The sequence below is a fragment of the Anolis sagrei genome, chromosome 1, assembly GCF_037176765.1.
Source record: "Anolis sagrei isolate rAnoSag1 chromosome 1, rAnoSag1.mat, whole genome shotgun sequence".
Classification (NCBI taxonomy): Eukaryota; Metazoa; Chordata; class Lepidosauria; order Squamata; family Dactyloidae; genus Anolis; species Anolis sagrei.
In genome coordinates this window covers 286,363,667-286,479,363 of record NC_090021.1, presented here as the reverse complement: position 1 = coordinate 286,479,363, position 115,697 = coordinate 286,363,667, and the positions used below count along the sequence as shown (strand labels likewise).

The following is a 115,697-nucleotide window of genomic DNA, read 5'->3' as shown; positions in this document are numbered from 1 at the left end:
CCCCCCCCCCCCAAACTGGAGATGAAAAGGGAAGCCTTCGCCTTTATCTGTGTATCAGTGTTTCGCTGTTTCTAGGCATTGAATGCTTGCCTTTGTGACTGTGTATGCTGGAATCCGCCCTGACTCCCCAGGAGATAGGGCAGTATACAAATAAATTATTATTATTATTATTATTATTATTATTATCTTCATCATCTTGTGGTCCTGGTGACACAGCGGGTTAGACCACAGTGCTGCTGAACTTTCTGACCGAAAGGTTGGTGGTTCGAATCCAGGGAGCAGGGTGAGCACTTGCTGTTAGGCCCAGCTTCTGCTCACTCTACTTGGCTTGCAAGAGCAGACAGGATCTGGTGCCTTTGGGTTTTTTAAGCATCTTTTCAGCTGTGGAACACATTTCACCATGCTTAAACAGTGGATTTGGCTCTTAATGAGACATGCCACATTATCACAAGATGTCTATGCCCTACACCACTGGAGAAATTATACTGTTTAGCTGGTATTGCAGCACCTGAGATCCACCTGGAAGTAGCAGCCATAATGAAAGGACCAAGGCAGTGACATCTCTGGCCCATCCCCTGTTTGGATATCAGCCAGCATGCTAACACCTTAAATCAAGAAATAGCTTTCTAAGCTCTACAGAAATATTTGCAGGAACACCTCAGCAAGTGAGAGTCCAAAAGTGGCAGGCTAAAACCCAGAACCTCAAGCCATGGCTGATACCGAATAAGAGACTCCCTCCTGGGTGTGCCTCTGGTGTTGCTATATAAAGGTCTTCCATTGTGCATATGGCAGGGCTTCAGACTGCATTGCAATAGGTGATCTGTGGTTTGCTCTTCTCCACACTCACATATTGTCGACTCTACTTTGTAGCCCCATTTATTAAGGTTGGCTCAGCATCTCGTGGTGCCAGAGCACAGTCTGTTCAGCGCCTTCGAAGTCGCCCAGTCTTCATTGAAACAAACTGTAGCGGAAGAGAAGGGAAATCTAAATATTCATTTCTGAGCCTATCATGGAGTTTTCTTGGCAAGATTTGCCATTGCCTTAGTGAATGTGACATATTGAAGGTCACCAGTGGATTAGAGTCCTCAGTGGTGCAACAGGTTGAACCCCTGTGCCAGCAGGACTGAAGGCCGACAGGAGAGAGGTCAGATGAGCTCCCTCTTTCAGCTCCAGCTCCTCATATGGAGACATGAGAGAAGCCTCCCAAAGGATGGTAAAGCATCAAAACATCCGGGCATTTATTTATTTATTTACTTACTGTATTTGTATACCGCCTTTCTCAGCCAATCGGCGACTCAAGGCAGTTTCCAACAAATCAGTATACATAAAAACATATTACCAATTAAAACAATAAACAGTATAAAACATCACAACAGCAATAAAAACAGCATCTTTAGCATCTTGTAACCCAGGGAACATCTTTAGCGTTCCCTGGGTAACGTCCTTGCAGACGGCCAGTTCTCTCACACCAGAAGTGGCTTCTCAAGTCGCTCCTAACAAAAAAAAAACATACCTGTGGATTGCCATGCCGAAGCATGGATTTGAACCCTGTTCTCCTACCTCATCGCCCAACACTCTAGTTCTCTATTTATATTAATCCGTATGTTAAACAATCATAGTCACAATATGTGTCTTAAAATAGTACACATACTCAGTCAATGTATCACCGCTAATATCTGACTTGTCCTTATCCACTCTTCCATTAATCAGAGTCAATGATGCTCTTCCATTAATCAAAGTTGAAGATACTTCATTCCATTCTATCTGGGGCACATTGTTGCCATCACTGACCCAAGAAACATTTCACAATTGTTTTGGCCCAGCATGTTTTAGGTCTCCCATACAACACCGTTGTACATATGAAGTGTAGATCCCACCATGACATGTCTTTGAAATGGGATGGGTGACATCATTACGCCAAATGGACAGTTGTGCAGGTAACAGGCCTCAGATGGGTGGAGTGCAGTGCTGACCTTTAAGCAGCACAGTTTCATACAGATCCGTTATTTTACACTTGTAAAACTTGCTGACTGACATGTTGGCAGTTCGAATCCGGGTAGCAGGGTGAGCTCCCACTGTTAGCCCCAGCTTCTGCCAACTTAGCAGTTGGAAAACATGCACATTTGAGTAGATCAATAGGTGGGAAGGTAACAGCACTCCATGCAGTCATGCTGCCCACATAACCTAGGAGGTGTTTACAGACAACACCAGCTCTTCAGCTTAGAAATTGAGATGAGCACCAACCCCCAGAGTCGGACACAACTACACTTAATGTCAAGGAGAAACCTTTACATGACTGAAGGAGCTGATCTGCGCTCTCCCCGGATTCGAACCTCCGACCTGTGGTCTTCAGTCCTGCTGGCACAAGAGTTTAACCCATTGTGCCACAGGATCTGGTGCCATTAGGATATTGGATTCTCAGCATTACCTATGCCTGTCTGAAACAAGTTTAAACAGCTAAAATGTTTTAAATCTGCATTGTGCTTTCATTCCCCATCTGCTGCAGAAAGGTACAATTTCCTCATTTAGCTGTAAGGTTACATGAGGTAACACTATAGCATAATAAGCCACTTTTCCTTGTGTTTGCTCGGTTGCTTTTACAACAGAATATTTTGTGTTTTCAAAGGAACCATCCCAAAACTTATATTGTTTATTTGGAAAATGAAAGATATTATCTGTGGGAGAGGTACTTGTAGAATGAACATCATTACTGTTCATATGGCAGAATCATAGCCTGGCAAATACACAAACCCTGCAAATCATAGCAACAGAATGGAGAGCATGGCAACAACAGCTGCTGCAGCACTGAGAAAAGGAAAAAAAACACACTAAAATATGAGTTTAGAGGAGAAGAATTGGAAAGGAAGGGAGCCACACAATCATCCATGTCACAAAATAATTTGTGGTAAGTAACAGAGTACTCCATTTACCACTTAATGTTACAAATATAAATGTTACAGTAGGGATAACAGTGTTGTGGTTATGGGTGCATCGTCACTGTAGAACTCATGCAGTTCGATACCACTTTAACTGCCATGGCTCTATGCTATGTACTCCTGGAATTTGGAGTTTGGCAGAGCAGAGAAGGCTAAAGACCTTGCAAAACTGCATTTCCCATTATTCCATAACATTAAGCCATGGCAGTGAAAAGGGTCTCTGTAAAGAAGCACTAATCCCACTAGATGCCACCAAAAATGTAAAAGAACGTATCAATGCCACCAAAAATGTAAAGACGTGGTGTTAATCCCACCAAATGGGATTACCAAAAATGTAAGGAAGTTCCTAGACTGCTATTAAATTAAACTGCCACCAATATGTTTAGAGACGCTGGTCTTAAAGTCTCTGTTTATCCCTATTTGCGTTGTCAGGTAACTTTGGTAGAGTGGAATGCACCAAACGTAAAATTAATGGAGGAGGCAGGTTTAAAATACAAAGAGAACAAGTTTATTGTTAAACAAAGCGTAATTGTTGCAATATTGAGATGTAGAGCTTGGCATATGCTTGGTGGTTACAATATGGCTTGGTCGAGATACATTCAGGCTTTAGATGTTACAATCTTATAAACTCCTTCTTCAGTGAAGTACTTTATTATTTCAGTGTTCCTTGTTGTGAATATTCACACTGTTTGTCCTATACAGGATCAAACCACTGATCTCCAGTCTTACACTACTGGCGATCCTAAAACCTCCTCTGTTAGATTCTTTTTCCTCAAAGTAATCTAACGAGGTTTTCCCTTCAGCTCCCTTGCTGAAGAAATATTCACAAACACTAAAACTAACTGAATCTATACTGCTTCACACCACAGAGCCCTAACTGACTCTGCCCTCTTCTCAGGGTCTCATCCTCCTGACTCAAACTACTTTTCCAGAGTCCTATCTTGACTCTGCTACTTTCCCAGAGTCCTTTCTTGACTCTGCTACTCTCCCAGAGTCCTATCTGACTCTGCTCCTCCTCTCAGGGTCTCATCCTCCTGACTGAAAATTAACTGTCACTTTCAAACCTTTTTCTCCTTAAGCTCCGCCCACCTCCTCTGCCTTGTCTTGTCACCATGGCAACCTATCCCTCACAGCTAGGCCATGGCAACAAATGTAAACCACAAATACAGTTTAAACACAGTATAATAAACACTTTATAATAAACATATCTCTACAGTCTCAAACTGCATTACTTCTGCAGTGTAGATGCTTCCTATGTTCTCTACAGTTCTTCATCGGTAGCCAGTGGAGTACCTTGGCAGCCACCTCTCCATAAAAGTCAACATTGACACTGAAATACAACACATCCTGAGATACTGTATTTTCTGGCATATAAGATGACTGGGAGTATAAGACGATCCTCAACTTTTCCAGTTAAACTATAGAGTTTGGAATATAGGACCGAGTTGTGGCACAGCTGGTTGGGAGTCAGCTGCATTAAAATCACTACTGACCAAAAGGTCATTAGTTCGAAGCCAGCCGGGTCGAAGTAAGCTCCCAACCATTTGTCTAGCTTGCTGTCAACCTTTGCAGCCTGAAAGACAATTGCATCTGTCAAGTAGGAAATTTAGGTACCGCTTATGAGGGGAGGCTAATTTAACTAATTTACAACGCCATAAAAATCTCCAGCAGCATGCAAAAGAATTAGGAAGTACTCCATCAGTGTCACAAGTGGACAGTGAAGTGACAGCTTCACACCCTCATGAAGCTGGAAGTTAAATAGCCTCTGTGTGTCTATCTACATATGTTGTGTGTCTATGGCACTGAATGTGTGCCATATATATGTGCATTGTGATCCACCCTGAGTCTCCTGCAGGGTGAGAAGGGCAGAATATAAATACTGTAAATAAATAAATAAATAAATAAATAAATTACTCGCTGTATAAGACTACCCCTCTTCCAATGCACACCAAATAAAATTTTTAAAAACATCAGATTTGATTTCAATATGGTAATTTTCCTATTGCCATACCTCCTTCTCTGCCTCTTAGATCTCAAACAAGCATGCCTGTGGTACTTCACTGTAGTCCTCAGGAGCAAGATCTGAAAGGCAGAGAAGGAGGTACGATAATAGGATACAAGGGCAGGCCAGATGGGTGAAAGAGGAGTGTTTTTCTGGGCACAGCACCACTTTATCTCTTTTTTCCATACCTCGGACATCCCAGATGCCTGAAGTTTGCTTCCCCCTTCACTTACACCTTCCCGGTGAGGTGCCCCCTCATCTCATCATCAGGACCTCGTCAAGTCGCTTCTTTACATGAATCTTGGTGAGTGGATTTTCTTCTACCGTACTTGTATAGCGCCCCTCTTGCTGCTTTTAGACAGTCACTGCATATGGTGGTGATGCAGCCATGGCCGTTTTTGAGCTCCCCCCAAACATATGCGACGACCGCAGATTTTCCAGTCCAGCTTGGAAGTTTCTGCACCCACCCCATAAGACTACACCCGGCATATAAGACGACCCCCGACTTTTGAGAAGATTTTCCTGGGTTAAAAAGTAGTCTTATACACCAGAAAATACAGCAGATATTTATCTGCCCCCTAGGAGTGATATCTTTATATTCTACATTTAGTAAATCTTTCTTTACAGGAGCAACTTGAGAAACTGCAAGTAGCTTTTGGTGTAAGAGAATTGGCCATCTGCAAGGACATTGCCCAAGGGGCACCCGATGTTTTGATGTTTTAATGTTTTACCATCCTTGTGGGAAGCTTCTCTCATGTCCCTGCATGGGAAGCTGGAGCTGACAGAGGGAGCTCATCTGCTCTCTCAGATTTGAACTGGCAACCTTCAGGTCAACAACTCAACATTCAGGTCAGCAGTTCTGCTGGCACAAGGGTTTAACGCATTGCACCACTGGGGCACTTCTACATTTAGTAATGTGATGCGGTAACAACATGAAGGTTGAAATATTCTGCTCTTGTTTTGCTTATTTCAAATCCTGTGAGGACTAGAACATATTTATTGTGCACGTTCTTCCAGAGCCTTGCAACAAAAGCCATTTCATCCTTATCAGAGCCAATACTGAAATGTTTAAATATACCTCTGACTCACATTTACCTACACTTCAAAAGATTTGGGAGCACAAGTAGTCACCTGTCAGTAAAAGGAACATTTTGTGTTGGCAGCTGACAGAGTGACACATTTTAACTCCATATGCAACAGCAATAATGTGTGCTGTTAGAAATCAACAGGGCTTCCAGGGCAATATTTAAAAAAAACAAAAAACCTAAGATGAACATATGCAAAGAAGAGTTAGGCGTCAAAAATAAATGAGAGAGCGTGAGCAGCAACTGCAACTCACTCACACATTATTGCAAGATTAAAAGTGCATTGGCACCTGGAACAGGAATGCAATTAACAACAACGAGTTGATGGCAACTAAACCAAGTCTAAAGCAATGTACTTACTTACTTAGGCAATCCCTCGTTGTCCGAGTAGGATTGTCTTCCGAGACTGCTGTACTGGCGGCGGGTCCGTAGGTGAGTGTGGAGCCCTATTCTTGATCTGCATCTTCTCCCGCAGTGAGGGCATTGGTTTCCAGGTGGAAGGTGGTCCTGGTCGGGGTTGGCTTGACACGCCTTCCTTTTGGCACGTTTTTCTCTTTTGCCCTCCATTCGTGCCTCTTCAAATTCTACAACACTGCTGGTCACAGCTGACCTCCAGCTGGAGCGTTCAAGGGCCAGGGCTTCCCAGTTCTAAGTATCTATGCCAGAGATTTTTAAGGCTGGCATTGAGCCCATATTTAAATCTCTTTTCCTGCCCACCAAGATTTCGTTTTCCGTTCTTGAGTTTGGAGTAGAGCAACTGCTTTGGGAGACAGTGGTCGGGCATCCGGACAACGTGGCCAATCCAGCAAAGTTGATGGCGGAGGACCATCGCTTCAATGCTGGTGGTCTTTGCTTCTTCCAGCACGCTGACATTTGTCCGCTTATCTTCCCAAGAGATTTGCAAGATTTTCTGGAGGCAGTGCTGATAGAATTGTTCCAGGAGTTGCATATGACATCTGTAGACAGTCCACGTCTTGCAGGCGTATAGCAGAGTTGGGAGGACAATAGCTTTATAAACAAGCACCTTGGCATCCCTACGGATGTCCCTGTTCCCAAACACTCTCTGCTTCATTCAGAAGAATGCTGTACTCGCAGAGCTCAGGTGGTGTTGTATTTCAGTGTCAATGTTGACTTTTGTGGAGAGGTGGCTGCCAAGGTAGTGGAAATGGTCAACATTTTCTAATGTTACACCATTAAGCTGTATTTCTGCCATTAAGCTGTATTTTTGACTCATATAATGCATTTAATTCTGCATTACATAGAGCTCCACTGCCCATATGATGCACTGACCATATGCAGATATTGCAGATACAGCCACAGCAGAAGTCACTAGGCGGGTGAGGTGGGGAGGGTGGGCAGACGGGGCGGGGCTTGAGAGGGCCTCTCGGGGAGCCCAGCCCCCAAACCTCTGCCCCAGGGCTGCTCTAGGAAGTGACGCCTCCCCAGCAGCAGCAGCAGCACTAGCAGGAGGCAACGGAGGGCCTCAAATTTGGCTCCTGGGGCGACTCAGGAGCAGCAGATCAAGGTAAGCGACCCTTCGGGGTGGGGAGGGGATCCTGGGGTCATGGCTTTCCCAGTTTGGGCAGATGTCCTGCTTTCTCTCTCCGGGGTAAAAGTTGAGAAGCAAGCCTGCATGCAGCTGAGCCTGCGCTTATGTAAACAGACAAGGGAAAACTTTTGAAAAGGAGGAAGAGGAGCAGGAACAGGTTTGCAGTGAGTGGCGTTCGGGGCGGAAGGCTTTGCACTGTGATCGCACTATTATTCCGCTTTAAAACACTCCCGGGGATGAAGATACAGAAAGGCTGACACTCCAGCTGCTTTGCTTTGTCCCCCCCCCCCCCCCCCTCTTGGGTGCATCTTCACACTGTAGAATGAATGCAGTTTGACACGACTCGGAAATGCCATGGTTCAATACTATGGAATCCTGGGAGCTTTAGTTCTGCAAGGTTCTGCAAGGTCTTTAGCCTTCCATGCCAAATGGCTCAATGCTATGGAATCCTGGGAGCTGTAGTTCTGCAGGGTCTTTAGCCTTCCCTGCCAAAAGGCTCAGTGAGATGGAATCCTGGGAGCTATAGTTCTGCAAGGTCCTTAGCCTTCCATGCTAAATGGCTCGATGCGATGGAATCCTAGGAGCTGTAGTTCTGCAAGTTCTGCAAGGTCCTTAGGCTTCCCTGCCAAATGATTCAATGCAATGGCATCCTGTGAGCTGTAGTTCTACAAGGTCTTTGGCTTTCCCTGCCAAATGGTTCAATGCTATGGAAACTTGGGAGCTGTATTTCTGCAAAGTCTTTAGCTTTCCCTGCAAAATGGCTCAATGCGATGGAATCCTGGGAGCTGTAGTTCTGCAAGGTCTTTAGCCTTTCCTGGGGAGTCACTAAACTCCCAAGATTCCATAGCATTGAGCCTTGGCAGTAAAAGTGGTACCACTGCATTCATTCCACAGTGTAGATGCACCAAGTGAGACTGGAAGTTGTTTTATTTCATCTTCCCAATTGGGAATAGATCTACATTGCCTTGAACTGCATTATATGGATTTATTACACTGACTATATAATATATAGTCTGAGGGGGAAAAGGAAGGGGCCTGAGGCTGTTAGGAATAGTGGGAGTCGAAGTCCAAAACACCTGGAGGACCAATGTTTGCCCATACCTATTGTAGATGCACCTTCAGCGAATCAAATTTTGGTGCAGACCCAAAATTAATAAGAACATAATCCTTGGCCTTGTCTTACTCAACTGCCGAATATGCCTGTCCTGTTTGGCATAAGTCTGCCCATGAAAACAGGTGAACGTAGCATTGAACTAAACATGCAGAATAATCACAGAATGTCTTAAACCTACACCTGTTGATAAACTCTATAAGCTAGTTGGCAGTGCCCCCCTCCCCCTCGATGTGAGAGAAATAAGGTTGAACACTGTAAAAGCCATCTACTACATGGCTACCAGTCTCCTCCCAACAGACTCAAATCAAGGAAAAGCTTTATGAGAACTACCACTCCTCTTGGCATCCCTCTAGCAACAGCAAGGGTATCCCTCAGGGCAGCTAACCAGGAATGAACATCTTGGAAGTCCCTGAACAGACTCAGAAGTGGAGTGGGCAGATCAAAAGACAATCTGGCAAAATGGCATTACCTAAAAGAAGCCCAAACCTTGTGTGACTGTGGAGCAGAACAGACAGCTCCACATTTGTATGCTTGTCCATTGTGCCCTGCCTCATGTACAGAGGAGGAATTGTTGGAGGCTACAGACAATGCCATTGCTGTTGCCTGTTTTTGGTCAAAAGATATTTAGCCGCCTGCACGCCTTCTATTTTTATCAGATTTATACTAATTTATGCAATGCTTTTGTTACGAAATCAATAAAGCAAATAAAATAAACTAGGTAGCTTGTTGCGGTTGGAACACCCTCCCCTTTTTATCCACAGTGGTTTCTGCTCTTTCCACCCACAAGTGTGGAAAAAGGCTGCTTCCATTGCAGGGGGAGGGAGGACGGAAAGTGTCAAAGTAGGTCTTCCAAATATGGGACACGTTTGCAGGAAGGAGACAGAAGGCGCTGCCTTGAGACAAATCATCTCCAGTCTGTAGGGATCAGACGTCTCCTCTGAGACTTAAATAGGCTTGCTTCCCCCCCCCCTCCCCGCTCCCCGCTCCCCGAATGCTTTTTTTTTTAAAGACCCAGTGGGACAAAAGCTTTCTGCGTGGCTCCTGACAGATGTTCATTGGAGCATATTTCTCAAGTTTGTAGCAGGAAACGAAAGAGGAGGGGTTTCTTTTGGCACATGATTGACTAAGCTGGCCAAAACACTCACTGGCGCCTGCAACCTTACATAAGGTTTGCAAGCTTTCTAACAAGCCTGTGCAAAGGACTGGGTGCTTTAAAGCCTTGTGAAGCCCACGGGACATTTTTTTTCCCTCCCTTGCGCTGAAGTCTCACATGGTGCTTTTGGTTTTGCAAAGGAAGCTTGTGGCACAGAGCTTTCCAAACTGTGTGTCATGACACAGGAGTGCCCGGTGGTGCAATGGGTTAAACCCTTGTGAGGGCATGACTGAAGACCAACAAGGTCAGAGGTTCAAATCTGGGGAGAGCATGGATGAGCTCCCTCTGTCAGCTCCAGCTCCCCATGTGGGGGCATGAGAGAAACCTCCCACAAGGATGGTAAAACATCAAAAAGCATCCGGGCATCCCCTGGGCAACGTCCTTGCAGACTGCCAATTCTCTCACAGCAGAAGCGACTTGCAGTTTCTCAAGTCATTCGTGACATGTGTAGGTGTGTCACGCAAACATCACGAGAAATGACCCAAATCTTGGAAACGTGTATTATCGTACAAATAATATATATTTAAAAAAACATAAATGAAAGGTGTTAATGAGATACTGTTATATTGCGTCCTCATACATTTCGTTTTTACAGATAATGTATGTGTCTGCATCTCGTATAAGGGTTTGGTTTAACTTCCAGTTTACCAGTGAAACTCAATTCCTGTGTTGTAAATGATGCAATGGTGTGTCACCAACACAAAATACTTGCAAAGCTCTTCAGCCACATCTATACTGAATGTTTAATGCAGTTTCAGGCCAATATTGAAGAAAGTGGCTTCATTATGCAGATGATTGTACTGGCAGTCCCCGAGTTACAAATATCCAACATAGTTAAGAACGAGGGTGAGACAACAGGAAGTGGCAAAGGGCATTCACTCCTAGAAAACTCCTAGAAGAGTTTTTATAGGAAAGGGATCTCAACTGAAGCTTTATCGCCAATCCTTGTTTCCACAAGCCAATGTATTCAAAATCTAATTAACAGAGGGACAGAAAGTGAGGTGAACAAGGGCACAGACAGCAAAACAAACACCACATGTGTGTTAATCCTTCCCTGTGCTATCCAAATCATTCATGTGTGTGTGTGTATAGGTATATGGCTGGATATATACTTTAAAATGTACCTGTTCAACTTAAAAAACAAACCTACAGAACCTATCTTGTTCATAACTTGGGAACTGTCTGTATAGGAAATCCTGGAACCAGTTTGAGGCTTGGCTGTTGATAACACAAACCACAGAGCACTGGTGCCTATTTCCTTTGTGCGACTTTAGTGCAAGTTTCTTGTCTGACCGCCTCAGTTTGAGTCTTGCTTCAAACTTCATTACATGCTCAGTGTAGATGAGGCCCAACAGAACGAAATTGATAGCATATACTTTCCTAGAGTATATCTACATTGTAGAATAATGCACTTTGATACCACTTTAACAACTAGGGCTCAACCCCATGGAATCGTGGGATTTGTGATTTGGTGAGGTACTAGCACTCTTTGGCAGAGAAGACTAAAGACCTTGTGAAACTACAGCTCCTAGGATTTTATAGTATTGAGCTATGGTAATTAAAGTGGTATCAAACGGCATTATTTTGACAGTGTAAGTGAATCCTACAGGAAAGGAGATTCCACCTGAACATGAGGAAGAACTTCCTGACTGTGAGAGCTGTTCAGCAGTGGAACTATGGAGCCCCCGGTGGCGGAGTGGGTTAAACCCCTGTGCCGGCCGGACTGAAGACCGACAGGTCACAGGTTCAAATCCAGGGAGAGGCGGATGAGCTCCCTCTATCAACTCCAGCTCCTCATGCGGGGACATGAGAGAAGCCTCCCACAAGGATGATAAAAAACATCAAATCATCCGGGCGTCCCCTGGGCAACATCCTTGCAGACGGCCAATTCTCTCACACCAGAAGCAACTTGCAGTTTCTCAAGTCGCACCTGACATGACCAAAAAAACCCCCAAAAAATCGGTGGAACTCTCTGCCCCAGAGTGCGGTGGAGGCTAATTCTTTGGAGGCTTTTAAGCAGAGGCTGGATGGTCATCTGTCGGGGGTACTTTGAATATGATTTTCCTGCTTCTTGGCAGGGGGTTGGACTGGATGGCCCACGAGGTCTCTTCCAACTTTATGATTCTATGATTCCTAGGGTGCAGTTATTACAGCAGTTTGACACCACTTATACTGCCATGGCTCAGTATTATATAAGTCTGGGGTTTGTAGTTTTGTGAGCTATTTAGACTTCTCTGTCAGGTCTGATGCCACAACTAAACAAAGTAAGAAGAAGTATTAAGCTGCTATAATTCCGCAGTGTGACTACACTCGTAATCTAATACCTGAGCTGTATGGAGGAAAAAGCCTGAGAACAGACTTTTCTGGGCACGCTGTGTCTGTGAATAGTTGCCTGCTACAGGATCCCCTTGTATGCTGATATTCCAGGCTATATCTTTTGTGTTGTGTACTGGCATAAAGAAAAACTTGGTTTTAACTGGGTATTAATTGTGCTAGGATTAGATTTGATGCCTTTTGCAAAAAAAGAAAGGAAAAGAAAAAGCAAACTAAAAAGGGAGTATTCAAGCAAGGAACAAAAAGCTGTTCAACTTGCTTATTGCCCTGGTCCGTTTTGTCCAAAATTCCTTGAACGTCATGGGACCTCGTGAGTTGCTATTCCCTAAAGCAATCTGAGGATTTTATGCAATATTTGAGAAATAAAATTTATACTGCTCATGTGAGACAGAATGAGCAACAGAAATGTAGTTAAAGTGGATATTTCTTATATAGATTAGCTACCAAATAGTAAACCTGGAGTATGGGATATGGGTGTGTGTGTGTTTGCAACTGCAAGTGTCTAATGTTTTACCATTATTGGAAATTTGGTGCCAGGGCACCATCTGGGCTTTGAGCAAGAGCTGCATTTTGATGGATTTGCATCATCATAAAAATCACAAGATCCAAGCATAGATGATATCTATCTTTTTACACTGTAGGATGACTGCACAAGAGTACATCGAGCATAGAGTGGATTGGGTAAAACCTTGGCTGTATTTTAAACACAGACACACACACTGAAAGAGGCATATAGATTTGCCAAGTTCCTGTTTGACCTGAAGTGTATGATCTTCCTTGGATTCTTACCAGTATTCGTTGGACAATGTGCATTTAAGGTTACACTGCAGTTACTAAAAAGGAATGGAGAAAGGGGGAAGGAATTTGCATGCCTATGAAAGCCGTTGCCTTAATGCAAAGGACATAACATCTCTGGAAGAAAGCGTAAAGTTTTGGGAATCTCTGACAACAAAGTACTTGATCAAACAATCAAAGAGCATTCTGAGCCAGCCACTACAACTCCCAAATGTCTATTTTTCGCAAACTCTAACAGTGTTCAATGTATTCTCGAAGGCTTTCATGGCCGGAATCACTGGGTTGTTGTAGGTTTTTTCGGGCTATATGACCATGTTCTAGAGGCATTCTCTCCTGACGTTTCGCCTGCATCTATGGTAAGCATCCTCAGAGGTAGTGAGGTCTGTTGGAACTAGGAAAGTGGGTTTATATATCTATGGAATGACAAGGGTGGGACAAAGAACTCTTGTCTGTTGGAACTAGGTGTGAATGTTTCAACTGACCAGTGTTCTACCAGTGTTCACATTTGGGCATATTAAGTATCTGTGCCAAGTTTGGTCCAGATCTATCATTGTTTGAGCCCACCAAAGCCTTCCAGTATTTTCTGTTAGTCATGGGAGTTCTATGTGTCAAGTTTGGTACAAATCTATCGTTGGTGGAGTTCAGAATACTCTTTAATTGTAGGTTATCTATAAATCCCAGCAACTACAACTCCCAAATGACAAAATCAATCCTCCCCCCCCCATCCCCGCCAGTATTCAAATGTGGGTGTATCAGGTATTTGTGCCAAATTTGGTCCAGTCAATGAAAATAAATCCTGCATATTAAATATTTACACTACAATTGATAACAGTAGCAAAATTACAGTTGTGAAGAAGCAACGAAAATAATGTTATGGTTGGGGGGGGGGGGTGGTCACCACAACATGAGGAATTGTATTAAGGGGTTGCGGCATTAGGAAGGTTGAGAAACACTGGTTTAAAAGAAGCGTAAATGTTGCAGCTGGCAAGCTTGGATAACACTGAGTAGCCATGAAGGTGCTACATCCACCAGTGAGGGTATCTGCATAGAGGTAGCCTGGCCTCTGTTGCCTGGAGGCATCCTCTGTTTGGGAGGTGTTAATTTGCACTTGATTGCTTGCTGTCTGGAGTTCTCCTGTTTCTGAGTTGTGTTTATTATTTATTATCTTGCTTCTGGTGTTTTTTTTAATACTGGTAATCAGATTTTGTTCATTTTTATGGTTTCCTCCTTTCGGTTGAAATTGTTCACGTGCTTGTGGATTTCAGTGGCTTCTCTGTGTAGTCTGACATGATGGTTGTCAGAGAGGTCTGGAATTTCTGTGTTCTCAAATAATATTCTGTGTCCAGTTGCTCTGCTATGGCTGACTTCTCTGGTTGCATTAGTCTGCAGTGCCTTTCATGTTCCTTGATTCATGTTTAGGCAATGCTACATTTGCTGGTCCCTTTGTAGACCTGTCCACAGCTACATGGTATACGGTAGACTCCTGCAGAGGTGAGAGGATCTTGCTTGTCCTTTGCTGAACGTAGCATTTGTTGAATTTTCTTAGTGGGTTTGTACATAGTTTGTAGATTGTGTTTCTTCATCGGCTTCTCTATGCAGTCGGTGGTTCCCCTGATGTATGGAAAGAATTTTTTTTCCTCTGGGTGAATCTTTGTCTTTATTCTTGTTGTTTCTCATTGTTAACCTCTGAGAAAAAGGAATCTATGTATATTGTAATATGCAAGAAATACTGTGTTCATCATACTTTTCTCTCAAATAGATTCTTAGCAAAGAAGGTGCAAAGTAATCAAAATATTGTAATTTGCTCAACCAAGACAGAACATTATAAAGATTTCCCTTGACATTAAGTCTAGTCATGTCCAACTTTGGGGGGTGGTGCTCATCTTCATTTCAAAGCCAAAAAGCAGGCATTATCCAGAGATGCCTTTTAGGTCATGTGGCTGGCATGACTGCATGGAGCGCTGTTACCTTTCCGCCGAAGCGGTACTTATTAATCTACTCACATTTGCATGTTTTCAAACTGCTAGGTTGGCAGAAGCTGGGGCTAACCATGGGAGCTCACCCCATCTACGGATTCCAACAGTTGACCGGGGGGGGGGGCTCTAAGCACAGAACTGGATAGCATCTGGCTGACAAAGTGGCACAAAACTATTTGCCACCTTAATGACACTCAGGTAGTGGATAGCTGACCTTGTTGTGTAGGTTACATTTAAGCAAATTTAGCATATAGTATGATCCCTGAATCTGTAGGAGAGACATTGCTGAATTTATAGTGAAAACAGGCAAATGTGGATAATAATGAATCCTATAGAAATGAATGACCATGAAGAACCGAAATAATTCCTAGTTATTCAGTATGTAAATATATAATCAAGTTTCCTGGAGTATCTAGAAAATTCCTAGGGAAGACATACCAGTACTTTGTCAAATACAAGTTCTTATGGGTATAAGAGTCGTACTTTATTTTTTTATTTATATATTTATTATTTATTTACTATACTTGTATACTTGCCTTTCTCAGCTTATCGGCGACTCAGAAGTTCTAAAATAGTTGGTACATTAAACAAATAATCTAAATAAATGCATAATTTCAAGCAAATTTGCTTAGAATCAAGTTTATACTGAGTTTATATGAAAACTTATTATTATTCCGTGCAAGCCTCAAATGCACAGTCACATATGCCTTTTATACAAACCCACATAGGCAGGTTCACATTGCAGTGGACTGGAGGAGAAGTAAACAAGACAAGCCAGAGATAAAGTTCCAATTAACGTTAGTTCTATAAATAACTTGCTTAGTTTTACATGCCTTCCTCAGGATAGTGGAATAAAGAGGGTCTCCCTCCTCAGTTTTTCTTTCAAATCAATCCATGTAAAAGACAGGTAGATTGTGGTTTAATTTCAGATATTTTTTTTGTGTCAGAAGGCAACTTGAAAAACTGCAAGTCGCTTCTGGTGTGAGAGAATTGGCTGCCCAGGGGATGCCAGGAAGTGTTAGCATCCTGTGGGAGGCTTCTCCCATGTACCCGCATGGGAAGCTGGAGCTGACAGATGGGAGCTCACCCCGTCTTGCAGATTCAAACCACCGATCTTCAGGTCTGCAGTTCAGTGGCACCAGGGTTCAACCCATGGTGCCACCATGGCTCTTAATTTCAGAATGGGAAGTGTTCATATGTGTACATTTTAGGGACAGTTTATAGTTTTGTTGGCACTCTCCACTTCTTTGGAGGTCATTCCCAGGGTATTGCTTTTCCTTTTAAGAGAGTGGTTAGAAAAAGTTAATGTAGACTATGAGAATAGATAAAGTGGGCATTCACAGCCCTTCAGAGTCTCTCAACAGGCTCATGAAAAAAGAGCCTTGTGCATATATATGCCTTCAAGTCTCCAGTCAACTTATGACGATCCCATGAATTTCATAGGGTTTTCTCAGGCAAAGATTACAGCCTGAAAAACCTACAACAACCCAGTTACTTGGCGTTGGTTTTGCCAGTTCCATCTTCTGAAACATAGCCTACACCTGTATTCATTGATGGTCATTGATTGTCTCCCATCCACGTACTAACCAGTACCTGCTATCATTCCAGGAAAAAGATAAAAGCAGGCAAATTGTTTAATCGGTTCTGTCCTGAAGAAGGAACACATATATTAGCTGTTCCAGTCAGTGTACCCTGGAGAGCCAGTTTATGGCCCCCATTCTTTCTCCTCTTTATTTAGCAGTCCGTTTTGTTGTTCAAAGTGCATTTGGAAATTGCTCTTCTACGCGTTGCCTCTGTTTGCGGGCATCACCAAGCAGGTGCAGTTGAGGCTGAGGGCAGTGACCCAAATACCTGTCATCTTCAGCACATGCTGACCCATTTACACTGGCAGATAAATAAAGGGCCAGAGTGCCATTATATCTTTTAAAGTGCCTGTTCTCAAGGTAAGCTAATGCATATACTGAAAGTGCTCTTTGGGGCCTCTAAAGCTGGAAAAGATATTCGGTCGATCTATGCTTCGGAATCCAAAATCCAAAGAACAGTACCATAGTAACTCTTCCGCTTGCAGAAATTGTATGGGTTGAAGCACAGATGGTTCTAGCCTTGCGATTTTGGTTACTAATTGTGTACCACAACCTGAATAGCGAGTGGCCTTAGGCTAGAAGAAGCAAGGCATGAAAACGGATATTCTCTTAGCCAAAGCTGCATTTGCACTGCAGAATTCATGCAGTTTGATACCGCTATAGCTGCCATGGCTCAATGTGTGAAATCATGGGGCTTGTAGTTTCACAGGTTCTTTAGCCTTTTCTGCCAAAGTGTGGTAGTATCTCATTATTGTTCCATAGATTGAGCCATAGCAGTTATAGTTTCAAACTTAAGTAATTTTACAGTGTAGATTCACCCAAAGCTGGATTTAGCACAGTGGGTTAAATCGCTAAGCTGCAGAAAATCCTGCCGATCGAAAGGTTGGCAGTTCAAGCCTGGGTCTGGGTAAGCACCCGCCGTCAGTCTCAGCTCCCTGCCCACCTAGCAGATCGAAAATAGAAATCCAATTAGATAAATAGGTACCGCTTTAAGCAGAGAGGGAATAAAAGGCACCAATAAGGACATGTTGACGATTAAATCGGGAGGACATCTAAGGATGACGAAGTTCCTCGGCATGGAAGATGGAGCGACAGCATTCCCCCCCCCCCCCGGTGGCCAGAGTCTAGCACAGGTCACCTCACAACCTCTGAGGATGCCTGCCATAGATGCAGGCGAAACATCAGGAGAGAATGCTTCTTGAACATGGCCATATAGCCCGAAAGACCTACAACAATCCAATGGGAAAAGTCTTTGTTCTGTTTATGTATTGTCTGTCCTTGTTAATTGTATAACGGCATTGAATATTTGCCATATATGTGTTCTGTAATCTGCCCTGAGTCCCCTTGGAGAGATGGAGCAAAATTTAAATAAAGTATATATTATTTATTAGTTATTATTATAAAGCCCTACTTTGTGAAAACATAATCAACAACGTATTGTCGAGCGCTTTCATAGCCAGAAGCACTGGGTTGTTCTACGTTTTTCAGACTATATGGTCATGTTCCAGAAGCATTCTCTCCTGACATTTCACCTGCATCTATGGCAGGCATCCTCAGAGGTTGTGAGGCCTGTCATAGGTGAAATGTCAGGAGATAATGCTTCTGGAACATAGCCATACAGCCTGAAAAAACTTAAAACAACCCATAATCAACAACATCATCAAGCAGCCTTAGCACTAAGGAAGCTGTATTTATTTCTTCCAGGAGTAGTGAAAGTGTGGGTGGCAGTTTGCATGTGGTCCGAAAGCTCTTCTTTTTGACCTGAAGCCTGCAACCATTAATATTCTTAATCCCATCCATGTATGGACTGTTGCAAGTGGCCAAAACACCCCCAAATGTGTTAGCTTACTTCTCTTCCTTTTCCTTCAGAGTGCTGCAAAACAATGTTTGGCAAAATCAAAACTTCATTTGCTGTGGCTTGAAATGTAAGCAAAGGGCCTCTTGTGGAAACAACCCTTTCCCTCTTCTGCAGCTGCCTTTCCTCCATAAGCTCTTTCCTCTGTCTGATGGCACTCCAAATTATTTTCACTTCCAGATATATGTTTACAAGGAGAAGAAGTTGTATTGTAATAAGAAATTCAATGTGCAAATTCAATAAATGTGAATTTAAAATGATCTGTGGGAATGAATGGAAGAATGGAAGGATGTGTGGATGGAGCTAATAATTTTGAAAACACCAGTATAATATTAAGGCCTGCAATGACTAACTACCTGCTTGCTGGACTTGCTAATGAGAAACTCTGATAAGAACTGGGACAGTGATAAAGGAAATGTTTGCAGCCTGCCTTATGTTAAGAAGGAAGTCAACATAAGATCAATACCAATCAAGAAGATCAACATCTGGCCAGGAAACTGAGATGGATCCAGGTTGGAAGATGTCTATCATTAATTTACAACTTTGGGACTACATCAGCAGAATATTCCTATAAAAGACACAGTCTAATAATGCTCAAATCGTGGCAGACCGAGGAGTCTGTTCCACCCGCCATGCTCTGCTCCATGGAAGGAGAGAGATGGTGTATTCAGATAGTGGCAGATCTGCACGGGAGCAGTCTGGTCACTTTGGGGCTTCTTTCTCAAGGGAAGAGGAAGAAGTGCGCTTTTGGAGTCTTGGATTTTGTGCAGGGATTCAGGTTCTGCTGTATGAAAAACGGAGATCTGGTCCTTGGCATTGTTCTTAGGGAAAGAAGTTTTGGCTTCTCAGCGTTTTGAAGTTATGACGTTATGGAAGTTTTGGAACTATGCGTTGGCAGGCTGTAGGAAAGCAGGGACTGGCCTTACAGGTGCTTCGCCAAGAAGGGAGAAAATGATATGGTAATATTTGGATGCATGTAGATGAATGCATGTACATGTGTGTGAATGCTGAGTGAAAATGTAATTCCCCTTTGTTTGTTTGTTAACCAATGTAATTGTAAATCCAATGTAGTTGCATAGAATCTGTATGTTTGTATGTCGATTGTCATTCTTTGTCTAAATATTTTCTGTAATATATACCTTCTCACACTGGAAATTGCAATAAAAAGAACCTATGCTTTAAAATAATTGAAAAGTCATTCATGACAGTATCTCTGCTCAGGTTTTTAGGCTCTCCCCTCCCACTTAAAGATTTAAAGATTCAGGGCTTTATTATTTGCATGTATGCATAAGATGTAGTTTGGAAAGAAATACCAGTTGGCTACTGTTTTCTTTGCACTGAAGACAAAAGGGAAAGAAAAACTCACTTAAAATTAGCTGAGGAGGTGGTGTGAATCTGGCTGAAGGTAATGTGGGTGTAGATTAATGCAGTTTGGAAAGAGAGGTGTGAATACATCCTAAATAATTCCCTGGATGTGCTCAGAAAACAAAGCTGCAGACCTGCACTGTTCCACGATTATAATCCACCAGTATGTTTCAAAACTGTCAGGCTTGGTACATGATCCAGGCTCTGGATGTGTAGCCCTCTAATGTGTATGTAGACTCTGGGATTTGAACAGCAGAGGAACATACAGACGAATTAATGGTTCTGGCATCTGGATAGTTTCTGAAATGATGGATTTCCCTCTGAAGCAAATTTCCCATGGTTTATAAGCACAGAACTTAATGTCTCCCTTGTTCCACAGTCAGAGTTAAATTGTTCAGACCAACGAAGGCTTGTAGTTTACATAGTCATAAAAGAGAGTGCATGTCTGTGGCAACCAGAGCTGAGCAGGGCATTGGGTGGGATTTTTCAGTTGTCCAACTTCCAGTTATGGCATTACTTTATTATATTTCCATATATATTTTTTGCTTCTAAAGGGAGGTTTTAGAAGCAAAAAAGAAAAAAAGAAGAAGAAGACAAAAGGAGAAATTGCCAGAACATATTAAACTACTATGGTAGATAACCGTACTTCGGTTTTTGACAGTGTATTTTGATTGTTGCCCAAGGTGCAACAAAAAGGTAGGGACAGTTTCCTAGGAACAAAAAGGATGACATAGAAACATTATTTTTTCATGCCAGAAGTAACTTGAGAAATTGCAAGTTGCTTCTGGTGTTAGAGAATTGGCTGTCTGCAAGGACGTTGCCCAAGGAACGCCCGATGTTTTGATGTTTTACCATCCTTGTGGGAGGCTTCTCTCATGTCCCCACATGGGAAGCTGGAGCTGACAGATGGGAGCTCACCCAGTCTTGCAGATTTGAACTGCAGACCTTCAGGATTTAACCCATTGTGTTGCTGCAGCTCCGTAGCAACATTTATAGAGGATTTAAAAAATGAAGACAGGAAAGAGCTCAGGCATAGCAGTTAAAATTACTGAGTCAAGAAATAAGGGGACAGTTTAGGAGATGGTCATCAGTCTTTTTTTTGGTATCTCCACTGGAGATTTATCACCAATCCTTGTCTCCACAACAAACAAAAATTCTAAAAATCAAATTATTACAGGGATGGAAAGTGAGGTGAAATCTTCCGAACAGGGGCACAGACTCCAAAACAAACATTTGTCTGGAGTTACACTTAAAAATGTACCTGTTCCGACATACATAAAAATTCAACTTAAGAATAAACCCACTGAAGCTATCTTGTTTGTAACTTGGGGACTGCCTGTATTTGTAACTGTAGTTCTAATGCTTTAAAAAATCCAAATAATATTTTTATTTTTGTGGACAATTTTCTGGAAATTACCAGCACAAGCTGGAACATTTTATTCTCACCCTCAGCTGGGTTTCTTATTTGTTGCAAGACACATCAAGACAAAGGCCTCCTTGTCTTCTCTCTCTCTCTCTTAAAATTTCTGAGTTACAGTTTATAGTGCACTGTATGTTTGTTTTTCCAGGTTCCACTTATTTGAGTGTTAAACTTCCAAAGCAACTAAAATCAATACAGTGGGAATTATGCATAATTTATTTGTCTTTTTCTTAGCCCAAGTTACTCCTCCTCCATTTTTTGGGGGCTAATGTTTGTTTATTTAATTAGGGTATTTTCTTCCTTGTTTCCAAAGATGATTCACCAGCAATTTATACCATCCAGCAAATACAAAACTAAAAAATTAGGACAGTAAATAAAGAGCAATACTAAAAAAAAAAAAAGGGGGGGGGGATTCCAGACAAGAATCAATCAGGGCCAGCTAACACCTCCCAACCAGAGAAGTCAGCCATAGCAGAGCGCCTGATGAACCAACCTGGACACAGCATATTATTTGAGAACACAGAAATGCTGGCCCACTCTAACAATCACCATGTCAGACTACACAGAGAAGTCATTGAAATCCACGAGCATGTGGACAATTTCAACAGAAAGGAGGAAACCATGAAAATGAACAAAATCTGGCTACCAGTATTAAAAAACTCTAAAAATTACAACAGCAAAACAACAGAGGGGAAACAATCAGGCACATTTAATCACCTCTCACCAAAAGATTCCCCCAGGCACTGCCAGGCCACCAATTACTAAACAAGGTGGTCAGTTGAAACATTCACACCTAGCTCCAACAGACAAGAGTTCTTTGCCCCACCCTGGTCATTCCACAGATATATAAACCCACTTTCCTAGTTCCAACAGACCTCACTACCTCTCAGGATGCTTGCCATAGATGCAGGAGAAACGCCTCTAGAACATATAGCTCGAAAAAACCTACAACAACCCAGTATTAACCATATTTGGAAAAACAATTGGACCTTGGACTTCTGGGATTTATTATTCTTTTTATCTTACCTCAGATTCGCAAACTACAGTAAAGTGTAAAATAATGAGTTAGGACAATACAAGACATCCAACTTTTGTAGTAGAGTTAAGAAACATGGCTCTTACAAAGAATTTTTTTTCCTTATCAACAATTAACTCATAATTCCTTTGCACAGAAAAAAAAAGTCCTTTCCTGACTACTTCCTCCCATTTACTTGCATGGGAAATTAACGCAATTGTCCTGCACTTACTGCAATCCCTGGTGTCCCCTTTCTTTGGAACTGGCGTGTATAGTGAGCATTTCCAATCTGTAGGCCATTTCTGTTGATAGATTTTAATGAGAGCTAGAGGCAATTCTGCCTCTGTAGTTTGAAGCAGCTCTATTAGTATATCATCTGTTCCTGGTGATTTATTTCTCCCAAGTGCTCTGAGTGCAGCATCCACTTCATTTTTCAAATTGTAGGATCATCTTTATATTAATTCTGCCTCGAATGAATCTATCATCCTTTCATTTTTTAAAATATATACCGTATTTCACTTAATTTAAGGCACCATCAAATCTAATGTGCCCCTTCCTTTTTTGAAGTCTTGATCTTTGAAAAGAATTTTATTTATTTATTTATTGGAATTTCCTCTGCATGCACAATACCTTGTTTGTTTGTTTTTTTTATTGGCTGCATGCATCTTTTTATTAGCTCTATGTGCCATTGTGGAGGCTTGGGAAGTAGGAAGTGGTGCTTAGTTCAGCTGGACTGGTAAACAGGCATTTGGTTGGAGCTGAAAACACAACAATGGGGAGCTGGCAGAGCCATTGGGGCTGGAGCAGGAATGGGCCAACTTGCGCCCTCCAGGTGTTTTGCACTTCAGCTCCCACCATTACTAACAGCCTCAGGCCCCTTCCTTACTAGAAAGTGAAGCACAAATAATCTTAAACTTTGCAGTGTATCGTTAAAGTAGCATGTCTTTTATTTTGGGTGTGTTCAAAACAAGGGCCTCTCCCAGTGTCTGAAGTATGCAAAGAGCAAGGTTTATATGCAAGTAGGCATTTCCTCTAGATATAATGGGAGCAAACCCTTTAGGGAAAACATTCACTGTGATTGCACCCAGAAATATCCTGGAAGACTGCGAAACTCTCAAAGCAATCATTTTATGCTTTACTTACTTACTTAGGTGATCCCTTATAGTCTGAGGATGTTGACCCTCCAAGTGTAGTGTCTAGGCGGTGGATACGTACCGTATATTCCGGCATATAAGACGACTGGGCATATAAGACGACCCCCAACTTTTCCAGTTAAAATATAGAGTTAAGACGACTCCCAGGCATAAGACTACACCCGCGTATAAGACGACCCCTGACTTTTGAGAAGATTTTCTTGGGTTAAAAAGTAGTCTTATACGCCAGAATATACTGTAGGTATCTGTAGAGACCTATTCTTGATCTGCATGTACTTCTGCTATGAGGACATTGGTTTCCAGGTGTAAGGCAGTCCCAGTCAGGCATGTCTTGATGTGCCTTCATTTTAGCACATTTCTCCCTTTTCACCCTCCATTCATGGGTCTTTGAATTCCACAGCATTGCTGGTCACATCTGACCTCCAGTTAGAGCCCTCAGGGGCCAGGGTCCCAGTTTTTGGTGTCTATGCCAGTTTTTAACAACAAACAAACAACAAAACTTTATTTATATACCGCTCTATCTCCCCAATGGGACTCAAAGGTTGGTTTTAAGCCCATCTTTAAATCTGTTTTTCTGTCCACCAACATGAGTCCCCCTGACAGGGTTGAGAAAAGTGGGGTACAAGTATGGCAAATAAATGACATAAAAACATTACATGTTCCGTTCTTGAGTTGGGGATATAGTATATGCTTTGGGAGACAGCGATCAAGCATTCGGACAGTGTGGCCAGTCCAGTGGAGTTGATGGCATAGGAGCATCACTTCAGTGCTGGTGGTCTTTGCTTCTTCCAGCCTGCTGACATTTGTCCGCCTGTCTTCCCAAGAGATTTGCAGGATTTTTCAGGGGCAACGCTGATGGAATCGTTCCAGGAGTTTATTTATTTTTATTTATTAATTAATCGAATGTATATACCGCCACTCCCCGAAGGCTCGGAGCAGTTTACAACATACATATGCAATACATTACATTTTAAAACAAAGAAAAATTTCAATCAACCAGATTTAAATGCCAGCCTAAATAAATAAGTTTTATAAGCTCTACGAAAAGATAGTAAATCTCGGAGAGCTCGTGTTTACGCTGACAAAGCTTTCCACAGGTAAGGAGCCACCACCGTGAATGCTCTACGTCTAAGTAGACATCAGGTGAAAGGTCCTAAAATTGGGAACTTCAAGGAGATTCTGATCATCTGAACGGAGTGATCTCGGGGCTTGGTAGGGGGTGAGGCGGTCCCTCAGGTACTCCGGCCCCAGGCGATATAAGGCCTTAAAAGTAAGAATCAGCACTTTGAAGGTGATCCAGTGATCAATCGGCAACCAGTGCAGTTGCTGCAAGATTGGAGTAATATGACACTGCGCTGGGACCCCTGCGGGGAAGTGCAACTTACACTTGCACTAGTGTAAGTTTCCGGATCACCAATAAAGGTAGGCCTAAGTAGAGGGTATTACAGTAGTCCAGCCTTGAGATAACCATAGCCTGGATCACCGTGGCCAGGTCGTCCCTGGACAGATAGGGAGCCAGACGCTTAGCCTGACGCAGATGGAAAAATACGACTCTGCTCGCAGCGGAGGCCTGGGCCTCCATCATCAGTAGAGGGTCTAAAAGGACTCCCAGACTCTTTACCAAAGATGCCGGGCATAATGTCACGCCATCCAGGGTAGGCAACCGGATCACCCCTCCGTCCAGGCAACCCAACCAAAGGATCTCGGTCTTCGCTGGATTCACCCTCAACCTGCTGGCACACAACCATCCAGTTGAGTGTGACGTTTGTAGACAGTCCCCGTTTCACAGGTGTATAGCAGGGTTGGGCGGACAATAGCTTTATAAAGAAGCATCTTGGTATCCCTATGAATGTCTCAATCCTCAAACACTCTGTTTCATTCCAAAAAATGCTGCACTCGCAGAGCTTAGGTGGTGTTGCGTTTCAGTGTCAATGTTGACTTTTATGCTTTATTTGTGTGGTGAACACCAGTTAATGAACTCATGTTCCAAACAAATTGGTTTCAGTGTTGTTTTCAAGAGCAGGCCCCTTAAAATCCATATGATAACTATATGTAATTGAGCAGGTTGCATATATATCAGGCATGGGCAAACTTGGGCCCTCCAGATGTTTTGGACTTTAGCTCCCACAACTCTTAACAGCTGCAGGCCCTTTCCTTTTCCCTCTCAGCCGCTTAAGGAGTTGTGGGAGTTGAAGTCCAGAACTCCTGGAGGGCTGAAGTTTGCCCATGCCTAATATATATAGTACCTGCTGTGTACAAAACCACTCTATTCAAGGACTATATGTGTATGTTGGGCAGTCTGCAAATTCAGATGAACACAGAGCTGGGGAAAATTAATATGCTGAAGTACAGTACCCACTATCAACCAGCCGTCATGGCCCAGTTTCTCCCCTTTTGTCTGGAGAGGATCAACACAAGAGAGGAGGTAGGAGCGGATTCTCCCTCCTCCGGTTTATGCCAACCCCAGAAGTTGCAATCCTCAGAGCAGATGCACCACTGGAAGGCAGTGGGAAATTTCTGCCTGGGGAATTCCCTTTTGCTTTCTTTTCCAACCATTGCTAAATATATTAGAAAAGGAAGGAGAAAGTTATTTTTAACATACAGTTGGGGTTTTTTTTGTAGTAAAAAAACTAGGAGCATCAAGCATCCCTTTTCAAATATAAATAGTACCAAATACAGATTACGAGAGCTGAAATGTTTTGATTGTTTCTATAATGAGAATTCATGAAAATAAAAGGAAAGTGAAAAAAGCTGTTTGCTTATTTATTTATTATTGTGTCAACAGCGAGTTGAGGGTACAGTTAAAATGCATTTAAAACAAAGTTTTAAAAAACTTGGCATCATACTAAATGTGCTTTGACCAGAAGCTGGCCACTTGAAGTGTCTCTGGTATCGCTGTAAGAAGGTCCCCCATTGTGCATGTGGCAGGGTTGAGGTTGCATTGTAGGAGATGGTCTGTGGTTTGCTCTTCTCCACATTCACATGTCGTGGACTCCACTTTGTAGCCCCATTTCTTAAGGTGAGCTCTGCATTTTGTGGTGCCATCCTGTTCAGCATCTTCCAGGTCACCCAATCTTCTGTATGCCCAGGACAGGAGGGAGTTTCTCATCCGGTATGAAGAATTGTTTGCTGACTTGTAGCAGTTGGCTGAGAAAAGTACACTAAAAAGAAGTTGAGTAGGTGTGCTATGAAAAGGTTCAAAGCAAATCAATCAACTCAGATGTGTATGTATGCACTACCTTTTAAATAAACTAGTTATTCTAAAATACATAAGTAAGTATTTTAAGTAAAATACCATTGCCCTTCCACATTGGTGGATTTAACTTATGTAGATTTGATTGTTCATGGATTTGATTAATAGTTATCTCTAGGAATCTCTAAGTCCTCAAACAAAGCTGGCCATAGAGCTGTGTTCTCACCTTTTGTCATTCAGAGAAGGGGATAGTTTCTTGAGAATATATATATGTGATATATGAGAGCTCCTGGTGGTGCCAGGCTTAAACCACTGAGCTGCTGAACTTGCTGACTGAAAGGTCTGAGGTTCAAATCCAGGGAGTGGGGTGAGCTCTTGCTGTTAGCCCCAGCTTCTGCCAACCTAGCAGTTCGAAAAATAGCAAATGTGAGTAGATCAATAGATACGGCTCTGGCAGGAATATAACAGCACTCCATGCAGTCATGCCGGCCACATAACTTTGGAGACATCTACGGACAATGCCGGTTCTTTGGCTTAGAAATGGAGATGAGCACCACTCCCCAGACTCGGACACAACTAGACTTAATGTCAAGGGAAAACCTTTATGTTTGTTCTCCCCTCTCTATGTGTGTGTGTGTGTATACACACACACACACACACACACACTAGCCATCCCCTGCCATGCATTGCTGTGGCCCAAGTTGTGTATATGTGTTTTGTGTGTGTGTATGTGTGTGTATATATTTGTGTATATATGTGTGTTTGTGTATATATATGTGGTTTTGTGCATGCGTTGTAATGTAATTTTTTTGGCTTTTTAAGTCTCTTCTGCTGTGTTTTTCAGTGTTTTTATGAGTGATGGTCACTCATTGGCCTGATAGGTGCATTGTGTCCAAATTTGGTGTCAATTCGTCCAGTGATTTTTGAGTTATGTTAATCCCACAAACAAACATTAAATTTTTATTTATATAGATAAAAGATATATATGGTATAGTACTTGCTTGTACACATGGATAAGTCAATTCATTTTGTGGGGCTTATTTTATGACTAAAATTTCTAGATATACACAAGTATATACACAGGTAAGAGTGGAAGCCTCTAGATTAGTGGTTCCCAGCTTTTGGTTCTCGGGTGTTTTGGACTTCAACTATCAGAAGTCCCAGGATGTGTGGCCAACTGTGAGGAATTCTGAGAACTAAAGCCTATGACACCTGAAGGACATAAGGTTGGGTACCATTGCTTTAAACAGTGATTTGGGACTTATCAGATCAGTAGGAAAACGCTGCTGTTCCTCTTTCCCTAACTTCCTTGTTCTCATGTTAACTTTTTCTGCAGGAGCTTCTCTTAAATAGAAAAAAAGTGGTACTGTCGTTGCTTACAATCATTAACTTGCCAAAGAAAACCTTACGAAATTCGTGGGATTGCCATAAATTGACAAGTGTCCTCCTAGGAGCCTGAATTGATTGCTGATGGCTTGTGAAGTTAGTCTCGGAGTTGCATGAAATTAGGCTGATAACCAAATGTTGCTCATCCATGCACCAGAGTAGGAATCATGTCGCCCTCCAGATGTTGTTGGACTGTAACTCTTTACACTTATCTTATTCTATCTGAGGTCACTGAAAATTACAGTACATGACAAGATAGTAAGTTTCCTTGATACCTGAACTTGTAAAAAGCACCTCTCTTAAAGTGTGATTGTACCAGTAATTAAAATAAATCTGAATGAATCTTTCACAACCTTTCTCAGTGTTTATCTTTATCTCCATGCAGTCTCGTTGCAAATTCCTGACTGACATGGAGCAATCTTTCTATGCATTTTGGAGATTGGAGAGATGACATATTTACATCTCTGACTTGTGGCTGTGAGAATTCAAGTGGTTTCTGACTCATAAATTTTCCTGGCAGGATTACTCAGAAGAGGTTTGCCTATGCCTTCCTCTGAGGCTGAGAGAGTGTGACTTGCCTCAGATCACCCAATGGATTTCCATGACTGAGTAGGGATTTGAATCCCATTCTCTAGAAACCCTTTCTACACTGCCATATAATCAAAATTATCAAAGCAGATAGTCCACATTATCTGCTTTAAACTCAATTATCTGAGTCTACATTGCCATTTAATCCAGTTCAAAGTAGATAATCTGGATTTTATATGGCTGCGTAGAAGGGGTTCAAGAGGCAGCTATTGTAAAAAGGATAAAAGCCAGAGCTAGACATTTTGTATTTTAAAATGTCACTATTTACAGTTAAAGCATGATGAATACTTCCCAAAATTGCTAAGATTGTATCTATATTTTATAATTGAAACTTTAATATCACCATCATTGCAATGGCTTTGTCCTTCCAGAATCCTGGGATTTGTAGTCTGGTGAGATACACTGGAAACCTTTCATGCACTCTTCATATTTACAGACGTGAATCCCAGTTTTTTTGGAGGGAAAGTGAGATAAAAAATTAAGATGAAAATGGTGGATAATATAATAGTAATTGTAATAGTAATAATAATCTGCCCACATCATTTAAAAATAGATCACACAGTCCTAAACGCTTGGGAAGTGTTCGACTTGTGATTTTGTTATACGAAATCCAGCATATATAGCTGGGGGTGGTGACGGCCAACAGGGAGCTCTGGCGTGGGCTGGTTCATGAAGTCACGAAGAGTCGGAAGAACTGAACGAATGAACAACAAAAAATATCTCGTTTGCTGTGTCATATTGTGTTTTTGTGTCAGTAAAATAACAACAACAACAATACTGCAGTATTAAAGCTCTCCAGCAGATCATTCTAAGTACTTTGCCAATCTTTGGGATAGAGTCAGGATAGTTTAATTGGTATCAAACTTCTATATTTATCTAATGTTTACCCATCTTTAGCGTTACAGTTTCTGTTTTTAACTAGTAACTATGTACTTCCCAGTTTCTCAGAAGCATCTGAAATTGTTACCTTTAGTTAAACAGAAAAAAACCCCTGAATTATACAAATTCTTTTGTAATGTTAATTGCACAATTAAAACTTTTGTGCCAGCTGTGCCAATACCTTGAAAAGCCAGACTTGGCCATGGTGGTCCACACCCTTGTTACATCTCAAATAGACTACTGCAATGCGCTGTACATGGGGTTGCCTTGGAAGACTGTATGGAAGCTTCAAGAAGTCCACGGGCGGCAGCCAGGTTGCTCACTGGAGCGGCATACAGGGAGCATACAACCCCCTGTTGCGTCAGCTCCACTGGCTGCCAATCTGCTACCAAGCAAAATTCAAAGTGCTGTTTTAGCCTATAAAGTACGGTTCCAACCCAACTTACCTGTCTGAACATATTTCCTTTACAACCCAGTTTGAGCATTAAGATCTGTCGGGGAGGCCCCATTCTCAGTCCCATTGCCTTCACAGGTACGATTGCTAGGGATGAGAGACAGGGCCTTCCCAGTGGCGCCCCCTTGGCCATGGAACTCGCTCCTCATTAAGATCAGATTGCCCCCCTCCCTCCGTCTGTTCAGGGAAAACGTTAAAATCTGGCTGTGTAAGCAGGTGTTTGGCAAGTGACAGAAGTCCGGTATAACAACTCATCATGATATGGACATAAATGAAGCAGCGAAACGATAACTATGGGATCTGTGCAATGTTCAATATATTTTATGATGTTTACATGTATAATGTTTTAATGATTTTAATTCATATTTATATGCCTATTGATTTTTAGTTGATTATGTTATATTTTGCTTTTTGTTATGTATACTGTGGCATTGAATTTTGCCGAATTTTAAGTTGCTTTGACTTTCCCTTGGGAAGTTGGGATGAGATAGAGCGGGATAGAAATAAACAATAAATAATACCTGCTTGTCCGACTTATAATTGTTTCAACACCTATAGTAAAGCAAACATTTGGACCATATTGATAGTCTTTCCTCATCAATGTAACTAAAGTTGCCATTATATCAGCAAAGGAATGGAGCTATCCCTCGCATTAGATTTAAATTGTAATTAGCTTTACTTTCCTTCTTAAAAACCCAATTGCAAGAAATTTGTGATTTTGTGACTAGCTACTTTCAACCTTTTCATGCATAATTATTTTCTGGTTTCTCATCACCCTCTCCTGAAATAGCCCCCCCCCCAGTGGATTTCCAAAGGCATATTTGTCATTGGAAACACGTGTAAGAAGAAACAGATAAATGTTGCTTTGAGCAGAAAAAAATAGCAGCAAGTCTAACAGTACTTTGCCTCTTCACCTATCCGTCGGAACCAGTTTCCCTGGCAATTATAGAGACATCTGGAGTTGGGTTGCTTTTTTTTTTGCTCTGTTTCTGGTTAGTCACAAATAAATGAGTTTCAAATGTAGCAACTCTAATGGTAGTAGGGATAACTAATTCAGGGTTGTCATCTTTCTTCAGTCAGGCTGTTGCATGTTTAAAGCTCTGTGACAGGCGCACCTTTAATGAGTGACTGTTTAACTACCAATGTAGTCCTATATTCTGCCTCTAGTGCAGCTACTGTGGGAGATTTTGCACTTTAAATGTGGCAATTGTAATGGGTATTCCCAAAATATGGTACAGCGGTGTGTCTATAGCAGGCATGCACAAACTTGGGTCCTCCGGGTGTTTTGGACTTCAACTCCCACCAACTGAGGAGAAAAGGAAAGTACCCGAGGCTGTTAGGAATGGTGGGAGTTGACACCCCACACTTGGAGGGTCCAAGTGTGCCCATGCCTGGTCTATAATCTTTATTTCCTACACAACACATTCCTGCCACTCAGAGACATAGTTAATCTTTGACTGTTTTGACTCCTGACTTTGACTCAGATAAACTGTTTGTTGTTGTGTTTTTTTTGGGGGGGGGGGGGGGTTGGTTCATATGCTTTCCAGATTGACTTAAAAACAGAGTAAATACATTGTCAAAAAAAATGGAATAAGCCAATATAAAATACATGCATTAATTCTTCTTGAAATAGCCATTACTCTCTAATGCCCAAATTCTAAAATACAATAATAGTAATAGGTAAAGGTAAAGGTTGTCCCCTGACATTAAGTCCAGTCATGTCTGATTCTGGGGCGTGGTGCTCATCTCCATTTCTAAGCCAAAGAGCTGGTGTTGTCCATAGACACCTCCAAGGTCATGTGGCTGGCATGACTTCATGGAGTGCCGTTACCTTCCCGCCGGAGCAGTACCTATTGATCTACTCACATTTGCATGTTTTTGAACTGCTAGGTTGGCAGAAGCTAGGGCTGACAGCAAAAGCTCACACCTCTCACCGGATTCGAACCTGCAACCTTTCGGTCAACAAGCTCAGCTGCTCAGCACTTTAACCCACTGCGCCACTGGGGGCTCCATAATAGTAATAGTGATAGTAATAACACACTGTATTTATATTCCACTCTTCATCCCTAGGGAAACTCAGAGCAGATTACAGTATTTATATACATAGGCAAACATTCAATGCCTTTACAATAATAGACAATAAGACACACAAACACAAACAAAGGCCGAGGCTTGTCCTTTCATTTCTGGCTTCTGGCAGCGATGCTCATCTCTGGCTCTGGGACGAGAAGCCTACGTTGTCACCTCCTGGTTGTGTGACCGACGAGATTGCTTGGATCATCTCTGCCTTTTCCCATCGAAGTACTACCTATTTAGCTACTCACATTTTCATATTTCCAAACTGCTAGGTTGGCAGGAGCTGAAGCTGACAGATGGGAGCTCACCCCATCTTGTGGATTCGAATGGCCAATCTTCAGATTGGTAGTTCAGCCAACCTTCAGGTCAGCAGTTCAGCAGCACAAGGGTTTTACCCATTTCACCACTGCGGCCCCACAAGCAGCCTTCTGTATCCATGAATGCAACCATCTATAGCTTGAAAATATCCCTCGCACCTCCAAAAACACAATTTTAACAGTCCTTTGTAGAAGGTGGGCCAAACGTCACAAAGGGGTTTCAGCATTTCCTAACTCCTTTATGTTTTAATTTATAATACTGTAGCATCATATGCAGTTTACATAGGAAACAAATGTACATTTTGTGTGAAAAATCTGATCTCCTAAATGGTGTTCAGTACCATAGCCTCATATGCAGTATATATAGGATCCCTTTGTGACTTTTAGACTGTATATAATGAGATTAGGCACCCATAGATTTTGGGATCCATAGCAGGATCCTAGAACCAAATCCCAGCAGATACCAAGGGCCTTCTGTAGCATTCTTTATACTTAATTTATCAAAAAGAAGCAACAAAAATGATGCAAAGTGATCCTCGGAGCCACCAATTAAAAGGCCTTGTGTGTCAGGTAACCTCAACTTAACTATTAATTGCAGAAGGCCTTTTATGTGGAGGGTGCCCTATTACTCAATCATCATCATTATTATGTTTTAACTGCTATTTAAATAGTTGTGTGTGCATATAATCATTTACTTAATTGCTTGTTGACTTTATTACAACATTGCAAGAAATGGATCTGTGCCTCTGAGGATGAATTCAGTGTATCAATAGTTTCAATGAATAAACTTTAGCACAGCAGAGCTGCACAGTAGGTTAACTGCCAGCTGCAGGAAGTATTTCCAATCGAAAGGTTGACAGTTCAAAGCCCAGGTCAGTGTGAGCTCCTGGCCTTTAGCCCAGCTTCTGCCTACTTAACAGTTTCGAAAACAGCAATGTGAGTAGATAAATAGGTACCGCTTAAAGTGGGGAAGTATTTAAGGCACCCATAAGGAAATGCCGGAAATGCCTTTGATCACTTTGGTCGCCCTTCTCTGGACATATTCTAGCTTATCAACATCCTTTGTGTGTCGTATGGAGTCACTGATAAACTACTCTTTAGTTGTATTCACATACAGTGGACCTCCTGGATCCACAGGCTCCAAGTCCATAATGTCTGTTGACGTGGATTGTCATGTCCTATACATAAAATAGTGGTGACATGAATTTGGACACACTGAAATGCCCATGCACATGCCACTGCCATTTAGCAATATGGGACATGAACATCTGCCTTTTGGGAGATATCTGCAGGGAGTCCCAGAACCAAACCACTGTGAATCCATCCTATTAACTGCATCTGCTCACACTCTGGAGTGAATTCTTATTCTTCTCTGTGTAATATGTTTGCACTTGTGGTAAGAAGGGTTCGGTTAGTAAAATCAGCTCTCCGCAGGGTGTGTCTCTCACATGACTCAAAAATATCTGAACAAATGGAAACTCTAGCCATTTGTCTCTTGAATTGTGCAGCAGCATCTCTTATTCATAATGTGGGAATATTTTGGTTGCCAAGTTTGCCTTTTTATTGCCCTGGGAATCTGAGAAAAATAAAACTATTCAATAAACGTGAGCCTTCTCTAGATAAAGAACTTAATTACTTACATGTTAACATATTTTTGGCCTGCATCAATAGGAGTATAGTGTCTAGATGCAGGGAAGTCATGCTACCTCTCTATTCTACCTTGGTCAGACCACACCTGGAATACTGTGTCCAGTTCTGGGCACTGCAATTTCAGAGAGATGTTGGCAAGCTGGAATGTGTCCGGAGGAGGACAACTAAAATGATCAAAGGTCTGGAGAACAAGCCCTATGAGGAGCGGCTTAAAGAGGTGGGCATGTTTAGCTTGTAGAAGAAAAGAATGAAAGGAGACATGATAGTCATGTATAAATATGTGAGGGGAAGTCATAGAGAGGAGGGAGCAAGCTTGTTTTCTGCTGCCCTGGAGACTAGGACGCAGAGCAATGGCTTCAAACTACAAGAAAGGAGATTCCGCCTGAACTTCAGGAAGAACTTCCTAACTGTGAGAGCTGTTCCGCAGTGGAACTCTCTGCCCTGGAGTGTGGTGGAGGCTCCTTCTTTGGAGGCTTCTAAACAGAGGCTGGATGGCCATCTGTTGGGGGTGTTTTGAATGCTATTTTCCTGCTTCTTGGGGGGGTTGGACTGAATGGCCCACAAGGTCTCAGTTCCAACTCAATTATTCTATGAATTCTTATTCTTCTCTGTGTAATATGTTTGCACTTGTAAGGAGGGTTCGGTTAGTAAAATCATCTCTCTGAAGGGCGTCTCTCTCACATGACTCAAAAATATCTGAACAAATCAAAACTCTAGTCGTTTGTCTCTTGAATTGTATAGCAACATCCTTATTCATAATATGAGAATATTTTGGTTGTCATGTTTGCCTTTTTATTGTCCTGGAAATCTGAGAAAAATAAAGCTATTCAATAAACATGAGCCTTCTCTGTAAATAACTTAATTACTTATAAGAAGGTTGCTTTTTTGTGCCCTTTTCTGTAAATTCCGTTTGCTTGTGTTTACATTTGATTTTTGCATTAGAGAAAGTAGTTTTAAAAATGCTTACTGATGAAATAGTACTCCCATAAGTTCTTTTGCAAGTGATACCTTGAACAACAGCATTACTCAAAACATATTTTTCACTTAGCAAGCAATTGGCAGTCTTTCTATTTTCCCTGCTGGTTTTGATGCTTAGAAGCTATTGAAGTTAATATTGAATTGCTGGGTGGGCTTGGGCTTCTGCTGAGTGCTTGGTCTCTCATATACTTAGGATGCAAAGCTTTGGCATCATTTCCTGCAATCTGGGGTTCGTTGTTGGTATCATGCAATGTTAGGCTGTCTGATTCAACTTACTGAGGAACTGCAATGCTGAGATGTAGCTTTGATCCAGCAAAACAGTATAATTTCTACAGCTTGAAACTTTTACTTCCTTATATTCTTATGCTATGACTATGAAGTGGGTGGTGGTACAAATGTGAGAATTGCTGAAGAATGCTTCAAATCCCTGTGACTGTTGTGGAGGGCATGTTACTTCATGTGCGTTACAAGAAAAGGGACCTAAGATATAGGAGATGCTTTGCAATTCTCTCGTGCCCTGTGGCATGTCCAGCATCTGATAATCTCCCGCTGGGGTTTCAGGTTACGAAGTTGAGAAATCCCTTTGCCTCAAACTATCAGAGGAGATGGCACTGTGTTGGAACTGGATTATGTTAACAGCAGTCTTGTATGTTCTTCTTGGCAGGGGTGGGGGACAAGTATCTTAAATCTGCTAAAACGTCTTAACTTATAGAAGGAAGATTGCATAACAAATATGAAATAACTAGCTTGGGTAGCCGACATTGCCCAGGTTATTTGAAAAAGTTGTTTTTTTAATTGTACAGAACGCATAAGGTTGCGGTGAACTACAACTCACATCATGCCAGGTTAACCCTGAGAAACCACATCAGGTTGTTATGTTGGGCAAGTTCGCTCTAGATGCATCAGCAGTGGGGTTCAGTATGCTCTCTGTCTGTAGGGTAAACTACAACTCCCACTATGGTGAGTCAGTCCCCTCAAACCCTTCCAGTAGTTTGAGTTAGTCAAGAGGGTTCTTTGTGTTAATTTGGTCCAAGCCCATAATTGGTGGAAGTCACAGTTTCTCTGGTTGTGGGTGAACAACTCCCTAATTCAACTCCAAATCCCCTCCAGTAATCAAATTTCAGCATATCAGGTGTGTGTGCCAAGTTTAGTCCAGATCCATCAGTGTTTGGATTTGTAGTGTTATCTGGATTGTAATACAACTCCCCCAAATCAAGGTGAATTTTCCACAAAGACCTCCAGATCCACATGACCAGTATTTTTTTGCTGGTCATGTGGATTCTGTGTGCCAAATTTGGTCCAATTCCATATTTGGTGGAGTTCAGAGTGCTCATTGATTGTAGGAACTATAAATCCTAGTATCTACAACTCCAGAGTGTCCAGGCCAATTCCCCTCAAAACACACCAGCATTCAAATTTGGGCATATTGGGTATGCATGCCAAGTTTGGTCTAGATCCATCATTGTTTGGGATATAGTGCACTCTGGATGTAGGTGGACTACAACTGTTGGTCATGGGGGTTCTGTGTGACAAGTTAATTCCAGGTCCATCATTGGTAGAGTTCAGAGTGCTCTTTGATTGCAGGTGAACTATACATCCCACTACCTACAGCTCCTATAAATCATGGTGAAGTCTCCCCAGACCTCTCTAGTATGTTCAGTTGCTGATAAATTCCTCTGCTGTGTGGCATAGAAAAGAATAGGAAAGGGTTAAGGGAGAGACAGTGGGCAGGGTCATGCAAATTCCACACCAGTGGAGAGAGTAAGAAACACTTGGATGTCTGTGATGGAGGAAACACATGAAATCTAAGATGAGATTGTCCCCTATGAAAGTATTCACTTGAGTGGTGAGCAGTATTGTGTTTGTGGAGGACATTGGCAGGTCCTTACGGCGCTCACTATAGCTTGCAATGTCATTGGAGGGAGGGCCATTGGTGTCTCCTGAGCAGTGGGAGCTATAGCTGTTTGTGGAGGCAGGAGCTTGTCTGTGTAAGTGGACACCCCAGTCAAATACACACATACATATTTTTACTTTTATTATGTGTATATTATGTGTATAGATTATTATGTGTATAGATAGATAGATTGGTTAACCAAGTGACCCTCAGTGTGCACAGTTTTTCCTTAACAACTTAACTACTTTACTCTGTTGCAGCAGAAGCACTAATCTTCTAGTGCCTCTAGATAACAAAATTCTTAAAAGATTAAGTAGAATGGTGCAGAAATAGTTGGTGTGTATCTTAATGCCATTTCTGACTTACCATGACCTAAAGGGTTTTCTTGGCAGAATTTGTTGAGAGGGAAGTTAAGCATTTCCTCTTTCTGAGGCTGAGAGAGTATTACTTGCCTAACATTAACCAGTGGCTTTCCATGGACAAGCAAGGATTCAAACCCTCATCTCTCAGTGTACTAATACACTCAAGCTACGCTGACTCTCTAAGCAACAGTATCCCTCCAGATATTTTTGGACTGCAGCTTCCATGATCCCTCACCATTGCTTACAGAAGTTGGAGATCATGAGAAACCTAGGCACAAACCACATTTGGAGAGCTACAGTTGGCTATCTCAGTTTTAGAGAGCTTTAGAATCCACTTCATGAGATGCCCAAAGATGCCAAGGGTTTCAATGGAGGGAAATGTGCCCAAGAAATGTAAATAAATATGTTAGACAACTAAAGTTAAATTTTAAGTACATAAGAAGTGCCTATGTGTTTTGTTTGATTCAGAATTCCCCTAGTTCAGCATTCACAGAAAAGATGTTGCTGTCAATTGTTACACAATCTTGTCAAAAGTTGGCCAGCGATTCAAAGTATGACGTGGACACTATTGTTCTGACAGTTCCTTATATAGGAGAAACTATTCTGCATTCCAAATGCAAACCATCCTAAATGGCCCTATTAAGGTGCATGATCTGAATTTCCTTGTGCATAATTTATGTAAAATAAGTGTGCAAACTTCCTGATTATATATGCATGCACACTACGTGCTGGGCTTTCATGTTTGGCACTTCCCGGCATGAGGAATGTGGTGAATGCAGCTGCAAGATAGTACATGAGAGAACGCCTGCCCAGCTGGTCTGAGGTTGCTCGCTGTGCAACTTGCAGGAATCGGCACGCTGGAGCCTTGGTGTCTCTCTCCGCCTGCCTTGCAAAGTTTGTGCCACTGCGCCGTGTCCTCCCTGTGTGCTCAGTTACGACACACGCACGCACCCCTTTGTGCCTGTAGCAAAGGAAGGCTGCTTGGTGTGCCGTGCAAGATGCAAACTGAACATCGAGGGGAGAGGAGAAATGCAGATTACGTGGTGGGAAGTGGTGGCAAGTGGAAGACGGCCTTACAGAACAGAACTGAAAGAGCTCCAACGTAGGGGTTATCAATAGCCTCCTTTCATGCACTCAGACACAGGCGCTGGAGCGGTTGCACAAGAACAAGCGATGAGTCACGCCAAAGCAACTAGGAGGAGGCCTGGCTCTCTCAAAACCAATACTGTATTTTTCTTTTTTTGCTCTAGGACTCCCAGTCCATCAAGCTTCCTAGGATTCTTTAAGAGCTTTCCTCCTCTGCATTTTCCAAATTGGTGCTTTAAATAAAAGCACACTGAACATGCAATCCTGTGGCTGTCTGCTCAGAAGCAAGACTTTGAAGGGACATCTAGTGTCAATGAAATGTGGCATAGCATTGCAAACTGGAAACACTCTTGTACTTTGGCTTTGCAGGGAGGCATAAGGCATGCCAGTAGAGAGTGCAGGGCTGGTATGGCCAAGCCTGCATTTAATTTGTTTGGAAATAATAATAATAATAATAATAATAATAATAATACTTTATTTATACCCTGCCACCATCTCCCCAAGGGACTTGGTGTGGCTTACATGAGGCCGAGCCCACAATACATCAGTAATAAAACAATAACAACAATAATACAAACAATAAAATAAAAACTCAAAACAAAAAATAAGCAATAAACATTTACAGTATCACAACGACGTTTAAAAGACCTATGGTTGGGCCAAATGTAATAATTAAAAATTTAAAAATAATGCTAAGGTCCATGGTGGGTGCTCTCTTGCAATGTTTTGAGGCAGTCTTGCACACAGGTGAACACCGTGTGCACTGAGGTGCAGACAAATGTGCATTGTTTCCTGAATCTCCTGATGCTTGTGTCTGTATTTGTGTCACTAGAGGGACTGAGTAAAAATGCATGTGGTTGGGCTTTTCACAGAGCTGAAAGTTTATTTCTTATCAAAAGCATTTCATAGATAAGTATAAAACTGATAGAGAGAGGGCCTTCTTGGTGGCTGCCCCTTGACTCTGGGAGTCCCTCCCAGGAAGGCTAGAATGGCCTCTTCCTTGCAGTCCTTCCTAAGGCAGGCTAAAGCCTTTTCATTCAACCAGCTTTAAAGAAGAATGGTTTTAAGAAGCGGGGGGGGGGGGGGGGTGCTGAATAGTATTTTAATTACTTTAACTATTTCTAAGTGTTTAAGTGAGTTTACTATTTATATGTTGTAGATTTTAAATTGCATTGTTTTTTAATGTTGTGAGTTGCTTTGCATCTCATCAAGATAAAAAAATATGATATAAAGAAATATAATAATAACAACTGAGAAATGGTGTAAGCTCGTTCTTTCCAGGAAGCTCAGGCTGCATCAACTTCTTCATCAGTAACTTTTGACATCTTGATTATATATACCCAGGTTTCTATCTGTGAAATGCTGGAGGATGCAATACTTTGTACTATAACACTATGTAACAAAATTTGAAAAAAAAGCCTGTTCCTGGTTTAAAAATGTTATTTTCTTTTTAATTGTGCAATACTTGTATTGTTAAAGGCTTTCATGGCTGGACTCACTAACCCAGTTGTAGGTTTTTCGGGCTGTATGGCCATGTTCTAGAAACATTCTCTCCTGATGTTTCGCCTGCACCTATGGCAGGCATTCTCAGGTTGTGAGGTCTGAGGCCAAAGTTTGCCCATGCCTGTTGTAGAGGAATCCTTTCTTCCTGATCTAGCAATTGCCTTAAAAGTTAATTTCTGTACCACTTCCTCAAGCTCCAGTGATTAAGACTGAGCTCCTAAAACTGTCACATAATTCTTATAACGTGGAGAATTCCCTTTAAATGCAATAACCTCCAGGTCATCCAAACATCTGAGGTCATCAGCAACCCCTGTCACATAGGCTAGAAAATCTTGAATAGTCAGGTTGCATCTGATCAGCAAGTACTTTCTGTTTCGGGAAAAGATGTTGGCTTGCAGCAGATTGCTTGTGTTGTTTTTCAAGAGAGGAGAGCATTGCTTTCACAGTTGTTTCATAGAATCATAGTTGAAAGAGACCTCTTGGGCCATCCAGTCCAACCCCCTGCCAAGAAGCAGGAAAATTGCAGATGGCCATCCAGCCTCTGTTTAAAAGCTTCCAAAGAAGGAGCCTCCACCACACTCCAGGGCAGAGAGTTCCACTGCTGAACAGCTCTCACAGTCAGGAAGTTCTTCCTGATGTTCAGATGGAATCTCCTTGTCTGTAGTTGCCCAGCTCTTTAAGCCACTCCTCATGGGGCTTGTTCTGCAGACCCTTGATCATTTGAAGCCATTGTTCCACATCCTAGTCTTCAGGGCAGCAGAAAACAAGCTTGCTCCCTCCTCCCTGTGAGTGTTTCCTTTTGGACATACCTGTAAATTCCATTGGGAAGTGAAGAAGTTGTTATGCACTGACCCATGTTGCAAATTCAGCTTCTAGGAATCCCTGGTGGCACAATAACTTACATGGGTCTTCTGACCGAAAGGTTGGTGGTTTGATTCCGCGGAATGGGGTGAGCTCCCATCTGTCAGCTCCAGCTTCCCAAGTAGGGACATGAGAGGAGCTTCCCACAGGATGGTAAAACATCCAGGCTTCCCCTGGGCAACGTCCTTGCAGACAGCCAATTCTCTTGCACCAGAAGCGACTTGCAGTTTCTCAAGTTGCTCCTGACATGGGAAAAAAACCCTCAAACTTCAGCTTGGGTCTTGCAGAGGGACAGTAGTCACAAATGCTGCAGTTGAAAGCTCTGGGTGAGAAATTCTGTCATTCTTTTCATTGAGTTTAGAAGTTGAAGCTCTAGGTGGGAAATTCTGTCATTCTTTTTATTGACTTCAGAAAGATTTGCTCTGTGTTCTGGATTGTGTCCCAGGCCATGGCTTCCTTGTCATTGTCCTCCAGGCCTGGCGATGTGTTTTGGCCTCTTCCAGTGGTCTCCATAAGCGCCTGGAATATACATGATTTCCCGACTGAGACCATAAAAGCAAAGAGGCTGAAGCAAGGAAGAGAGTGAGTGAGTGAGTGTGTCAGTGCTATTCCGGGCAAAAGCCACTTTTCCAGTAAAGAGATGCGGGTGAGCAGCAGGGCAAGTGGACCCCGCTGCAGGCCAAGCCTTTGGGAAAGGAGGGAGGGAGGGAAGGAAGGAAAGAAGGGGGCAGAGTCTATCTCTCTTTCCTTCTCAGACACAAAGTTCAGAGAATGATTCTCCAAAAGTGTGTGTGGGGGGGGGGAGGGGGGCAACTTTCATCTCCTAATATGGCAACAGGAAATGGGCAGGGCTTGGGTTTGCCTGAGCAGCAGGAGGCTGTTGTGCTGATGAAGTGGAAGAGCTGGTTTGGCTGGGGAAGGGAAGGCCAGCTTTGGGTTTCCTCCTCCTCCACTTCTTCGGCGCAGGAGGAGGAGGCTGCTGCTGCTCCCAGTTTGCTTTGCCTGCCTTTGTTGTGCAACCGATTCCTTCGCAGAAGAGAAGAAGGCTGTTTCTGCAGGAGTTGCTACCGCCTTTCCCTCCTCCTCCTCCTCCTCCGCAGCGAAGGCTTTCTGCTCCCAATCCCTCCTCCTCCTCCTCCTCGGCCCCCCTCCCCTCCTCCCTTTCCTGCTCCCCAAGCTGTGATCTCCAATCCGTGACTCAGAGACTTGCAATCCTGACACTCACTCACTGCAAGGGAGGGATCCACCGGAGCAGGAAGACCGAGAGGGAGCAAGGCTCTGGATCCCACCAGTTTGCAAGGAGGAGGAAAAGAAGGGGGGCGCCTTGCAAGCAAACTTCCCGAGTCGCTTTTGGGGTGGATTTTTCCTTGTGGAAACTTAAGCAAAGTGGGGCACTGGAGCCCAGGATATGAAGCCGAGGCTTGTTTACCTTCGGCGCCTGCGGAAAGGGAGGTAAGTTTGTTGCAAGGGATCGGAAGGACGGGGTTGTTTTGCAACGAGGAGGGGAGGGAAAGAAGAGTCCACTCGGGTCGTGGGTTTGGGAGAACTTTCCCCTCCCTTGGCCTCCTGTCTGCAGAAGGCGTCGCGTCGGTTTTGGGAAGCTACGCACTTGGTGGCTGCGGAAAGGAGGCGTCTTTCCTCCCTCTTTTCCTTCTCAACCGGGAAGTAAGCCGAAGACAGAGTCTGGGGTTGAGTCTCTGGGGTTGACCCACGGCTTGGGCCAAGAAATGGGCCAAGAGGCAGAACTGGGACAGAGAAAGAGAGAAAGAAGTCCGATCGTTGTATTGTCGAAGGCTTTCATGGCTGGAATCACTGGGTTATTGTAAGTTTTCGGGCTATATGGCTATGTTCTAGAGGCATTCTCTCCTGACGTTTCGCCTGCATCTATGGCAAGCATTCGGAGGATGCTTGCCATAGATGCAGGCGAAACGTCAGGAGAGAATGCTTCTAGAACATGGCCATATAGCCCGAAAAACCTAGAACAACGCAGTCCGGTCGTTGCTTTGGGTTGTCAGGTGACAGCTCTTCTGACCTTTGCAATCTTGCCATTTTCCAACTTCTGGGTTTCTCAATCCCTCTCATACACACATATTTCCAATCCATTATGCCTTTCTGTCCCATTCCTGATCAATAGCAGAGTGTCTGAGGGCAGGGGAAAGCCAGGAAACACTTCCTCTCTGCCCCAAGGCAGGAAACTTCCCCTGCTCTTTGCCTACTCTTCCTCCTGCATCTGAAGATTTGCAGAATGGATGCAGTTTGACCCCAGTTTTCTTTTTATATACCATGCAATAGGTCCCTGGGATGTGGAGTTTGACATGTAGGGGTTATTTATTTATTTTTCGTGTCAGGAGCGAACCAAACAGATGTATTGCATTAAAAACAAGCAAAACACAAAGTTTTCAGACTTGGTATTCTATTAAATGTCCTCTGACCAGTAGCTGACCACTTGGAGTGCCTCTGGCATGTAGGGGTGCAGCCCTTGTAAAACTACAACTCTTACGGTTCCCTAGCAGTTAAAGTGGTGTCAGACTGCATTTGATTTCTCTGGAAGTTTTAAGCAGAGGCTGGATGACCCTCTGCCAGGGGTGCTTTGATTGTGCACTCCTGCATAGCAGGTTGGGGTTGGACTGGATGACCTGTGGGGTTACTTTTAATTTTATGAGTCTGCAAACTTCATTTGTAGACAGCCCTATCTCCCAGAAGGGATTCAGTGTGGTTTCCAACATGTAGAGCAGGCCTGGGCAAACTTTGGCCATCCTGTATTGTCAAAGGCTTTCATGGTCGGACTCACTGGGTTGTTGTAGGTTTTTTGGGCTGTATGGCCATGTTCTAGAAGCATTCTCTCCTTACATTTCACCTGCATCTATGGCAAGCATCCTCAGGGGTTGTGAGGTCATCCTTCCAGTTATTTTGGTCATCTTTCCAGGTGTTTTGGACTTCAACCCTCAGCATTCCTACAGCCTCAGGCCCTTTCCTTAAGCGGCTGAGGGGGAAAAGGAAAGGGCCTGAGGCTGTCAGGAATGCTGGGAGTTGAAGTCCAAAACACCTGGAGGGCTGAAGTTTGCCCATGCACTTGCTTTCGTGCAGACATGTGCGGCAAACCTGTCGATTGTGTTTCCTCCTCAGAGCGCGCAGACTCACTTGTGTTTTCCAGACTGTCACAGGGATGAGGTCGCTTTTGGAAAGCTCAGGTGACCTTCCGGATCTCGGAAAAGCCTGATCTCATTTGTGCTCTGGTGCTGTGGCAGATTGCAGAAGTGGCAGCGATGTTGAAAGATATGCGTAACCACACACTCAGCGCGCCTTGCTCAGGGTGGATGGCCTCCTTGGAGCTGGTGACATCATCCGCTGCTCTGGTTCCAGGGGAAATCAATGACAGCTTTGCTATTAACCCGAAGAGTATAAGTGCTCTTTGCACACGACAGTGTGCTACGCTATCGGCATACGCAACATGGTACTTAGATTGGCAGCTTCCAATAGAACTCTACCTGGTCATTGGCATTGAATGTTTGCCATATATGTTGGAAGCCGATAGGGTAGTCTACAAAGAAAGTTTTGTTGTTATTGTTGTTGTTGTTGAGTCATAGAACTGGAAGTGACCCCAAAGGCCATCCAGTCCAACCCCGATCTGCCATGCAGGAACACACAATCAAAGCACCACTGACAGATGGCCATCCAGCATGTTTAAAACAGCGTTTCTTAACCTGGGGGTCATGAGGGGGTTTCAGAGGGGTCACCAAAGACCCCCAGAAAACACATTTTTCTGATGGTCGTAGGAACCCCTTTGGCAGAGAAGACTGACAATCTCTCCGCCTGTCCTCTTCCTTTTTGGAAACAAACAGCAAATCCTCCCACCAAATGCCACCCTCTGGTGTGATTGGCCAGTCTCTCAGCCAAGGGGAGGGCTGTTTCTGAGGCTCCAAGTGGGGAGGGGAGAGCAGGCGTCCTTGGTACATGGTAGTGTGGTGTGAAAGTGCAGGTGAGGGGGAACGTGTGAGTCTGGAGGGAGGCTCACACCAGCGAGTCCCTTCAAGGCATGGGGGTTCTGTGTGGGAAGTTTGGCCTTATTCTATTGTTTGTGGGGTTCAGAATGCTCTTTGATTGCAGGTGAACTATAAATCCCAGCAACTACTACTCCCAAATGTCAAGGTGTATTTTCTCTAAACTCCACCAGTTTCCACATTTGGGCATATTGAGTATTCGTGTCAAGTTTGGTCCAGATCCACCATTGCTTGAGTCCACAGCACTCTCTGGATGTAGGTGAACTACAACTCCAAAATTCACGGACAATGCCCACCAAACTCTTCCAGTATTTTCTCTTGGTCATGGGAGTTCTGTGTGCCAAGTTTGGCTCAATTCTAACATTGGTTGAGTTCTGAATGCTCTTTGAAGGTTGGTGAACTATAAATCCCACCAACGACAACTAATGACAAAATCCCACCAATGACAAAATCAATCCCCAATCCCACCAGTATTCAAATTTGGGTGTATTGGGTATTTGTGCCAAATTTGGTCCAGTGAGTGCAAATACACCCTTTATATCAGATATTTACATTACAATTCATAACAGTAGCAAAATCACAGTTATGAAGTAGCAACGAAAATAATTTTATGGTTGGGGGTCACCACAACGTGAGGAACTGTATTAAATGGTCGCGGCATTCGGCAGGTTGGGAAATAATGGCTTAAAACTACCAGAGAAGGAAAGAGCACCAGACTCCTATGCATCATATTCCTTTGGTGATCTGATATTGAGGCAATCAGAATTGCTTGAATGACAGGAGAATTAGTAATCCGTTGTGTTCATTACTGACTCTCTGATAGGTGCATTTAATTTAAGGTCTTTGCAGGGGGAGGGGGGAAGGAATGAATTTCACATGGTAGATCTACATGTGCAGCTTGACACCACTTGAACTCCCATAGTTCAGTGTTATGGGATCACGGGAGTTGTGATTTTACAAGGTCTATAGCCTTCTCTGCCTAAGAGTGCTGGTGCTATGCTAAACTACAACTCTGCAGGCTGAGAAGGGCGGTATACACATACAGTAAATAAATAAATAGCATTGAACCATGGCAATAAATATGCATTAATGCTATAATAAAGGGAGCTGCTATCCATCCCATGCATATTAACTCAAAAGTAAGCTACACTGAATGCATGAAGGACTCTTCCTGGTGCACATGGCTCTTGCAAGAGACTTCGTATTTAAGGTTGTATTTGAACGATAATGAATGAGAAAAGTAATTTGCCTTCCTCCTGCAAGTAGGCAAATTTACCAACTTCTCTGCCAACGGATTACTGTGAGTTTTCCGGGCTGTATGGCCATGTTCCAGAAGCATTCTCTCCTGATATTTTGCTCACATAACATGGCCATACAGGCTGGAAAACTCACAGCAACCCAGTGATTCCAGCAAAGAAAGCCTTTGACAACACATTCCCTGCCAATGTTGGCTCCTCCCTTTAAGAACAGTTCCCTGTTTCCTGGTTAGAGGGATGTTTGACCAGGTCATGTTCCCTTTTTCATGTATGGATAACTTTTGTGTTGTTCTGGCTTTGAGAACATCCACTGGGTTGAATTGATGCTGGTTTACTCAAAGCAGCAGGAAGAAAGATACGTGGAAACTGAGCATAGTTTCTCTTCCTCTGTGATATATTGAGAAATCTGTGGCGCTGTTGAAATTCAACTTGTATTTAAGTTCGTACAAAAATGCAAAAGAATTCCTGAACTTTTATGTCACTTTCTAAAACAGCAAAGAAAACATCTATTGCTACCACCAAATGGTTTGGGCTGCAATTTACCCATAGATGTTCACACCCAGGTAACCTCCTGAAGATACTCTTTCAGTGCACTCTGCATGGGGCTGCACTTGAACATGTCCTCAAATACAACTATGGCATTTGATAGTTTCATGGAATTCAGTCATAGCTGCCGTTCCCTGTAATTTGTGGTACAGCTGGGAATTTATCCCACGTGTTTTTGAAGGCTTTCATGGCCAGATTTACTTGGTTGCTGCGAGTTTTCCAGGCTGTATGGCCATGTTCCAGAAGGATTCTCTCCTGAGGTGCCACCCACATGTATGGCAGGCATCCTCAGAGGTTGCGAGGTTTGTTGGAAACTAGGCAAGTGGGGTTTATATATCTCTGGAATGTCAAGGGAGGGGGAAAGAACTCTTGTCTGCTTGAGGCAAGTGTGAATGTTGCAATTGGCAGGCTTGATTAGCACTGAATAGCCTTGCAGCTTCAAAGCCAGGCTGCTTCCTACTTGGGGGAATCCTTTGTTCAGAGGTGTTAGCTGGCCCTGATTGTTTCCTGTCTGGAATTTCTGTTTTCTGAGTGTTCTTTATTTACTGTCTTGATTTTTGATTTTTTTAAAAATACTGGTAGTCAGATTTTTTTTTTCATTTTCATGGTTTCCTCCTTTCTGTGGATAATTTCTCCCATGTATTTTATTGCTCTAAAACATTTTTTAAAAATATTTTTATTGAAAAGAATTAAAAATTACAATAAAACAAAAAGTGAAAAATAAAAGATAGTTTGGGATTGGCTCTAAAAAGTTGGTATTGTATTATTTATACATGCTCCTGGGAGCGTAAAATAAGTCATTGGATATCTATATCTATCATATCAGATGAATAAATAATGAACAAACAGATTTCTGTCTGCCCCAACTGGCATGACAGGCGTTATGAGAGGTGGATTCCAAAGGTCTGAAGGGCACCAGGTTGTCCCCTCCATAATTATGAAAGAGTCCTAAGCTATTCCGCTGAGCCCCGGATTAGTTGGTGAGCTCAGTAAAAAGTATCCAGCTTTCTTGGAGAGTGACTTGCTGACTAGTTCTGATCTCCTGCAGCATGCAGCTTAGGAGGAGGAGAATTCAGAAACAGGAACACCGAAACCAGTGTTTTGCAGGAAGAGAGATCTTGGCGCATGTGAGCTCTGAGAGCTCGTGCTTTGGAGATGCACTCCAGTTGGAAGAGCAGGAATCCATAAAATGTTTTTAAAAGCTACTTCATGCTTTATATTGTTAACTTTGTGAAAAAACCTAAAATAGGACTAGCCCTAGTCTAATCAACATTAATTGGTCTTTGGGAATTAAAGCATGACATGTACAATAGACTCCTATTTATCAAGCAACCAGAGCTTCTAAGCAACTGGGAAAAATACAAGAAATACTGCTTTGAATAAAAATTAAAACGAAATAATTTTACCAGAAATGTAAAACTGTTTTACATTAAGTTAAGTTTGTCCTTATTTGTCTTTATTTGCTTTTAATTACAGTATTTCAAGATGAATATTAAATCAATACAAAGTTTATGGTATGTTAAGTTTGGGGTATAATGTTAGGCATATTTTTAGTAGTAACTCTCAAGCAACCATAATCTACATTTATCTGGCATCTACCAATCACTATGGGTTTCAGTTAATTTAAAGCAGGCATGAGCAAATTTTGGCCCTCCGGGTGTTTTGGATGCCAACTCCCACAATTCCTAACAGCTGGAGTTGGAGTCCAAAACACCTGGAGGGCTGAAGTTTACCCATGCCTGATGTGGAGTCTACTGTATTTCTTACATATTTGCAGTGCAATCCTAGTTATTTCTGGAGATTTATTTCATTTTAACTGGGTAATTATCTGTTGCCTTAGTGACCCATGCACTAACTTTTATGTTGGGAATTTATTTTATATCCTGTCTTCCTTCCATTGTTGTGTGTCAATGTTTAATAGTGTTTTTATATTGGATTAAGACTACATTAAATATAATGTGTTCATCTATTGTATTATATTACAATGAAAGCCAGCATGGTGTAATGTAATCGTTTGGGCACTAGATTACAACTCTGAAGACCAGCGTTCATATCCTGTTTGGAAACCAGTGGGCGGCCTTGGGGAAGTCACGCTTTCTCAGTGTCAGAGGCAAAGGGAAGCTCCTACTAAACAAATCCTGCCATGAAAATCCCATGATAGATTCTCCATAAGTCAGAAATGACTTGAAGGCATGCAGCCACAATTATAATTCTAATATTAAAAGCGTATAAATGAGGAAAAACACACCTGGTACTACCCCCTTTCTTAGCAACTGTTGGGGCTCAGCATCAAGATGCTGGGGATTTTGCCCCAGAGGATGAGGGGAATGATGGATTTTTCACTGAGTGTTTGTGTGATCAGGCTGTAACACAGACAGAATTGCAGGCCGTATATCAGAAAGAAGGGCTGGCAGCTGCAGAAGAGATAGAGGAGGTTTGGGATTCTGTTTCTCTTGAGAATCAGCCTTCTCAGCCTTCAGAAGATGGGGAGTTACCCATGATATGAGATTAGGCCTTTGCTCAGAGAGAGCAAAGAAAAGGTTAATTAGAAGGTCAGAAAGACTCTGTGAGAAGTGGTCCTTTAAACCCAGGTGTCGAAGGGATTATTATTATTATTATTATTATTATTAAACTTTATTTGTAACCCGCAAGCATCTCCCGAAGGATTCGATGCGGCTTACACAGGCCGAGGCCTCAACACACAACACAACAATACAGTCTAGGGATGACTTCATGGCTTCTTGGTCAGCTTAAATTAAGTGATGTTTTCCTGGTCTCTTCAGAGCAGACAACATTGCCATAAAATCAAGTTTATGTTCAGCTCTCAAGTTTATCTTTGTTCCTGAAAGAGTTTTTTCTTGGAAAAATACCTTTGGATTTATGGCTATGCTCTTGACCCTTTGGATTTCATGTACCTTGCTACCTTAGACTATTGATCTTTGTATATTTGGACTACTGCCATTTTATAGCACCTTTTCTACTGCTTTTTGGGAGATGCCCATTTTCCCTTTTGTATATGCTTTTTGTAAATAAACTTCTTTAGTTAGTTACTACTGTACTCTGTGGTGCTGGGTGAAAAGATGTTCCTGGGCTAAAGTACAATAGCAACCAGCACTGCCATAATCTGTCTGAATTTTTAAAAATAAGATTGCTGTCTATCCTTTGAGGAATGAGGAAGAGAGATTTGCCGCCTTAGATGTGATTGCATTGTTCTCTGATGGAAAAAAGGAGGTGTTGCAAACGCCATAGGCTTCAGGGCTCTGTTACCAAGGAATGAACCTGATGACAGTCTGTGGGTGTCTGGTATGATGCCTGATTGACAGAAAGAGTGCGGCTTTGTATGGATGGGCCAATTGCATACTTTTGTACCAGCTAGAGAAAACGTGTTACAGTTCCTAGTTTTAAAGTTGACATGCTGGAAGGGGCAACTGCAGTGGGTCTGCCAAAAAAGGAGACAAAATTGGAAGAAAACTGCAAGTGGATAATCCACTTCTATTTTTTTTTTTTACAGATAGGTATTTTTGATATTGATCAATAAAGAGGTATGTGCCAACTGTTTAAATGTATACTACTGTTACTAGATGCTTACAGGGGCGTCTCCACACTCCACAATTATAGCTCTATGACTCCACTTAATGCTGCCATGACAACATTCTTTGGTATGCTGGGACTTGCAGTTTAGGGAGGGACATTGTGAAATCTTTGCCAAAGCATTTTAGTGCCAGTGATAAACGTCAGGATTCCACAGGATGCAGCCATGGTATGGTGAAGTTGAACTATAGTGTTATAACTGTGAGTAGCAAGCCATTCTTTTTTAATGACTGGTCAAATGGCGATCCAAGGTATTTGGACCATGTTGGGGTCTCAACAATAGTACTGGGGAGACACATGTACTCTCAGGGCATCACTTTTGATCGTGTAGTTGTATAATATATTCAAAAGGAGTCACTGTGGAGTAAGTTTGATTAAGTTAACTTCGACGAGACTCCAGGGGTGTATCTACACTGTAAATTAATGCAGTTTGACACCTCTTTAACTGCCATGGTTCAATGCTATGGAATCATGCTAGTTGTAGTTTTACAAGGAATTTGGTGTTCCTTGCCTAAGAGTGCAGGTACCTTACCAAACTATTAATTGTACAGTGTAGATCAGGCATGGGCCAACTTGGGCCCTCCAAGTGTTTTGGACTTCAACTCCCACAATTCCTAAGAGCCTCAGGTACTTTCTTCCCCCCCCCCCCAGCCGCTTAAGCGGCTGAGGGGGAAAAGGAAGGGGCCTGGGGCTCTTAGGAATTGTGGGAGTTGAAGTCCAAAATACCTAGAGGGCCCAAGTTGGCCCATGCCCGTGTAGATGCACCTTTATGTTGCTATTTCGTTGCTCCTCTTGATTTCTGGATAGTTGATTCATCTGTGCTACCTGTGCAGTTTTCATGCCAGGTACTGCACCGATCTCACCTCTTCAGCTTTGTATTTCTGTGCATCACTAGCCTTGGGATGTTTTACTTTGGTAAACAATGTCTGGCTGCATGTTTAGTTTATTTGCATAATTATGGTGGATGAATTTAATTAAGGCAACATACTTCCTAAACAAAAATGTTTACATTTTCAAATGATCGACTTAAATCAAGTTCTTATGTTTGCACAATACTTGTGCATTTCCTAAACAAGACTTTATAAAAATTGCTTCTACAGTGATGAAAACAGTGATTTTGTAACTCAGTCAAGCCTTTCTATTTTATGGGTTTATATCACATAATATCTGGCCATGTAATATGCACGTATTTCACACTAATGGGAGCATATTAAACCTTGCTTTTGAGAAATAGACTATGGTATTTAGCCACAGTTAAGTTCTTTAGATAGTTTGCTGCATGGAAAAGCCCAACATAATGCATGGACAGGGCACTAGGGAAGCAAGATACATAAGAATGAGAGCACAGCTCACAAAAGACAATGCCCTACAGTCTCTATTTGATTGATTTGATAGCCATGTCAAAACTCAAATAAGTTAGGAGGGATGCGGAAAGGCTGACGGAGGAGGCTTTCTTAGAATTGAATATGTGTCTCATCAAGGTTAGTATCCTTCAAGGGAAATTGTGCACCCCAGGGGGGCATGTAGTGTTTCCCAGAGTTTCCCCAACTCCTGATTTCATAAAAATATTTCAGCTCATATTTTTTAGCTTGGAAAGCAGTCCTGGCAGCTCCTTGGGTTACTTAACAATGCTGTTTCAAGAAGTGGCTTAAGGAGCTGTGTATTTAGCCTGGAGAAGAGAAGCTTAAGAAGTGACATGATAGCCGTGTCTAAACATTGGAAATGATGTCGTATTGAAGATGGAGTAAGCTTGTTTTCTACTGCTTAGAGGCTAGGACACAGGAAAAGAGCTTCTACCTCAGTATTAGGAAGCTCTGTTTGACAGTCGAAAAGTCTTCTCTGGAGGTTTTTAAGCAGAGGCTGGGTGGCCATCTATCAGGAATTCTTTGATTGTGTATCTTGCATGGCACGGGATTGGACTAGAGGTCCTTGTAATTTTTTAATGTCTGGAGTTATGGACTTTTCTAGACTCTTTTCACTGGCATTCTAAATCATGTGGCAGAGAGTGGTGAGCTGTATTTTTGCATTTTACTCTTTTTATTATGTTATAAAATCATTTCGACCATGCACTTCTTAGAATTGTTAGGGTTTTTTAAAAAAAACTGGAAATCTCCATAATCTTTTGGAAAATTCATAACCATTTGGGATAATCATAACCCTTGGAGAGGTATGACCTTGTTAGAGATGCTAACCTTTTGTAAAATATGATCTTTCTGAGAAGAGTTAAAAACTCGCTTGAGTCAACCTCCTCCTCAGTGGTAAATATCCACTAATATATATTTGTGTATGTGTGTGTTTGCATGTATATTACATTACAACGCATGCACAAAACCACACACACACACACACATATATGTGTGTGTGGTTTTGCGCATGCGTTGTAATGCAATTTTTGTTTTTTTTTGCTTTTTAAGTCTCTTCTGCTGTGTTTTTCAGTGCTTTTATGAGCACTTGTTGGCCTGATAAGTGTATTGAGTCCAAATTTGGTGTCAATTCATTGAGTGGTTTTTGAGTTATGTTAATCCCACAAACTAACATTACATTTTTATTTATATGTAAGCTACCTTAGGTCCACTTCCCACCCACCCCCAAAACCCCCCAAAAGCAAAACTTGATTTTGCCATGATATATAGGGGACATGATTCTACTATACCATTATATATAATAAGACATGAGAATCCTTGGTTTTGGTGGTGTTGATCTTGAACCAAACTCCGCTGTTACTGATAGTTTAAAACACTTTTATCCTTCTGCTTTATGCAAAAAATTGAGGGAACCAAGGTGGTATTGGAGTCAAGATAGTATACGATATGGACTAAACATCTGTATATTAAAAAGAAAACACCCCCCCCCCCCTATAAAGCATTTTGTGATCCCTGTGAAATATATTTTTAATGAAGAGGGATTACCCAGTAGTTTCCTGCTCAAAATATATGAAGGGAGGGACATAATGAGGCATACATAATTAATCTGTGCATGAGATAATCTTTGTTTCATATTCCCTGGATTTGTTGGTTGCAGCAAAAAACAACCAGGTCCTGACATCTTAAAGCCTCCCATATTTCTAGTAGCTTATGCTGTAAGTAAATGGGAATATCATGAGGTGTATGAAGACTTAACCAAGGAAGATAGACCCCATGCAGAAAATAAATAAATCTTGTGATTGGGGGAAATTGAATGCATTAGGAAGAACTTCCTGAACATAAGAGCTGTTCAGCAGTGGAATATGTTGCCCCCCTCGGAGCTTGATGGAGTGTCTTTCTCTGGAGGTTTTTAAGCAGAGGCTGGGTGGCCATCTGTCAAGGGTGCTTTCATTTTATTTTTCCTGCATGGCAGGGAGTTGGACTTGATGGCTGTTGGGGTGTTTTCCAACTATGATTATATGATCCTATGATTCTAAAAGTGTGTGAAAATTAATTAATGTTGATGTCTGCAGTGTTGATGCTGGACTGAAAACAAAGATTTCATCCCGTTATAGTAGTTCATTAGATTATTGGTTCCAAAATGTATAGTCACCACAATTTTGTGAGTGGTCATTCGTAATATTTGTGGGGGTGTGTGTGCCATTCATTTTACAAACAATACCGTAATTATTATTCACTAGCTGTCCCCTGCCACGCGTTGCTGTGTTCCACATGGGGGTTCTGTGTGGGAGGTTTGGCCCAATTCTATCGTTGGTGGGGTTCAAAATGCTCTGTGATTGTAGGTGAACTATAAATCCCAGCAAGTACAACTCCCAAATGTCAAGATTCTATTTTCCCCAAATTCCACCAGTGTTCACATTTGGGCATATTGAGTATTCGTGTAGCGTTTGGTCCAGATCCATCATTGTTTGAGTCCACAGTGATCTCTGGATGGAGGTGAACTACAACTCCAAAACCAAAGGACACTGCCCACCAAACCCTTCCAGTATTTTCTGTTGGTCATGGGAGAACTATGTGCTAAGTTTGGTTCAGTTCCATTGTTGGTGGGGTTCAGAATGCTCTTTGATTGTAGGTGAACTATAAATCCCAGAAACTACAACTCCCAAATGACAAAATCAATTTTTTGAGTGAAGGACATACATGGGGTTGTTAGGTGTCTTGTGTTCAAATTTGGTGTCAGTTCGTCCAGTGGTTTTTGAGTTCTGTTAATCCCACAAATGAACATTATATTTTTATTTATATAGATTTTACCTCTCTGTGACAGCATACTTTTTGTACATATAGCTGTTGACGTAGAATAACACATAATACATCTGATAAAGTGTACCGTAATTTGCACGTGTGCAATAAAAATGGGTTGCAATGTCATAGAGATGCCGTAGGACTTGTTTTTAATGTACTGCGGTATTTTCTCATGGAGCCCGTCCTCCTGAAATCCTTTTCTGTAGGAGTGAAGTATCTGTGTAACATGCTCACGTTGCAGCTTGAGTAAGAATGAAACATGCTTAAATTTTGACTGTATAATATTCGGAGTGAAAAAAAAGGTGTTCTGCAAGATCTTTGACCATTGAGCACTTGAATGCAAGTGAGCTGAATGGGGAATAATCCAAAGAAGCTGATGTAATTAGAGAAGCATTTGCAAGATGTAAATAGGCTATTTTAGTCTCCTGCATAGGTAAGACATGTTTGCTTTTTTGTTGCTAGGTTATGCCAGTTTAAGGTTCCTCTAGTTTTCTTTCTGTCAAGGAATAGTGCCAAAATTTCTTGGGGAAATACAATATACTGCATGGCTTAAACTCTTTAAGGCAAAATAATAGCTTGTAGTCTCCAGATATTGTGGGACTGCACCTCCCAGCATCCCTCATCATTGCCTATTTGGGCAGGAGCTGATGGAAATTTTAGTACAATTGCTAGAAGTAGCCTATGGCCCCTTCTACACAGCTGGATAAAATCCCACATTATCTGCTTTGAATTGGAATAAATGGCAGTGTGGACTCAGATAACCCAGTTCAAAGTAGACATTGTGTGATTTTCAGCCTTGATATTCTGAGTTATATGGCAGTGTGGAAGGGCCCTAAATCTCCAAAAAGAAGTCTGTTTTTAGTCAACACTTTAAAGGAAACTTTCATGTGTTGACTCTGGATAGCTTCTTTAAAGTTCAGACATAAATTCAGAGCAGATTACCATTGCCAATAACATCCAGAGGATTCCATATTACTCATTCCTGTTTAGGATCTGCTGAATCCCTTGTTGGGAGTCTGCCTTTATCGGAGGTAACAGAAACATAATGCATTTTCAGCAGCTGCCATTTCTTTAGGGAATTTCCTGCTTCTAGGGGTTTACTTGGCTCCGGCTTTGTAGTCTGTTTGGTGCCAGATAAAAACATTCCTGTTCAAAGGCTTGGTGAATGTGTCATTTTACTGTTTTAAAAAAAGTTTTGACTGTTTATATTTCCTGTATTTGAACAACTTGTTGTCCATGCTCCAGCAGGTTTTCAAGAATTGATTCGTCCATAGCCCCTTCAGAGAATCATAGAGGTTGGAAGAGACCTTGTGGGCCATCCAGTCCAACCCCCTGCCAAGAAGCAGGAAAATCGTATTCAAATCACCCCCAACAGATGGCCATCCAGTTTCTGTTTAAAAGCCTCCAAAGAAGGAGCCCCCACCACACTCTGGGGCAGAGAGTTCCACTGCTGAACAGCTCTCACAGTTAGGAAGTTCTTCCTAATGTTCAGGTTGAATCTCCTTTTCTGTCGTTTGAAACCATTGTTTCATTGCGTCCTAGTCTCCAGGACAGCAGAAATCAAGCTTGCTTCCTCCTCACATGGCCCTCATCAGGTCTCCTCTCAGCCTTCTCTTCTGCAGGCTAGACATGCCCAGCTCTTCCCTTGGCTATCAGCTAGGACTGTTCCCTATACTTTATAGACTTCCGCAGTCCTTTGAGTCATTGTTGCACTAGCTCTTTCTCAGCCCTTTCATATTTGACCATGTTCATTTTTTAATTCTGGCTATTGGTATTTTGAACCCATCTGATGGAGTTGTAAGGAAACTGGTTTTTAAAGGCTTGTGTTTGTTTCAGCAGGACTTTATATTTATGTTTTATTATGTTTATTTTAATTTGTTTGTAATGTTTTTTCTTCTGGCAATTAAATGTTTTGCCTTATGTTGGAAACCTCCCTGAGTCCTCTTGGGAAGATTGGGAGGTATATAAATAATGTATTATTGTTGTTGTTGTCATGCCAGAATTTAAACATTCAGGACAATGTATAAATGAGTTAAAAAAATAAATGTGATTCCCAGACCTATGTTGCCAAGCTTAATTTCAATTTGAGGTCTGCTGTGAATTTAATCTGGAGTTGTGTGTTACTATTTTTTAAAGGGAAAAAGTTTGAGATCGCTGGCCTAGATGAGCCTACACGGGGATTTACTTCTATCACAATTTGAACTCCAGGTGTTTCAGTCATCCATTATTTTGAAGGAAGAAATCTGATCTGTGCTTTCCTGAAAGAATAAGAAGGTTGAGCATCCCTTATCCGAAATTCTGAAATACTCCAACATTATCCACATGGGTGGTTGAGATAGTAGTGCCCTTGTTTTCAGGTGGTTCAATGTATATAGACCTTGTTTCATGCACCAAAATATTTAAAATACTTCTATCACTTTCGGGCTATGTGCATAAAATGTACATTAAACATAAATGTGCATAGGCTTGGATCCCATCTCTAGGATATCTCAATTCGATATGCATTTGTAAATACAGTATTCCAAATTTTTGGGGGGGGCCTGAAATTCTATGTCCCCTTTGCCAGATAGTAAGCCCATTGTGACTCCTGTTGAATTGATAAGTGTAGGATGGCATGGTTGCTCCATTGAGAGTTCCATATTCTTCATCAGAGGCTGTTGCCTTGCACTATGTCAGAACATAGTCTGCCAAGCTCATTGTATGGACACTGAAGGGTGGCAACTCCATGTCGTTTAGTCTGAGGTTTCATCTACACTAACTGAAGAAAGTAGTTTTGCTGTGCAGATGGTTACATCGGAAATCCAGGAAATCCATTTTGAGTCCCGGATGGTGATTACACAAACCACAGGTCACAGATGCACATTAAGGGCTTTCTTTCACGCATTTTTATGGCTGTTCATTGTCTGTCCACTTCAATTTGAAGCTCGCTTCATGCTGCATGAAATGATTTGTGTAAATGGGGCCTGAGTCTTTTCCAGTTTCATCTGGGGATGTCATAAGCTGTACCTGGGACCCTCAGTATGCAAAGCTAGTGCTCTAATAAAGTTATACACAAATCATGGTCTGTTTGTCACTTTTTACCTCTGTGTTACCCTTGTTGCTAGTGAGGAGGAGACTGCCTTCTGGGAATAGTGAATCTGCTTAGCCTTCAAATTCTAATCTGTTGTTGTGTGCACAGAACTTAAGCCTGCCTTACTTCTCACCTTTGGCCCAGATACTGCTTTGCATTTCAGTGAAAAGTCCATGTTGGGAGCAATGGTGACCTTTGCCATGTCAATAAGCGGCTGTGTTTGTGCAAAGCCCTGTGTTCTCTGCACAAAACTTCAGAATTTTAAATTGGGGAGTTGCCTCTGGCTTTTGTTTGCACCAGTATCGTGGTGACTCTAGCGACACAAGTACCAGGAGAACTTCTGCCCAGTCGTGTGTTATTCCAAATCCAGGCTCGGCTGCAATTCCTGCTCAACTAGCGTAAACAGAGCTCTCTGTTGCTAGCAACTACCTTCTTGGCAGCTCCAAAGAGAAGAGCCTAAAATAGCCTAGTTAACAGCACTGTTAATCGTTAGCAACTAACTTGTTTCCAAAAGGAAGGAATGTGTACGTTTGTGTCAGAGTTGTATAGATTACTGTCTTCTGGTCCTCCTTATCCGTAATACACCAGGCAGCCCTAATTACAGTGTTTCTCAAAACAATAAGTAATAATTGTGGCTCACGCTAGCTTGTCTCATTTGTCAGGCTTATGTCTAAAACTTCAAGGAAGTAGACAAAACAAAGCTACTTTTTCCTGCAGTGGAATTTGCTGCGTGGCTTCCCCATTTTGTGGAGAAAGTCCCATTCTGCAGAAAGCCTCTCCTTGGCTAAGAGTGCCTCCAGTTTCCCTTTTTCTGTTTTCTCTTTCCCATTGTTTGCTGCTTCTGGCTGGAGCACATGTTAAAATGAAACTTCTTTTGCAGCAACAAATTGGAAAATGCTCACATTCCCCTCCCTTCCTTCCTCTTTATGTGATGTCACCAACACTCCTTTGGGTTGCTCAGTTGCTCAGTACAGTGTTGCAGTGTTTGTTTTAATGTAGTCAAATATCTTTTTGAATCTTAGGCCTTGTTTGTTTGTTTGTTTGTTTGTTTATTTATTTATCGTATTTATATCTCGCCTTTCTCTACCCCAAGGAGGACTCAAGGCAGCTTTCATGTGGCACCTACACGGTGCCTTAAAACATACAACGTTAACTTTAAAATAAATTGTATTAAAATTAATACATATTAAACACAATTAAACTACATTCCAGTGTTAATACATGTCTAAGGCCATTCTGTTATCAGTTGTACGTATTTCACATTAAAATTAGTGCACTGCACTGTTTTTCAAAAGCTGGCTCCCAGAGTCAGGTTTCTACTCTCCTTCTGAAGGCTTCTGAAGGATCTAATAATGCTAAGGAGGGAGTTCCGCAATCAAGGGGCCACCACTGAGAAGGCCTTGTCTCTCGTCCACACTAGCTGCTCTTGCAAAGAAAGTGGGACCGAGAGCAGGGCCTCCCCAGATAATCTTAATCTCCAAGATGGTTCATAGGGGGAGATGTGTTTGGACAGGTAGATTGGGCCAAAACCGTAGTGTCTGTCTATTTATTGATCTATCTATCTGCAGCATTAATTAATTATTGAGATTACTGCTCTTTAAATATCTCCCTTTCTTCTTGCAGTGACACCTCTTAGGAGTTCTGTAACGTTGTTATTGTTGTTTTAATTATTACTTCCTAGTTAGGTCCTTCTTTAAAATTCTTGTTTTCTTCCTGCAATGGCACATCTTAGGAATTCTCTGGGGTTGTTGTTTTAATTAGTACTTCCTGGTCTTTGGGGCTACACTACCTTGAATGATATAAACAGAATATTGTGTTGTCAAAGGCTTTCAGCAACCCAGCAAACAGAATATTGCCCAGTATGTTGAATCAGTCCTTTTGACAAAAACTAAGAAAGGGCCCAAAATAACAAAAATTCATGGACATAAAATGTAAAATGCATTCGATTTTAAAGTGGTTTTTACAAGAAGATGATAGGAAGGAAGGAGACGGTAGGTGTCCCGTTCATGCCACTTTAAGAGCTTGTCTCTATGTTCCTTGGCCGAAAGCCACACTCTGAATCACATTTGTTTCTACTTTGACCCTCTAATGCCACACTAATGTCCTTCTGTCTAGCATATCATTTGTCAGAGTATGTTGAAGAGAGGGTTGTCAGATCTCAGGGCCTGACATGAGTCGCCAGTTCTCGTTTGCCATGCCAGGTTTGAGAGAGGGAGCAAACACTTTCCAAACAGTCTGTGTAGTTACGTATTTGAATTCCTGCCTTGCTCCCAGTCTTTGTGGTTCACTCTCCAGTCTGCTCTGCGTTAGTCTTCTGGCTAGAAGTAAGTAAACTAGGCTAAATTATTCTTATTCTATCCCTCTAGAAAGGTGAAAGGAATAATCTGTCACTTTGCCTTGAGCTGTGGATTGCCCCCTTTGGCTAAGATTTCTGTATTAATTTCCAAACAGAAAAATATATTTGGGGGAGGGCAGAGAAAATATATTTGGGGGAGGGTAAATGACAAACTATAGGTAGTTGTATTCTCATTATTAGCTGGATCCTATTGATAGATTCAATTAAAATCTAAATCCCATTGAGTCAGTCAGTTGCTGTAGGGTAGTTGACATCTTGTGAGTGTCCCACTGTAAGGATCGCTCCTCTATATTACAGGAAAGTTGGACCGTTTTGGTAATTCACCTGGAATACTGTGTCCAATTCTGAGCACCACAATTGAAGGGAACTTTCTGCCTTTTGTGCTTCTCTTGTAAGTTAGAATAACTGTTAAAAAATAAAATTGAAGGGAGACGTTGACAAGCTGGAATGTGTCCAGAGGAGGGCGACTAAAATGATCAAGGGTTTGGAGAACAAGCAACTTAAAGAGCTGGGCATGTTTAGCCTGAAGAAGAGAAGACTGAGAGGAGACATGATAACCATGTATAAATATGTGAGGGGAAATCATAGGGAGAAGGGAACAGGCTTCTTTTCTGCTACCTTGGAGACTAGGACGTGGAACAATGGCTTCAAACTACAAGAAAGGAGATTCCATCTGAACATGAGGAAGAACTTCCTGACTGTGAGAGCTGTTCAGCAGTGGAACTCTCTGCCCTGGAATGTGGTGGAGGCTCCTTCTTTGGAGGCTTTTAAACAGAGGCTGGATGGCCATCTGTCGGGAGCACTTTGAATGCAGTTTTTCTGCTTCTTGGCAGGGGGTTGGACTGGATGGCCCATGAGGTCTCTTCCAACTCTATGATTCTATGATTCTACTGGAAATGTCCCTTTTCTGTAGTAATCAGGAGCCTAGTTGGTGGTTTCTTTGTTGTTTGGAGCTACCGGTGGCTAGAGCTTGTGTTTCCATCACAGGATGCAGGGGGCAAGCTTTCCCACTTAGAGTGGATAAGGTGATTGATACTTAGAAGAAGACCCAACTCAAAAGTGCTAGATCCAACTTTAAGGATTCCCTCACCACTACTATAGAAAAGGAAACTTCATCATTAGTATCAGTTTTTGTTTGACAGGCATCCAGCTGGGACAATTGCTGTAGCCAGGTCAGGCATATCCACAGATATTGTCCATAGCTGTTGAAGCAATCAAAGCCAGTAGAAGCACTCTGCCACATAGATAGTGTTGAATATTGGTCTGTTCTGTGGTGTGGAGTATTGAATAACTGAGCTTCCTTCTGGACTGAGATCACATTCAGATTGTTACCTTTCATAAAGCTCATTATTGAACTTTGGCAAGGATTTATACTGTCCATTGATAAGTGGAGAGACGACTCTCAGGATGATGGAACTTTCTAACAACTGTCTTAAAACATCCTGCCTCCTCCTAATGGCTAGAAATTAAACCCCCTTCCAGTGGGTTGCTGTGAGTTTTCCGGGCTGTATGACCATGTTCCAGAAGCATTATCTCCTGACATTTTGCCCACATCGGTGGCAGAGGTTGTGAGGTCTGTTGGAAACTAGGCAAGTGAGATTTATATATCTGTGGAATGTCCAGGTTGGAAAAAAGAACACTTGTCTGCTTGAGGCAACTGTGAATGTTGCAAATGGCTACCTTGATTAGCATTGAATGGCTTTGTAGCTTCAAATCCTGGCTGGTTTGTGCCTGGGGAAATCCTTTGTTGGGCGGTGTTTGCTGACCCTGATTGTTTCATGTCTGAAATTTGCCTGCTTTTTGAGTGTAACAAAATCTGTCTACCTGTATTTCAAAATCAGGACAGTAAATAAAGAGCAACACTCAAAAAACAGGGGAATTCCAGACAACTGACAACCCCTCCCCCCCCCTCCAGTCTTTGCAGAAATGCAGAATATTTATGGGAGGTTCCTTTCAGTAGCAGTGCTGACTAATGTTATGTTCCATGGACCAATCCCAGTTCATGACTGCTGGTCTGCAGCATATTTCTAGGAAAGGAACCATGCTATAATTGACACAAGGAAGGGGGATGTGAATCCCCAATATCAGATAGCTTGAGGTAGCTTTGTAACCGGATATGTTTAGCTTGGAGAAGAGAAGACTAAGGAATTATACAACAGCTGTTTGAAAAGATGTCTTATATATAAGGCAGAGCAAAAGAGATTTCTACTGCTTAGAAACCAGAATGTAAACCTGTGGATTCAAATTACAGGAAAATATGCTATCTAAACACTGAAAAGAACTTCCAGTTGATAAGATCTGTTTTGCAATAGAATAGATTGCCTTGGAGTATGGTGGATTCTCCTTCATTGGAAGTCATTAATCAGAGGGTGGATGGACATCTTTTGGAAATGTTTTATTTGTGTAATCTTTTACAGCAGCAGGTTGGAATAGATGGCCCTGCCTTCTCACTCCACCAATTCTATGAGAAGTGTTCTCAATAGAAGATGGGTCTTTCTCCTCCTCCCTCTGCATGCGGAGGAATGCTGTGCTGCTGTCATTTCCCACTTCAGGGAATAGTAGGTTGTGAGTGGGAGGGAAAAGGCCAGTTGCAGCTGGCAGCCTTTAGGAATTTTAATCATGCTTCATATTCAGAAGGCTTGAATTAGTGGAATTTCATTAATTGGATTGATGTGACCAAGTGGTTGGAGGCCAACTTGTAGACACGTTCTGCCAAGTTTTAGTTAACGCACTCAAACATGTGCATGCTTACCCTTACTCCATAGCTCTCAGCAGCATCTGCCAGAATAGATGGCAGTCTTATGATATGGACAAACCTCCAGAAGACAAGAGCAGTCAACTGCTGACTTCTGACCTTTCCCAGGGCTATTTTGTTAAGGCCACGTACCAACCTTTGATCACACAGGGAGTAAGCAGATCGTTTTTATACAATAAAAGTAATATTTTGGAACAAGAATATTGTGGTTGATAAAATATGCAGGAAGGGTGAGGCATTAGTTTACATGCTGTAGTTTTCTTTCCTCTTACTTAGTTTATAGGTGCCCATTGTGTGGAATTACTGTCAAGAATGCATAACAGAAACTTGAGGAATGTGCTGAAAAATCTGGTTAAATTCTGGTTACTTTTACTTGACATGTTGAGGCCATAGTATTATCAAAACAATATTTTTCCCTGCATACTAACTAAAATTATCTGTTAATATTAATATATTTGAGATTCGTACAGAACCCATTATACATAGTAAGGTTTTAACATTTGTAATTATTTTTAATTGAGTGTTGTGGCACTGTTTCACACCTGCCCATTTTCAACATAATATCCACTTTTGCGGTATCATCAGATTGTTGACTCACTTTTGGCTTTTTGTGCTTTTCTTGAAAGTTAAAATAACTGTTAAAAAATAAAATTTAAGGGAGATGTTGACAAACTGGAATGTGTCCAGAGGAGGGTGACTAAAATGATCAAGGATCTGGAGAACAAACCCTATGAGGAGTGGCTTAAAGAGGAGAGCATGTTTAGCCTGCAGAAGAGAAGGCTGAGAGGAGACATGATGGACATGTATAAATATGTGAGGGAAAGTCATAGGGAGGAGGGAGCAGGCTTGTTTTCTGCTACTCTGGAGACAAGGACACGGAGAAATGGCTTCAAACTACTGGAAAGGAGATTCCACCTGAACATGAGGAAGAACTTCCTGACTGTGAGAGCTGTTCAGCAGTGGAACTCTCTGCTCCAGAGTGTGGTGGAGGCTCCTTCTTTGGAGGCTTTTAAACAGAGGCTAGATGGCCATCTGTCGGTGCTTCGGATGCAGTTTTCCTGCTTCTTGGCAGGGGATTGGACTGGATGGCCAATGAGGTCTCTTCCAACTCTATGCTTCTATAATTCTACAAAGAGAGAGAGAAGGAATACATAGATACATGAACAGATGTAAACACTCCTCTTTTACTTATATGGTGCCTTTTACCCAATGCAGGAATCAACAGATTTCAAAAAGAATACAGCTAAAATCAACCATAATCATAATACTTTTAAGATGGAACTGTAATATAAAGAGATACATGGTGTGATGAAACCAGGAAGGGAGATGTTTGTGTCTTTCTCTAGTAATTCTAGAAACTGGGGTTAGCCAAAGATGCTGATCCGTGAGAATTGAGAGTGAAGGAAATAACTGTTTAACAGCACTTAATTAAATTGGAGTTCTCTTCTACAAGATTAAGATGACTTTAAAGAAAGACAAGGCTATCAGTGATTGCTTGTTACAATGGGTATATGTTACTTCCTGTGTAGGGGACAGTATGCCTAATATAATTTAGTACTACATGTGACTTGGATGCGGCTATTGCATTCCTATACTCCCTTTGGTTTTCCTATAGGCAGCCAACTGACTTCTGTAGGGCTAGAGTACTGAACCAGATATGCCTTTGGACTGATCCAGCAAAAAGCGCTTCTTATAAACTTGTTGGTTTGGATAATGGCAGCAAAGCAAAAATATTCAAATTCCTCCCTGACCACATGCGAGAAGGTCCACCAAAGAATGGGCTAGAGTTGTGTCCAAACAAAGCCAGTGTTTTGCTTCATGAGATTTAAACTTGAGATGCCAGGTTTTTTTTCCCCAAGTCAGGAGCAACTTCAGAAACTGCAAGTCACTTCTGGTGTTAGGGAATTGGCCATCTGCAAAGATGTTGTCCAGGGGACGCCCGGATGTTTTGATGTTTTACCATCCTTGTGAAAGGCTTCTCTCATGTCCTTGAAGGGGGAACAGGAGCTGAAAGAGGGAACTCAACCCACTCTCTCCAGATTCAAACCGCTGACCCGTCGGTCAGCACTCCTACCATCAAAAGTGTTTGACCCATTGCGCCACCAGTGATTCCCAAGCAGCATACTACTATGTGGCATCACTTGCTACACAGTTCTTGGTGCTCTACTTACAGGTTGTCAGAAGCCAAAGCCAATTAAACAGGACAGAAGTCCCACAAATATGTTAATATATTCTGCAATGACACTTTACCATAGCTTTGTAAATTCTTACTTTAGTTAGCAAACTAAAAACAGAAAAGCTTGATTTGGAATGGTATCTAACTTCAAAGTTGACAGAGGTCAGGACTCCTTTACAAACCCAGGTTTCAGCTAAGAGTCTTACAAGTCTTAGGTTGGGAAATGACAAACTTGATGAGTTTTTACCTTAATGTATGGCTGGAGAATATATTTTGGAGAATGCACATAAAGCTGCAAGCATCTTAAAAGTGAACATGGGCAAGCAGGGTTAAATAGGGTGGCTTCTAAAATTGGAAGTCAGTAAAGAGAGTGGAATCTGTCGGGAGAAGTCACTCTCATGCGGAGCATTTTTAAAGATATGGTTACTGGGTGTCTGTTTTCCCATTCAAAAGGTTCAGGAGGGGAGGCTACTTTACTTCCTAGAATCTTGACATTCAGATAGTACGGAGAGAAATCCGCTCTCATGGGATGAACCCTAATCCCCTTTCTTGTAATGGCTGATGATGGAGCTCATTACATAGGTTAAAGTAATGCAGTGCAGTTATGTAAAATAAATCAGATGTTAAAGCAGTAGGTGCAACTGAATGTTATTACCACCTTGCAGAGGACTCCAAAAGATTATTGCGTCATATCGTCTTCTTACTGTATTGTGCCTTCCTTCAGATTGTTTCTGACTTACAGTGACCCAAAGGCGACATTATCACTGGGGTTTCCTGGCAAGATTCGTTCAGAGAGCTTGCTCTTGCTTTCCTCTGAGACTGAGTGAGGTTGTCTTGCTTACAGTCACCCAGTGGCCTTCCATGGTGAAGTAAATATTTGAACCCTGATTTCTGTGAGTCAGTCCATAGTAATAATAATAACTTTGTTTATATTCCACCACCATGTCCTAAAAAGGGACTCGGGGCAGCTTACAGAGCAGCACATCATGGTGCACACAAAACACATAAATACACCAGCGTTTATAAATATCAATAACAACACTAGTTGACATAAAACAACACTTACAGAAATTAACAAAAACTCAACTCAATTTAAATAAAATATTCAATAAAAACAGTGCCGTAGTTACTAGTTAAAATGTGCTTAAAAACAAAGTTGAACATCCCAACCATGAACCAAGTTAAAATGTAAACATTCAAGTGCCAGAGTAGAACAACAATCTGTTTTTGGGTCCATGCTCAAACCACTACACCATGCTGGCTCTAATCCTGTTTATCATTCCAGAGTAAGCTGTTTGAAGTGTGTTGTAGTGGTTTAGAGTCAAGGAGACAAGAAAAGTTGACTTTCCTCTGACTTATCAGGGCTTCATTGCCTGAATGTCTTATGATGATTCTTACTTGGTGAATTGCTTGGTTGATGGTGTTTGAGAACTAGTGTTGTGTAGTGGTTAGATCATTGGCCAAGTGGTTGGGAAATCTGCGTTCCTAGTTCCTTCTGGGCCACAAAACTCACAAAGCGACCTTAGATCAGCCACTATTTCTCAGTCTATCCTATTGACAGGATTGTTCTAAGAATAAAAATTGAGACGAGGGCTTTGTACGGTGTCATTAGTGCTTTAAGGAAAAGCAGATATTTTTTTCATGACAGGAGTGACTTGAGAAACTGCAAGTCGCTTCTGGTGTGAGAGAATTGGTCGTCTGCAAGGACATCACCCAGGGGACACCTGGATGTTTTACCATCCTGTGGGAGCCTTCTCTCATCTCCCCACACAAGAAGCTGGAGCTGACAGATGGGAGCTCACTCCACTTCCTGGATTTGAACTGGCACAAGGGCTTAACCAATTGCACCACCGGGGATTTATTAATAATAAATAAAGAGCCATTGGCCTGACATATTTTGTATTCAAAATGCTGTAGTGCTTTCTTGGACTACATTGAGATTTCAGATCCACGTGTATCCCTGGATATAAGCTTCCTTTTGAGTTAGTGTGCCTCATATTGCACTGTAATGCTCTCTTTAACCATCGCCTGCTTGTGATTTGAGATATAAATGGAATAGCAGATGAAGCTGAAGAGAAGGCAAAGCTGCAGGAGGCTCTCAACAGATGGATGGGCAAATGGAGTGTAATGTTACTAGATGTCAGGTCATGAACTTGGCTTGTGAAGTAGAAAATACATGCAGGCTAAATCGAAAATAATATGTATGTGTGTGAGAGATTGAGGCACTTCGGAGAAGAACCTTGTAGAGAAGAGATGTCTGAAGAAGCCTTGTATACACAGAGCGCACTGAACATGAAAGAGATAGGGATGAAATGATGAACCTGTTGCCTAGTTGCTAATAGGCAACATGACTCAATCCTTCTTTAATATTATTTAGGCACCATTTGCTCAACAAATTAACCCAAATGCTATTCAGATTTGTTGTCTAAACAATATCATAATTTTCAATTAGATAAATCAGGGGAAAGCCACCCAAGACAGAGTAAACTCTTTCTGTAGTGATCTAAGTGAAAGGCAGGAAGCTCAAGGTTCCCAGTGGAAATGTTTAGGAGAGGCTATTCTCTGAACAAACTTTGCATCTAGTCATGCTTCAGATAGAGAGCCATAATCTTACGATAAAACAAAGAAGTCATATGAAAAGTGGTTATTTAAATGTGTTGGAATCTTGTAACCAGGGTAGTGATTCCAAAATATGAATATTGTATTCTCTCCATTGACTCAAGATCGCAATTGACTGGTTTGCTAAGGTTAGTTGGTGTTCAGAGTGCTAGTAGTTATTTATTGATCATATAAGAAGTGAACCAAGGGTACAGTTGTAATGTACTTAAAAAACACAAAGTTTAAAAACTTGGTATTATACTAAATCTCCTTTGACCAGTAGCTGGCCAGTTGGAGTGCCTCTGATGTTGGTATAGGAAGGTCCTCCATCGTTCATGTGGCAGGGCTCAGACTGCATTGTAGTAGGTTGTCTGTGTTTTGCTCTTCTTCACACTCACATGTTGTGGACTCCACTTTGTGGTTGGCTCTGCTTCTTGTGGTGCCAGAGTGCAGTCTGTTCAGCGTCTCCCAAGTTGCCCAGTCTTCTGTGTGCCCAGGAGGGAGTCTCTCATTTGGTATCAGCCATGGTTTAAGGTTCTAGGTTTTGGCCTGCCACTTTTGGACTCTCACTTGCTGGGATGTTCCTGTGCATATCTCTGTAGATCTTAGAAAACTGTTTCTTGATTTAAGGCATTGGTGTGCTGGCTGATATCCGAACAGGGGATAGGCCTGAGATGTCACTGCCTTAGTCCTTTCATTATTGGCTGTTACTTCCCAGCGGATGTCAGGTGGTGCAATACTGCCTAGACAGTGTAATTTCTTGTGTTGTAGGGCACAGACAGCCTGTGATAATGTGGTTTGTCTCATTAAGAGCCACATCCACTGTTTTAGCGTGGTGAGATGTGTTCTACACTGGGCATGCGCATTCAGCAGCAGAGTAGCAAAGCACAAGTGCTAGTCGTGAGTAAGCTCCATTGAACGTTGCCAAAGTTGCTTCTGAGTACACATTTACGTAGTTGTTTTTCAAAAAGATGAACATTGTATTCTCTCCATTGGCTCAATAATGAGTTTGCTAAGATTAGTTGGTGTTCAGAGTGCTAGCAGTGTTGACAACACTTAACATACTGGTATATTATTTCAGCAAAACCTTACAGCAGCATATTAACGCCAGGCAATATTTCTCTGATAGGGAGGATTAAAACTGAGGAGCAACAATGTGTGACCTAATTCCATGAGGTGCATGGTCAGTAGGGAACAAACCAGATTCTCTTGACTCTCAGTTTGTTCTTCTGTTCCATTCATTTTGGTCACATCTTTCTTCTAAGGAATTAAAGATGGCAAACTGGTTCCCATTCCATGTTCTTGCAACAATGTTTTAAAATGAATTGATCTGAAAGGTGAAGACGGTTCTGGGAGGTCTGTTGCATTTGGAAGTGCAAATACAGGCAGTCTACAAGTTACAAACGAGATAAGGTTTGTTATTAAGTTGATTCTGTATGTAAGTCGAAACAGGTACTTTTTTTTAGCGTAACTCCAGCCAAAGATATATATGTTTTTTAGCTTTGGATAGCATAAGGAAGGGTTAACACCCCTGTGGTGTTTGTTTTGCTGTCTGTGCCACTGCTCAGAATATTTCACTTCACTTTCTGTCACTGTGATCATTGGATTTTGAAAAAATTGGCTTCTTGTGGAAACAAGAATTGGTCACACAGCTTCATTTGAGCCCCCTTTTCCCCATGATAACTCAATCAGGAATGAATTTCCCTTCCGAAGGGTCGATTCCTCTCACTTCCTGTTGTCTCACCCTTGTTGTTAACTATTAGTTGTTTCTAAGTTGGAATTTTGTGACTCAAGAACTGCCTGTATTATTGTCTTTACTTATGATGCAAAAAGAATGAAGTAAACTTAAGCTGTCATTCATGGTAACTAGATTTTTAAAAAGTATTGCAGTTAGTGAATTGAGTATATAATGTTCAGGTAAAGGAGCTGACATTCTGTATCTTAGTTTTATTTAGTATGCCTTCCCAAACTGGGCACTTGGTCTTCCATCAAACTGGAGAACATGAGTAAAAAACAAACCTTTGTTTGGGTTTTTAATTGGTTAGGAGAGGAATAAGATTCTGATTTTTTAAAATATTATGGTGTATTGTGACATGCAAATCAGGCCGTTGTGTGCTGAGTCTGCAAATTTTGTCAGCAAAGCCAGTACTATAATTCTGGGTACTTGAAAGAAAGGAGAAAATAGGAACTTCCCTGCCATGGTACTTTTTCTCACTTAGTTTCCTTAATCTTGTTTTTTCTTACTTTATCTGAGCTGTTTTTCTGATTTGGACAAGAGTGCAACTGTACACATATAAATGTACAGAAATAAACCACTGACTCTTATTTTCTCCACCCACATAGCAAACAGGATCTTTTCATACGATATGTACAGAACCTGGCAAAGGGGTAATTCCAGCAATGTACATTTTGCTACCTGGCCCAATGTGTTTTTTGAAAAAAACATTTTAAATTGCATGGTGGCTTTGATGCAAAAGCCTTTATGGAGGGTGCAAACTTAAATACATTTCCATCAGTAGTCCCACCAGGAGATGCCCAGACTTTAAGAAACATGTTTCACTAAATAACTTGAGATGGTGGCAGAAGGTGAAGCCATGAAAATTGAAGTTGTACTTTCAGAGATATTTGATAATCTATTACAAAGATTATTTGTTACAAAACTCTATTTTGATCAAAACTTTCATTTATAGTAACAACATTAATATAATAACTAAAGGAGAATACACTATATGGTGTAGGGCAGTGTTTCTCAATTTGGGGGTCAGGACCCCTGGGGGGGCCCGTGAGGGGGGGTTCAGATGGGTTGCCAAAAACTGTTAGAAAACACATGTTTCTAATGGTCTTAGGAACCCCATTGGCAGAGGAGGCTGAAGATCTCTCCGCCTGTCCTTCGCTTCCTTTTTATTATTGGTGAACTACAACTCCAGAAATTCAAAAACAACACACACCCCCTCAGAAACCCCAACAAATATTCAATGTTGGCCATGTAGGTAGTGTGCCAAGTTTGGTACAGATCCATTGTGGGCTAGGTTCAGAGTATGCTTTGATTGCAGGTGAACTATAAATCCCAGCAACTACAACTCCCAAATGTCAAGGTCTATTTTCCCCCAAACTCCAACACCATATTGAGTATTCGTGCCAAGTTTGGTCTAGATCCATCATTGTTTGAGTCCACAGTGCTTTCTGGATGTAGGTGGACTACAACTCCAAAACTCAAGGTCAATTCCCACCAAACCCTTCCAGTATTTTCTGTTGGTTGTGGGAGTTCTGTGTTCCAAGATCGGTTCAGTTCCATTGTTGGTGGAGTTCAGAATGTTGTTTAATTGTAGATTAACGATAAATCCCAGCAACTACAACTACCAAATGACAACATCAAACCATCCCCAACCCCACCAGTATTCAAATTTGGGTGTATTGGGTATTTGTGCCAAATTTGTTTCAGTGAAGGAAAATACATCCTGAATATTTAGATTACGATTTATAACAGTAGCAAAATTACAGTTATGAAGTAGCACTAACGTTTTGAGGAACTGTATTAAGGGGCCACGGCATTAGGAAGTTTGAGAACCACTGGTGTAGGCAGTGGTGATGGTGGTGAGGAAATCAGGAAGCAAATATTTTGAGTATAACTCTCCCAAGTGAAAGAATGACCAGAGTGTAAGGAAACAAGAAAGAAGTAGTTTAAGGGAATGCATTGGCCAACGGCTACTATGCTTTTCCACCCTCCCATTGAGGGAATGAGTTTGCCATTCTTCTGAGATTTTAGATCCCTTGTTGTATTTTGAAAGGCAGAAGTGTCATTATTATGCTATTGCTATTGTGTTAACTTTGTGTGCCATAGTTCAAGGGGCAATATCTCTTGCCTTTACTATTGCTACTAAAAGTTTCTACAAGCTGGTTCCATTTTCACAAGTTGGGCTCTATCTTTAGGCTCTTGTCCTTCTTTGGTTCTGCTCTTTCCTGCGAGGATTTCATAAACATAAGTCGCCTGTGTATGAGTTGCATTTTTAAGGCAGAACGTTTCCATCCCTTGGGGTCTCTTGTGTCTCTCCTGGAGATATTTTTATGCTCTTGAGAGGGGGAGTGGAAAAATGAGCTGAGGGCATTTTATATGCGACGATGAAGGAACGCCCTGGCCCTGTAATGCTGGACTGCAGGATTCCTCTGCAAGCAGCCAGAGTGGAGAGAGCGAACCATGAGCCTAAATGGATGAGGAAATGAGTCAGTGAAATGGCAAGCTCACGATCCACGTGCAAGGAAATACAGTTGGATTACAAGGCAGAGGTTGCAGAAGTTGGAAACATCCACTAACCAGGAGCAGAGGTAGAAATGCATACTTCCCACTTTAGAGATTGCAGAGAAGGCTGAGAGGGGAAATGAAGCCATGTTTAAATATTTGTAAGGAAGTCACAATGAGGAGAGGGCAAGCTTGTTTTCTGCTGCTCTGGAGAATAGGACACGGTGCAATGGACTCAAATGCTTCCAGCTAAATATTAGGAAGAACTTTTGAACTAAAGAGCTCTTTGGCAATGGAATATGCTGCCAGGGAGTGTGGAATCTCCTTATCTGGAGGTTTTTGAGCAGAGGCTGGATGTGCATCTCTCAGGAGTACTTTGATTGTGTGTTCCTGCTTGGAAGTATGGGGCTGGACTGGATGGCCCTTTGGGTTTCTTACAATTCTATGATTCTGTAATTCTAAGTGTAGCAATTGTATAATCTTGCAAAAACACTGATGGGGGAGAATATTTGTGTGTCACATGTCAGTGGGTTTCCCCATGAATTTCATAGGGTTTTCATAGGCCAGCAATGCTCAACAAGTGGTTTGCCATTGCCTTCCTCTGAAATATAGCTTATAGCTCCTGATGCTCCTAGGTGGTCCTCCATCCTGCCTAGTTTCCAAGATCAAATGAAATCTGGTGCCATCTTAGGCCTTAACCATGTACTGCCTTGCAAAGATCTTGACCTCCTGAGCAACCAAACAAGGAAGTCTTGCTGAAAAGTTCTTCCTGAAACTGGGAGCATTGATTTTAAAAAGTAGCAGCAGTGAAAATTAGATGTCTTAATTAGTTGCTGTTTTAAGAATGCTGTGTTAATAGTGTGTTTATATTTAATGATTTTTTTCATTAGAAAAATGCCCTCCAAAATTCAAACATGCCAAAAACATCCCTTCCCACCAGTAAGAAGTTTGGTATTGAACTGGTGATGCAATGGGTTAGACCCTTGTTATGGCAGGACTGCTGAACGACAGGGGAGAGTAGGTTGAACTTCCTCTGTCATCTCCAGCTCCCCATGCAGGGACATGAGAGAAGCCTCCCATAAGGATGGTAAAACATCAGACATCCGGACATCCCCTGGGCAGCTTCCTTGCGGATGGCCAATTCTCTCACACCAGAAGTGACTTGCAGTTTCTCACGTTGTTTCTGACACAAAAAGAACCAGTCAGAAAAAATATATATGTTACTAATAACATTCTTCATTATATTCATAATATTTTTCCATTGTTTTTAATTCCAAGTTTTAAAAGAAATTACAAGGCTATGCCCTCATTACCCCCAAATGTAAAGTGTTGTAACTAACAGCTGGTTCTTCCTTTCATTTTCAGTCCCACTAATGACTGACAGAATCTTTAAAATGTGGACTGCTATGTAAAGGGTCTATTGGTTACACAAAGAGTAAAGCATTGAGTTGTTGTTGTTGTTGTGTGTGTGTGTGTGGATTCTTTTCTTTGTCATCTTTCCTTGCAAGTTTTGCTTATTTGACAACTTAGGTTATATCGGAGAGGGACTGATTAAAACCTCACATTCTATATTCTGACATATTAAAGCGGAACTGAATCATTATTTTTTGAAATGGTTTCCACAGACTGTTGTCAACTAAGCATTTCAAAGACCTGTTGTTTATTTTATTGTTCATTTGTTTACCTTTGTATAGGAACAAAATCTCCACACTGCACCGTTTGTGCTACAAAAGCTACAGTTGGGGGAAAAAAAGATAGTTGGGTGGCACTTGCTTCTCACGGGGCCCTGAATAGGCTGGATAGGTGCCAAATTCACATTGGTGACAACAGATGTTTGGTACTATAATTGGCAGTCATTTTAATTAACCTTAATATGCATGTGAAGCATTCAGCTGAGTGTTGGTGGTTAGTATGGGAACGGAGACAATGCATGTGGCAGGAAATAACTCATTCCATTATACTATGGAAACATGACATACCTGTTAGCTGAATTTGCTACCAAAAATCTTCCACCACTTTTTAACCCCTTGATATTTCTGTCTCACTTTGTTGTGCAGCCAGTTGTGTCCATATTTTCACTGTGGCAATAACATCCAGTATCCTTGGTTTAAGAGATACTATCTTCGTAATCGTAGCTTTGTCGGCATTACTGCTCCTGCTCTTTTGATTGCATAATCTCTACATCTTTTATTTTGAATTTTTGCTGCAGTGCCTAAATTTCATAATGCTGCAAGCAACAAAGGGGAGTTTCTAAAATGACGTTAGTTTCATAACATTGGTGTCTGATGACTGTTCTATGCCAGTGTGAACATCTTGCACAATTGAAGTGTGATGAACTCTGGTAACACATGCCATTTATGTGCATAGTATCTTGGGGACCTAAAGGAGCTCAGATGTACCTTCCTTGGCACTGTGAAGCCAAACATTAAGGTATTTTCCTATGCCTTCATAATTCCATCTTATGGGTTCCAAAAGGCTACTTAGGAATTTCATTTTTAATCCTTTCCATGAATACGAAATGGCTAAACATTGGGCCTAAATACTCTAATGGCACCAGATCCTGTCTGACCTTGGAAGCTAAACAGGATCTGCCCTGGTTAATACTTGAATGGGAATTTGCCCAATGAATACCAGGCATTGTAGATTATATTCCAGAGCAAGGAATTGGCAAAAAAAATCCTTGGGTATCCCCTTCCTTTGAATGTAAGGGGTCTCCATAAATTGGCAGGCATCTTTAAGGATACTTGCACACATATTTTAAAAAAATATTCTAAAGTGTGAATAGGTGTTGACAGAACTGGGATGATAATCTCTAATAACTAAGAAAGGTCTTCTGTGAAACGTAAGCAGATGAGATCCCATTTTCTTAGATACCTATTATTAGGTTAGGATTCAAAGACAGGGCCATGTTAGTCTGGACTATCAGTCTGCAAAAGAGATTTTGTAGCACCTTTCAAAATAACCGAGAGAATGAAATTAGCAGCATATGTTTTGTAGACCAAGTCTACTTTCTCAAATGCTTTAAGAAGTTGACTAAACATACAAAAGTTTGTGTTTCCATCTTTGACCTCTCAGTTACTATGTTTTCAGGTACAGTTCCTAATTCAGTCAATTCTCCAAAAGGGCCTTGTTGAACTGGGGGGGGGGGGGGGATGCACAGTGGGATTTATTAAAGAATGAAGAACATTTTCATTAGAGTATTAATAAGGAATTGCATTTTGATATGTAGCTACAGTTGTGCAGACATTGAAAATTAACTACTTCATACAGTACTTACTTGTAGTAGTGTAAGGCATCTGAAAAAACTATCAATGTCTTCATTGTATTAAGCATCCACCTTTGTTGGATGTTTCAATTTGAGACTTTTGTTTGAAAATATTTTTATGTACACATGCACACAAACATACCAACTTGTTTTGAGTGTGCAAAAATCATTTTGTTCGAAAGTTAGAGTCTTTTGTGCAAAATATGTGAGGATTTTAATAAAACCAAATTATTATACAGTATTAACATTTTGTTTTATATGAAAACATTTTTGTGCAAATACATTTTTCACAACAAACCCTGAAACATGAATAACAAATTATACACGTGCAAAGCTGATCTGATCTTGCCCACTAGGAAGAGACCTTATCAGAATGAAGAATTGCAAAAATATGTACCTCCCTACTTAGTTGGTCTGTGGGACTTGTTTCCCTCTTCACAATAATTTATATTTTTAACCTCTTGTCTATTATTCTTTTGGACCGATGGGGAACGTTGGGTATTTAAAAGGTTCTGATGCAAGACTTGTCTCTGGTCTGGTAGCTTCTAATATTAATGCCAGAAATTGAACCACGCTATTTTAGCAAGGGTCAAGAAAGGTTCACTGCGTAGTAGAAGGCAGGGAGTTAAGATAGACTGTCTGTAACACAACAATGCACTTTACTGAGTCACTGGAGAAGGGAATATTGGAGTTGAGGCATCGTGTGCATATGGTACTTCTGCAGAGTAAATAATTATTTCTAGCTCTTAGTGTTGACGGACACTGCAAAATATATGTGAGCAGCTTGAGATGCAGGCTGTTTTTGTTATGTATTGGTTCATCAAGCTTGCTAAGGAAGTTATGCAATCTCCCGGTGCTAAAGGACAGTTGGCACAGTTCTCTGCAGCAGGAATTGGGAGTTTGTTGGCCTTCAGATGTTGTAGTACTATATGACCCTGATATCGAGCTCTTTTGGAGGGTCCTCCCAGCGAGGGAGGTCCCGGAAGACCGCGAATGGGGTCCTTAACCTTGGTGAGCAGCCAGCGAACGCCAATCCAAAGCGCAAAATATTAAGAATTAATCCCACCAGAGGCTGAAGAGGTATCCAGTGACCGAAGCGTTTATTTCTGCGATTCAGCTGAAAAGGATGCGTTACAGGGATATTTCCACCATAAGCATACAGTACAGTGATTTTCAGGCATATTTATACAGACAGAACAAAGGAAAAACAGTTTGAAACTTCCGCTCGCCTTCCTTCAGCTGGCTTTGCCCTGATTGGCTGGCCCTGGAACAGCTAGGAGGAGGCTTGGCCGCATGTCCCGCCTCTCAGCCAACCAGCGGGCGCTGCTGCCTCCAGGGGGCCAATCGGAGCCTCCCTAGCGCCTCCGAAGATGGTCCAATCAGCAGTCCGGAGGCGGGACATGGCTAGACAGCTCAGAGGGGGCAGGATGCCCGGGAGGCATCTTGCCAGCTGACTGAAAGCCTTTGCTGCTGGCCCGGCAGGGTGGCAGACAGGGGAAACAAAGGGATTTCCTGAGTTCTGATAGCAGATGTGTATAGGCATAAAGGAAGGGCTATGGGTGGTATCTGGATCTCAACCTTGTGGACAAAGGGGGTCCTTAGTCACAAAGGAGCGTACACAAATACCATGATTGATTTAATCAGTCCGTTTTCCGGGTTTTCGGCTGACAAATCTTTGGCTCTGTTTGTCTGACTCTGAAAACAAAGCCTTAAGATATTGCCAGCCCTGGTCCATGCAATGTCAATATGAATGGAGTTTCTTCTAAGGAAATTGGATTCCTTACTGTAGCCCCAGGTCACATACTTTAGTAGGGTAAAGTTCAAAGGGAAAGAGTAGGGAAAGAGGGTGAGGGTACATCTCATTTCATATCATATATTTCATATACATTCTTCATAAACCTTCATAAGCTCATAGATTTCATAAAGGGGTCCCCATCCCATCCCCATCCCAGCAAAGTTTATTAGAAGCAACAACAATTGATAAAAGCAATTCATCAGAGTTCTTGAGGTATGATCTCCTTGGCAAGGGCACATGTAGGCTAGAGGTTTTGGAGTCCAAAAGTGTGGCTGAAAACAGTCCGGGATGTGGAGCAGAAAGTCAATAGGAGAGGGCGAGCAAGAGAGTTCAAAACAAAAGGGAGGGGGGCTTCCGGGTTGCGATCTGTGAAGCAGTGTCCTTTGGGAAACTACATTCCCTGTAGAGGACATAAGGGGTGCATCTACACTGTAGATTGACACTAATTTTAACGGCCATGGCTCAATGCTATGGCATCTTGGGATTTGTAGTTGGGTGAGGAGCGGTACTCTTTGGCAGAGAAGATTAAAGGACTTGTAAAACTCCCAAAATTCTACAACAATTAAAACTTCGTTACTACTTCAGGCTCAGCTCTCTTTATGTGTGACCCTGCATTAAAAATCTATTCAAGTGTGTCTGAATAGCTTATGTTACCTCGACTACTGTGTGCAGATTATTTCCTCCTTATCTGTGCGTCCCCTTGTTTCTGTAGTGTGAAAAATCATACACCGATGAGTAATTGTTTTATAACATCTAGGTCAATGTTTTTCATTTGTTCCTTTTAACCCATGTCTTTAATCTGTGTTGAGATGCCTTTGCAGGATTTTCATAGTTCTTTGTCAGCTACAAAATTAAGGTTTGAGGAACAATACTTGGGTTCCATTATGGGAGAAAGGTGGGATCTAAATTACGTAAATATAAGTAAATATATTTACTTATAATCCCCTCACACATTCCTGGTGGAGGTAAGCTGACTTAATTTTTTCAAGATGGTGAGCCAAGATGTTTGGGTTGTTTTGCAATTAATTTATTGGGTTGTTGTGAGTTTTCCGGGTTGTATGGCCATGTTCCAGAAGCATTCTCTCCTGATGTTTCACCTGCATCTATGACAAGCATCCTCAGAGGTTGTGGGGTCTGTTGGAAATTAGAAAAGTGGGGTTATATATCTCTCTGGAATGTCCAGGGTGGGAGAAATAACTCTTGCCCATTTGAGGCAGGTGTGAATGTTGTGGTTGGCCCCCTTGATTAGCACTTGATGGCCTAGCTGTTTCAAGGTCTGGCTAGTTGCTGCCTGGGGAAATCTTTGTTGGGAGGTGATTAGCTGGCCCTGATTGTTTCTTGTCTGGAAGTTCCCTGTTTTTGAGTGTTGTTCTTTATTTACTGTTTTGATTTTAGAGTTTTAAAATTAATTTATGTTTTATTATTTCTGTTGCAGATTCTGACTCCAAATGGACTCACGGTTCCTTTTGAATCACAGTGTGTAAATTGGAAAGGCTGACAAACTAAAATCTGTGTCTTACATCTCCACATATATTAGAAGTGAGATTATTTTTGTATTGCCTTTGGCTTAATCCTCACGCAGTAGAAATGGACTGGCTGTTGGTTTGATTTCCCCCTGCACTTTTCAACCATGAGTCTGCAGGCTCAGCAGAAGTCTTCAAACAAGAGGGGAGGGAAACGGCATGCCTATTATAGCGAACCACCTGGACTGCTGAAAGACGCCGAACAGCAACAGATAAAAGAAGAGCATTACTACGGCCATGTAGGTAATATGCCTGCCTCCCAAACGATGGAGCTTACCAAGTCGGGAGTCTTCAGTGGAGTCCCCAGCAATGCAGCTCTGCTGAATTCTGTTTATCAAGAGCGAGGGGAGGCCCGGATGACTCCCCAGCAGTTAGCCGCTGCTAAGTGGCAGAACTCCTTGATGGGGAATCGGTTGCCTGAGCGAAGCGAGGCCAGTTGGCATCCTCCTCAGCCTGGAGTGTGGAATCATGGCATGTTGTATGGAGGAGGCAGCCAGAAAGGGGGCCACCCCAATGCTGGCATCCAAGAATTCTACAGCCACCAAGAGACCCTGAAAAGAAACAGGGAGAAGGGTGCCGTCATGTCACAGCTGAACATGTATGGAGATGCTGTCCAGCAGATGATGTCTCAAAAAGCTCAGCTAGAACAGCAAGCCCTGGTCCGTCAGCAAGCTCAGATGAATCCTTATCAGCAAATGCAGAAACAACACCAACAAACTCAGAACCAAACACTTCCTTTGCAGCCTTTCCAGCTTGCTTTTGGCCATCAGGGCCAAAAGCAAGGGCTCCCTGAACTGTTGCACGTCTTTCAGCAAGCTCCTACTTCCTCCAGCCCAGCCTTTACCACCCAGCAGAAGCAACAACAAGCTCTTCCACAGATGCAACTGTTTGAAAACTTCTATCCACAGCAACAGCATCACCATCACCACCAGCAACAACAGGCATCTTCACAAGCCTATGGCCTTCAGCCACCTGCTTCTGTAGCGCAGCCTCATGCAACAGCACCTCCTCAGCACCACATGGTTTCTCATCAGTACCACTCTGTTTCTGAGAGGAGCCAGGAGCTGCTGAAGGCCCTAACAGAGCAGAACCCACAGACTGTCCTGCCCCAAGCCCAGATTCCTCTTCCAAGGAGATCACGGAGGCTCTCCAAGGAAGGCGTCTTGCCAGCATCTTCTGCAGAAGATGCCTTGGCATCAAAGCTGGCTGAGGAGTACTCCAGCAATGTGCTGTCCCATCACTGGCAACTACAGCAGCATCCAGACATCCAGTTTCGGCATCAGTCTGAAAGATTCAGTCACAATAAGGACGGTTATTCACAGCAGAACAAAGGAGAGGTGGAACATGGGGCGCTGCCAGTGGGAGGTCAGCCAAGCCAACCTGAAATGGAGAAAGTGAAATATGAGAATGTTAGAGAAGTCGAAAAGCAGATGGCTATAAACGAAGGCCTTGTCCAGAGAGCAAACGACTTCAGTGGAGTTAGAGGTGGTGTCATCCAGAGCACACGGAGACGGCGACGTGTTTCTCAAGAAGCCAACTTGCTAACCTTGGCTCAGAAGGCTGTAGAGCTGGCTTCTCTTCAGGATGTCAGAGTAAGTGTTGTTTTGTGGATAATATCATCCCCATTGCCTTGCTTCTCATTGCACATGGTGGGTGAGGGACATCAGACCCTGAAACCAAATCCGAGGGTCCCAAACTCAGATTTTGGAGTTGTTTATATGGTGGTATTGTCACGTTTTCAAACAGCAATTAAGGATGGTTAAAATATACAACATGCAAAATTGAGAGTTAGGAAGTAAATTTTTTATTCTGCCTTAATAACAAATTAAAGTATTTATTTGAGTTAATGTAGCCATACATTTCTTTGCAAAGTTAACTCATTGTTTACAGTTGTCCTTTCACATTTGCAATTTTTTACTTTTGCTAATTAGATTATTCATGAGGTATCTCTTGGTCCTATGGTGTGACTCTATTGTCAACTTTGTCCAGTCATGCTGGAGAATATAGAGATTTCTAAAGGGAACACCTCTCTAGGAATCTCTATATCTTCCAGTACAATTCTGTAGTCAGCTTGCAGTAAAAAACTGTCTGTAGAGTCATATTGACCTAGAATTTTCTAGAGGGGTATTCCCTCAGGTTAAAAAAAAGCAGTGTATTTATTGGGTTGTTGTAAGTTTTTTTGGGCTATATGGCCATGTTCTAGAGGCATTCTCTCCTGACGTTTCACCTGCATCTATGGCAAGCATCCTCAGAGGTAGTGAGGACCTCACTACCTCTGAGGATGCTTGCCATAGATTCAGGTGAAATGTCAGGAGAGAATGCTTCTAGAACATGGCCATATAGCCCCAAAAAACCTACAACAACCCAGTGATTCCAGACATGAAAGCCTTCAATAATACAGTGTATTTATTTCTGGATTTTCATTTTCCTGGTGCTCCTGTGTGCCTAATCCCAGTGTATGTGGAAGGCTGACTGTAACTAATACATTGCATGATGGGTATATCTGTCTTTATAAACGGTCCACATCCTAATATGCAAGGTTTTTTTTACATTTTGTTCAGTTTATATAATAGGAAAATGTTTCCAACCTTAAAATCGGTGACATCCCTTATATAGTAAGGGAACCTTGGCAACCCTACTGTTCATGGCAATGTTCTGTTCCCAATAATACCACCACTTTATAGTTTCATAGCCATTCTGAAAAGTTAAGATGCTTCTTCCAAGGCTTAGTTACTAGCTGTAAATGCTTTAAGTAAAATGGCACTAGTATTTTTGGCCATAATCTTTCACCAGTGTTTTTGTTCCTCATTGGAATGTGGCCCCTTGATAATGTTACTAAAATTGAACTTAGCATTTGGGTTGAAGAAGCTTTTCTACTCCCAGAATGAAACATCACAAAATTTTTTGCAGTTGCTATTGACCAATCATTTATCTTATTTCAATCCAGAAGTCACTGTTTTGGACTGCAAATCTCAAAATCTCTAGTCAGTGAGCTTCAGAAAAGCTTCAGAAAAAGGGGGGAAATGTCTTTTGCCTTGAATTTTTCTGTTTTGCTTTCACATGTCCAATGTGGACTTAATGCAACATTAAACCAGAGATGTTTTATTTATTTATTGCATCAGAATAAGGGTACAGTTGTAATGTATTTTTAAAACACAAAGTAGTTATTCAAGTGTGTTAGAATCTTGTAACCAAGATACTAATTCAAAAATATGAATATTGTATTCTCTCTAAAGGCTCCAGATCACAGTTGACTGGTTTGCTAAAGTTAGTTGGTGTTCAAATTCTAGTAGTTATTTATTTATCGTATGAGAAGCAAACCGAGGGTACAGTTGTAATTTATTTTTAAAACACAAAGTTTAAAAACTTGGCATTATATTAAATGTCTTTTGACCAGTAGCTGGCCACTTGGAGTACCTCTGGTGTTGTTAAAAGAAGGTCCTCCACTGTGCATGTGGCAGGGCTCAGGTTACATTGTAGTAGGTGGTCTGTGCTTTGGTCTTCATCACACTCGCATGCCATGGACTCCACTTTGTAGCCCCATTTCTTAAGGTTGGCTCTGCATCTCGTGGTGCCAGACCGCAGTCTGTTCAATGCCTTCCAAGTCACTCAGTCTTCTGTGTGCCCAGGAGGGAGTCTCTCATTTGGTATCAGCCATAGCTTGAGGTTACCAGAGAGGTAACCATGTGTTTATCCAAGTATTGTTGGACTGCCAGGTTCTGACAGCCTTAGCCTGCCTAGCCAGGAGAGAGAAATGCTGAAAGCTGCTGTGATTTTTCATGATCAAGTCATCGAGTCATCAGCAACCAGTCAGTTATATTACATTTCTAACAGAAATTTTTCATGATGCAGAAGGCATAAAAATAAATAAACAAACTATATGTATATGTATTGTATAGAGTCAGCAGGAGCAAAGTAATTCATTCTTGCCTCCTCAGTTTTGCCTCCATTCTCCTACTGAATCCCACCCATTCTCAGTTTAATTATTTTCCCTCCACTAGATCACCCAAGAGCTGGGTTTAAATGATATATGAGCAAGTGCCAAGCAACTTGAAGAATCGTTTAGTTGAGGCTTTGCAGGAATCCTGGATATATAATATTGCTCTTCTTGTTTTGAAACTGGAAATACTTGACATCTCTTGACTAATTGAACACGAAGATTACCGTTGTTGAACTCTGAACTCAAAGAGCTCGAGCAGAGTAACATTATGTACAATGTGCAGTGCAGTCTTCCAATAGCTTCAAAACTATGTCTCATTTCCTTGAAAACCCATTAATAATGTTGTCAGTTTTCCTACTTTTGCTTACATTTGGCCAGCTGCTCCTAGAAACCATGCCTTCTGTTGCAACAGCCAAAAGGCTTGTTACATTATCTTTTACTTATTCTTTGAGTTGAAAAAGAGCTGTTCAAATAGCCTAATTATATATATATATTGAATCATTCTTGGGTCTAGTTTGCTTGTTCTCTGGCATGCAGAATGTGAGCCCCATAGGTTGACATTCTGCAGCTCCCTGGATATTGCTGAATTGTAACTCCTGACATTTCTCACTATTGGCTTGATGACTAGGCCTGTAGGGAGTTGCAGTCTGACAGCATCTGGAGGACTATGCATTTTCCCATCATGAATGCACATAACATGGGTGGTGGTTACAAGATTTGTGTGAAGCTTTATTTAATGCTTCTTGCAAACTCACCATCCATGTCACTCTTTTATATGGAGTAGCTTATTCATATGTGCCAGGTATAATATTTTCCTTGTCAAGTAGGGAATACTCAGAAATCCACATAATGGATAGAGTCCATGCACCAAATAAATAGAGTCCATGGCCCAGTCCTTCCTATTTTATGAAATAGTTTCAATATATATAGAGAGAGAGAGATTTGTACACTTTCACCAACATATGGGGGAAAAGGTTAAATTAATAGCAATAATATTAACCGCATTACACATAAAACAACTATAAAACTCATATCTGTTAAAGATACTAAAATACCTAACAAGCTATGAAATAGTGGCTATGTACAATATCTGTTCTCATAACCCAGTGGTTCTCAACCTGTGGGTCCCCAGATGTTTTGGCCTTCAACTCCCAGAAATCCTAACAGCTGGTAAACTGGCTGGGATTTCTGGGAGTTCTAGGCCAAAACACCTGGGGACCCACAGGTTGAGAACCACTGTCGTAACCACTCACAGTGACCACTCACTAAGTCCTCAGATATAGTGTTCATAATCCCTTAATATGGTCATAAGCTTGTGTAAAAAGCCATGTTTTCAGATGTTTAAAAAAAAACCCAGGAGGGTGGAGGCTACTGTAATCTCTTTAGGGAGGGCATTTGAAAGCCGGGAGTCACTACCGAGAAGGCCCTCTCTCTTGTCCCCACCAACCAAGAGAGCGGGAGGTGGGACCAAGAGAAGGGCCTCCCTGGCAGATCTTAGGGCCCACATCAGTTCATAGAAAGAGATGCAGTCTCGAAAATAGGTTGGACCTGAGCCATAACTCATATTATATCTGATGAAGTAGACTGACCCTATAATGGTGTATGTGACAAACTTCTTTCTCTCAGTCTCAAAGGTGCCACAATATCATTTTGTGCATCTAAAGTGATGTAAAAGAATTCAGTTTTAAGGTTTTGTAAGCTATATCCATGTGTACCCCGGCATATCCATGCCCCCCTATTTCCTTGGGGGCATCTGTTCTGAGAGAATGATAGCCCCAAGAGAACGATACCAGAGAATAGAGGGAGCCAAAAATAAATTGAGTCCAAAGCTTGTCAAGATGAAATCTGCACTGTCCCTGTGGGACCATGTATCCTATGCCCCAGTAGGAAGGGTTGTGTCATTTGATACTATTCACTGTGATCTGATTCCTATCGTCTTTATATTACATGGGAAAGGATTCTCATTTTTGAGTAGAAGACTTATAAATGTATCCATTTATATTAAAAGCCCAGTACTGCATATGGTCCTTCATGCTGTTTTTGAAGCCCTTGGCCCTTTCAGAGTCCTTAGAATATCCTCTCACTTAACATACGGAAAAAATGATTTGCCTTTCCTGGAAGCCTCTAAGAATGGTAATTCATCTTTTAAACAGGTCTTAGGAGCACTATACAACATTAAAAGAAACTTGGAAGTTGACTTTTGGCCACTTCCCAGGTTTTCATTGTTTGTTGCTGTGCTTTGGCAGGCTGTGTGGTTCCTGGAAAGTCCCAGCAGCAGAAAACTGGTCTACACATCCACCAGAGTTGCACAGCATTGTTATAATCAAACATTAGCCACCGCCTGTCTTTGCTTTGCTAATTTGTAAATACAATTATCAGGAATAACTCCTGATTTGATAATCAGGTCACTTGTTAACAGATGTTAATACCTTTGTGGATTGAAAAGAAGGTTTATTTCACTCCCCCTGCCTTGTTTGGAGGCAGTAACACCATTTTTCTATCCAAGACGTTCCACGTGATTGTAAAAATATGTGTCAGGTATCTTAAATGGTGCATGGTCTTTTTGTTTGAAGGAACCAGAAACTACACAAGAGAAGAACAACAGCGAGGCAGCTGTAGCTGCTCCCCGGAGTGTTGTGGAGTTTGCCAGCTCTTCATCTACCCCAAAGCGAGCCCGGGAAGATAGCAGTTTAGTGCCTCTTATCATTCCCGTGTCTGTTCCTGTGAGGAGATTGGACCCTCATGAGATTGGAAGGGATAGGAGTGAGGACAACAAGTACTTTGTGACCAATGACCGGGGAGTTTCAGAAAGCAAGCCGTCTGTAATCGTCACTCGGAGAAGGTCCAATCGCAATTTGAATATGGACACATCTGCCCAGGTAGGTCCAGATTTGCAATCCTAGGCATAGACAGAACTCTGAAAAATTACTCTGTATTCTACAGTAAGACACACACACACCTCATATCCATAAGACCAGTACCCATGGTTTCATTTATCCACGTCCAATAAAATATGGCCCCTCTATGTATTTTCTAGGTCCTCCCAAAGCACTTGATATGATGTGAAATAACATCAGTGTCCTTTTTAAAAAATACAGAATGAAGCTCCAAAAGAAGATGCTGAAAGTTTTGCACGGAAACCAAAGCAACGGCCCAGACCGGAACCACTCTTCATCCCACCCAAAGCTGGCACTTTCATTGCTCCACCGGTTTATTCCAATATCACGCCATACCAGAGCCATTTGCGCTCACCGGTCCGTTTGGCAGACCACCCTTCGGACAGGAACTTTGAGCTACCTCCTTACACTCCCCCGCCAATATTGAGCCCTGTACGAGAGGGTTCGGGACTCTATTTCAATGCCATCCTTTCTGCCAGTGGCAACTCCGTTCCACCCCCCATAACTCCTAAAAGTGGGCACAGGACTCTGCTCAGATCAAGTAAGTTTCCATGTGTTGCTGACTTGGGTTTGGAAGGGTTGAGGCATCATGGCTGAATGACTGCTATTTTGATTGATGCTTGTGGAAGATATTCATGGAGCTGTTGTGTTGCTTGTGTATTCATGTTGTATATATGCATTGTGCTATAAAGGAGCCCCCAGTGGCGCAACGGGTTAAACCTTTGTGCCAGCAGGACTGCTGACTGAATGGTTGGCAGTTTAAATCCGGGGAGCAGGGTGAGCTCCCATCTGTCAGTTCCAACTCCCCATGCGGAGACACGAGAGAAGCCTCCCACAGGATGGTAACACATCCAGGTGTCCCCTGGGCAATGTCCTTGCAGACAGCGAATTCTCTCAGACCAGAAGCGACTTGCAGTTTCTCAAGTTGCTCCTACACGAAAAAAAAAATACCAACGATTTCTTAAAGAACTAAAGGCACTGTACAAAGCCCCCATCTCAATTTTTATTCTTAGAACAATCCTGTCAATAGGTTGGACTGAGAGATACTGGCAGATCTAAGGCTGCTTCAAGAGCTTCGTGGCCCAGGAGGAATTAGGAACTCAGATTTTCCAATTACTTCCTAAATTAGAGCCTAGTGTTATAATATTATAAATCCATTTGAGAAAGATGCTAGGAAGTAGGAGAAAAATATTGCATGGTATAGTGACATTTTAAAGATCAACCTTCCTCCTGACCAGATATGATTGTACAAAAATAATGATAGTTGGCATAACATTATGAAAAATGGAAGCATACATTAATGTGTGCCCTTTGCCTTGCAGATAGTGCAGAAGTCACACCTCCTGTCCTTTCTGTCATGGAAGAGTGTACTCCTGTCAGCATTGAGCCGTAAGTGTTTGTCAATATATCCAGTGCAATTGCCCAGTATTGACCCTGGAGCTTCTTTTTCTGTTTGTAGAGGCTCCTTTTCAATCAACCAGTAGAGTATTAAGAGTCTTATACAAGTATGGACAGGGCAAGTAAGCTGAAATAATGAAAATAATATAAATAGTCTAAAAACACACTAAACACATAAAAGGTTGAAAAGTTTAAGACAGTTTTAGGGCCATGTACGATAGCATTTAGAGATGAAATAGGTAGGCCTAAAGATTTTTTTTATGTGTTTTGATTACATAAAGTTTGACTTACCATTCAACAATAGATTTAGTTAGGGCAGTGTTTCTCAACCTAGGGGTCAGGACCCCTGGGGGGGAGGGGTGTCAGAGGAGTTGCCAAAGGGGTTGGTCATGGGGGTTCTGTGTGGGAAGTTTCGCTCAATTCTCTCATTGGTGGGGTTCAGAATGCTCTCTGATTGTAGGTGAACTATAAATCCCAGCTACTACAACACCCAAATGTCAAGGTCTATTTCCCCCAAACTCCACCATTGTTCACATTTGGGCATATTGAGTATCCGTGCCAAGTTTGGTCCAGATCCGTCATTGCTTGAGTCCACAGTGCTTTCTGGATGTAGGTGAACTACAACTCCAAAACTCAATGCCCACCAAACCCTTCCAGTATTTTCTTTTGGCCATGGGAGTTCTGTGTGTCAAGTTTGGTTCAATTCTATCATTGGTGGAGTTCAGAATGCTCTTTGATTGTAGGTTAAATATAAATCCCAGCAACTACAACTCCCAAATGACAAAATCAGTACCTCCCAACCCCACCAGTATTCATATTTGTGTGTATTGGGTGTTTGGGCAAAATTTAGTCCTCCAGTGAATGAAAATACATCCTGCATATTAGATATTTACATTACGATTCATAACTGTCGCAAAATTACAGTTTTGAAGTAGCAACGAAAATAATGTTATGGATGGAGTTCAACACAACATTAGGAATTGTATTAAGGGATCGCAACATTAGGAAGGTTGAGAAACACTGAGTTAGTGCATGCTCTATTTGAGGCTGTGGAGCCCCCGGTGATGCAGTGGGTAAACCACTGAGCTACTTAACTTGTTGACCAAGAGGTCGCAGGATTGAATCCGGGGGAGCGGGGTGAGCTTCCGCTGTCAGCCCCAACTTCTGCCAAGCTAGGAGTTTGAAAACATGGAAATGTGAGTAGATCTATAGGTATCGCTCCGGTGGGAAGGTAATGGCGTTCCACACAGTCATGCCGGCCACTTTATATTGGAGGTGTCTATGGACAACGCCGGCTCTTTGGCTTGGAAATGGAGGTGAGCACCATCTCCATCTCCACAACTGGACTTAAGCCCAAGGGAAAACCTTACCTTACCTTTACCTAGTTGAGATTAATAATTAAACTCAAGCCTAGCTTCTTACTTGTGTTTTAAATGGTTCATATTGCCATTGAAATGAATCATCATCATCAGAGTTTTGGAGCACAATACTCCTGACCTCATGATCGTGTTAAAAAACAAAGTACGGATTGATGTTGCAATTCCAGGCAACAGCAGGATTGAAAAAAAACAATTGGAAAAGCTGAAACAATATGAGGATTTAAAGATCGAACTGCAAAGACTCTGGCACAAGCCAGTCATGGTGGTCCCAGTTGTGATCGGCACACTGGGTGCAGTGCCTAAAGACCTTGGCCTTCATTTAAACACAATCGGAGCTGACAAAATTACCGTCTGCCAGCTGTAAAAGGTCACCTTACTGGAATCTGTATGCATTATTTGCTGATACATCACACAGTCCTAGACACTTGGGAAGTGTCCGACGTGTGATCCAATACAAGAGCCAGCAGAGTTATCTTGTTTGCTTTGGACTCATCTTGTTGTGTTTCAAATAACAATAACAACAACAACAACAACTTTATTCTTGTATCCCACCACCATCTCCTCAAAGAGACTTGGGGCAGCTTACATAAGGCACGGAGTGCCTAGAACAAGACGTGACATAAAACACAATATAAAATACAATTGAATGAAACATATAAGCATGTCACAACAAGATAAAACTCAGAATAAACCAGTGCACATCCTTTACTACTTATGACAACCAGTGCCAGTGACTGAGCTGTAACTAAGCAGGTACTTAGTTTTAACAAATTGGCATCTCCTCGATGTTGCCATTTCATTAATGTATATTTCTATTTTTTCTTTTAGACGGATCAATGTAGGCCCTCGTTTTCAAGCTGAAATCCCACCTCTTCGAGATCGATCCTTGGCAGCCTCTGACACAGCCAAGGAGGAGCTGGTATGGCAGCCATGGAAAGAACTGGAAACGAATCCATCTGTCCTGGAGAATGGTAAAGAGCTGGAAATCATGAACTGCTTTACTAGTGCAGAAGGGTATTGTATTGCTGGATAATTAGCAATTGTTTGGACCAGCCATCCATTATAATAAATAAGGATAAACAGAAAATTGTGGTGAAGGCGAAAGCCTTAAAGGTCTTTCCTTTGACTTAAATTATATACTGCAATTTTTTTTTACCCCTTAGCTTAGAAAGAGTAAACAGTGTCAGCCTAGAGTAAAGCAATGAGCAATCCTAAATATTGCCTCTCATTGACTAAAATTCCAATGATTGAATGCGTAGGAGGTATTAAAAGCCTTCAGTTCTCCTCTAATCTGATCTGGAGGTTTGGGAGACTATGCAAAGTAGAGATTTCTTTGGTCAAGAGGAGACTTGGGCAAACTTTGGCCCTCCAGGTATTTTGAACTTCAACTCCCACAATTCCTAACTGACATGGCTTCTAGCCATGCTGGGATGCGAAGCTGTAGCAGTGATATTCCAAAAAAACGTACTTTTCTGAGCCATGCCATGCTGCCCAGTGTTGTGAAGCAATATTCTTCTTCAGGGTAATAGTAAGGCAATGTTAACATTGATTTGTGAAAATCCATCCTTCCAATATCTGTAAGTTGGACAGTTAGTGTTAACAAAGGAATTGGAGACATAATTTTATGGTGTTCTGTATTGTGCAGATTTTTTGCCTGCCCCTGATGTTTGATATACTACAAGAGTATAATGGTAGCGCAGTGGGTTAAACTACTGAGGTGCTGAACTTGCTGACCGAAAGGTTGGCAGTTCGAATCCAGGGAGTGGGGTGAGCTCCCGCTGGTAGCCCCAGCTTGTGCCAACCTAATAGTTCGAAAACATGCAAATGTGAGTAGATCCATAGGTACCACTTCTGCAGGAAGGTAACAGCACGCCATCTAGTCATGCTGGCTATATGACCTAGGAGGTGTCTATGGACAACGCCGGTTCTTCAGCTTAGAAATGGAGATGAGCATCACCCCCCAGAGACAGACACGACTAGACATAATATCAGGGGAAAACCTTGACCTTTATAATGGTTTAAAGCAGGAACCTTCAATCCATTTCAACCTGGGTTAGTACTCTGTTTTCCATAGATTGGTTTCAAATATTGTGAAGTTCAATTTTCTCCCTTTGATACTTTGAAAATTAAATAAATTTGAAAAGGGGATCCATAGTAGTCTTTGGATTCACAAAGGGGTTCCCCCAAAAGGTAAAGAACCAGTACTTTCAGAGATGGTGGTATTTCACTTCTCTGAGAAATGTCAGACAAGGATTAAGAATAAAGTCACCATATTTCTATCTAAACTGATAATTCACTTTCTTACTTACCCCTTGAACGGGTGTTTGTTTGTGTTTTAACAGTGGAGAATCTGGTAACTGCTGCATGCTCAAGTATATTTCCTGGAGGTGGTACCAACCAAGAACTGGCATTTCACTGCTTACATGAAGCGAAAGGAAACATTCTGGTAAGTCTCCTGCAATTCTCGATGCATTTAATTGGACTTTGGTTTTAATCCAGTTGATGCTCAGCTCTGCAAGAGAAGAACGATTCTAGCCAACTTTTTGCAATTTATAAGCTTTCATTTTGTAACATAAGAGACACTACCAGTATAATCCACATCCAGTAAACATCCCATTTTGAAGCTCTTTTTTAGTGTGATGTACTTGTTGGGAGAATTAGTTAAGCAATTGGGAGATCCAGGTTGAAGTCATCATTTAGCCAAGAAATGCATTGTGTGACCCTGAGCCAGTCCAGCACTTTCAGCCTGACCTACCTTAGCGGGTTGGTATGTGAAAGAAGGGAGTAATGTATATGACATTTAAAGGAATGCAGTTAACAAATGACCTTGGGCACACTTAGAGGAGCATGTGTAGAATGTACTTTTGTCATTCCTCTTGGCAGAGGGTTGAACTGGATGGCCTTTGTGGTCTCTTCCAACTCTTTAGGATTCTATGATTCTTCTCTCCTACATCTTCTGTTGAGAGTATTCCTGCTTCTTGGTATTTATAGTCTTGAAGGAAATTGTTGCCACCATGTGCCTTCAGCACAGCCCTTACTTGTGACAACCTTATCATAGGACTTTTTGGCACAGTTTATTAATAGAATCATAGAGTTGGAAGAGACCTCGTAGAATCATAGAATCATAGAATCAAAGAGTTGGAAGAGACCTCATGGGCCATCCAGTCCAACCCCCTGCCAAGAAGCAGGAAAATTGCATTCAAAGCACCCCTGACAGATGGCCATCCAGTCTCTGCTTAAAAGCCTCCAAAGAAGAAGCCTCCACCACACTCTAGGGCGGAGAGTTCCACTGCTGAACAGCTCTCACAGTCAGGAAGCAATTCCACCAGCACGAGATTTTAACCCATCAACATATGTTTTCCCAGTATGTTCAACCTACAGTTAACTGATAAAGGTTTGATTTGATAAGCTGATAAAGGTTTGGTTTGGGATTTGTGAGATTTTTTTTAAGGAAGTAATTAAACATATGTGGGCAGTAAAAATTGACTATTGTCACCTTGTGTTGACGAAGACTTTCATGGCCAGAATCATTAGGTTGCTGTGAGTTTTCCAGGCTGTATGGCCATGTTCCAGAAGCATTTTCTCCTAACGTTTCACCCACATCTATGGCAGACATCCTCAGACATTGTGAAGTTTGTTAGAAGCTAGGCAAGTGAGGTTTATATATCTGTGGAAAGTCCAGAGTGGGAGAAAGAACTCTTGTCTGCTTGCGGCAAGTGTGAATGTTGCCATTGGCCACCTTGATTAGCATTGAACGGCCTTGCAGCTTCAAAGCCTGGCTGGTTGCTGCCTGGGGGATCCTTTGTTGGGAGGTGTTAGCTGGCCCTGCAACCAGCCAGGCTTTGTGGATGGTTGAATCTGTGGATATGGAGGACTGACTCCATGGAAAGGCATGATATACATCTGTAAATTGCATTTCATTTATTGTATACTTTTGTAGGCAGAGATCTCTGTGCAGTGTTAAAAAGATAGAAATCTTTTCTGACATGATAAATAATTATTTATCATATCAGAAGCAAGTTGAGGGTACAGTTAAAATGTATTTTAAAACACAAAGTTTTTTTTAAGAACTTGGCATTATGCTAAATGCTCTTTGACCAGGAGCTGGCCACTTGGGGTGCCCCTGGTGTCACAGTGAGAAGGCCCTCCATTGTGCACGTGGCAGGGCTCAGGTTGCATTGTAGTAGGTGGTTTGTGATTTGCTTTTCTCCACACTCGTTTGTTGTGGACTCCACTTTGTGGACCCATTTCTTAGGGTTGGCATTGCATCTTGTGAGCCCTCCAGGTCGTCCACTCTTCTGTGTGCCCAGAAGGAAGGTTCTCATCTGGTTTCAGCCACTTATTGAGGTGCTGGATTTTAGCCTGCCACTTTTGGACTCCTGCTTGCTGAGGTGAAAAGATAAAATACTGTAAAATACAAATGTGTAGAAGGACTCAGATGGTAAACATGTATGTTGCTTGTGGAAACTTGTCTTTAAATTATCAATAGTAACACCAAAAGAAAGAGAACTGATAAATACTTTCAAATCACAAATGCTTTCCAAAAGACAAGTGTAGTGATATCTCCTGCTTATGTCCTGCATAAATCCTGGTGATAGGAGTTGATTTCCTGAAAGGTTTGGATTTATTTTGGCCTGTATTTGTCTAGTTGCTTTGAAATACTATTTACTGGCACTGGAATAAATTGAATGATTAATCATGGGTGTTAACTGGCACTGCAGAGAGTTGTTAATTAAGGTGGAAATCCCTGCACGGGAATTCTTTAATTGGGCATGTGCTGGCAAGGACCATTATCAAATGAGATAATAGTTTGGTGTAGGAGGAAGGGGAATTAATCAATTATCTCTCAAATAAGTATTTTCTGGTAGGTGAAGAGCGTTAAATTGAATCTGAAGGGAGAGACTAAATATCATCCTCTGGATAATATTTTTTAGACACCCCCTCAGTAGAAGGAGGAGATTCGTAAAGATACAACTTCAAGAATTACAGCAGGCACGACCATGTTGGATAATTCTGGTGGTGTTAGTCCCAAAAAGTACATTTTCCGACCTGGATTCAGGGAGGAGCTCTTACGAAGTTAGTGGGTATATTTAAGCATCACCATAACTCACGGTTTTTTGTGTGTTTACCCTCAGAGTGCTCTGACCAAACTGCTGCTGAAGAAGTCTGTGAGGTCTTCCAACCATCCATTGGTAGACTATCACTATACAGGTAAGTTGGAAACAAGGTAGTAGTAATAGTAGCAATAATAATAATAATAATAATAATAATAATAATAATACACCTTATATTCTGCCCTTCTCCCTTAGGGGACTCAGAGCGGATTACAGCATTTAAATACATAGATAAACATCCAATGCCTTTCCAGTCATAAACAATGAGACACATAAACACAAACAAAGGGAGAGGCTTCTCCTTCCCATTTAATTTCCGGCTTCTGCAGGCAGTGCTTCATCTCTGGCTCTGGTGAAATGCTCTCTCCCATTTTTCAAGCCGAGGAGCCTGTGTTGACATTGAATTGTGTGGCCAGCAAGATTGCTTGGATTCTCTCTTTGCCTTTTCCCACCGAAATGGTACCTATTTATCGACTCACATGTTTTCAAACTGCTAGGTTGGCAGGAACTGGGACTGATAAATAGGAGCTCACCCCATCTCGCAGATCAAACTGCTCACCTTCATGTCAGCAGTTCAGCCAACCTTCAGGTCAGCAGTTCAGCAGCACAAAGGTTTAACCCATTGCGCCACCGCGGCTCCGAGTAGTAGACATTGCTTGTCCTTTTTTCCTTTCTTTCCTGGATCCTTACTGTTTAGGCATAAGAGAACTTTTAGTCCTGATCCAGGAGAGAGACTTAAATTATATTGGCACTACACAATTACATCCATTTGATCTCACTTCACATGTCAAGACTCCAGTCCAAGGAATCCCAAAAGTTGCCATTTTGTCCTGTGTTGTTAGACTAGTGTGCTTGAGCGCTCCCAATCCAGTCCCTGAACTGCATTTCATAAGGTATTCTTCCTTACGAAATCCTTCTTCTCAGGTACCATAGGAACTGTAGTGTATAACATTACCCAAAGTGTACACTGTTACCAGGCAACATTCCAATTAATCCATTTCTTCTTTCTACGTGATGTTTCCCCCCGTGGAACCAAAATGCTTTCATCCAGATTGTGGAGTATCTATGACAACATGTACTCAATGCATGGCTTACTACAGTGTGCTCTACTTTTAGAAATGATGCTAAAGAAACCTTGATATTGCATGCATGTGTAAATTTGAAAGAATGATGAATCTTGTCATAAAACATTTTAAATAGAGTCCTAAGTTAAATTTGAATTAATTACTGTGCAAGTATTACCTATTTTCCATTTAAAACCCATCCCTGTTTTACCATAATCTACTCCTACTGGAATCTTAATCACTCTTGCAGTAGAAAATTGAAGACGTTTCTAAGACCATTACCAAAGTGTTGATATTTAAACCATGTGCGTTTTTATTCTACTCCGGAAACTTGGAATGATAGTTTATTGGGGCCTTTAGCGTTCCCTTCAAAAGAGCTTCAGTTTACTCTCCAAAATTAAAACAAAGCTCATGGTATTTGCATCATTAATGTTTGAATTGTGTCCTTGATTAGAGTATTATGTTTACATGGTTCTACTAATATACACACACTATGTATGTATGCATGCATGCATGTATGTATGTATGTAGCTCATCTCTCTGTGTGTTTATGTTTCTTCCTGGCATATAGTATTCACAGGTTGTGGGATGTGAACGTTATCCTTTTTTTATTTAAGTTCAAACCAGTATAGGTGACAATATATATTGGACTACAGTTTTTAAAATCATTCAAAATTTGTAGAGCAGTGGTTCTCAATCTGTGGGTCTCCAGATGTTTTGGCTTCAACTCCCAGAAATCCCTACAGTTGGTAAACTGGCTGGGGTTTCTGGGACTTGTGGGCCAAAACACTTGGGGACCCACGGGTTGAGAACTACTGTTGTAGATTATCACCTTTAGAGCTCACTTCTAAAGGGAACATACTGGAATAAAGGGCAGTCATCTAGTTGAAGGAGAAGTGGCTGAGGGAGGAAAGGAAAGGAAAGGGCTGTTAGGAATGGTAGGAGTTGGTCCAAAACATCTGGAGGGCCCAAGTTTGTCCATGCCTGCATTAAACCTTTCAGGCATAGTACAGTATTTTAAATATCTAACAAAACCTCAAATCCCAGAATTCTCTAAGATGGAGCTGCGGCAGTTGAAGTGGTGTCAAGGTGCCATAACTGTGTCCATTGGACCCTTTGTTATTCACTGGGGCTTGGTTTCAGGATCCCTGAGGATCCCAAAATCCATGGATACTGAAGTCACATTGTATTCAGTGACGTAATGAAACCATGCCCCTATATAAAATGGCAAAATCAAGGTTTGATTTTTCAATGATTTCAATGATTTTCAAGCCATGGATCATTGAATCCATGGATACAAAATCTGTAAATATTGGGGGCCAACTATAGTGTGAGAAAGAACTTTGATAAACAATGTAAAAAGGTAAAGGTTTCCCCTGCCATTAAGTCTAGTCGTATCTGACTCTGGGGGGTGATGCTTGTATCCATTTCTAAGCCAAAGAGCTAGCGTTATCCGTAGACGCCTCCAAGGTCATTTGACCAACATGACTGCATGGGGCGCCATTACCTTCCCGCAGAAACGGTACCTATTGATCTACTCACGTTTGCATATTCTTGAACTTCTAGGAAGGCAGGAACTAGGGCTAACAGAGGGAGCTCACCCTGCTCCCTGGATTTGAACCGCTGACCTTTTGGTCAGCAAGTTCAGCAGCTCAGCGGTTTAACCCACTGCACCACCAGTGGCCCCCAAACAATATATATACCCCATTATTTTTTCTTCCCAGGTACCACAGATACTTGACCTAAAACATTTGAGAAAGAATATTGAAACGTCCTTTATTTTTAAGTTTTGCTTGTTACTGACTTTTATTTCACTACCAGCAGAAATTTAAAGATAACAATGTACTTCTTCAACATTGCTTAAATTTAAGGCAAAAAACAAATATGGAATGAACAAAACTCTATCCTCTGGCTCAGATGCAGAAGCACTAAATGCAACTCAGATATGCTAATGGAGATGTTCCGGTGATACCTTTCTCAACAGTATTTAATATTTATGAAGCATTGTTGTCTTTTCTCTTTCCTTTTAGGATCAGATCGGTGGACTGCTCTTGAGAAAAAGCTCTTCAATAAGGGAATTGCCATCTACAAGAAAGACTTCTTCCTTGTTCAAAAACTTGTAAGTTGTTTGTCATTTTCCTAATGCACTTCAAGAGCATTGATCTCTGGTTCCAAGACTCATGGAGATGTCACTCAATAATTGACCTGAGTGTTTACTTCATACTGGAGCAAAGCAATTTCATTATGTAATGCTGCAGTATGAAACTGAAATAGTAGCCATTTTAATGACTCGAGTCAGACAATCAGAGAAGTATAAAATATTTTGGCTTATCTGATGAAATTTAAATTAGTTGTTTGGGTGTATGTATAGCTCATTCATTCCCCTTTACAACAGGAGTAGACAAAGCAACTGCTTTTCATCTAGCTATAGTTTCCTGTTTCATCTTAATTAGAAATCTATGTTTAATAGCTTTGGAATAAAGTATTACACCAATTTCAAACCACATCTTAATATTCTGTTTTCCCCTGAAGCTGGTTTTCTGTTGTAGATGAATCCAGAAATTATATTCAGTTGAAAGGTTCCTGGTTAGTTAGCTTGTTCAACTTCATAAAGCAAGTAGCATTGGAGCTGCATGCATAGCCACAAGGCTCATTCATCCTTTATTTGTTTGTTTATTAAAAGCACTTGTGTCATTTGTTTTGACCTGCTGGGCCCTCTCTAAGTGATGTGGACCCTTGTCATCCTCCCCAGGATTACCAAAATGTGTGGATGACAAAGCCCCATGCGATAGGATAGTGTAGTAAAATGGTCCCCATTTAAAGTGTGAAAAGATTTGCCTTCTGGATTTTTTCAGTATTTTCAAACTGCGGATAGTTGAATCCATTGATACATAATTGGTGGATACAGAGGCCTGGTTGTACTTGCAATTTTTAGAAAATGGAAATCTCCATACCCTGTTGGAATCTTTATGATCTTTGGAAAGGCATCGCCTTATTAGAAGTCATAACCTTTTGAAAAAATGATGCCATAACCTCTTGGTAAAAGCATGACCTGTTAGAGCCATAACCTTTTGGGAAAATGGCATTCATGCAAGGAAATTAGGTTTCTCAGCTGTTATACTGATGTCCTAAATATGCCTTTGAACTGTTAGGGACAAAGATATGCCAGTGCACAAAACACACACACACGTATAACAGAGTTTCAGAAGTGTTCTTTGTTGTCCCAAAACATCTACTCTCCCATAAAATATACTTACCTTTAAATCATGCTCTCAAGAGACAAAATAAGCAGACTTCTTTAAAAGTAACATAGTTGGTTTATTCACAAACTTCATGTATTCAGCATACAGGTACTTTTCCCATCAAGCCAGTTACAAATAGATTTGAATGCTTATATCTGTGTAGGTAAAACAGGGCATCTTTCTTAGAATCAACGGTCCACAGTCCAAATCATCTCTCCATTTTGAGAGTCCAGTAGAGACTCTGTAATCTGTTTCAACTAACTTCTAAAAGCATACATCTGTTTCTATTAAAATCTCTAAGCATGCTGCTCCTGCATTGAAGTCTGAAGCATACGGTTCCTACTGAAATCTGAGGCAAACTGTTCTAAAATGGGTTGTAGGTTTTTCGGGCTGTATGGCCATATTCTAGAAGCATTCTCTTCTGACGTTTCGCTTGCATCTATGGCAGGCATCCTCAGAGGTTGTGAGGTCTCAGACCTCACAACCTCTGAGGATGCCTGCCATAGATGCAGGTGAAATGTCAGGAGAGAATGCTTCTAGAACATGGCCATACAGCCCGAAAAACATACAACAATCCAGTGATTCCAGCCCTGAAAGCCTTCAACAATACATTCTTCTAAAATGGAGTCTGAGCCCTGAAGAATCTCAGATCTGACACATGGTCTGCAGCCCCTCCCACAACAAAAGAGTCAAGGAAAACTACAAATCAATATAGTAAGCAATTACATACAGAACAAATTAAGCAATCCTATAAAATCACAAGAAGTACTGTTTTCACTGCTTGTTTTAAAAACTCAGCAGGAGTGAAGCTACCTAGCACTTTTCTTTATGAAGTGGTTCTATTATTGAGTGACCACTCCAGAAAAAAGCTGTCTCATCCATCCAGCAGCCCAATTTTTGTTTGTTCAATGGGACAAGCTCTTGCCTTATTAAGATGAGATATGGAGATTCGGTAGACTTCCAGTGTTAGCTTATATGATGCATTTTATTGCATCCATCTCAACATAGGAAAACGTCTGTATAGTGGCAAAATACGTGGATTTTTTAAATCATGTCAGAAGTGACTTGAGAAACTGCAAGTCACTTCTGGTGTGAGAAAATTGGCTGTCCGCAGGGACGTTGCCCAGGGTGTGCCCGGATGTGTTTCCATCCTGTGGGAGGCTTTTCTCATGTCCCCACATGAGAAGCTGGAGCTGACAGATGGGAGCTCACCCTGTCTGATTAGAACTGCTGCCCTTCAGGTCAGAAGTTTAGCCAGCACAAGGATTTAACGACCGCGGTTCCAGAAAATACTTGGTAATGGGTGTTGAATTATAGTAACCCCCAACCCACCCCTGCTTGCACATGTCTAGCACTTTCTGAAACCGAAAACATTTTGAGAACGGTGCAGGCCTGGTTATAGGAGTGGAGCCCCTATATATTTTGACCAGGGATTACCCATGTGGTTCACATGTTTCCTCTTCTCTTATCTACAAACACTGGTCAGAGATAAGAGAAAAATGAAAGTTGGGAAGCCGTTTCTTGGAACTGAAGTGTGCTGTTTATATTTAATGTGGAAATACCCAGATGGGTAAGAATTAAATCTGGATGTGCCTATAGTGCTTGACGCCAACCTCTTTCCTGTGTTGTGTACATTGTTGGGATATGTACCTTCCCCCAGAACCCAGTGTATTCCAGCTCTCAAGAAGGATAGATCTGGAAGAGTCCAGAGTTGTGAGAACTGTCTTGTCGGAGGACTGTGAATATACTGCGTGGAGTTGTGTGCTATTTATTTGTCTTTCTTCTCTCCCTGCTCTCTGTTGTCCTTCCCCTCCCTTTCCAATATTCCAGATAAAAACCAAATCTGTGGCTCAGTGTGTGGAGTTCTATTATACTTACAAAAAGCAAGTCAAAATAGGTCGGAATGGGACCTTAATCTTTGGAGATGTTGATGCAACCAGTGAAAGAACGGTTAAAGATGAAGCAGAAGTCGATATAAAGGTAACCTGCTGAGTGTTGGTGGTGGCAATAAAAAACATGTTGGATACCTGTAAAATTCCCCAGAAGTCAATAAAGCCCAAAGTACTTCACTTTTTAAACAATGGGATAACTTTATTTGAGAGCTGTAATTGAATTTTGTCAGAAGGAGCTGTTGAAATGGTATGGATCAAAGCTTGGTTGGATAGTCAGGTTCTCCTGATGTCATGGGGTGCTTTCCGCACTACACAGTTGTAGCACTATAATTCCACTGCCCTGTCTGTGTCCTTTGGAATCCTGGATTTTGCAGTTTTGTGAGATGCTAGAGCTCTCTGGCTTCCCTAAATGGCAAACCACAGGATTTCATAGAATACTAGCTGTCCCCTGCCACGGTTGCTGTGGCCCAGTCTGTGCATATGTGTTTTGTGTGTGTATATATGCGTATATGTGTGTATATATTTGTTTATATGTGTGTTTGTGTATATATGTGGTTTTGTGCATGTGTTGTATTTTTTATTTTTTGGCTTTTTAAGTCTCTTCTGCTGTGTTTTTCAGTGTTTTTTATGAGTGATGGTCACTCATTGGCCTGATAGGTGTATTGTGTCCAAATTTGGTATCAATTTGTCCAGTGGTTTTCGAGTTATGTTAATCCCACAAACAAACATTACGTTTTTATTTATATAGATTGCCATGACAGTTAAAGTGAGTTCATAGCCCTAAATCCTGTGGTTTGCCATTTAGGGAAGCCAGAGAGCCCTAGCATCTCACAAAACTGCAAAATCCAGGATTCCAAAGGACACAGACAGGGCAGTGGAATTATAGTGCTACAACTGTGTAGTGCGGAAATAAATACCTTGGCAGGAGATAAATACCTTGGGGTAGAGAAAGGCAGGATATAAATAAGGTAAATAAATAAATATTTGTGGAAGAGACTAGTTTTTTCTAAAGCAATAGTATGGTAGGTACTTAATGATACCAGATTGAACTGGAGACATGGTGCCTCTAGTTTTATTAAATGACTAGAAAAGAGAATTTCAGCAGGTGCTACTTGATAGCAAAGTAGCAAGCGACAGCTATTGAAAAGGCTTCTTCTACACACGCACAGTGGGTTAAACCGCTGAGCTGCTAGACTTGCTGACCAAAAGATCAGCGGTTTGAATCCAGGGAGCGGAGTGAGTTCCCGCTGTTAGCCCTAGCTTTTGGCAACTTAGTAGTTTGAAAACATGCAAATGTAAGTAGATCAATAGGTACCACTTCGATGGGAAGGCAATGATGCTCCATTCAGTCATGCCAGCCATATGACCTAGGAGGTGTCTATGGACAACGCTTGCTCTTCAGCGTAGAAATGGAGATGAGTATCACCCGCCCCCAGAGTTGGGCACAACTAGACTTAATGTCAAGGGAAAAGTTTTATCTTTACATAACCATTAAAGGTACCAGAGCATGCATAGGCAAACTTGGGCCCTTCGGGTGTTTTGGACTTCAACTCCCACAATTCCTAACAGCCAGTAGGCTGTTAGGAATTGTGGGAGTTGAAGTCCAAAACACTTGTACTAGAAGATAACTTTTCTGTACTAGAAGATAACTTTTCTGGCAATCCTACTGCCACAGCTAACTTTTCTTTCCTTCACTAACTTTTAATTTTTCCCACTTTTTTCTGTCTTCTTAAAGAGCTCCCATAGGCTTACCCGAACGCTTCCTCCCAGAACATACAATGAAGATTATGAAAACACTGAAGATGAGGATGATGAAAGGGAAGTGCAGAATGAAGTGGTTATAAAAGAGGAAGTGGTAGAAGGAGACGAGTCGTATGACAAGAGCAGCAACGCTGTGCCTCCCAAACCTGCACAGACGTCACATATAGAGGACCAGGTATGCGTTTTATGACTGGCTTCCTGCCAAGCGACTCTAGGAATTTTGATGGATTCAGGCTGTGGCTATCATTTTAAAAAAAAGGAAGATTCCATGTTGGACCAAATTAGAAAATGCATTGAAATGAAGCTGCCACTAAGGCCTCTTCTACACTGTCATATAATCCACATCAATACAGATAATCCACATTATCTGCTTTGAACTGTGTAAGTCTACACTGCTATATAATCCAGTTCAAAGCAGGTAATCTGGATTTTACATGGCAGTGTAGAAGGGGGCTTAACATGTCATCTGTCACGAAATCATGTCTCACCAAGACTTGGAATAATAAATACAGTTCTTGTCATCTGTAAAAGTTTGTAGAACCAGAAAAGGTACAGACTAGCTTCAGCTAGTCCAGCGCGCGGCAGCTATGTTGTTAACGGGAGCTGGACGCAGAGAGCATACAACGCCTCTGCTGTCCCAACTCCACTGGCTGCCGATCTGCTACCGGGCCCAATTTAAGGTGCTGGTGCTTTCCTACAAAGCCCTAAACGGTTCCGGCCCAAAATACCTTGCAGACCGCATCTCGGCCTACGAGCCCACGAGGGCCTTGAGATCATCCGGGGAGGCCCTTCTCTCGGTCCCGCCCGCCTCACAGGCACGTTTGGCGGGGACGAGGGAGCGGGCCTTCTCGGTGGTGGCCCCCCGGCTGTGGAACACTCTCCCGGTTGAAGTTAGACAGGCGCCCTCCTTGATGGCCTTCCGTAGGGGCCTAAAAACATGGCTCTTTGAGCAGGCCTTCAACTAAGTATAGTTAATTGACACTGGAATGAATTAGGACTGCGAATTTTGGCTATGACCCCAGGACTTGACGAAGCGGATTTTTAGTTTAAGTATATGTTGTGTTGTATTTGTCTGTTTTGTATGTCTAGACCCGCTGTACACTGTCTTCTTTGTTGTTGTTCACCGCCCCGAGTCGCCTCCGGGCTGAGAGGGGCGGTCAATAAATGCAATAAATAAATAAATAAATAAATAAATAAGAAAAGAAGTCAAAATAATCAAGAGACTGGAAAAAATGTCCATGAAGAAAAGTAGCATTGCTTGGGTCTCTTTAGCTAGCGAGAAAGGCAAAAAAGGAAAAACATGATAGTTTTAGTTTAACTGGCATTAAACCCTTCATCAACCGAAGCCAAGTGATGTTGTATTAAGGACCTATCAATTGCCAAGATTTACTGCAGCTGGAGGTTAACCTGGTGTGCTAAAGCCCGGCCCTTACTTCACAGGAAACTGTACATAATAGTGGTCTCACCTTGAAGTTACAAAAGTACATATTTGTAAAATGAATGAAAAAAAGAATGAAACAGCAACAAAAGTTTATCTTTATTACGAACTTAATTCAATATTGTGCAGAAGAAATGTTTGTAATAATGTGTAATATGATAAATAGAATATTACAATTTGTTTGCCTGTGGTATCTGAGGTTTCCCATGTTGTTCTACATTAAACCAATTCACACTGGGCTTTCCACTAATTAATTATATTCCCATACTTTGGTCATTGAAAAAATTTCCTCATATTTCATGTCCCATTAATTTTTTTGATGGTAATTCCTTGGGCTCTTCCACACAGCCCTATATCCCAGAATATCAAAGCAGAAAATCTCACAATATCTGCTTTGAACTGGGTTATCTGAATCTACACTCAGATAATGTGGGATTTTCTGCCTTGATATTCTGGGATATAGGGCTGTGTGGAAGGGCCCCAGACTCTGGACATTGGTCAGCAACAATTAACTTGTAATCATTCTCTGTTCCTCGGAAGGTTGGCAATCTCCCTACGGAAAGGCACCAAGATCCCGGTGGTCCAAGAGCAGCAGAGTCCAGGGGCAGAAGCTCAAGGAGGGCGAAAGAGGCGCCAATTAAATATCGGAAGACTTCTCCTCCTGCACAGAAGAAAAAAAGAAAGCCAAAGCCCAAACAAGAGACTGCCAACAAAGTCCAGAACCAAGGGGAAGAATATCCATGTAAAAAGTGTGGCAGGTAAGAGTAGAAGGACTCTGAACCAGTGAAGAAAGGTTTTAGTACTCCTTCAATATAACCAGAAGTAATTAATATGGCAACGTTATTCTGCGTGTTTTTTTAAAAGATATATCTGCTGTATTTTTTAAAATTATGCTTAGTTTTTCTGCGCTTCCTGATACTTGGATGTCATTTCCTAGTTCAGAAGTGTCAATATTGTCCTGGCATTAATTGACTGATTCCTATGAAGACAGAAACATGTTTCAAGAATGTTTTGGAGGAGCATTTCCGCAGAAATCCAACTAATTCATTTTTATCTTTATTGTATTATCATATCAGGGTTGAAGAGGTATGCTTATTATTAAGATACTATCAATTGGCCTTTGTTTAACTTACACAGACTTCCATGTCTCACTGATTAAAATTAGATGGGGAATGCCTGTTGTCTATAGAGAATGTTAGATTAGAACAGTGGTTCCCAACCTTTTTTTGACCAGGAACCACTCTCCAACATTCGTACTAAATGGGTTATGAATCAGTTTTTGGTCAACTTTAGATTTGGTTTGGTTATTTGGGGTGCTGGTTCAGAAAATTGCATTGGACAAACCACATCAGCTCTAGTTTCTGATACAGAACATATGCCATCCAGTAGTCGCCATCTCCTCGCCCACAGAAAACCATATTTAATAATCTAGAGCTGATGTGGTCTATCTAATGCAATTTTCTGAATCAGCACCCCAAATAACCCTAGGAACTATTGGGAAGTCGATAATCTATTTGAAATTCCAGTGCACAATAACCTTTTTGCAAAGGGAAAATGTTGTCACCTCCGTTTGGCAAATGTGAATCTTTATGAACTTAGAGACCACCTGAAAACCACAAGTCGAAAGAATGGTACGACCTTGTTAAAAGTCAAACCTTAAGACAAGTGATATCCATAAAAACATTAATGTAATAGCACACAGACAGCTCAACTGTTAAACTGAGGAACCATGTCTTTAAACGGCCAAGGATAAAGACAGTCCACTACAACAATATATCTGGTTAGCAGAGGATGGCTGCTTGAAGTAGAATTTGCAGTTGTAATTTGCTGTTGCCCAAAATTATACACACTCCCTTAATACCTCTTATTCAAAACATATGCACTCAAGGGACAAAACAAAGTAGTCTTCTTTGAAAAACAACACATTTGGTTTACTAACAAACTTGTAGATTCATAATCACCATATAGGCACATAGTCTTGAATTGTCTAAGTATATCTGCACTCACTCAAGTCCATGAGCACACACATCCACCTCCAATGAAGTAGTAAGCAGACATACTACATTGAAGTCCATGAACACACATCTACCTCATTGAAGTCCAAAAGCAAACGGAAAAAAATGGAGTCCTGAGTTTGCACATGCCCAGTACAATCACATCTATAACTCTTCCCACATCAAAGAGGTAAGCCAAACTGGCAAATCAACATACGCATAGAATGCAGGCTAACAATTATATACATTAACAAACAGTTAGTGGAGGCTTGGAAGGTTGCTATTTCGAACAGGAACAGGCCTAAAAATGAAGACACCAAGGTGCCCCCCGCTTCCAGACGCCACATTGAACAGCTCCACTCGATGAGGGAGGAGGAGATGCAGTGGTCAGAAGGCTTGTTGTCATGCCTTTCGTGGGTAGTCAGTCTCTCCCCTCCCAACATCCCCATTGCCTTGGTACTATAAGAGGGTTTCGCAAGACTGGTCACTCTTGTTGTAATGGAGTAGTAATGGTGAGACCTCGGACCAAATATTAGTTCTTGGGGACCACAGGCCACAGGCTGGGAACCACTGGATTAGAAGCTTACCAGTCTGTCTTATTTATAATATGGGAGTAGTGGTGTTTTGGTTAGGGTTAGAAGTGGATGGAAGTTAATAAATGGTGAGAAGAAAATCAGGTATGTAATCTAAATTGAATATGTGCCGGGCTTTAGCACAGCAGGTTAATCACCAGCTGCAGTAAATCTTGCCAATCAAAAGGTTGAAAGTTTGAAGCCTGGGTCAAGGTGAACTCCTGGCCTTTAGTCGCGCCTACTAGGCAGTTTGAGAGCAAAATGTGAGTAGATAAAGAGATACCGCTTAAAGTGGGGCAGTATTTAAGGCACCCATAAGGAAATGCCAGAAAATGCTGGTGATTTGATCAAGGAGGAAGTTTACAAACAAAGCTCTTCGGCAGGGGAAATGGAGCGACCGCACCCCCCTGTGGCCAGAACTGTGCACAAGCCTCCAAGATGCCAAAGATGGGGCAAGTCTGTGTATAGAGGTCTATCTATGTACAGTTGTCAGTCTTGTCAGTGTATCAACAGCATTGAGTGTCCTGTGATCCATCCTGAGTCCCCTTTGGGGTGAGAAGGGTGGACTATAAATATTGTAAATAAATAAATAAATAGTATTAGGAAGTTGGATGCAGATGATTTAAAGGAATAAATAAATATTTGAAGACTAGAACTGTCATGAGCTTTTAATGTATATTTTTGATAATTTAAACTCCCATATGTTTGCAGATTAATAAATGTTCAGTCCAAACCTATATAGGATGTTAACCTGTTAGCAAAGACTAACCTCATCCCCAAGCACTTTCCCCCATAAAGTTAATTCTGAGATGACTCAGAATCAACATTGACTGCAGAAGAGAACATTGTCTCTTCCTGGTCCCTGTGCCTATGCCTACCTGACTTCCACCCATTTTGTAGAACTGGTCAAGAAGAGAAAATCCTACTCCTTCCTCTAAATGTGAAATGGCCCACTTTGGTAATGAGATCATTTCTCCCTGCCTCCTGGACCATTAAAGGTGGACGACTCATGAATGACATCATTTACTGGAGCCAGATTAACACTTAATAACACTCAAGTGGCACGTGACTGTGGTACAAAGAGTTATTTCAGGGGAAATTAGCTAGGCCTTTTGAGGCTTTAAAAATATGTTTATAGGTTGTTGTGAGTTTTCCGGACTATGTGGCCATGTTCCAGAAGCATTCTCTCTTGAAATTTCGCCCACATCTATGGCAGGCATCCTCAGAGGTTGTGAGGTCTGTTGGAAACTGAGCTAGTGGGGTTTATATATGTGTGGAATATCCAAGGTGGGAGAAATAATTCTTATCTGTTGGAGGCAAATGTGAACGTTGCAATTGATTACCTTGAGTAGCATTGAATGGCCTAGCAGATTCAAGGTCTGGCTTCTTACTGCCTGGGGGAATCCTTTGTTTGGAGATGATTAGCTGGCCCAGATTGTTTCTTGTCTGGAATTCCCTTGTTTTTGAGTGTTCTTTATGTACTGTTATGATTTTAGAGTTTTTCAATACTAGTAGCCAGATTTTGTTCATTTTCACGGTTTCTTCCTTTCTGTTGAAATTGTCCAAATGCTTGTGGATTTCAATGACTTCACTGTGTAGTCTGACGTGGTGGTTGTTAGAGTGGTCCAGCATTTCTGTGTTCTCAAATAATATGCTGCATCCAGGTTGGTTCATGAGGTGCTCTGCTATGGCTGACTTCTCTGGTAGTCTGCAGTGCCTTTCATGTTCCTTGATTCGTGTTTGGGAAATGCTGCATTTGGTGGTCCCTATGTAGACTTGTCCACAGCTACATGTGTTTATATTTTGAGTATAAACCAATGCCAGTAGAATAAGCTGCTTTTTTGTCCATTGCAGAATCTTCTATAAGGTGAAAAGTCGCAGCGCCCACATGAAAAGCCATGCTGAGCAGGAAAAAAAGGCTGCGGCTCTGAAACAGCGGGAGAAGGAAGCGGCAGAGGCGGCGGCAGCAGAGGCAGCGGCAGCAGAGGCGGCTCAGAGCCAGGCCCGGCAAGCGGGGAGCGGCGAGAGCGGGAGCAGCAGCGGGAGCAGCAACAACAGCAGCTCAGATGAAGATGGGGAGGTCTAGCAAAGGCCCCACCACAGTCAAGGCCAAAGTCTCGGACCCTCAGGATATGTTTTTGTCGATTGCCTGTGCTGTTCCTCAGTGGAAGACGGCTCTGGGCCTCTTGCTTCCACTTCTTGCCTCGCTTTGCCAACACAGATTATCTTGAACTGGTGGAGCGTAAAAGAAAAGGTGTGACTCTGAAATTTATATTTTTTAAAGAAAACCAAATTTTTATGAATCACTTTATTTATAAATAACTGTTTCAGCACCTAACTATGGAATGGAATTCATTTTATTTTATTTTATTTTTGCTCAAACCACCCTTCCTTGTTCTTGCCAAGAATCATGACAGTAAGCCTGGCCATCCAAATCTGAGAGAGATCTACTGAGGCATCTGGATGTGGATGAAACTTGCTTCGAGGATTTTTCTGTACAACTTTAGGAATTTATAATGTTTACTTTCTGCCTGCTTCCTTCTTTTTCTTGAGTTTTCTTTCTTATGCAACCTCAGTGAAAATCGCAGCTTTTTTTTTAGCTAGGGTTACAACTGGTATATGTTTTTCTCTGTCCAATCACACAAGCATTTATTTTCTGCAGCATGTAGGTCTCCATGAAAGTCTGGCAGTGATTAATGAATTATCTCCCTAAGATTATAGGGGAAAACAGCCCTTAAAAACACAAAAAAAAATCAGAACTGGCATCCACTATTGAATTAAAAATTCCATAATTTATTATGCTACCTACAAAGGGCATGCAGACTGCACTTGAAAGCTGAACTACTGAGATGTTTCTAGCACCAGGGCAGAGCACATATGATTGTTTACAAGGACCATTGGCATTGTCAGTGGAAAAGATCTTGAGTTAATGCAGCATTTCTCAATCTGGGGGTCAGGACCCCTGTGGCAAGGGGGGTTCAGAAGGGTTGCCAAAGACCATCAGAAAAAATATTTCAGATGGGCTTAGGAACCCTTTGGCAGAGAAGGCTGAAGATCTCTCCGCCTATCCTTCTTATCCTTTTTGGAAACAGACAGCAAATCCTCCCACCTAAAACCTTCCTCTGCTGTGATTGGCTGGCCTCTCAGCCAAGGAGAGATCTTTTTCTGAAACTCCTAGCAAGGAGGGGAGAGCAGGCGTGCTCGACGCATGGCAGCGCATGGTGCACATGTGTGGATAAAGGAGAGCATGCAAGGCTGGAGGGAGGCTCATGCTAGTGAGTTCCTTCAAGGCATGGAGGCTCTGTGTGGGAAGTTTGGAAAGGAACCTTGGTCTGTTTAAAATAGCGTTTCTCAACATGGAGGTTGGGACCCCTGGGGGGTCAGAGGGGTCGCCAAAGACCATCAGAAAACACAGTATTTCCTGTTGATCATGGGGTTTTTTGTGGGATGTTTGGCCCAATTCTATCATTGTTGGGGTATAGAATTCTCTTTGATTGTAGGTGAACTATAAATCCCAGCAACTACAACTCCCAAATGTCAAGGTCTATTTTCCAAACTCCACCAGTGTTCACATTTGGGAATATTGAATATTCGTGCCAAGTTTGGTACAGATCTATCATTGCTTGAGACCACAGTGCTCTACCTGGATGTAGGTAAACTACAACTCCAAAACTGAAGGTCAGTGCCCACCAAACACTTCCAGTATTTTCTGTTGGTCATGGGAGTTCTGTGTGGGAAGTTTGGCCCAATTCTAACATTGGTGGGGTTCAAGGGGCTCTTTGATTGTAGGTGAACTATAAATCTCAGCAACTACAACTCCCAAGTGACAAAATCAACCCCCCCTCCCCGGCAATCCCATCAGATTGGGTTTATTAAATATTTGTGCCAAATGTGGTCCAGTGAATGAAAATACATCCTGCATATCAGATATTTACATTATGATTCATAACAGTAGCAGAATTCCAGTTATGAAGTAGCAACGAAAATAATTTTATAGTGTGGTTCACCACAACATGAGGTACTGTATTAAGGGATTGCAGCATTAGGAAGGTTGAAAAACACTGAGTTAATGGGTTTTGGGTAAATATATTTGTATCCCCAAGACTGTGGAGGACCACTGCCAATCTATATAGGTTGACACTTATAGTTTTCAGATATAACATGTTAGGACAAATTACAATGTGCTCCTTAAGTGGGTCCTTCCAGCATGTCAGAATAACACTCCTTAATTGAAGTAAAAGCTCGAATCCTGGTGATTTGGGGAGGGGTGCATTTCCCCCCATTTGTATACAGTTACAGTTAAAATTTCAAGAATGGCAATACCACCTACCTTTCCTATAAGATTTAATGAACCATATGTGATTTTATTTCTCCCCTATTTATCCTCACAACAAATCCTGTGCTGTTGGTCAGATTGACGGCCAAAGTCAGCAAGCGAATTTCATGTCTTGAGCCGGATTTCCCAAGTCACAGTCATGCATTTTAGTCACTACACCATTCTGGCGTTCCAGCCTCAAAATCTTTGCACAAACCTTTTGAGACATTTATTTCTTGCGGTGAGCCTCTACTTATTTCAGATTAAAGTAGGTTTAGCATTATTCTTCAGCTGTTCACTACAAAACTTCAGCAGGATAAGATTTTCTTGGCCTTTTTAATGTCCTGGAAGGAAGGACCATAAGCAAAAAATTGCTTTTTAGCAGAGGGGGATTTGCCTTGGAAAGTGGGAACTATATTGAAACTATCAATTCCTAGCATTGAGTGGATTTTCTGGTATTTAGCAGACCAAGCAGGCAGAAGGCAATTTCTTGAAATAAAGAAGTATGTAGGGAACAATTTGCAGAAAGGTTTGGTTTCAAGAAAGGCATTTGTCTTCCCAATGGAATCACAGTCTGGCACAGAGCACTTTGGAGTTCATTTGTGGTTATAGAACAAAAAGGGTAGCCTCTTTGAAAATATTTGCTGATAGAGATACATGAATAACAATACTAATAATGATGGAAAAATATATGTGTTAAACTTTGCAATAGGTGAGTAACATAATATCTTGTAAAGCAGGGCCATAGCAGGATGGAAAATATTTCTTTATGTGGGTGGATTAGGATGTGTCCCAACTTTAAGGGCATTATCTAGTTAAATTAATTATGACTATCTCTCTTTTTATGAAAGGAAAATCATCCATTGAAAGTCTTGATTTTTAAGTCCCATTTCATTGCTTTTGGAGCCCCCGGTGGCGCAGTGGGTTAAACCCCTGTTACCGGCAGGACTGAAGACTGACAGATCACAGGTTCAAATCTGGGGAGAGGCGGATAAGCTCCCTCTATCAGCTCCAGCTCCTCATGCGGGACATGAGAGAAGCCTCCCACAAGGATGATAAAAACATCAAATCATCCAGGCGTCCCCTGGGCAACGTCCTTGCAGCCTGCCAATTCTCTCACACCAGAAGCGACTTGCAGTTTCTCAAGTCGCTCCTGACACGACAAAAAAAAGGGGAGGGGGGACTTAGTTGCAGTTAGGAGCCCTCTGGTGGTGCAGTGGGTTAAACTGCTGAGCTGCTGAACTTGCTTACCAAAAGGTTTCAGGTTCAAATCAGGGGAGCAGCGTGAGCTCCCGCTGTTAGCCCCAGCTTCTGCCAACCTAGCAGTTTGAAAACATGCAAATGAGAGTAGATCAATAGATACCACTCCAGCGGGAAGGTAATGACGCTCCATTCAGTCATGCTGGCCATATGTCTACGGACAATGCCGCTCTTCAGCTTAGAAATGGAGATGAGCCCCAATCCCCAGAGTTGGACACGACTGGACGTAATGTCACTCGAAAACCTTTACCTTACTAGTTGCAGTTTGTTTGTTTGGGAAAAACAGAACTGGATTATTTTTATCACCAACAATTCATACTTTCCTTTCATGGTTATCCCTTATGTTGGAGAAGGGGGGCTACTACATCCTTGGCCTTAAATCACATGCATTTCTTAGCCCCCCGTTTCACAAGATCAGTATGAGAAAGTCAGTATTGGGGCAAACAGGATCAGTATGTCTAGTGCAGTGTTTCTCAGCCTGGGAGTCGGAACCCCTGGCGGGGTCGCCAGGGGGGTATAAGAGAGGTCACAAAAGACCATCAGAAAACAGTATTTTCTGTGTCATAGGAGTTCTGTATGCCAAGTTTAGCCCAATTCTACCATTGATGGGGTTCAGAATGCTCTTTGATTGTAGGTGAACTATACAACCCACCAACTACAACTCCCAAATGACAAGATCAGCCCCCCAACCTCTCTAGAATGCAAATTTGGGCATATCTGGTATTTGTGCAAAATTTGATCCAGTGAATGAAAATACATCCTGCATATCAGATATTTACATTATGATTCATAGCAGTAGCAAAATTCCAGTTATGAATTAGCAACGAAAATAAATTTATGGTTGGGGGTCACCACAACATGAGGACCTGTATTAAGTGGTCGTGCATTAGGAAGGTTGAGAACCACTGGTCTAGTGGGAATTCTTGTGTGACCAGAGTTCTCAGTTTTATGCCCAGAATTGGAAATACTCATTTTCCATTACGATTCTGCCACACATTTGGTGGGATCCTGGGAATTGTAGTCCAAAAATGTAACTCTTCTTTGGGTCGTTTCAGGCTCAAGCAAAGATTTTGAAGGTTCAGCTTGAATAAATAATGAACTGGATACACAGAAATAAATATTGGCCTTTAGCTGTTGTGTCTGAATCTGTGAGCCATTTTGGGCCCATCTTTATTTGGTTATTTCAGCCCTAAGACTGAAAACTTTCAAGAGTGCTAGAACGTACTCACCCCAGTCCTGACCAGAAAATTGCCTGTGGCATCTTGAGTTCCAAAGGTACCATACATGTCTCTGAATTGCTTAGCCACATCTTCACATTACATCTTTGCCTTGGAGCCCATTGCTTAACTTTTGCTTATATCATACATACTTGTCACTATTGTTTTTGTTATTAATCTGCATTTTCTGGTTTCTAGAAAAGTGCTTCTTATGGTATTTGATGAAATTGCAGGATTCTCTGTCCCAGTGCCAGAAATTAGCACAGTATTTGTGCCCATTGGCTCTAACTTTTTATTGGAAGCTCACCGTGGACTGATAGCCTATTGCCTATGGGTGAAAAGTGGTCCAGAGACCACCATTTTGAGTAGCACTGTCACAAAATAACTTGAGACTCCATTGCATCATCTCTATGTATTATCCCAGTCAATAAAGACATTCATTCTTGGGTTGTTGTAGGTTTTTCGGGCTATATGGCCATGTTCTAGAGGCATTCTCTCCTGACGTTTCCCTGCATCTATGGCAACCATCTTCAGAGGCTGTGATTACAGTTATAATTCTGCCCATAGGCCACTTGCAAAAACATCTGTATGTTTGTAATTTGTGGCACACCTGAAAGGTGTGTGTATTGTATAAGGCTATTCTGCGCTCCATGCAGTTATGCTGGCCACGTGACCTTGGAGGTGTCTTTGGCTTAGAAATTGAGATGAGCACCAACCCCCATGGCTAGACTTATTGTCAGGGGAAACCTTTACCTTTACTAATTACTTGAGCTAATTTTAGATTTAATAGGCATGGCTACACATTTCACCCCTTTCCTGCTGAAGATCAAACAAATGTGCACTTGGTTGCAGTCTTTGAAATGCAGGCCTCGGCTTAGTTAAAAGCCTGCCTGTTCTTGTAACAAATTGCCTCGTTTGATAAAGCACTTAAATTTTGAAATATTTCTTTGAAGACTGTGTGGAATGACAGATTTAGCTCTATTATAGTTTTCTAATACATTGTCATTCAGCTGCATGCTTCAGCTTGGCAGGTCTACATTTGCGGATTTAACTTTTGCGGATTCACAGAGTTGATCTCAATGTTCTTTCTAGGTTCTCCAGTGCAATTCTGATATCAGCTTCCAATCACAGAGTTGTGCTGGTAACAAAAATTGCTAGAGAGAGATGTTCCATCAGCTTAAAAAAAAAAACTATAGTGTTGTATTGTCCAAGGCTTTCATGGCCAGAATCACTGGGTTGTTGTGTGTTTTCTGGGCTGTATGGCCACGTTCCAGAAGCATTCTCTCCTGACGTTTCAACTGCATCTATGGCAGGCATCCTCAGAGGTTGTGAGGTCTGTTGGAAATTAGGAAAATGGGATTTATATATCTGTGGAAAGTCCAGGGTGGGAGAAAAAACTCTTGTCTGTTGGAGGTAGGTGTGAATGTTTCAATTGGCTACCTCGATCAGCATTTGATGGCCTGGCAGTTTTTAGGTGTGCAGGTGAAACGTCAGGAGTGAATGCTTCTGGAACATGGCCATACAGCCTGGAAAACACACAACAACTCAGCTATAATGTTGTTCACAGTTGTTCACTTTTACAAGGATCCCTATCCCAACAAATTTGGAAGATTGACTGTGTATTGATGGGTCTTATGAGGTGGTTAGTAAGACCAGGAAGAGAGAGGCTGATAAAGCATTCATTTGTTCACTGTAGTTGTTTCTCTTATAATGAAAGGTATCCAAATGGCCAAACAAGATATCCAGATTGTTTCCCAGCAGAACTATTTTCCCAGTGTATTGTTGAGCCAATAAGCATTGAGAGCCACAGTACCCTTGAAGTGTGTTCCTCTGTATGTTGACTCGAGTATTTTCCATGTTGTCCATAAGACCTCCTATAGCAGTGGCTCTCAACCTATGGATCTCCAGGTGTTTTAGCCTACAACTCCCAGAAATCCCAGTCAGTTTACCAGGTGTTAGAATTTCTGTGAGTTGAAGGCCAAAACACCTGGGGACCCACAGGTTGAGAATCAGTGACCTATAGCCATTGGTGGCTTTTATAATTGTTAACTGGCATAATCTACAAAGATGCTGAAAGAGCAAGCATGCCCATATGTGTCTAAAATAAGTGATTCTTCTGGTGTTGAATCCTTTCTTGCTCTCAGTGTTTTCTGCCCTGAGACCCTTCTCTAAAGTGCATGTTTGTGCAACTAGCCTCCAAGAATTTGTTGTCTCTGGAAGAGGGAGAAGCAGCTCATGTGTGCCTGCTTTCTTCTGAAATGAGTTGAACATTTTCTGTGTTAGTTCAGCTGTTTCTTTCACCTGCTCTGTGTGTTGCTGTGCTAGAGCTGAAGCCCTCCAAGTGCTGAGGATTATGCAACTTCTGCTTCGTTTTGGGGCCCGCTTGGGATGCCTGTCCAAGCTTTTTTGCGATGATGGACTGCACCTGTTGCCATCTTCTTATCTTTCCTTCTCCCCATTTCTCTCCTGCCATATTTTCTGGAACATGGGATTTAAGTCAACAGCTGAACCTATAAAGTCTCCCAGCTGCTTCTGTTTAGAGAGAGGTGAATATACATTTGTAAAGATATCATTGTATGTCGGATTTTAAAATATTATAGTGCTTTTAAAAAAAAAATCTCTCTCCCTCTCTCTCTGTATTTTTTGAGCTTTTGTGGTGGTTCTCCTAAAGTTCAGATTTGGCACAAATTGACTTTCCTGGAGTCTGTTTATAATTTGTAATGCTGAAGCTTTCTGGTCTACTGTACAGAACTGTCTATTTTTAATTATTTGTACAAATGCTTTTATTAAAAAAAATATAGAGCTTTTATTTTAACAAATGAGCAAGAACGGCCTCTTGTGTATTTGCTGCACTTTTTTTAAAAAAAAGAAAGACTGTTACGTATTATAATATTGTACATACGAAAGTATTATTATATACCTCTTGTGTACAGATGTGATAGACAAGACAATTTATTTTTGTGCTTTTTTATTTACAAAATATTAATACACTAAAAAAGTCTTGCTGATGTGATTTAATGTACTCGTGTAACTTATTTACTTCTGGATGTTCCATTTTATCTTTTTAAACCTTTTTTAAAAAATTAAATAAGGTTTAAAAGCAACATGTGCAACATGTTCTTTTTTTAAAAAAACGGTGGGAGAACTTTGTCATCTGCTTCACTGCTTGACCTTTGACTGAGCATATTGGCCAATATACTATTTCAGCTCTTAATAAAATATTATAATAATAACACTTTATTTATATTCCACCCTATCTCCCCAAAGGGACTCAGGGCGGATCACAGTACACATACATGGCAAACATTCAGTGCCGTTTTGGATAGACAGGACAGAGACAGAACAGAAAGGAGATACGTTGTGTCGATGTCCAGCTTTTTTGGCGCCTTGGAGCTTGTGCTTGAACCCAGCCACAGAGGGATACTGTCACTCCATCCTCTATGACAAAGAGCCATCAGGACTTCCTCCTTCCTATTAGTCAGTGAGCATTTTCTGATCTTTTTCTTTGTGGTGTCGTAAAATACCTCCCCTGCTTGCTTTAGCGGTACCTAATTTCTCTAATTAAAGCTCAAGCTGTTTTTGAACTGCTTAGGTAAACAGCAAGCTGGGCTGACAGTCGAGTGCTCATATTGACCCGGGGCTTCAAACTGGCAACCTTTCGGTTGATAGATCTTATCATTGCTGGTGATTTACCAGCAGTGCTAAAGCCCAGCCCATAACTATTCTATGTTCACAAATATTACTTGGTCATGATTGTGATACTATTGCTGCAATCTCCTGGCTTGAGCTCCCACCTCCTGGACTCACAATTTCATCACTGCAACTCCTATCATTGCTAGCAGAGAGCAAGCTAGATTGAAAAGGTTTGCTAAATGGGGATTGGGGACGGGATTTCACAGTCCCTACGTAATCCTGAAACTAGGAGCTATGTAGGGATTGTAAATATGAAACAATTCTGAATGTGTATGCATTAATACATGCCATAGAATTTCAACCACTGCCCCCTATTAATTTATGCAAAACTATGCTCTAAAACAGTATTTCTAAAGTTTCCTGATATGTGACAGATTTTATTTCTCTCTAATGTGCCAAGGGGGGAAAAAACATATTTATGCCTATTGACTACAACTATTTTTATGGAAATTGGTGAGACTGGTAGCCAATGGTTTGGACCAGTACAAGCCCCCACACCACCACTTTAAGTCTTGTTCTGAGACACACTTATGTCTCAGGCCTATGAACTGAGCTGACTTTGTTTATGTGGATGGAAACTGCACAGCTCTGCAGGGAGTCACAAGCACTTTAAGAAAACTTTT

General features: G+C 41.7%; 1 protein-coding gene across 5 annotated transcripts; it reads left to right on the top strand.

Moving 5' to 3' along the window:
• Window positions 1-7,451: 7,451 nt before the first annotated feature.
• Window positions 7,452-114,394, top strand: MIDEAS (mitotic deacetylase associated SANT domain protein). Of its 5 annotated transcripts, none has more exons than XM_060761155.2 (13): window positions 7,452-7,548; window positions 77,811-79,490; window positions 84,412-84,717; window positions 84,937-85,276; window positions 86,058-86,124; window positions 88,341-88,483; window positions 89,855-89,958; window positions 92,648-92,723; window positions 95,721-95,809; window positions 98,763-98,912; window positions 100,560-100,760; window positions 102,564-102,781; window positions 106,444-114,394. In XM_060761155.2, the coding sequence occupies exons 2-13, from the start codon at window positions 78,006-78,008 to the stop codon at window positions 106,673-106,675; spliced, it is 3,411 nt and encodes a 1,136-aa protein (XP_060617138.2). In that variant the 5' UTR covers window positions 7,452-7,548; window positions 77,811-78,005; the 3' UTR covers window positions 106,676-114,394. The 5 variants fall into 5 exon arrangements, with proteins under 5 accessions (XP_060617138.2, XP_060617129.2, XP_067318914.1 ...); XM_060761146.2 differs by lacking the exon at window positions 7,452-7,548 and adding an exon at window positions 41,410-42,015; XM_060761164.2 differs by lacking the exon at window positions 7,452-7,548 and adding an exon at window positions 59,344-59,517.
• The last annotated feature ends 1,303 nt before the right edge of the window (window positions 114,395-115,697 follow it).

Bases quoted from the DNA above. Each gene is read 5' to 3' on its own strand.
- MIDEAS (XM_060761155.2), top strand. From the start codon at position 78,006: ATGAGTCTGCAGGCTCAGCAGAAGTCTTCAAACAAGAGGGGAGGGAAA. The intron at 85,277-86,057 runs GTAAGTTTCCAT...TTTGCCTTGCAG, and splicing joins CAGGACTCTGCTCAGATCAA to ATAGTGCAGAAGTCACACCT. The intron at 100,761-102,563 runs GTATGCGTTTTA...GTTCCTCGGAAG, and splicing joins CGTCACATATAGAGGACCAG to GTTGGCAATCTCCCTACGGA.